General features: G+C 44.8%; 6 protein-coding genes and 1 pseudogene across 10 annotated transcripts; 1 reads left to right on the top strand and 6 right to left on the bottom strand.

Moving 5' to 3' along the window:
- The first annotated feature begins 2114 nt into the window (after window positions 1–2114).
- TAF15 (TATA-box binding protein associated factor 15) lies at window positions 2115–30948 on the top strand. 2 transcript variants are annotated; one of them, XM_080825919.1, is made up of 16 exons: window positions 2115–2226; window positions 8846–8885; window positions 10240–10291; window positions 10378–10462; window positions 10546–10648; window positions 14196–14389; window positions 15350–15470; window positions 22162–22196; window positions 22822–22854; window positions 24074–24183; window positions 25367–25496; window positions 27606–27698; window positions 28376–28457; window positions 28574–28662; window positions 28770–29295; window positions 30622–30948. In XM_080825919.1, exons 1-16 carry the CDS (start codon window positions 2220–2222, stop codon window positions 30659–30661), a joined length of 1740 nt encoding a protein of 579 aa, XP_080682045.1. In that variant the 5' UTR covers window positions 2115–2219; the 3' UTR covers window positions 30662–30948. The 2 variants fall into 2 exon arrangements, with proteins under 2 accessions (XP_080682045.1, XP_080682046.1); XM_080825920.1 differs by having other exon boundaries at window positions 2146–2226; window positions 15350–15371.
- A 7505-nt stretch (window positions 30949–38453) lies between these two features.
- HEATR9 (HEAT repeat containing 9) lies at window positions 38454–50485 on the bottom strand (the record flags this gene model as incomplete). The annotated part of the gene is made up of 15 exons (XM_080826632.1): window positions 38454–38816; window positions 39060–39146; window positions 39563–39614; window positions 40080–40153; window positions 41250–41369; window positions 41464–41556; window positions 41964–42146; window positions 45693–45823; window positions 46193–46250; window positions 46932–46988; window positions 47398–47454; window positions 47663–47789; window positions 48045–48214; window positions 49487–49536; window positions 50398–50485. 15 exons carry the CDS (start codon window positions 50483–50485, stop codon window positions 38454–38456), a joined length of 1710 nt encoding a protein of 569 aa, XP_080682758.1.
- Window positions 50486–51568: 1083 nt separating this feature from the next.
- CCL5 (C-C motif chemokine ligand 5) lies at window positions 51569–57852 on the bottom strand. Its single transcript, XM_080827472.1, has 3 exons — window positions 57724–57852; window positions 56193–56304; window positions 51569–52162 (listed from the first exon to the last, which is right to left on the bottom strand). The coding sequence occupies exons 1-3, from the start codon at window positions 57797–57799 to the stop codon at window positions 52075–52077; spliced, it is 276 nt and encodes a 91-aa protein (XP_080683598.1). The 5' UTR covers window positions 57800–57852; the 3' UTR covers window positions 51569–52074.
- A 23469-nt stretch (window positions 57853–81321) lies between these two features.
- Window positions 81322–84975, bottom strand: CCL16 (C-C motif chemokine ligand 16). The gene is made up of 3 exons (XM_080827038.1): window positions 84809–84975; window positions 82018–82138; window positions 81322–81609 (listed from the first exon to the last, which is right to left on the bottom strand). The coding sequence occupies exons 1-3, from the start codon at window positions 84879–84881 to the stop codon at window positions 81477–81479; spliced, it is 327 nt and encodes a 108-aa protein (XP_080683164.1). The 5' UTR covers window positions 84882–84975; the 3' UTR covers window positions 81322–81476.
- Window positions 84976–85591: 616 nt separating this feature from the next.
- CCL14 (C-C motif chemokine ligand 14) lies at window positions 85592–115444 on the bottom strand. Of its 3 annotated transcripts, none has more exons than XM_080827041.1 (6): window positions 115251–115444; window positions 101905–101958; window positions 101318–101426; window positions 89484–89656; window positions 87627–87741; window positions 85592–87183 (listed from the first exon to the last, which is right to left on the bottom strand). In XM_080827041.1, the coding sequence occupies exons 2-6, from the start codon at window positions 101951–101953 to the stop codon at window positions 87096–87098; spliced, it is 534 nt and encodes a 177-aa protein (XP_080683167.1). In that variant the 5' UTR covers window positions 101954–101958; window positions 115251–115444; the 3' UTR covers window positions 85592–87095. The 3 variants fall into 3 exon arrangements, with proteins under 3 accessions (XP_080683167.1, XP_080683165.1, XP_080683166.1); XM_080827039.1 differs by lacking the exon at window positions 115251–115444 and adding an exon at window positions 104258–104382; XM_080827040.1 differs by lacking the exons at window positions 101905–101958; window positions 115251–115444 and adding an exon at window positions 104258–104381.
- LOC308357469 (calmodulin-alpha-like) lies at window positions 93230–93617 on the bottom strand (annotated as a pseudogene). Its single transcript has one exon. The product of its transcript is annotated as a calmodulin-alpha-like (transcript).
- Window positions 115445–132952: 17508 nt separating the features above from the next.
- On the bottom strand, window positions 132953–137919 carry LOC308357468 (regakine-1-like). Its single transcript, XM_080827043.1, has 3 exons — window positions 137792–137919; window positions 133670–133790; window positions 132953–133312 (listed from the first exon to the last, which is right to left on the bottom strand). Exons 1-3 carry the CDS (start codon window positions 137859–137861, stop codon window positions 133183–133185), a joined length of 321 nt encoding a protein of 106 aa, XP_080683169.1. The 5' UTR covers window positions 137862–137919; the 3' UTR covers window positions 132953–133182.
- Between the last annotated feature and the right edge of the window lie 2782 nt (window positions 137920–140701).

The following is a 140701-nucleotide window of genomic DNA, read 5'->3' on the forward strand; positions in this document are numbered from 1 at the left end:
TCCAGTAGACCTCAGAAGATGGCAGTTGAGTGAAGAATGCATGCATGCATGAATGAATGAATTGCAGGTACAAACTTCAGGGAGCAATGATGAGCAACACTTTCTGCATTTCCATCTTAAAAAAAAAAAAAAAAAAGATGGGGCACCTGGGTGGCTCAGTGGGTTAAAAGCCTCTGCCTTCAGCTCAGGTCAGGATTCCAGCGTCCTGGGATTGAGCCCCGAATCAGGCTCGCTGCTCAGCGGCGAGCCTGCTTCCCCCCCTCTCTCTGCCTGCCTCTCTGCCTACTTGCGATCTCTGTCTGTCAAATAAATAAATAAAATCTTAAAAAAAAAAGAACACCCAATTGTAAAATAAATAAAGAGGAAGAACAATCTAGAAGTTTTCCCCATCCCTAACCCAATCCTTTTCTGCGATTGCACGTGCCTGTTGTCTCCTCCTCTGGGTTACCTTCCTCAATGTACATGCTGATCGGCTGAATCATTTTTAGTCATGAAGGAATTTTTATTCCTTTAACCTTGCCTGTTTGGACTTATCCAGAGAGCTCTGTGACCCTCGTTATCGTATAATGAAGGGAGATGACCTCATGTCTTTGTTCTGACCTGAAGGTGTTAATTCTGAACTTATTCCTCTACCTCCACCCCCAACTTGCTCCTCCTCCTCTTCCCTACCACAGTGAATGATACCACTATCTGACCACTGCTCTAAGTGGGAAACTCAGAATTCACTTCTCACTCTCCCCTAGCTACTCCCTCCCAAACTGGTCACCAGATCTTGTCCAGTCTACTATGCAACTATTTCAAGGCTCTCTTCACTTACTCCATCTCCACAGCTAAAACCTAAGTCCAGGCCACTGTGATCTCTCACCAGAATGATTGCATCGGCCACCCAATTGGTCTCCTTGCTTTTAGGCACCTTTCATCTCCATACATTTTTCATACTGCAGCCTGAAGATGCAAATGTGACTGACCTTCCTTTAAAATCCTCTGGCTTCGCCAGTGCCCTCAAGATAAAGAACAAATCCTAATGCACTGTATTTTGCAAGGTATGGATTATTTAGCATTCTACTTTTCTGGCCTCATCTACCAGTCTCCCCTGGAGGGTAAACTCCAAACATACAGAATTACTTGTTTTACAGCTAGTCGAAAGCCCTTTACCCCACTTCACTTGGTCTGCTTCCGCTCATTGCCTCTGGCTTGACTCAGATGTTGCGTCGCCCTCGGGGGTGGGGGGTGGGGGCTGGGGGGTGGGGGGAATGTTCTTGTGTACTCTCTGAGCTTTCAGGCCTCATTTCATACTCCAGAGCTCCATCCCACACTAGGCAGTGCTGCACAATGGTTAAACCCACAGGAAATAGTGTCTGGTTTCTAGGATTCGAATTCCACGTTGGGCATGTACTAGCTGTGCGACCTAGGGCAAGTGAATAATCACGGCCGTAACGTCGGGATAATATTTCATCAGTGTGTTGTGAGAATTAAATGAGATGATGTAAGGTGCCTGATAATTAGAGTTGGCCATTACAACAGCACTGAAATCTGAAGCTCGACCTCCCACCCACAATATTCTCATGGCCGGGTTTGCGTGTGGTTTCGTTTTAATGCAGACGTTTCAGTATCACCTTGTAGTCTATGTTTTACTTGACAAGGTAGTTAGACCGGGAGGCGATCACGACTTTCGTCCCCGAGCTCGCCGACACCCAACGCCCCCAGGTGGCTCCGGCAGTCTGCAACCAAAGCTGAGCGAACTAGGACATACCACTCGAAATTTCACGGGAAGAAAGGCCTTTTCTAACCAAATAGTCTGTGTTTATAAGGCCTCCCCTCTTTCGCTTCCTAACCTCGAATTCTATCAGACGCGATAAAAGTCAGAAACAGGACTGTAATTGGGCCGGAGAAAGTAGGCTCACCTCCTCCCCCATGCGAACGGCTGCATTGGTACTTTCTCCTCTCGATTCCCTCTCAATAATGGTACCGCCTGCGGAGGGGAGAACAGAGAGGGTTTCTGAAGACCTCAGAGTTCAGAGGCCGGTACTCGTACAGAACCACCCCTCGCGCACTGGCACGGTGGTGCCGTCCACTGTCCTCTGATTGGCTGCCGAGGCCCCGCAGTCGGGCTCAGCCCGCCGCGCCGCGTTCAGTACAGCTTCGGCCGCCGCGCCGCTTGGCTTTCGTATTCCTTGTTGTCGGCGGGCTCTGGGGGCTCCGCGCTGCGGCCGTTAGTCATGTCGGGTAGGTGACTCCTTCAGCGAGCAGCGGCAGCGATGAGAAGGGGCCTGGCGGGGTTGGGCTGTCTTCCCGCCCACCGGAGGGCCCTGAGGGAGAGCCTCCGGCCCTGAGGGAGGCTTGGGGTGGGGGGGCGGCCGTGGCCGCCGCCATGTTGGACTGAAGGGACGCACGCTCCCAACGCTCTCCGTCTGCAAATCTCCGCGGGAGCGCTTTGGGCCCCCTTTTTTTGACCCTGTCCTTGGAACCTGAGGAGACGTGCGGCTCCCGGGGAGGGTGTGTGAGTTGGGGGGGCGGAGGCCGTCTACGCCATCACGGGGGCGGGGGGAAGCCCGTGATTAGAGCATCCGCCTGAGAGAATCGGTGCTTCTGGTTCTCCGCTCCGCCTCAGATCTTTCAGCGAGGCCTCGGGCCAGTCGTCTCGCCGCCTCGTACCTCAGTTTCCCCATCTGTGAAGTGGAGCTGGGCCTTCCTGATTCACCCATTCATCAGGTGGGGGTCTTGACGCTCTGGGAGCCCTTTCAGAGGACGTTGCCTTGCACAAAATCGTACTTACGGTCATTCCCTCTACCGTAACCACCCGGATTCGAGTGGGGGCGTTAGCATGTAATTCAGCTTCCTCCTCACCCTCCTCTCATTTTTCTCCGTTTTCCAGTTGTTTATCTCCTACAAGAGCCCTGCAAGTGAGCCTTTTCTAGTCTGAATAGAGTCCTGTAGGTACATGTGTCATTTACCTTAAAGCATACAGGCCAAAGGAAAGGCAGTGTTACACGAAACATTTAAAGTGGTAGACACCCCCCCTCCCCCCACGGTGTGGAAGAGGAAAAAAAAAAGGCATCGATCTCTTTAAGTCAGTTTAGGTCCTGCTAATAAACCCGAATATAAAGTCAGGAACACGAATGTTTCCTAGATTTAGCAGTACAAGCTAACACACAAGGTCCTCTCTGTTGTGGGTACCTCACAGGCTGCAAAGACCCAGCTACCCACTTGCTAGAAAACATCATGAGAGATCACGTTTCACGTGGAAAAGCAGAACATTTCCTTGAAGCCATACGATGGGGATCAAAGGGATGGCTGGCACAGTCTTTTACGTTTTTTAAGGGAGGACCTGTTGGTATTAAAAAAACAAAAACACAAACACCACCCCCCGCCCCACCTCCACCCCCCATCCAGTCTTGTGGAAGGATGGAAATCTGTGACAAAAAGCAAGTAGCAGGCTGAGATGAGGCCAAATTAACAGGACTGGCTGGACAGGAGAATAACTGATACTCCTTAGGTTAACCTTAATATTAAGTCTGAATATTGAGTTTTTGTAGGACAGGGCACCTACCTGATGAAAGAGGCTTTTAACTGCACAGGATTTCTCTTTAAATATTTAGTCCTTGCACCAAGAAAAAAAATAGTTTCTTATTCCAAGTAGACATTGGTACATCTTTTACCAGGTATGTAATTTGGAATGAAGTCTGGTAAAGCTCCACAGAAGTATGTAGAAGTTTATCCTTAGGAGGTGTGTTACCCATCCATGGTTTAAAAAAAAAAAAGGAAAGATTCTCCTACCCTCATGGGGAAATTCACCGTTTCAGTGGACATTAAAAACTATTGGCATGTGTTGATTTTTAACATCTTTATTGGTGTAAAACAATGGCTGTTTTTAATAGGACTGCATAGCTTTTATGGAAGATTAAATTTTAGAGGTTACCATTTGTAAAATCCAGGATTTTCAGCTGTCATATTAGGGTGTGAGCTCATTTATCCATTAGTACTGATCTTCGAAGTACCAAGACACTAGATTAATTTGTCACTTTGTAAATTAAGTTTTTTAAATATCAAGATTGGCCTTCACATGTGAAAAGGACCTTATTTGATTGTTTCTAAATTTTATGTCCATTAAAGCGAGAATCTTTAAGTTCTGCTTAGTGTTATATAGTGTTTATACATTTTGTAAAATGTGTATAAAAATATTTTGACTTTATGTAAAAATAAGTATTATGCTTTTGACTTGTTTTTTTTTGGTGAATGTTTCAGTTAATAAGTGTAACAGTAAACTCCCCGTAAACAGCTAATTGCATTAACTTTAGTTAAATGCTTTAAACATTCCAAACTCAACCACTCCAGATGCCTGACAGCAGACTTACAAACCTAATAAAATAAAAGTGCTTACATAGTAAATAGGTAAAAATTATAAATATTGTAAATAAAACTCATTCATACATTGTTTACAAATGTGAATTATCTGACACCTTCAAGTTAGAATCAAATCTAGTATCAGTTATACATACAAAAATTAAAGTTAAGGTAGTTCTCATTTTGGCAGTATGGCAGACCAAAATAAATTCAAATCTTCTATCTACAAACACCAGAAATGCAAGAATTTATTTAAAAAGGGGGAAGGGAAGACCTAACTGCCAGAAATGAAGTAGAGGCCAGCATAGAGCTAGCTTGACAGTTGCCCTGAAGAGGTGAGTGTAGGTCTCATCATTTAGAGACTTGGGGTTTTTGTTTGTTTTTTAAGATTTTATTTGAGAGAGTGAGCACAAGGAGGAAGGGAGAGGGAGAAGCAGGCCCTCTGCTGAGTAGGGAACCTGACTTGGGTCTTGTTCCCAGGACTCCAGGATCAAGGCCGTGGGCTGAAGACACACACTTAACTGACTGAGCCACCCAGGTGCCCTGAAACTTGGGTTTTATTACCCAAGTACCCAAGGAAATGAAGCCTTGAGACTATTAGAGCCAGATAATAGGAACTGAGACCTTACATAAAACCTAGATGTTTAAAAGATTGTCTTCAGTGAAAGAGTGAACTAGGAAAAAACCTTTGTATCAGCATAGCAGATAACAAGGAAGCTTGGGTCCTGAGTAAAAAAGTTTTGTCCTGAGAATTTGTGACCTGGGAACTATGCTTCATACAATTTGGGTGTACATTTGGGCTAGTTAATGGGGAGTCCAGGAAAACTTAAGCCAAGAAATTAACATAAAAATTGGTTCTGTGCCTGTAATAACCCTGGGGCTCCTGGTGGAAATGAAAAATCTTTTCTGGGGGGAAATTTCACAGACTAGGTCACAGGAATCTTCTAGAAAAAATGAGCCTTGCAAAAGGTAGATTCACATTAAAAAACTGTAGAACTTGAAACAGTTCACCAAAATGAGAATTTATGGCAGATGGGGTTAGAACCCTAATAGTTAATCTGAAAGCAAGTAAGTTCGACATTACTAAAAACCTAAAGGAAGGAATCAACCCTAAGACCCAAGATGTCATGAAGAAAGACCATATAGCTTTAAAAGAACCTAGTATGATAGAAACAGTGGTTAAGTTGAATTGCAGACTTAGCGGAAGAAATAATTAATGAAGTAGAAGACAGATACAGTTACTCACAGTTCAATTCAGAAGGAGATGAAAAATAAGGTTTAGAAACAGATGGAGAAGTCCTATCGTACATATAGTATGTATATAATATGTCTCCTAAGAAAATGGGATCAATATTACAGTTGAGATTTTTCCAAAATTGGTAAATATTTTGGGTCAAAAAGCAGTAGTTTGAAACATGAGACATAAAAATCAATTCAAGCAGTTGGCTCCATAGCTCAGGGGTTAGAGCACTGGTCTTGTAAAAATCAATTCATACCTAGATACATTGATGTGAAACTGTAGGTTATGAAATACCAGTTACCTACCAGAGGAAAATAGGAAATGGTTAAGTTTGGTAGACTTAAATTTTTTTTTTTTTTTTAAGATTTTATTATTTGCCAGAGAGAGAGAGAGAGTGAGTACACACAAGCAGGCAGAGGCAGCGAGAGAAGCAGGCTCCCTGCCGAGGAAGGATCCCGATGCTGGACTCGATCCCAGGACCCTGGGACCATGACCTGAGCTGAAGGCAGCGGCTTAACCAACTGAGCCACCCAGGCATCCCGAGTTTGGTAGACTTAAAAGTTCTAAGAAGTTGAAAAATAATGAAATGATCCTAAGTCTAAAGACTGAGAGTACCGAGAGTACCACTTTCATGCCTTTGCCAAAAGAACTAAAATAAAATAAATCCAGAAAGGAGAAGTAGAATGCAAAAAACAATAGAAGGAGCAAACGCAGTAAATAAAAGGCAGATTTTAACAGTATGGAACGTTGAAGATTAAAGTGATTACATTTGGAAGTTAAAAAGGATGCAAAAAGAAGAAAAATTGAATATTTAACTTCTAAGGCAATATGGGAAAAGGGAGTAAAGAAAAATCTAGTAGGAGTCAGGAAAGGAGTTAAAAGGAAAAAGAAAATCCTAGTAAGTAGAAAAATCTCATACAGGCACACAGGAATAAATGAAAAGTAGTAGTAAAAATAAGAAAATGCCAATTCAAAGAGTTTCATATTGGGGAAAAAATTGTTCAGAAATGATATACCTAAAACATAAGATTAAGAAATGTTAGAAGTATCGAGATAGAAAGAGATGAACCAGACAATCAACAACCAAAAGGAAGATTGATTGTTTTGCTATGTTACTAGTCAAAATAAAGTTTGGACCTTTTTAATCATGATATAATGTTAAAAGAGGATTCATCATGGATATATAAACCTGTACTTTTATGTGCCTAACAATATAGCCTCAGAATATAGAAACCAAAAAAATATAAATGGCAAGCCTGGTCAAATGGAGTGTTTTTTTAAGCATACCTTTCTGTGTAATTAATAGATGGGGCAGACCAAATGTTAAGAGTATGAATGGTATAACCAAGTATCATCTAGAGTTAGAGAATTTACTCAACATTTAGGAAATATATAGTTCTTTTCAAGCTCATAAGGGGCATTTGTGCAAGTAGAATACTTACCAAGGGGAAAAGCGAGAAACAGCAAATCCTAGTAAGTACCAGGAATAATAGAGAAAATACCTTTTCTGGCTGCAATGGAATATAATTAGAAAACAACAGAATCAAAACCCTGTACACTTGGAAATGAAAACATTTCTACATCATGGATTCAGACACAAGGCTCAAGTGTCGAGTACTCCTAATTAGCAGTAGTTTGAAATGCCATAAATAACATTTACAAACTCAATTTCTCTAATGAATATAAGGGCCATACTTACTGGTCAGTATATCTTCTACAGTTTTAAAGTCAGCCAACGAAGGAAGTCAGATTTAAAATTTCAGAGGACCAAAGTGACTGGGTTAAATTATGGACTCTCATACTTAGAGTTGAGCCAGGGTCACATGACCTATATGCTGTATACTTACATAATTTTGAGTGAAAGGGAAATAAACAGGTCTTGAACTCCATCCTCAGTGGGAGAAACCCCCCCCCCATCCATGCCTTGGAGTATAATTGAAGCTAAAGCTTCATTTATCACCAGGGTACCTTAAGTTTTACTCATACATGCCCCCCCACATTTCATAATCCTTTTCAGTTTCTGATTTAGTTGAAGCAAATTTTCTTTCTCATTTGGTAGATGTGTCTAATTTGTTTATGGTCCAATTAGATTCTATGTGCTTTTCATACTTGGTTATTAGTGATAAATCTGTGGTCATTTTATCATGGGTGTGGTGGTGATACAATTTTTTCTTCGTTTCAGCCTTATGTTCTTCACATTCATAGAAGTAGTTTGTCAGGATTTTAATCAATATTCTTATGATTAAGGATTTTAAAAAATCTTGTTTAGTCTGTAGATCTCTGCTGCAAAAAAGTGGCAAAGCTCATGGCATCTACTTATACTGGCAATGGCAGTGTTTTCATATTGTAGCTTTATGTGAATTGAATGTAGATGTCACTGATTTGATTTCTGGTGGGTTTTCAGAAGAATTGTTTGACAGCAAATGATTTTGTTTCATGTTGGATGAGATTGGGGTTAGTGGTCAGCAGTTTCAGATGGAGTTATTTTTTGCAGTTTGAAAGAACATTTCATATAAATAGCTCGTATTCATTACTAATAAACTTAGGTCATTCATTTGACTCCAAAAATCCAAAGGATAGGGCCTCTTTAAAAGTTTTTGATACAGCTGATGTTTTGAGATATTGAGAAAAGCTCATAATTCAGAAAAAGTTTTTTTTACATTATTTAATTCATGCCTTCCTTTGTAGTTTTTATTGCCAAATAGGAAACTAGAAGTAGGTATTGCTGAGTTGGTATACGGATTGGCCAAGTCCCTGAAACCTTAGTAAAGTTGGAGATCAGCAACTAACTTAGCTGCTTTTACCAAAATCTTCAGTGATCTAGTTGTTGCTGCTGACAGCCAGAGCAGTCCAGTACAGGGGATTGATGTGTATGTTGGGCTGGTGAGGATTTACAAGTCAGTGTAATCCTGGGGATTTATCTTGTCCGAGTGTGTGTCTTACCCCCTTTTTAGTCTCAATTAGTTTCAGTAGATGCCTTTTTGTGTATAAAGATAACTTGAGTTTTTGTTAAAAGGATGGATTTTTCACTGGATTGGTTTACTTGGTTCTTGTGACCGTTAGGAGCCATTTATAAATTAGTTGTTTTTCAAAGACGTAGTTACTGTAAGCAGATCCTCACACAGTAATTTTAAGTAGTTTTCTTTCTGTAGGTAGTTTTTATTACGTTTTCTTACCAGATTTCATCTGTAAAAGCTAAAGTCAGCTTTTGAGGGAAGCATAATTTTAAATAAGATTTAAAATTCTTTTTATGTGTTTTAGATTCTGGAACTTACGGTCAGTCTGGGGGTGAGCAGCAAAGGTAAAGTATACGTACGTTTTACTAACACCATGTAAGAGTAGAACTGAGGGGAAAAAAAAGATGAATTTAGTTCAGTGTTCCTTTTGAGATTTGGTATGTGGATTTTTTAGAGTTAAATATTAGCTAGTCAAGGGGGAAAGGCCTGTGTACATATGTACTGAAACATTTTTTCCTTTTTTTAAAAAGCCTGCTTGAATCAGTAAATACAAATGCCCCCTAGAGATTAAAACAAATCTCATAGGTATTTTAAAGCATGTTTTCTTTAAGAAATTTTTAAGATGAAACTATTAAAAGGATTTAGACAATTGAACTATATAACAGGTTCTTAGAGAAAGCATTTCAGTTTTTGCTTGTATATAATATGCTATTTTTTTCAGAGCAGATTTTCTTTAAGCACTATAATAGAAATGTTTAGCATTTTTAAAAGACTCCTTAACCATGCTTACGAAAAAAAGAAAAGTCTGATTTTACGTGACTGTATACATACAGTAGGGTTCTCTTAATTGCCAGAAACACAGCCTTCAACTTACACTATAAATATTTTGGAGCTCAGTGTGAGATATTCAGAATAGCATCTCAGGTATCTTCTGTCTTCAGGTTTTAAGCTTCATGAATACAAAACTGGTTTGACTTTTCTATTCTTATAGTGTAGTGCTAACTTCACAGTAGGCAACTAGCAAATGTTTATTCAGTGAAATATGTTTTATAAAGTTAAATTCTGTTAGCACTTGATAGCTCTAGGATAATAAAAAGGTTTCTTTTCAAGTATTTTGGGGGGGCATATATTCAGAAAGTTTGTTTCTGACTTGTTAGAATTTGCATGCTATCAAATGAAAGTTCAGATCTGAGGAAGGTACCTTTATTCAGTCGACACACTATATGCCAGGCTGTGCTATGTTACTGGGGATACAATATAATTATTAAAGGCAGATTTAAGGCTGATGGTAGGAAGAAATTAATCTGTCAAACAGCTAATTTGATTAAAGTGCTGACTTAAACAGTTAATTTTCTGTCTCGGATTTTTAAAATCATGGGTTTTAGTTCCATGTAGTCACTCTCCATACCCAAGTATAATTCCCTTGAGATTTTCTTGTTCTATTGAAATTGTATTGTGTGAGATTGTCAAAACTAAACTTTTGGTGCTTGCTTAGTATTCAAGAGTCTGGGAGTGATTCATTTATGTCTTAATAGTCTTTGGTCATCACCTTTCAGTTTAGACTCTAAGAGACAGACAGATTGGCAGTTTTTCAGAAGAGAGGCTTGTGCGGAGTTGAAAGTTGAAACTGAAGATTTTTTTTTTTAAGCTTTTGAATTCTAACACATCTCTTTCAAGTACTGCATTTTTCTTTTACAGTTATTCTTCCTATGGAAATCAAGGGAACCAAGCTTATGGACAAGCATCACAAGTAGGTTAAAATATAAATTGTGCTTTTTGTAAATAATTATTTTTATCTTAAGTAGGTGATGAAACTTGTATTTACCTAAATTTCAGAGCTATTCTGGCTATGGACAAACTACTGATTCCTCATACGGACAGAACTATGGCAGCTACTCCGGCTATGGACAAAGCCAATCAGGTTGGACTGGTTTGTTAAATTTGCTATTTTAGAAATTAAAAAATCAGAACGTTTACTAAATGGTATATCCATTCAATCTTTAGGTTATTCACAACCCTATGGTGGTTATGAGAATCAAAAGCAGAGCTCATATGGCCAGCAGCCTTATAATAACCAGGGACAGCAAAACACGGAATCATCAGGAGGGTAAGGAAAACATTAAAAGCACTGATATTGTGTTGGGTAGTGGAAATAACGCTTTGGGTATTAAATAGACTTCGTCATCAAACTAGCTTTACATTTTTTTTTTTCCAGAAAAGTTTTGAAGTATGAATTTCACAGTTCTTTGTTAAGAAGAATATGGAAATTGTCTGCATTGTCATTTGATTCCTATGTGTTATTTGTAATATTGCTATTTAGCTGTTTATGAATGTACATTATTTTTAAAGATTTTATTTATTTGGGAGAGAGAGAGCAAGTGAGAGAGCATGAGCAGTGGGAGGGGCAGAGGAAGAAGTAGACTCCCTGCTGAGTAGGGAGTGTAATTTGGTACTTGATCCCAGGACCCTGGGATCATGACCTGAGCTGAAGACAGATGCTTAACCGACTGAGCTACCCAGGTGCCCTAAAGCATATGATTTAAATGTTAAAAAAAAAATTTGGACCTCAGCTTTATATGTGAGATTAAATAAGAAACTGGGAGAGACTTTTAGTGCTTTTTTTTAAATTTCCATTTTATTTTTTAGCCATTTTAATATATTACCTTTTCAGGGACAACAATAATTAGAGTGCCAAAACCTATCCACACATTTTAGATACTCTAAATGTGTCTTGTTAACATAGGTGGGTGAATATTTACCAAGAAGTTTATGGGTTTTATAGAGAGAGAGAGAGAGAGAAGCAGACTCCCTGCTGAGCAAAGAGCCCGATGCGGGGCTCGATCCCAGGACCCGAGATCATGACCCGAGCCGAAGGCAGCGGCTTAACCCACTGAGCCACCCAGGCGCCCCTTTGTTTGGTTTTATAGTTTTTTTTTAAAGTTTCAGATATGAGGAGCTTGTTCTTGTTACTAATTTTAGTAATAGCAACTTAATTTTTTAAAATTGCGCTTTACATTTTGTGAAATACTTTGGCATTCTCTAATTGATCCTTAGCCACTATGAGTGTCAGTAATTATCCCTAGTTTGTAGAGGTAAAGAGAAATTAAGATTATGTAGCCTGTTAAGTTACATAGCTAAAAAATCAGGCAAAAACTAAGATCCCAACAAGTATTCCCTCTGTAGTGAAAAAAATTACTCTAAGTGAAATTCAGTTAAATAAAAGCATTGGGGAAAGATTTGTAAGGTCACATTGTCAGTCTTATAGATGTGAGACTGTTTTGAAAAAGTGGAGTACACATGTAGAGAATAATTTTCAGAAAGCACGTTACATCAGAAGGAAGAATTCTTTAAGCCCTATTGGTTAGGTTTTTTTTTTTTTTTTTTAAGATTTTATTTATTTGAGACAGAGATCTCAAGTAGGCAGAGAGGCAGGCAGAGAGAGAGGAGGAAGCAGGCTCCCCACTGAGCAGAGAGCCCGATGCAGGCTGGATCCCAGGACTCTGAGATCATGACCGAGCCAAAGGCAGAGGCTTCAACCCACTGATCCACCCAGGTGCCCCAAGCCCTGTTGGTTAGTTTTAAAGTTAGGAGAACCCTTCTATAAGGATACATTTTTGGAGGAATGAGGTATAAAGCAGGTGTAAATATAAATATAATAATAAATACAAATATACAAATATAAAATAAATATATAAATGCAGGTATAAATGAGGTATAAATGCAAAAGAAAAGTGTTAGATTTGGTTTGACAGCCATTTTACTTTTTTAGTTTTAATTTTTTGTTATTTTTAAAATTTGTAAAAATTTATTTATTTGAGAGACAGAATGCATGTGCATGTGTGCAAGTGGGGGGAGGGGCAGAGAGAGGGAGAGAGAATCTCAAGCAGACTCCCCACTGAGCGTGGAGCCCGCAACATGGGGCTCCATCCCATGACCCTGAGATGCTTAATCGACTGAGCCACCCAGGTGCCCCTAGGTTTTTTTTTTCCTTTCTTTGACAATTTTAAAGTGAAGCACTAGGGTTCTGACTGTTGATGTGAGACATCAACATGTCTCTTACATCAAAATACTGATGTTGGGGGAGCATACTGATTTTTATTACATTGCTCTGGTCACCTGATGCGGAATAAGATGTGACTATTGAGTTATGAGACTTTTTGTTCCCTTTTTAAAAAAGTAAACATTAGAACTCAAATCCAATTAAATGTTCTTTCAACATTCCCATCCTGAGAACATGTAATTAATAGTCATATTGCTTAGAACATACTTAGAAATTTCTTCTTGAATTGCCAGAGATAATAAAACAATCTCATTTTTTGGTAGACTAGTTTCAGATAAGAAATGGCATCACAGGGGCACCTGGGTGGCTCATTGGGTTAAAGCCTCTGCCTTCAGCTCAGGTCGTGATCCCAGGGTCCTGGGATCGAGCCTCACGGCGGGCTCTCTGCTCAGCATGGAACCTGCTTCCTCCTCTCTCTGCCTGCCTCTCTGCCTACTTGTGATCTCTGTCAAATAAATAAATAAAATCTTCAAAAAAAATAAAAATAAAAATAAAGATAATCCGATTTACTATTGTTATCTTTTTTTTTTTTGTAAGATTCTGTTTTTTAAGTAATCTCTACCCCCAGTGTGGGGCTCAGACCCACAACTCTTGAGATCAAAGTCTCACGCTCCACCAACTAAGCCAGCCAGGAGCCTCTTATTACTGTTTTCTGAAATTTATCTTTGAAGATACTTAGAAGAATGTACTATAGGTTCTAAAGATAATTATAAGAAAATGGTACCCAAAATATTACGAGATAACAGTGTTAAAATTAAGTGATAGAGAGCCTTTTAATGTAACTATTAAAAGGACTCAGCACTTGGGGTGCCTGGGTGGCTCAGTTAGTTACACATCTGCCTTCGACTCAAGTCATGATCCAAGGGTCCTGGGAACGAGCCCTGCATTGGGCTGCCTGCTCAGTGGGGAGTCTGCTTCTCCTTCTTCCTCTCCCCCAGCTCGTTCTCCCTCTTTCTCTCTCAAATAAATAAATAAAATCCTTAAAAAAAAAAAAGACTCAGCACTGGTTGTGGTATATTTGTTAAAGAATGAGACATATTACTCTATTTTGTGGCACTTTTAATTTTTTTAAGTTCAAGGAGATGGTAAAAACCATAGTGATACTTTGTTTCACTAATGTTCTCAAATACGCATGTGGTTTTTCTCATGTGGCACCTCTTTAGTGCTAGTGAATTATTTGAAAGTCATTCCATTGTTCATAAGGAGATTTTGTAGGTAAAATAACTAAATGATTTGTACTACGAAGTGATATTAGGGCCGTCTGGGTGGCTCAGTCAGTTAAGCGTCCGACTCTTGATTTTGGCTCAGGTCATAATCTCAGGGTCATGAGATTGAGCCCTGTGTTGGGCTCTGTGCTCACTGGGGGAGTCTGCTTGAGATTCTCTCTCTCCTTCTGCCCTTTCCCTCTCTCTTCTCTCTCTTTTCTTTCTCTCCCTCTAGCAAATAAATAAATCTTAAAAAGAGAAAGAAAAGAGAAAAGAAAAAAGTACTAAATGTGGTTGAGGTCTACCTGGTCTGGCCTTTCAGTCTTAGTCAGTTTACTACAGTGAACATAATCCTTCTATAAAATTTCAAATTCTTGATTTCTGTTTAGCCAAGGTGGAAGAGCGCCTTCATATGACCACTCAGACTATGGTCAACAAGATTCGTATGACCAGCAGTCAGGCTATGATCAACATCAAGGTTCATATGATGATCAGTCAAATTATGGTCAGCAGCATGATTCCTATAATCAAAATCAGCAGTCCTACCATTCACAAAGGGAGAATTACAGCCACCACACACAAGGTATGGTATATTGACCTGTTTTTCTCTTTTCCCCTCATAGAAGTATATTGAATTTTGGATTAAAAGACCTACATGGGATTTCAACTGTAAAAATTTAGAGTGACCTTGAATATACATGCTTCTCTCTTATGGCCATCAAAGCTAGTTTACTAGATTTCTATTTCTGAACTTCTTGGACTCCCAAATGGTCATGTGGCTTTTGATGACTGATGACATGAATTTTTTTGTTGTGTCACTTAACTGATCATTTGGTAATGCTGTTGCTACCACTTATTTTGATAGTGGTGGTATACTTGATTTAGGGAAATTATGATCCTGTATTAGCTTTCTCACCTCATCTAAAAAGGACCAGTCATTCTTTTACTTGTTGTCTTACAGCACTTGGAATATACTACTGATACTTAGGAATTGCTTTGTGCCATGGACGTGAATGCTTCAAGGGCACAAGTCTTGTTTTACTCATTTACACCCTCATTGCCTAATATAGGGCCTGGTTCATAGTAAGTGCTTAATAAATATTTGTTGAATAATTGAATGAATGAATAAGTGAATGAGTAAATGTGGAAGCTCATTCACTGAATATCTTCAGTGAATATAGTCACTGAATATGTCCAGTTTGAAAATGCAGTTACTTCTTGCCCATGTTTGATTTACATTTAAGTATTTTTGAGGTGAAGAAATAAAAAAGAAATTTTGGGGGTGAGGAAATTGTAGATTAGGGTTATGCTTTTTATCTAATTATTATGATTCTCTACCTAATACTGTACTGGTAACTCAAACTGTTCTTCATCACCATCACATCAGATGGTGATATCCATGTCACCATTTTTGCTGTCTGACTATAACAGTGGAATTTGACACAGATATAATTCTCAAACATATTAAGTTTACGTTACAGGAAGCGTTTATCAGAAATGATAATATTTATTCATGTATATATTATTTTCTTTTTTTTTGTAGATGACCGTCGTGATGTGAGTAGGTATGGAGAAGATAATAGAGGATATGGCGGGTCACAGGGAGGAGGTAGAGGGCGTGGGGGATATGACAAGGATGGAAGAGGTCCTATGACAGGATCAAGGTAAGTATTTAGGTATAGGTGCCTACATTTCTTCTCTCTCTCTTTTTTTAATTAAAAAAAAAATTTGTTGTTTTACTTAGCTGGTTTGATTCCAGCATCTGATTTAGTTAAGAGGCTTACGTAGGTTATGTTATAGAGGAGGAGGCAGAAATTCAAAATTTCTTTTCAGTCTTAAGATGTCGGTTAATTACCTCAGAACAGGCTATGTTAGCAGTTAGTTTTTGTGGTGTATATTAAACACCAGTGGAGAAAATTCCCCTTTTATGGTTGTGATTAAACCACTTAACTATGTTTTTCCTGCCAGAGCTATAGAGTCTAAACTCCTTTAAAAGATGACTCTGAGAAATCCAAGTATATTATATATAAGACATAAAAGGTAAGTTAATTTTAGATTGGAGTGCAGAGAGGCTATTCCTTAATCTTGAATCCCCTTGGAAAGGGACAGTATTAGGAGGCCATAGCAGAGTATATAAAGGTGGGGTTGGCAAATGAGAAAGATTTTATGTAAACTACTTTTGTCTTCTTTCTTAAGTAAATAATTATTGAAATAATTAGTGCAATATCCCCTGTCATTGCATATTTTATTCAGACTAAGCTACGGAAAAGATGACTTTTTAATTCAGCTTTTCTTTTTCCCATTGCTATCAGGTTTTGGTTCTTAATTTTGGCATATGTTATGAAAGCTGGTTATAAAATTACTTTTAAATATATCTGTAAATTTAGCACTTTGGCCCTAAAAACAAGAATGAAAATATAACTGACATTTGTTGTCCTCAGTTGAGGTTTGCAGGTTGCAAATTTATGTGTAAAATACACAGTGTTGAAGGATTAATTTGTGTTCCTTGGGAATTGAAATTGTTAGTGGCTTGTTAACTGACGCTTAATAACATATCAGTACCAGTTTGCTCTTTTGCTCCTTAGGGACTGTCTGTCCCCTGAGGTGACCTGAGCAACAGAACTAGTTACATACAGCACTGTTACTTCTTTAAGTGAGCCAGGAATTTGATCACTGACTTGTGTTTCTCTGTGTTTAGTGTACGGTACTTTGATATTATGGCAAAATTAAAGCCTAAACATATTTGATGAACTATTATAACACTGAACATTAAGTCTTTGGATTGATAGCCAAAGTCAGTTTACAACATTTAAATATATTACTGTATGCTCTTTATTATCAAAGTGAGCAGCCTGCCATCATGTGGATATAAATGAACAATGTAAAGTGACATGGTGCTTACTTTCTACCTAATAGCCTCCTTCCCATCTCAAACAGAATCCCAAACAAAGTAGCTAACAGGTATATTTAATTTTCCAGTTAGCATGTTTTAGATAATTGGCTGTTTTGGAATGCTGTGTTTTATAGTATATCGTAGGTTTAATTTTCTTCATAAGGAAGTAATGTCCTGTACATTATTTATTAGACTATGACAGTGTGTGTGAGAATGGTAGAAACCCACTTTTCAGGAGGACGAGGGTAGAGAAATCTTTAAAAATGTGTTTTCATCTTTAAGAGATGACTCATCTTAGAGATTTGAAAGGACCTTGAATGAATCTCCTGATAACACAGGGGGGAGCTCTATACCTTAACCATCTTGAGAGTCCCATTTTTAATAGCTTTCATAACCTTCTTGGCATCATATTTCAGTATAATTTTTGGTGCAAATACTTGATTTGAACCAAAGTTTTTGGTTTTCAGATGTTTTTATTTAGCCTTAGAGCCTTTTCACATGCTGTCTTTGAGGAAGCCCCCTATATGTTAAGTCAAAATGATACTGATCTGGTTGAAGGTAGGATTGGGGGAGGGGGTCTTCCCTAATTGCTATCACACCCTATTCTGCACCCCGCCCCCCACCCCGGCCAATAAATGGGTTGTTCATGAAAGGCCTTTTTTTGGAATCCATGTGGATGATGATTCTATGATTCTGTATATTGGGTTGGTAAATTTTTTATGTGAAAGGCCAAGTTGTAAATATTTTAGGCTTTTTGGGCCATATGATTTCTTTTATAACTGCTCATCTATGCCCTTGTAGCACCAAAGCAGCCATAGACAATATATAAGTAAACATGGTTGTGTTCCAGTAAAACTATTTATGGTTATGGAAATTTGAAGTTCATATAATTTTCATATGTCACAATATCCTATTCAAGATGTGCTCTTTAGCTTATTTAAGGGGTAAAGTATTTTGAATTAGAGTAAAAATGCCTAGTTTTAGGACTTTAACACTTGTTTACATTTAAGTACCAAAAATATCCAAACATTTTTTTGTTAGTTTTCATCAACACTCCCATTTGTGTTTCTGATCATCTTACTTAAAAAATTATATCAAGGTTGAAAATACAATGCTTTCAGGGCTGTTTGAAGAATATCTGGCATTAGTTAGGTTTTTATTTAAAGAAGAGACTTAGTTTGTGGGTGAGGGTGGGATACGTGGTAAAGGATGGGACATTTTTAGACTCAAGATGTGTAATTGCTTGGCTGGAGGAAGAATATAGACCAAAAGGAAGCTGCTGATTTTACAAATATGGAAGAAAAATGTGTGAAAATTGTAGGGACTATAGGAACCAATGTTTTTCTTTGAAAAAGTAGTTGTAGCAAAGATTGAATTTCTAATTGTCATCTCAAATTGATAACTAACCTCCTAGTGAGTTAGAAGTTTAAGGCCATAAGTTCTCTCAGTGTTTTTAACTTCAGCATTGTGATGAATGCATGACAAAATAGCCAGAACTTTATAGATAACTGTTATTTTTCATGATTAAGTCATCAAGTTATAGAGCTTTTTCAAGGCTTTAATATCTTGAGCCTAAAAAAGTCATTCTGAATTTTGACTGTCTTCTTAGAAGAGTTTTTGACTAGTTCCATTTTAATTGTGCATATGTTCTGGTAATAGTCTAGAATAGCACTGCCCAGTAGAAATGTAATATGGGTCACAAATGTGAGCCACATATGTAATTTTAAATTTTGTAGTAGGCACATTAAAAGAACATAGGCAGGTAGGAGTGCCTGGGTGGCTCAGTTTATTGGGTGTCTGCCTTCGGCTCAGATCATGGTCCCGGAGACCTTTGTCGGGTTCCCTGCTTGGCAGGAAGCCTGCTTCTCCCTTTGCCTCTGCCTGCTGCCTCCCCCTGCTTGTGCGCACACACTCTCTCTCTCTGTCTCTGTCAAATGAATAAATCTTAAAAACATAGGCAGGTAAAATTAATTTTAATAATACATTTTACTTAATCTAATATACCCCCTGTATTTTATCAAATAATCATTATAAAATTACTGAGATACTGTATATTGCCTTTTTCATACTAAGACTTTGAAATCTTTTTTTTTTTTTTATTTTGACTACATCTTAATTTAGACTACCCACATTTCAAAGGGTCAACAGCCGCATTTGGCTAGTGAATACTGTATTGGACAGGTAGCTCTAGAATGAGTGATTCTTGGCTTCTTGAAATGTGGGTAAATGTTGAATCCAGAGAGCCTTTTTACCACACATACAAGACATGGGAGGAAATAAGACATAAATACAGCTACTGTTGAGAATGATATTTAAATCCATTGAGTCATTTACATTTGGAATTAATGTTAGTCTTCTTCACACCCAAAAAATTGTAATTTGGATTTACTCTGAAAATTCAAGCATAGCACAGTTTGTTTTTTTTAACTAATCTTTTCTAATTTTTAGCTAAGTCTCTTTTTCTCTCTAGATAATGGATTTTCTGAAACAAAGGTTCCTGTATTGTCCTTTTACTACTTGGCAGTTTAAGTCTTTGAATAGATATATGTAGATTTTCTTTTAAATTGAAAGATTCAAAGTAGAGATTCTGTCTAAAGAACTTTTTCTTGACAAGCACCTGAAATTAAATGACCATCAAATTAAATGACTGTCTTCTCCTCTACATATGTGATACTGTAACAATGAAAGAACCCTTAGTCTACCTTAGGATAGGCTGCTTATTGTGGTTTTGAACTTGGGACAATTTCTCTAGTTGAATCAAGAATATATAGTTGGTTTTCTTACGCAGGGGATGCTCAGCCATACAGTGGAGGATGTTAATCTCTAAATACTTTTACTACTTCACCTTCAAATGTCCTTACTTCTGGAATTCTTTTGTGTACAAGTTTGCTGCTTTTTCTGAAAGACATTGTTGTGGCAGCATCTTGACCCAGATGTTCCCATATCTTCATTGACTTAATTGGCTAGTGAAGCCTCAATTTGTCTTATGGAAAAAGGACTTGTAACCTGACTACAGGTTTGAAAGATTCTTAACCACAGACCCAGTAGTGACTACTACTTGAGGTTTATTTAGTGTATTTAATATAATAAATTTGCTTATAAGGGATTGTAGTATAACTAGTTAATATGGAATTTCTTAATAAGAGAAGAGAAAAAGTTTGAAACATTTGAATTTGAAAGAAAGCTTCACCTGCAATCCTAGGATTGTAGATCATCTAGACTGGTGCTTCTCAATCTTTATATATGAATTCCTTGGGTATCTTATTAAAATGCAGATTCTGATTTAGTAGATAGAAGGTGAGGCCTACAATCCTGGATCCTGCTTTTCTGAGATGCTCTCAGGCTCTGCCTGGACCACCCTTTGAGTAGCAGGGATGTGTACCCTTATTTTGTGAAGGAGAAAACTGAAGCCTAGGGAGAATTACTGACCTGTCCAAATTTTCAAGATTGATTAGCAGTAGTAAAGACTATACCCTGAGTCTCTTAGTTTGAAGACTACTACTTTTTCAAATGCACTGTGATGTTTACATGTTTATGGTCATTGTGTTGAAATCTTCAGCTGCCATATTTTCAAAGGAAATGTTCAACGAAGGTGATTTAAGTTAAAATGTCATCATATGGAGAAGTAGGAAATAACAAACCTATTTAAATATCATTTGTTTTATATAGCACTTTTATTTTGCAGTGGCTTGTCCTTTCCTTATTGTTCAAAGTTATATTGATGGCTAGAGTAGAAAATACAGGAATTAGCTGATGTGGGTAGTTGGGTATTTTCTCTCCACTGTGACCAGATAAACAGTTTGGTACTTTGTTTAAGATGACAGCAAAATAAATAAGAGGTATCTCTTCCAGCACTTACTTACAAAAATTTCCTATTTAAAGAATCTACTTTATCCTGGGGACTTTAACCTCCTGACAGAATTGTGGGCTTAATATTTTCACTGGTTCTTTCCTCTTTTTTTTTTTCTTTTGAGTTCTCATGGTCATCTTTGAAGAAACTTGAGATATCTTGGTTTCTAATAACAAGATTTTTAGCAGATTAATCTCAAGAACTCTGTTGGCTTTCCTTAAAAGAGTTAAGCAGTGATATACAGGTCCATTTAGAAGTGTAGGAAGGGCTTGGTTCTGAAAGAGGGGTCTTAGAGACTCAATAGGAGACTATATGTATATAAAGGACCTGAGCTCTGTATTGTCTGCATAGTCTTGAAATAGCCTTATTCTCCTTAGAGTCTTCCTGGAAATTAAATAAAATTAATAACAAATTAAGATGCTTGTGTCTATACCTAAACTGGCTGCATGGGGAGATTTTACATCAAGGTAGTAGAATAGACTTATAAAAGAAGACTGCTTTCTCATTTAGTTAGAGCGTTTTTTCTCAGGATGTCTCAGAAAAGCCGTCTGTCTAGAGGCTGGAGGGGCAATGTTACCATTACAGGAAAGGCTTTTAAGCATTGGAGAGACCTTAGTGTTTTGGATTAGTTTCTTGGATGATAGTAGATGATGATTAATGGTAGTAGCATACTACATGTCACCATCTGAAAACTGGATGTTTTTATTTCCATGACAGTGTGTGAATCTTAGTGGCTTCCTTAGTTCACGCAAGAGAGACAAGCTTTTAATGTATGAGATTTCAACAGTTTCTTGGTGAGGGAGATCTCAGATTTCTTACGTAGCTTTTATGCATACAAGGACTATTGACTTACCTGTCAGTGGAAATTCGCCAAGTAGTCATTTTCTTGTGGGCAGGTGTGATACTGGAGTGTGTTGCATTCTGTTCTGTTGCATGGTCTACTGATTGGTGTACAGAGCATTTGGCAGCATGAATCTCAGTAGCTCTAATATGAAGAGATCTTGTATATTATAGTGGGTATAGAGTAGGAGTTATGCTCTCTTTTAGTGCTCATTTTATCGGATTTCTGAATGATTTGAGATTAAGACTACTTTCAGGCTCACTTTCGTGTATATTTGTACCTCACTTTTTTTCTTCATCTCATAAAACCCACAATTTGGTATCACAATAGAATATACTACTGAAGTTTTTACCTCCCATTCTACTATCAGAATCTTAGTCCTTTTCCTTTTTCCTCATATTTAAAAAAAATAATCCCCCTTGGAAAGAATGTTTGCTCCAGTTTAGCATTCTTCATTCTGTGCCTCCAGCTTTTAAGTTATGGTATGAATAGTATCCCTTTGGCTTGGGGTTGGGAAGATTTTAAAATAAGAGTATATGAGATACATTCTGTAGTAAGCTTGAAAAGGCAACCTTGTGGAAATAGATCCTTGGGAAGACACTTAGGTGGAAACAGCATTTTGGAGTCTATGAAATGGAATTTACTGGAAAGTTAGAGGTGCTACTGTTTCCCTAGGCACTCTACTTGTGACAGTTAAGTGTAGATTGAGCCCAGGGCTCAGCACATTAGAGACTTAAGGAAGAAATCATTTCTTCAATTTTTCCTCTGCAGTGGTGGTGACCGCGGTGGCTTCAAAAATTTTGGTGGTAAGTGCTGAGTATCCCAAAATGTTTCAGTGGAAATGCTATATAAATCTAAAAGCCACCAATATCCCGCAGACGCAGTTCTAAGCCCTTTCTTACTCTGTTGAGGCTGGTGTGTGTTGTGTGCTTTAAAAAAAAAATTATATATATATACATAAATATATCAAAGAAAACATTAAAAAGTCAAAGTTGATCTCAAACAGTCCAATGGGTTTCTGCACAGTGAATTTGCATGAAAGAGTCTGTGGTGACCGTTGAATGAGACTTTCACTGGATTTGACAATACATTTATTAATAAAGGCAGCTGACATGGTGTTGTTAAATTATTAGGGTTTTCCAATCAGCCTTCACAACCAGAGCTTAACAAAAGTGATACTAGCATAATGCCAAAAAGTGGCGGGTACCGTCTGGGACAAATTTAAGGAAATAATTGACTTTCATCTTGATTTCTAAACTTAGTAAAACTTAATTTATATATTTACTTTGTAAATCTGTGATGGTTGACTTTCAAGGATTTTGGAAGTATTGACTTTCATGCCTTGGTTTTTATTACTATTTTTTCGTGATTTCTAATGAGTTGCCTTAAATAGCTTTTTTTTTTTTTTCTTTTTCTTTTCTTTTCCTTTAGGTCACAGGGATTATGGACCCAGACCAGATGCTGGTAAGGTTTATGGTAGTTTGTGACTTTGCCATTAAGAGAATGTTAGTTTTCCAATTTTTCAAGAGAAAAGTGTCTGTGTTGGAGGAGTTAGGGCAGGAGGAAGATTTAATTTGATAGTGTTTCCAGAATTAGGGAGCTTCACTTCTAAAAACATAGAAAGAAAAATTCAGGGAAATTGGAAAGTGTGCTGGGGAAAATTGCTGTTTGTGGTTTCCTGTGCTCTGCTTTTTCTTTTATGAAGAAATACTCAATCTTGTATTGTAATTAACATTACTTATTTAAATACTACAGATCAAATTTGAGAGAGTTGGTATCATTGGGAATTTGAAGTAGAAAAACTATGTTTAAGAAAATATTACATCGGATTGATAGTCTGCTCAGTGGGCCTAAGAAACTTGAATTCATACATGGGGAAAATTATCTTACTCTGGGCAGAGGTCACTGATTTCGTGTGGCTTTTATTTTTAAATGAAATTCAAAGCTATCTGGAGCCTTTTGGAAGTTATAATTTAAATATTAAAAATCTATTTGAGGCAAAAAATTTTAATACGTATTGAAATCAGAACTTTTGTTTTTATTAAGATGCCAACATATTCTATATGGATGGCAATTTCTGAATTATCTCTTGGTGGACTGAATTTTTGTACATCTTTCTTACTTTGTTGTACTAATCCAAAAAGTGTGCATGTAAGGTAAGGTGTCTGTCAAGGTGCCCTTACCCTCTGGTATATACAGAGCTTATTGCAATGATTGGGAAACCAGTAGTTGTGCTTGGCTTGCTTGGAGGTCCAGAGTGTCAGATTTGGGGAATTTTCTACTGGAGAGCCTTAGAAGTACTGAATAGCCATAAAGTGTTAAAGCTCTCCAAAGAAAGGAATGCTAATTAATACTAACTGTCTTCATCTATTCATGAGCTTCAGCCCTGTATCTGAATGTAAAGAGTAAGATTTCTAAGATCTCCTTTAATTGGTCTGTATTTCACATAGTGTGGACTTGATACACTTTAAATGAAGTTTGGTTGTCAGGATTGATCTACTACCAGATAACTATGGTGACCACTTCGCATGTTGATAGAAGATTTTTTGTATGTTGGTCCTTTTTCCTTTTGGTCATAGAAGTAGTTGAATATTGGACAATAAATTAATTGCTCTTAGTTACTGAACAGGATGTAGTAAGACCAAGGAATATGTATAATTAACCATAATTTTTTTCCCCTTAGATTCAGAATCTGATAATTCAGATAACAACACAATCTTTGTGCAAGGACTTGGGGAGGGTGTGTCTACAGATCAAGTGGGGGAGTTCTTTAAACAAATAGGAATTATCAAGGTGAGTAGAAAGTATGGCTTATGTTGAAAATCTCATAATTATTAACATATTCTAGTTATGCTACATAGATTACATAAGATTATGTCTCTTAAAATTCCCTGATACACATGCCCAACCATGTCTGTAGGCCTTTTGCTATATTTGTTAAATACATGAAAATTTTATTCCTTGCTTGTTTATCTTCCCACAGCCTTCTACTTTAACTTTCAGTCTTGGGCTCTAGATATAGTCTCTGCCTAGCTCCTAAAAATTGTGAGAACCAAATGAGGTTGTGAGAACATTTTATAGATTCCAAAAGCCATTATATGCAGACTGCATTACATATTAGCCCAGTACATGATGCTCTGTTTCATAACTGTATTGTTTATTGTATACTTAATATGTCTCATGCACCATTTTTTGATGCATATATTTCTCCTCTCTCTCTTTTTTTTTTTTTTTAAGATTTTATTTATTTATTTGACAGACAGAGATCGCAAGTAGGCAGAGAGGCAGGCAGAGAGAGAGGAGAAAGCAGGCTCTCCACGGAGCCGAGAGCCCGATGCGGGGCTCGATCCCAGGACCCTGGGATCATGACCTGAGCCGAAGGCAGAGGCTTTAACCCACTGAACCACCCAGGCACCCCAATATTTCTCCTCTCTTTAACTTAGAAAGCAGCAGTTAGTGTTAGTAGATTGTAGCATTTGCCTGAAATCAGTTTGCATTTGTCCTTGTTTTGATGTCTGTGGAATTACTCATTTACCCATGACATGTAAAAAATTCACACAGTTCTGAAGAGTAAATGTTCTTATTTATCTTCCACTCCCATCCCAGCAAGCTGCAGGGTGTATCCCTTAGCAGTAATCTGTTAATTTGCCTGGTGTACATTCTTCCTGACTCTTTTTTATGTTTTAGAAGGTATATATTTATATGAAGCATTATCTACATTTTTTTTTGTGGGTTTAAAGAAATTATACATAGATAAAACAGTATACAATATACATAAAGTATTTTCATAGCTTGGGTTTTACTTAATATATCTTAAGAGAGTTTTCCTTTTCAGAACCTATAGATAACTTAATTTTTATATTAGGTATGTACTATTTATAGTATGGATATGTGAATTCCTTTAAAAAATCCTTAATTTGTATGGTTTATGATCACTTTTTTTTAAAAAGCTATTACCATCTTGTTTGTTCCTCAGACAAATAAGAAGACGGGAAAACCAATGATCAATCTGTATACAGACAAGGACACAGGGAAGCCAAAAGGAGAGGCAACAGTGTCATTTGATGACCCTCCTTCAGCTAAGGCAGCCATTGACTGGTTTGATGGTATATCTTACTCATACTGTTTCAATATGCAGTTTGGATAAATGTTTTCTAGTCTTGAAGTCAAAATATATTCTGGTAGACTGGTTATTTTCGTGTTTACTTTTATGGATATTTTATTAAATTAAAGGCCAGAATTTTTACATACCTTCAGAAATGAGGTAGATGAGCTCTCTCCTTGTCTGTCTCCAATATTTCTTTATTCTACCTTGTGCTTAAAGCCACCGTGATGGGGATTTAGAGGGTTGGCATGCTTCACTGTCTTCTTCATAAATTTAGATTAATTTCCCTTCAAATACGAAGTTAATACATATTTGGAATAAATATTAAGACTTTTTCCCCCTGAAAATAAGAAAATATGGGAAAGTAGAAGAAAACAGTAAAGCATCCATAGTACTCTACTCAGAAATAATCATTGATAATATTTTTTATTAAATGTAATTTCACTCTTGGGAACCTGGGTGGCTCAGTGGGTTAAAGCATCTGCTTTCGGCTCGGGTCATGATCCCAGGGTCCTGGGATCGGGTCCCGCATCAGGCTCTCTGCTCAGCGGGGAGCCTGCTTCCTCCTCTCTCCCTGCCTGCCTCTCTGCCTACTTGTGATCTCTGTCTGTCAAATAAATAAATAAAATCTTAAAAAAAAATAATAAATGTAATTTCACTCTTTTAAAAGCATTTTTAAAAGTTTATCATTATACTCCAAATGTAGTTCTGTCTCATGCTTTTTTCACTTAACATTTTAACAGTCATTTCCCCATGTTATTAGAAATTCATTATTTTGTACTCTAATAAAAACCAAGACTTACTGCATGTTTGCTATGGTTTATAGGCTAGACATAGTTCTAGAAGATGTATATCCATTAATTAAGTTTGATCCTCACAGTAACCCTGTGAGACATACACCCTATTATTACTATTTTTACATGTTAAAACTGAGGCAGAGAGAAGCTGTATATTTCTAGGATCATAGCACAACTGGCACAGTCAGGATTCAAACTCAGGCAGTCTGCATCCACAGTTTCTAAAGGACTTAACCATGCTAGATTAGATTGATAGATACCCGAGGTCCCTTCTGGTTCTGAGATTATTGTACCTGTATCCTTTAAAATTTAATTGCATTTCTTTACTTCTGCAGAAATGAGATTGTGATACTCTGTCCTCACCTTCATATTCTTTCCTTTTCTCATTAATCTTTCTGGCTTTATCACTTTGCTCTGAAGGCTAGATCCATTCTTCCTCACTTTTCTGTGTTTTCCATAGTTTTGGTAAATTAAAAAGAAATCTCTTCTGCTCTAATTGTGCTTTTTTTGCCCACGGCATATGAGCCCCTTAAACCTAACTCAATAGTTCAGGTCATTCTGTAGCTTTGAAAATACTGATCCATGAGTGGCTTCCTAGGTCCTACTGTGTGATACTCTGGAAAGTGGCCGGCCATAATAATAGGGGCTTTGATTAGGGAGCTGAGTCCCTTGGAATTTTGACCATTTTATGAATCTTCTTGTTTAATGTAAAGTAAAAAGATTAATTTCTGTCTCTAAGGCCCTGGGCTGTAGAATATAGGTGTGCGTGCATATGTGTAAGTAATCACATATGCTTTCATTTTTCTGGCATGTATTATTTTTAAAGATACTACTTGCATATAGTAAAAAAGTTTCACACTGTACCAGAAGTGGAGAGTAAAAAATGAGCTTTCTTCCTACCTTTGACCCCCAGTGATCTCTTTTCCCCTCCTGAAAGTTGAGCATAACCGGCGGTGTATATATAGCATGTATGTGCATGTAAAAGCACACAGTCCCTCTATACAGCCAAAGTGCTGACATACTATACACATAGTGCTGCACTTAGCTCTTTCCATATACAAATACTAGATGTTGGGGGTTTTTTGCTTAGTAAGAAGTAACTGTGTCCCAGTGACAGATCTGCTCTATTCAGTAGATTGTGTCATGTTTGAGCACTGTTAACTTGAACACTGGGAACGCTGTTGTGTTTGAATTTGTGTGAGGATGTCAATTATTGCTCTAAAACTAAAAATTTCCAAGATAGTTTTATATTTTTGTTGAGAGGTAGAGATGTGGAGTAGTATTTCTTCAAGACTCTTCTTTTTTCTTCTAAGGAAAAGAATTCCATGGCAACATCATTAAAGTGTCCTTTGCTACCAGAAGACCTGAATTCATGAGAGGTGGAGGAAGTGGAGGTGGGCGACGAGGTAAGACACTTGTTGCTCACAGGCGTGGATATTGTACCAAGGGTTTGAATTTGAGTCCATGTTCTGTCTCTGTTGTGTATACTACCACCTCTTTGTCCCCCTAGGTTTTTTTCCTTCTATCTTAAAGTGAGAGTGGGTACTGAAAGGAGATTGGGTAAATAGGGTGTCATGATAGTTAAGAAAGTAGTTGGAAGAAAGTTCTTGAAATCCCTTTGGGAAGCTTTGTGGCAGTTTGTTATTCACCTGGAGATCAGTAGGTGATTGTTTAAATTATACCTAATTAGGTAATCTGACCAGTTTGTAAGTTCCCTGAACAAGTTGTTGCCACCTTGTTCATTTCTAATGTGTTTAATTCCTTAAATTTAAAACATGTCTTCCTACCTTTATCACTGAGATTCTCAAACCAAGGAGGGTATTATAATAGAAAGTGGACTTTGAAGTTTTTTAGGGCATTATTTGCACTGTAATATGTGCCTGGGGTCTTTCCCCACATTTCTTGGATTTACTAAGTAAAGCTTCAAATAAATGAAAGAATCAGAGTTCTACCCTAGGGCTTAATTTTGAGGGCAGCCACCCAATTATTGATGGTTACTTGCTCTTAATTCTTTCATCTGGTGCTTTTCCTCTGCTGGTAAAGTTGGTTGCTGATTTTTCTCTCCCACCCTTCTTTACCCTAGGCCGTGGAGGATATAGAGGTCGTGGAGGCTTTCAGGGGAGAGGTGGAGACCCCAAAAGTGGGGACTGGGTTTGCCCTAATCCGTAAGTATACTATTTACTCTGGCAGTAGTAGAGCTGGGATTGGGGTTGGAGGATGCAAGAGGGGGTTCTGATTCAATTGGAAACTATTGAACATTTTTATTTTCCCCCTCTCTCAGATCGTGTGGAAATATGAACTTTGCTCGAAGGAATTCCTGCAACCAGTGTAATGAGCCCAGACCAGAGGACTCTCGTCCCTCGGGAGGAGGTGGGTTGCTTTTTGACAGCATCTACATGGCATTTATCTTCTGACTAGCATTAAGGATGGTTTACATTATCCTGTTGGCCTCACTGGTTTGCATCTCTACTTTGCAGACTTCCGGGGAAGAGGCTATGGTGGAGAGAGGGGCTATAGAGGTCGTGGGGGCAGAGGCGGAGACCGAGGCGGCTATGGCGGAGACAGGAGCGGCGGCGGCTATGGAGGAGACAGAAGTGGCGGCGGTGGCTACGGAGGAGATAGAAGTGGGGGCGGCTATGGTGGAGACAGAAGTGGGGGTGGCTATGGTGGGGACCGAGGAGGTGGTTACGGTGGGGACCGAGGAGGCGGCTATGGAGGAGATCGAGGCGGCAGTTATGGTGGAGACCGAGGCGGCGGCTATGGTGGAGACCGAGGAGGCGGTTATGGAGGAGACCGAGGCGGCGGCTATGGGGGAGACCGAGGAGGCGGCTACGGTGGAGACCGAGGCGGCTATGGAGGAGACCGCAGTGGGGGGGGCTATGGAGGAGACCGCGGTGGCGGCGGGGGCTACGGTGGAGACCGAAGTGGCGGCTATGGAGGTGACAGGAGTGGGGGCGGCTATGGAGGAGACCGAGGCGGCTATGGAGGCAAAATGGGAGGAAGGTGAGTATTAGAATGTACTTGTTAACCTTTTAATCTCACTGCTTTTAGGGTTTTTGTCACATTTTCTTAAGGTTCAGTTTTTTGGAACTCGAATTTTTCATTGGAAACTCTCTCAGTGAGAATGGAGAAGATTCTTTTAGTTTCCTGTTTAGAAATTTCTAAAACTCGTTTTGTTTCGGAAATCCTGTTTCACAAATCTTTATATTGGTGTGTGTGTATTGTGCTATTCTTCCTCATGGCTAAAGATAATTGAGAGTGAGAGATAATTTGAAATTGTATGTAAATCAGAGGTTCTTAATCTAAGTGAGGGGGAGTACACCTTTCAGAGGGGTGTGTTTTCTGAAATCCTGTGTGTTGTGTCACCTTGTAGTTGTTTCTCTGGAGTTTCTGGTAATACCTTTTCCAGATGAAAATCACTGATGGTACTGACGGGAGTGTGTTGTGCATGTGAATGGTGTAGAGGCAGAAAAAGTTGAATCTCCAGTGATGGTGAAAGAACTTCAGTTATTATACTAAGTATCTGTATGCTAGAGGCAGTATAGGGTAGTGAGAATTAGTAGAGCATGTGGTTGAGAGCATGGAGTTTCAGAGGCAAGACTTTTCTGGGTTCAAATTCTGGCTCCACCGTTTACTTAACTCTGTGACTTTAGGCAAGTTACTTTGGAGCATCAGTGTTCTCATCTATAAAATGGCGCCAGTAATACCTCCTTCGTGGAGTTGTATTAGATTACTATGCTATGACAGTTCCTGGCCCATGGTAAGCACTCTATAATTGTTAACTATTAGTTAACAATTATAGAACCCTTCTTACTGTGCGGCAAATCCTGTTGAAGTGTCTGTATTCTTTAGTTCTAGTTCAGTTCTAGTTCTTCTTGCAACCCTGTGAAGTAGATGTATTTCCCATTTTATGGAATAAGAAACACTGAGTAACTTTTCCAAGGTCACACAGTAAGTGGCAGACCCAGAATTCTTACATTAAAATGTTTGCTTGCCTAATTCTGTTATGTCACTCTTCTGTTTAGAGAGCTGGAATTGGCACAGTCTCTGACCTCCTGAAACACCACAGTGCTTTGGAATCCTTATTCTAGAAGGGAAGTTTTTAAGAGAATGATAGCAAAAAACTTCTAGGAATTCTGTGGGTCTTAAAACTGATAAATTAGACATTTATTAAGCACCTTCTGAGAGTAGAGAAATAAATTAGGTATGGTGTCATTGTTACAGAAATTGTCAAATTGACACCAGTTACCAGCACCCTGAGGAAGTGTATGATGCTCCCCCTTGGTACAAAATTAGAATTTAGTCTGGCTCTTTATTTTTCATTCCTAGAAACGACTACAGAAATGATCAGCGCAACCGACCATACTGATGACTGTTTTGAATGTTCCTTTGTCTCTGACATGATCCATAGTGAAATTGCCAGAGTTTTGCCTGCTGCTTTCCTCGTGGCCTCTTCTTGGGTAGTGAAATTAAGTGACATTTGGATTTTTATTTGGGTGGGAGGGCTGGGACAGTTTTTCTTTTAGAAATGTCCATTAAAATTTCCCCGTTTAGTTTCCAACCTCCTTTCCAACCCTTGAAGCTAAGTGCGTTGTAAAATATTGCCAAAATGGAAAGTGTTTTGTATTACTGCAATAAAGGCTGCTTGTTTTGTGGACTTTTGTACATTAGTGCATTGTTCTGTCACACTCAGGATTCAGTTACAACAGACTCTAACCCTAAAGAATTAAGAAATGCATTGTTTCATGAACTGAAAATGTTACTCTCAACAATACTGAGCTCCTACTCTGTTTAGAGTAGTAGTTTGCAAGAATGAGTGCATGTCAGAATTACCTGAGGAGGTTTTCAAAATTAGGGATTCCTAGGCCTCGTCCTAGGTCTAATTCATTAGAACTTGTTAAATGTGGGCAGCTAGGCCTAGGAATCTATATCAAGCTCACCAGGTGGTTTTGATACGGTTTAATTGCAGTTTACAGTTGTGAACCATTTATTTAGGCAGTGTTCTAGATGCTAGGAATGTGAAGTCTAAGGGCAAGTTAGGAAGAACAAGGATTTGACAAGCCAGGGCCCAGACACCAGTGTGCACGGTATGTTAAAGAACTCTCTCCATCCTTACCAAGGGTGAGGCATTGCACAAGATGCTGGATATGTTGCCCATCAAGCAAACAGACAGTATAAGGACTGACAATACTCCAGTAAGAATAAGTACAAGGTGCTTTGAAGGCTGATTGGTAGAACACAATCCAGTCAAGAAGGGGTCAAGAAGGGTTGGTCAAGTTGGGGTCAAGAAGGCTTGCTAAGTCTCGAGGTAAGAGTGGTAATTGGCCAAGTACGAAGGCTAGGTGAGGAAATGGTGTTCCCAGCAGAAAACGATATGAGCAAGTAAGTCAGGAGGTAAGAGAGTGAAGAACAAGCCCTGTGTTTGGGAATTGTATATAGTGTTTGTGATTAGAGGGAGGAGTTCAGGAAGGGGCCTGCAAAAGGTAAGACTGGAGAGGTAAGCAAGCTTGGTGAGAAGGTCCTTCCATTTCATTTTTCCCCTGCCTCCAAATAGGGAGTCACTAAAAGATTTTAACCAGGGGCGTGGCCTGACCTGAGTGGCGTCAACTGAAGTATTCCTATGGCTGCCTGTGGAGACGCTGGACTGGAGACAGAATGGTAAGCCCTGTGAGCGAGATCCTGGTCTGAGCTCAAAGACTGGACGAGGAGGAGAGAACTAATTTGATTTGAGAAATGAGGGAGGGACATTTGACAGGATTTGGCTGGATGTCAGAAATTGTGGGGAGAGAAGTCAGGTTTCTGGTCTGGTAATTGGTAGATGTGCTTTTCACTTAAATAGACACTGGGAGAAGGAACAGGTTTGGGAACGAATGAGGGGAGTGATTTCAGTAGGCAGCTGGGTGTGCAAATCTGCAGCTTAGAAAATGGCATTCAACATTATGCACCCTGATTTTTTTCCTTTACTATTTTCTCCTTTGATGGTTTCCCTACTTGACCTTCACATGTTAGAAGTTTCTTAGGGCTTGTTCTGATCACCTTTGTCTTTCTGTTTATACCCATTTTTATCCTGGAGGAACTCATTCAGACTGTGGCTTTAAATACCATCTCATACAGTGATGACTGCCAAATTTAAGTCTGTAGTCTTGACCTCTGCCCTTAACTCTGGATTATATTCACCTTCCTACTTGACATATTCTTTTTTTTTTTTTTTAAGATTTTATTTGAGGGGGTACCTGGGTAGCTCAGTGGGTTAAAGCCTCTGCCTTTGGCTCAGGTCACGATCTCAGGGTCCTGATACTGAGCCCTACATCGGGCTCTCTGCTCAGCAGGGAGCCTGCTTCCTCCTCTCTCTGCCTGCCTCTCTGCCTACTTGTGATCTCTTTCTCTCTGTCCAATAAATAAATAAAATCTTAAAGGAAAAAGATGTTATTTATTTGAGAGAGTATGAGAGCGAGCGAGCATGTGTGTGCTTAAGTAGGGGGTAGGGTCAGAGGGAGAAGCAAACTCCCCCTGAGCAGGGAGCTGGACATGTGGCTTCATCCCAGGACTCCAGGATTATAACCTGAGCTGGTGCCAGCCACTTAACCAGCTGAGCCACCCAGGTGCTCCTCTAGTTTACCTTTTCATTAGTATGTATTGAACAGAACATTTTTTTTTTTATTCTTTTGGTCACTCTGCTGGGACTAAACGAAACTTTTGATCTCCCTCTCCAGATCCGTTTCTCTTTTCCTAGGCTTCCTCATCTCAGTAAATGTCTTCACTGTCCTCCCAGACCAGACAGAAACCTTTAGAGTTTACACTTCATTTCTCTCATTAGTCCTACCTGCAGCTCTTTTTAATTTTATCTCCAAAGTATATCCCAAAACCATCTTTATATTTTTGGTTACAATCCTGGTACGAACTGTAATCATCTCTCTTCTGTATAGTTGCAAAGCCCCTTAATAGGTCCCCACAACACAATCTTGTTCCTCTAAAGTCTGTTTTTACCATAGCAGCCAAATGATACTCTAAAGATGTGAATGACTGTGTTGTGCCTTTCATTGACTTTTTTTTTTTTTAAGTATTCTCCATGCCCAATGTGGGCCTTAAATCATGACCTGAGATTGAGAGTCACTGCTCTACCAACTGAGCCAGCCGGGCACCCTATTGACTTTTACTACATGTAGGCTATAAATTCCTTACCCTGGGTTGCAAAGCCCTTATGATCTGGCCTCTGTCTCCCTCTCCCACCTTATGTAACATTTATCCATACTTACCTTGCTTTAACTACATTGGTCATAATTCGTGGTGGTACCAAATATGCTTCTGCTTCAGTATCTTTGCTTAGGCTTTGTCTAGGATTCTCCTTCCTCAAATATTCACATGGCTGACTACTTTTCACTGTAATGTTGGGTCAGAGTCCACCTCCCGTCTCTGGCCTTCCTATTTAAAACACTGCCTCTCTCTGGTGACTCTCCTATCTCCTCTTAAAATGTCATCACAGTATCTATCACTATTTGGGGTGACCTTTTTGTGGTTGCCAGTTTCTCTCTTCTCCATTAGGATATAATCTCCAGGAAAGTAGGGAACCTTATCTGTTTTTCACTGTTCTACCCTACTGCCTAGAACAGTGTTCGGCTCAGAATAGGTATTCAAATATTGACTAAATGAATCTGTTAGAGATACAGATTTGAGATTAATGAGAGCCACTAATATATAAATGGTAAAGTACTGAGGGAATATAATTATAGTAAGACTGTCTATAGAGTACTGCTTCACCATCCAAGCTGTATACTGGAATTAGTGAGAAAGTTTTTGAAAACACAAGGATGCTGGGTTCCACTCCAAGACAGTGAAATCTGCTAGGCCTGGGAATTTAAAAAAAAAAAAAAAAAAAAATCCTCAGTTGATTTTAATGGTTTGGTAGACAATTATGTAGGGAGAAGAGCTTAGACCTGGACCCTGAGAAATGCTAATATTTGAGGTAATAGAAGAGGATCACGAGAGTAGAGACTGGGAATGTCCAGTGAGGTGTTGGTAGAACCCAAGGGAAGAGTGGATTTTATGGAGAGAGAAGCTAGTGGTTTTGAGTGCTCAAGTCAGGCCAAGTCATACAAAGGTTAGAAAGCATTAATATTTAGTGATATGGAGATTGTAAATTATCTCACCATGGGATTCTCAACCTTGGCACTACTGACATTTCAACTGGATAATTCTTGCTGTAGCAGCCCCCAGTTGTAACAATTAAAAATGTCTCCCAGCATTGCCAAGTGTCCTTTTGGGGGCAAAATTGCCCCTTTCTAGAACCACTGCCTTAGCAAAAGCCTTTTTTTTTTTTTTTAAGAAGATTTTATTTATTCATTTGACAGAGAGAGAGATCACAAGCAGGCAGAGAGAGAGGAGGAAGCAGGCTCCCTCTGAGCAGAGAGCATGATGCAGGGCTTGATCCCAGGACCCTGAGATCATGACCTGAGCCGGAGGCAGAGGCTTAACCCACTGAGCCACCCAGGCGCCCCGCAAAAGCCTTTTTGATGGAGAGTTGAATTGTGAACACAAACTGAAGTGGGATGGTGAATAATAAAAAGAGAAATGGAGACCGGTAATATGGTCAACTAAGAATCTTTATTATGAATGATGGTTAGAGGTGGGATGAATTAAGAGGAGGCATCTAGGCAGGGATGTGGGTTTGTGAGAGATTATTTTTAAGGTGGGTATTAAGCATGTTTGTACACTCCTTGCAGGGAGATGGGGATAATTAATATTCACATCCCTTGAATGAGTGGTGTCTAGAACATTAGCGAAGGATATGCCTTAGAAGAAGAGAATACCTCTTGTGTTATGACAAAGGAGGTAAGGGTAGTTGCAGATGGTGATAATAATGGTAGCAGACGATTAATACCTATTGGGAGGTTACCATGTGCGAGGCACTGTTAGAAGCAATCTGTGTGTTAACTAATTCTCACAACAGTGCTGTGAACCAAGGAGGTATACAAAACACTTCGGAGAAGAGGTGAATGGTTTAAATGATTTTGCCACTTGGAAGGGGCTTTTCAGAGGGTCCAGTGAGGAACAGAGGTGCCGAGAGGCTAAGCAACTTGCCCAGGATCACATCTCTAGTGAGTGGCAGAGTTGGGATTCTAATCCAAGGATCTGGACTTGGACTTGGACAAGAGCCTGTGCTCTTTACTATGTCTAAGGATGCTTATAACAGAGGTGGTAGGAAGTTGAGTTAATTCCATCCGATGTCTTTTTCCCTCCTGAGTATAGTAAAGTATGATGGTCTGCTGAGAGTTGCAGAATATGATAGTGTTTGAAGAGGCTGTAGTGTGAGGATAGCAGGGAAGGCTCGAAACGATTGTAGGAAATAGGAAAGTATTATGATTAGGAACCCATAAAATTGCCAGACAACAATAAAAGCTCAATTAACATGGGGGCAAGTGTTTTGTGGGTACAGTCTGTATGGATATGTGATTTTTCTCCATCTTTAATCAGCAAGCTGTTTATAGGAACAGAGGCAGTTTGATTCAGGGTTAGGGATTTTGCTAGTCAGATACTAGTAAAAATTTCAAATTAGTCTCATACCTAGTAGAGAATGAGAAGAGTGAGGATAGTGGTTGATGGATGAAGTCTAGGCTGAGTAGGAAAAAAAGTGAGGAAGTTAATGAAGAATGTAGTGATGGCAAGAGCCTAGTGTTACTGATGAGATTCAAAGAACTGGCACTGGGGATAAAAAGAGCTGGATAGATAGCTTTGGGTCTTAAAGTAGATACTCAGGATGAAGTAATTCTCAGGGATGTTAGGAGCTAGATGTGGCCATGGAAGTGGGTGGCTGAAGTGAATGGAAAGGAGAAACCTTTGTAGTTGAGATCAAGAACTGAGGAGATGGGGTGGTTCATGGTTGTTACCATGATGGTGAAAGCAAGACTAAGGTTCAGGTGATGAATGAAAGAAAATAGAGAAGTGGACCAGAGGGTGGGATAACTGGAGAGCCAAGACCCTCAGAAGCAGTGATTTTTATATGAAGGCGCAGGACAATGGTGACACTGAAAGGAATGGAGGAGGATGAACAACACCTAAGACTTTGGGACGAGGCTAGTTCAAGGGAGAGAGCCAGATTTCAGTTATAGCATGGACATGGATGAGAATGTTGGAAGAGGAGGAGGGTATATATGGCTTTTGTTGTCATCGTTTCTGCTGCCATCAGAGGGTGCATTCAGAGGTTTCATTATTAGCAAGAAGGTGGTGGGGAACTTACGTATTTTGGATGGTGTCCAAAGAGCAATACCAACAGACCCTGTTGGCTGAAAGAAGTGGGCATTTCAGGCTTTAGAGAGAAACTGGCCACAGCTTGGATTAATGAAGCATGTTTGTCAGGGTGTTGCATCTTGGTGGCTTTGGTACTGGGAATGCTGTAGTCCATTGCTGGTGTACCGGATGTGGGTGCTCTCTGCAGAGCTTTATGTTCAGTGCTGTCTTAAATCTTCTGATGAGGATTGGTGAGACTAGGATTGAGGTGTTGAGCAGAGACTGCTACCTAGTCAAGTAATAAGACCATCCTCTGGGGGCGCCTGGGTGGCTCAGTGGGTTAATAAACCTCTGCCTTTGGCTCAGGTCATGGTCTCAGGGTCCTGGGATTGAGCCCTGCATTGGGCTCTCTGCTCAGCGGGGAGCCTGCTTCCCCCACCCCCCTGCCTGCCTCTCTGCCTACTTGTGATCTCTCTCTCCATCAAATAAATAAAATCTTTTAAAAAAGGACAATTCTCTAGAGAGCTAGAAATATGGAGGAGGAGGAGCAGAGGTTGGAGATCTGTGGGCAGGATTTTGCCGGAGTCGAGAGCCTTAATTAGGTAGTTAGTAAGCCCTTGTTTGTACCCACAGGCTGTTAAGGCCCAGGGAAATTGTGGTTAGATTGCTCATTGGCCCAAAGGTACAGAGTGGGCAAGAGAGGAGGATCATTTTTGCCATCTTTGGTCTTTGTGCCACACTAGTGGAGGCAACTAGTGTTGCATATAATCCAGGATAGTGAAACTACTCTTCCAATTTTTACTTATAACTCTCTGAGGCAAAACATGCATCTGAAAGTGGTGGGATAGGTAGGGAGATAACATCAGAGTGACACACACTGTGTTGAATTCAGATAACTGGACCACTCTAGAACCTGGAGTGTGGGGAAATGGAAAGGTGCATCTATTTTACTTTGACCTTTCTCTGCTTAATCAGAAGAAGTTGACCTCACCGTAGATCAGTTCAGTCAGATTGGGGGAATTAATAGGGCTGGCAGGACGTTTTTAACCTCTCTGGTGGTCACAGGGTCACATGACAACACTGAAGAAAAGAGAAAAGCAGCTCACATTTGAGTGCTTACTATGTGATGCTAGGCACTCTGTTAGGATTTATGTTATTGTTTACTCCTCAGAGGAGCTCTCTGAAGTAGTATGCATTATTCTCATCTTATTATAGGTGAGGAAACAAAGATTAACTTGTCCAAAGTCAAAGTTCAAAAAAGTGATGGTCATGGTCTCAGGGTCCTGGGATTTAGACATCAGATTTTCCTGACTCCACAAAGTCTGGGTTTTTTCTTTTTGATGGAGGATATAGATTGTTGGGATTGGTGTACCAGGTCCTATTGGCAAAGGGAAACAGGCCTTTAGAACAAACATGGGAGAAACTGAAGCAGTTTTAGAGAGTAAATAGGGCCTGTCTCGGCATGGTCCTGAGGAAGGCAGAAAACAGGTGGTGACGAGACTGAGATGGTTGGTCTTGAGTATAGCCTCGTTACCTCCTGACCACTGGGAAGTGGTGGAGAGGGGTGGCAAGTTAGTAGGAGGAAATGGTCCAAGAGCCAAGATTTCCGGGATTTTCTCTTCCTTTTCCTTCTACAGCCCACTCTGGGCAGAGGCTTATTAAATTCTGGGCATAAACAAGGGCTTGATTTAGGGAGGCAGGTTGGCTACTGGAGCAGCTCTGTTTCTTTCCCTTTGTGAAAAGGACATGCGGCTGAGTGAATTAATACTCACCAGGAGAGAGGAGACCTGAGTTTCTGTGCAGTCCGTGACAAGGACCAGCAGTGATAGGTGGAGTGACACTCATTTATTCACGCAAGATAGGTATAGGTTGTTTTCTCAGGGGAGCCTGAGAAGCATCCTTGGGGAGAGAGTGGGAACTTGGTCCGAAGAACTGATCTATTGGGAGGTTTTAGCAAGGATCCGGAGCTGCTTCCTGATCCTTGGTACCCAGGGCCCTGTGGCTGGTGCCCTGTGTTTTGATTTAGAGAAACAGGGTGGGAAGGCAGAGCCTTTCTGGGCACTCAACGTTTTCTGTTGGTCTGGTGTGGCTCTGGACTTCGCAATAAACAAGGGGTTCAGCTGTGCAAGTCGGAAGTCTTGGATAGGTAACTCTTCTGGGTTCTCAGGTTCTTTCCGAAACCTCGTAGGCCCTTCCTCCTCATTAGTCTTAAGTGCCTCATATTCACAGAGAACCTTGTTCTTCAGCTTGGTTTGGATCCAGGGATCAATTGAGGCCAAGAGAGTTAATGTTTCTTGAAGCTGCATTGAAACAAAGGTCCTGTGGCTGGCTCACTTCAGGCCAAGTTGGGAGCGGAGGGGCGTCTCAGGGAGTGGGGGTGCTCTGGCCACAGGCCACTCTGTCCCCAAGGAACAAAGTCAAGGGATAGTGTCTGTGGCTCATTCCCCTTTCCTCCCTCCCGACAAAGAACAAGTGGTGAGGATGGGTGGGAGAGGCCTGGGGGAGTGGTAGAGAAGCAGAAGAGGTGGGCGGGAATGTCTTACGCTTTTCTTCACAGCCTGGCTCTTTTCTGTGTCTAGCATGTCCAGGAGCAAGTGGTACACTTGTGGGCTGCGGATCCCCAGGACGCCCTGGCAAAGGCGAATGAGAGTAACTAGGAAGCCTAGGAACATGCCCCATCGGTGCTCTTTTCCATTCTAGTCCCCCTCTGATGACCCTGTGGCCTGGAGAGAAGGGGCGCTATGGCTCCCAGCTGAGGTACCCCTTCCCCTTTTGCGGCCACTGCATTGGGTTCCAGTGCATACTGTTCTCCAGGAAGAGTCAAGACTATCTAAGCAATGCCTCTCATACCCACCTCCTGTCCTTTATTCCACCTACCTCTTGTCCTGAAAAAGAGGTTACCCCTGAATTCCTGATAGGGCTGGATTTCTAAAATAAGCAAACCTCCCCAAACTTTATAGCCCTTTCTGCCCTTAAGTAATTGTGCTCACTTGCCTGCTCCCCCTGCCGTCAACACATGTGGTCAGAGGAGCAGAGGTGGCCTTACCAAAGAGATGACTGCTTCCTGGCGTGCAGTGGCATTTGAATTCATCAGTTGCCTGTGTAGAAAGGAATAAGCATGTTATCCAATTAGAGGGTAGGGGAGGAGGGCTGGTTGTTTCTTCTCGCAGCCCAGAGTGAGTCAGGCCTAAGGCCAGTGAGTGGTGCTAATTTCATCAGTTGCTCCCTCTTGTTACTTGGGTCAGGAAAGGAGCTAGGAAGGGAAAGGCAGGAACTGCAGTTTGCCAGGAGGCACTGAATGACAATTAGAACTCACATCTGTCCAGAACTCTACTTTTTACAGATCCCTTTCACATCCTGTATTTTATAGGAACCCTGAATGGTAGGTATTATCAGCCTCTTTTTACAAAGAAAATCCCAGGTGTCAATGAGTAAGTTGGCCGGGGGCATGGGCAAGTGAGAAATAAGCATGGGGATCAGATTCTCAGCACTCTCTCCAACCCTGTGCCCCTTTTCCAGAGCCTAGGATTTGGCTCCGGCAGCTCCCAGCCCGAGCCACTCACGCCTCCACCAAATTCATCATTGTAGGCTTCATCTTGAGCTCTTCCACAAGTTCAGCCACAGCCTGCCTCATAGCCTGAAGGAGGATTAAGGTAGGACAACAGAGAGAAGGAATGCGGGAGTGTACCTTCAAGCGCTCACAAACCTTCACTGAACGTTGACCCGTGCTACATATGGCTCTTGCCTTGAACTCATCCGGTAGGGGAAGCAGACCAGTGAGTAGGCAGTCACACTATTGTTGTGTTACAACTGAACTAACTATAGAGTGAACATAAGAGGATCTCAGTCTGGGTACCAGCAAGATTTGCTGGAAGAAGTGATGCCTCAGCTGAATCCTGGAGGGTGAAGGGCAGTTAACCAGTAGAGGGCTGGGAGCAGAGTGATTTTTGGGCAGAGTGGAGGGCATGTACAAAAGCTTAGAGGCAGGAGAGAGCACACAGAGGTTAGGGAACAGAAAATATTTGTTTGGCTAGGTGACCACACTGAGACTCTTCAATGTGGGGCACTCTGAGGTATTACACTGGGATAACAGGTATAAATGAGGACAGGATCATTTTAAGCTTAACTGGTGCATGGCCCTGAGCAGGAGTAGGGAGAGATGAAGCTAGAGAGGGAAGCAGGCCTTGAAGGGCAACGTAAGCCTTCCTGAGGGCATTGGGGAACTACTGAAAAGTATCATGCAGAGGTGTGACACAATCTGATGTACATTTCAGGAAAATGTCTTTAGAAGTTCTGTGGCTGGTTCTGTAACAAGCTACAATAAAGATGAAAGCAAAGGAGCACAGAGGAAGGCGGGGTTCATTCTGTTGGAGGTGGTTTGGGAAAGGTTCCCACAGGAGACGTTTGGACTGGCCTTGCAGGAGCCATGTTACTGTGACAGGCAAGAGGAGGGAGGAGTGAATAAATAGCATGAGGCAGTTTTTCACCTCGCACAGAGGGAGGAAGGGATGACTTGGCACTTTTCACTGAGAGAACTGCCTGAGCAAAGGCATGGTGGCTTGAAAACATGGGCCCCGTTAGGGGAACGGGAACAGGGAGTGCATTAGTGCCTTAGAATGAATACGATAACGTTGTGGGGCAGTGTGGTGGGAGCCAAGCCAGTGGGGGTCTTCAGAGAAGGGAAAGGAGGTGGGTTTGGGCTGTCTGGGTTTGGGAACTTTGGTCTCACTTACAAGGAAAGGTTCATTATACGTCTTCCTCCAGAGCAGGTTAAATGTGAATCCCTCCAGTCCTTGTGCCTGGATCTTTTCCAGCCCTACGGTCTTGAGCATCTGGGTGGCTTCAAAGCGGTGCTGAGGGTAGTTGTGAAGGATAGACTCTTTTCCTCATCCCTCAGCCCGTACTAGTGCTGGAGAAGAAAGTGTCCTCGGCAGTCTGAGAGCTTACCTCGAGGACACGAGAATAGCATAGCTGGTCTAGGATGGCCCTGGTGACTGTGGCCGTGTGTATGTGCATCATCTTGACCAGCATCCTGAGTGCCTGTGGGGGGCAGGCAGGGTAGGGTGGGGTGTACAGGGCCAAGAGGTATTGGGACAGCCAGGGAAGCTTGAGGGCTGAACCTAAAACTCATGGGGAACAGATGGGGTCCATTCTTCTGCCTCTTTGCCTTTTGAGTGAGAAAGTAAGATCATGTATGCACATACGTGCACATTTATAAATGAACACTCATACAAATCAAATATATGCAGACACATGTACACTTATGTCTGTGTGACCCCATACTCGTGCATATACATATTCGCAGACACACAGAGGGCCCCACAGTGCCCCCCACTGAAGCTTCATTTCTCTGGTTGAGTAGGACGGGGTCCAGGCTGTACCAAAGTCAGCACCAGCCTCTGGTTCCCCGGTGCTCCCCAGGGAGCCCAGCCTCCTGCCCCTCACACCTTCATCTGCTGCGTTTTAGACCCTTGGCTCAGGCAGTGCAGCAAGAACTCCTGGGCTTTGTTGCTGCAGGGCCTCAAGAAACCCAAGCACAGGGCTGCCTCCACAGCTGCTTCGTTCGATGACTTATTAATTAGCATTTGCAACACAGGTACCAACTTCTCTTCATCCCCGACTTGAGTTCTCTGAGGGAGACAAGGAGTGAAATGGGCAGGGGGACTATGTTTTCAGCCGGCCTTTGTTAAGGTTCACTGCTACTTTCAGAGCACAGTCCCTCCTCCTCACCTCCTCAGATTATTTCACCCACTTCCCCTAATTTGTGCTGTCCTCCACTTGCTCCTAGAGCGTATCTCCTCGTTTCTCTAGGACTTTATCGTGGATGGATGAGTGCTGCTCTCTTCAACACTTCTGCTGCCTTAATTCCTGACATTTAAAAAAATACACATGTCATTGATCCTACTCCTATTCTCCAATAATCTTGTTCTTGTCCTCCATTCTATGTCAGCCATTAGTTTTCACAGGTTTTTATCATTATCCATTACTGTGACTTCTCCATGATCTCCATTTCATGGACCCCCCTCTCTGACCATCACCTCCTATCTTTCCAACTCACCTGCCATTGCCATTAATTGTTGGACTCTGCAAGGATTAACAGTCCATGGAGCATCTTTTCATTGCTCCTCATTTTCTTCCTTCTCTACCCAGCTTAAACTCCGTGGTCCTACTATAATCACTTGCTTGCCTCATTCCTTTACCTCCTCTTGCTTCATTGTAGTCGACACTCCACTTACTCTGTGCCTGCACTTCCTGGAGAAGAGCACACAGTCATGATAACTGATCTTGCTTTAAGTATGTGAACAGAAGCCTCATGTAGACCCTTAGTGCTACTAGTAACCATACTGTTTTTCCCTGGGCAATTCTTTTTCCCAGCCTCCTGATTCACACCCTGTCCTCTGGACCCTCCAACACTTACTCCTCCTCCATTCTTAACTCTCAGCTGATGATCTTGCTTCCTATATTACTGAGCAAATACAAGTAACTGGAAGGGAAGTTCCAGAGGCACCGACCACCATTTCTGTCCAACACCTGCACCCATATAGTTCTTCCCTCCACTTATGACTACAGACTCTGACCATCTGTCTAAAGTCAGTCTTTCCACTTGTATGTTAGAGCTTATCTCTTCTCACCTAATCACAACTCTTTCTTCAAAGTTACCATTTTTTTTTTAACTACTGGGCCATAGAAACATGCCATTATTTTTCTTTATTTCCCTAAAATCCACCCCTGGTGCCAGCTATAGCCCCTGCCAGCAAAACTTGAAAAGTTGTCCATCCTTGCCATCTCTAATTTCTTTCCTCTCGTTCACTCTTAAACTCCTTCTGTCAGACCTACACTCCCATGACCCCAATAAAATTGTTAAGATAATCAAGGATTCCTGCATTGTTAATCTATGTATGAGTTCTTAGTCCTTATATTATTTGATGTGGTTGATTTGATTCCTTTCCTTGACATATGTTCTTCACTTGATTTTCAGAATACCATCCTCTTGGGTTGTCTTCCTACCCAATGGCCAGCTGTCATTATTTTTTAATTTTTTAAAAAGATTTTATTTATCTATTTGACCGAGAGAGAGATCACAAGTAGGCAGAGAGGCAGGCAGAGAGAGAGAGGAGGAAGCAGGCACCCTGCCAAGCAGAGAGCCTGATGCGGGACTCAATCCCAGGACCCTGAGATCATGACCTGAGCCGAAGGCAGAGGCTTAACCCACTGAGCCACGCAGGTGCCCCATCTGTCATTATTTACTAGTTCTTTCTCTTCTCCTTGAGCTCTTAATATTCGATGCCCCAAGACTTCATACTTGGTCCTTAGTGATCTCATCTAATTGAATGATTTTAAATGCTGTGTATATGCCAACAACTCATAAATTCCTTTCTCTGGTTCAGACTTGTAAACTCAAAATTGTACATACAACTCTACCTGCTGTCTCCCTTGGAGGTCTACTAGATGTCTCAAACATAACTTGTCCAAGCCTGGACTTCTGCTATTATCTCAAAACCTGTTCTACTTTTAGGAACGTCTTAGTTGGCTTCATCCTTCTTTCCTCACTGTCTTTTGTAGTGGCTTCAACCTGTCAAGAGTTTTACTAATCCCACTGCAACCACCATGGTCCATGCCACCATTATATCTCCCCAGCATTGCTTCAGTAGCCCCTAATTGGTCTTTCTGCTTCTACCTGATGCCCTTACCCCCACCTCCCATCTTTTCTCAGCAAAGGGAACCTTTTGAAATATAAGTTAGATTATGTCACTGCTTTGTTCCTTACTTCATGCAGAGTAAAAGTCCAGGTACTTGAAGTCGTCCAGAAAGCAATGATACAGTAATGGTCTAGTCTAGTAGATGTAGTCAATCCAGATTGAGTCTCTTGTTAACTACTTTGACCTTCCTTCATTTTCTGCTACTTTCTCTATTTCCACTCCACTGCAGCCACACTGGCCTGCATGCTCCTGCCTTAGAGCCTTTACACTGATTGGCCCTTCTGCCGGGAATGCCTTCTCTCAGATATCTGCAGGGCTAACACCTTCACCTTTTTCATGTCTTTGCTCAAGCCTTCCCTCCCTTCTGTGTTTAAAACTGCAGCCTAGTCCCATCCCCATTTGGCATTCCTGATCATCCTCACCCTGCTACCTAATTTTTCCACTGTACCTATCACCTCTAACATACCATATAATTAAGTTTTCTGGTTATTATATGTCTCCCCAACTGGAAAATAAATTCCACAAGAGCAGGGGATCTTAGTCCGTTGGGTTCCCTAGTGTATCTTAAGGGCCTGGGACAGTGCCTGGCATGTGACAGCTGTTTAATACATATTTGTTGAGTAAATGGATGAATGAGGACTTCTGTTTCACACGGAACAGTGATGGGGTCAAAGTAAGGGAACCCTAAAGGGGAAAAAATCTGAGTAGTGTCGCAGACTCTCTTGATCCCTTTCCCCTCTTTTTTTTTTTTTTTTTAAGATTTTATTTATTTATTTGACAGAGATCACAAGTAGGCAGAGAGGCAAGCAGAGAGAGAGGAAGGGAAGCAGGCTCCCCGCTGAGCAGAGAGTCTGATGCAGGGCTCCATCCCAGGACCCTGGGATCATGACCTGAGCGGAAGGCAGAGGCTTTAACCCACTGAGCCACCCAGGCACCCCTCCTTTTCCCCTCTTGAGAGAGGTTTTTTCTTTAGTAGGTTATTTTAGGGATGATAATGGTTACCATTTAAAAAGCACAGGCATTGCATGAGGTGCTTTACATACATTATCTCATTTAATCTCCTCAACAATGCTATAATTACTATCCATTTCATTTGTTAAATGTTCTTGAGTTTTTATTGAAATATAGTTAACATAGTGTTGTATTAGTATAGTTAATATACAGTGTTCAGTTTCAATTTAGTGATTTAGCAGTTCTGTACATTACTCACTGCTCATCATGATGAGTGTGACTATCTCTATTTTGGAAATGAAGGAACTGCGGCTCTGAAAGCCGGCTTCTCAGGGATTGTGTGACTCCTCTGTGGCCACGCCAGTGCTTCTGTTCAGGGAAGCTGTTCCACAGGGAACTCCACAAGGACAGTGTCTTCTCCCATCAAGGCTAAGAGCTAGGTTACCTTCTACCTGACCTAATGCAGCCAGCACCATCAATTACCTTGTCCTACCTGCCCTAGTTACTGACTCCCCTCCCAATCACCTTGTCTTTGGGGACAGCAGCCCAGGAGTTCAGAGCCGCTCGTAGCCCTGTCAGAGAATCCATCATTCGCCCCTCATTTTGCCCCTTCAGCTGTGTGATGAGAACCTGGATCACGTGCTTCTGCAGGCAACCTGGACAAGGGAGGGTCCTCAGGTCAGAGCAGAACCTCAGGGATATTCCTCTCTGCCAGGATCCATATGACTCCACTGTGCCCTGAAGACAGAAGTTCTGTGTACTGGATCCTGAGGTGTTGCCTGTTCTCCCAGGACACTAGTGAAGCTGGCTGAGCATGGCTGCAGTTCCAGGGGCCCAACCCCTCCCTCCTAATCTCTTCTCCCTTTCACCCCACTTTCCTCTCTCTGCCCACAGTACTGAGGCGAGTTCCCAGATCCTGCCAAATGCTAGGTAGAAGTGGGTATCCTTACCCAAAGGGGAAGAGGGCTACACTGCTTCCTTTTTCAGTTTCCCCGACTCCCCTCCCAGAGAGGGGACATACTCACCCAGCATGGCCAGGCTTCGACAGGCCTCATACTTCACTTTCTCTGGACCAGTATGGGCCTGATTTAAGAGGCAGGTAGTGGAGATATGCCATGTGGTGATGGAATGTCAGAACATTAAGAATCATCTCAGCTTAACTTTTCATTTACAAGTGAGGAAACCGAGGTCTAGAGAGTGACCTGTCTATGCTCAAACACAGGACAACAGGCAGGATGATGCAATGGAAGGAACACAACTTGGGAGTTAAGACTTTTGCTCAGATCCCTATCTTGTCTCTAGTAGCCACATGACCTTGGGCAAGTCACTTGGCTCACTTTCAGAGTTTCCATTTTATCATTAGAAAAAATGCAGATACCTTTGCCTATTCCTAATCTGTAATATTTAAATGAGAATATGGATAAAAACGCATGTTCCCCATTATAAATTGGCCTATAAGCACAGGGCATTGATTCGGTTAAGGTAGAGAATGAACTCAGTCCCAGTTCTTTTCTGCTTTTTAATTGAGGGTCTTTTCTGTTAGACAGAGGGGACCTGCAGATTCCCCTGGTCCCACCAAGCTGCCTTTCAAGGAAGCCAAGGGCGTGAGATGGGGCATGCTGTACACCGGCAGCTCTCTCCTCACTGCAGCTGACCCAGCATCCTTGCACCCTGGTGAGCCTTGTCTGTGCCCCTGTGCCCATGCTCAACGTACCTCAGACCCTATTTCCTCCTCTCATGTGCTCCATGCAGCCCCAGACTCACCACCTGCCATAGTGCCTCCATGACAAGCTTGTCACTGATGCCCAGGCATCCCAGAGCCTGCAAGAACAGGGGTGGAAGAAAGGGAAGAGAGCTCAGACACCACCCCCATCAGTTACATCCTCTGGATACAGCTGGAGTTTTGTCTTAGAATACTGTCTCCCCGGGGCACCTGGGTGGCTCAGTGGTTTAAAGCCTCTGCCTTCAGCTCAGGTCATGATCCCAGGGTCCCACATCGGGCTCTCTGCTCAGCAGGGAGCCTGCTTCCTCCTCTCTCTCTCTGCCTACCTCTCTGCCAACTTGTGATCTCTGTCTGTCATATAAATAAATAAAATCTTAAAAAAAAAGATTAAAAAAAAAAAAAAGAATACTGTCTCCCCCCTGCCCCCCCCCCCCAAGCATCTTTCTACTCCCCAGCTCAGCCAACTCCTACCTGTGGCCATGTTCCACCGCCCTTGCCACCTCTCACCTGTGCTGCATAGAACTGCTCCTGCTCTCTGGGAGATTCCAGGCTTTTTGTGAGTTCCTGCCCACCCAAGGGAGCCAGGAGAGAGGAAGAAAGGGATTAATGGAGTTGCAGAACTTCAAACGGAGAGGAGCTCATCCAATCCCTTTTCCTTTCCTCCCTCCATTTTGTAGGCAGGGACTGAGGGCTGAAGGATAATGTGAGCCCAAGGTAGGGGCACCCACAGAAAGGGAGTCTCCCCATTCTCCCTCCCACCGTGGTCCCTGACCTTTAATCTTTGCCACTTCAGGGGGTTCCCAGTAGGGTCTGAGGGCTTGGATCCTGTCTGAGATTTTACAGTCAGCTTGCTCATAGGGAGATGGAATTTTTGGATGGGCGTGCCCTCTTTGAGTTGCCTGTGTGAGAAATTGCATAGGCAGCGTTGGTCTCCTTGTTTCCTCCTTTGCACGTCACAGACTTTCCTCTGCTCTTGGTCCTCAGCCCAGCTCAGAGATGGGAGGAAGACAGATGCTCCTCCTCCTCCTACGCTAGGCTCCTCTCTGGGATCTGTAAGCTGATTTCTCCCGCCCCTTATCCCACTCCTTCATTCTCCTTCCTCTCTTTCCTAGAAGGTATGAAGGGTCTGGGGAATAGGGAGGAGCAAAGCACACCTAGGGTGATCTCTCATTTTCTGGGCTTCCCGTTCCTGTCGCTGATCATACAGAGTGTGCCAGTGTGTGTAGATCTCAGGCTTCTTGAAGTAGCAATAAGGCACTGAATGTGGCTTGCTTGGGTGCTGCCTCCAGCACTCTGGGCTGGGGGGAAACTCTTCCTTTGGCATCTGAGGGGGTGAGAATGGCACAGCAGGGGCAGGGGATATTCCTCAGCCAGGAAAAGGACCAGGATAAAACGGGACTAGGTGAGAGGGATGCCCTTTAGTCTCTCATCTCAGCTAGAGTCAGAGACCTCCTACCCATTGTGTAACTTGGGCAAGTGACTTCACCCACCAAAATCTGTCTTCTCATCTGCAGAATGGAGCTAATAATCCTTGTTCTTTCTGTACCCCCTTGTTGCATAGAACAAATGAGAAAAAGGTTGTGGAGCCCTTGTTGATCTGTAAACCAATCTGAGTACACCCTTTGGCTATTTGAGGAACTCAAAGCACTTTGAAAAGGCCATCTGGGCAAGGAGATGAAAAGGCAAAGGGTGAGGGAGATGTGGAGTGAAGAGGGGAAAAGACAGGCTACTGCCCCTTCATTCAGGAGTGCAGCAGATACTTAGGGAGTACCTCCTGAGTGCCAACCCCTGTGCTAGGTGCTGGGGAGGCAGTCATCATCCCTGCCTTCGTGGAACTTAATAGTTTACTTGGAAAAGCAGAATTTCCTCAAACAACCTCTCTCTTAAACGGTTGTGAAACTGCAGCTCTGATTGTAGTGGAGGGCAGTGGGTGGCTCAGGGGACTTTCTCTTTGCAGATGTGGCTAGAATTCACTCCTATCTCTTCTCCAGCCTTTGTCAGAGTCAGTTCTCTGAGCAACAAGCAAGAGGGACTTCAGCCAGTGGTTTCTCAGTGTGGTGACTGAGAAGATCATAGTCAAGGTTGTCAGGTGATTGCCACGATTTCAGAAAGTGGAGTGCAGACTCAGAATGAGAAGGGTTGTCAGATTTAGTGAAAACAAAGCAAATTAAAAAAAAAAAACAGGATGTCCAGGTAAATTCAGATTTTAGGTATTGGATACGATATTTGGGACATATTTATACAAAAACACTATTTATCTGAAATTCAAATTTAGTTGGGGACCCAGTATTCTGTCTGGCAAATCTATGAGGATCCCTGCGTCAATGAATAAAAATGACTCCTTTTTAAGCACTGCTTGCATAGCCTGAGCCTTACAGATAGTATCTCATAACAACTCCACAAATGGAACCTGTGACCGAGGAAGCTCCTGCGGCTCAGGGAGAGGAAGTGACTTGTCCAAGGTCACACAGGAATTAGCAGCAGCCCCAGGGATGAGTCTAAGTGTTCTGTGACCTGGCCTTAAAGGGAAGGGGCAGTTTGCTGCTCCTCCCACTTCAACAAAGCTCCCCGGGGTGGCAAAAGTTAGAGGTCTTACCTGGTAGCAGGACAAGGGCAGGTGAACAGGAGCCATGACTTTTCTGAGTTCTGTGGTACAAATGGCGGGCTAAGAATCATCCATTCAGGCATTCATTTACTCAACATTTAGTGAATGCTGCATGTTAGAATTATTTGGGGGAACTTTTAACCTGCCTTGGCACTACATCAGACTAATTGAATCTGATGCTCTGGGGATAGGGCCTAGGCCTTTCAGAAAGCTCCCCAGAGGATTCTAATGTGCAGCTGATGGTGAAAACCAGTGGTCTTGTTCAGTGGTTCTCAGACTTGAATGTGCTGTAGAATCACCTGAAGAGCTTCTTAAAACCAATATCTGGCACTCATTCTGAGTAGAGTCAGTAGATCTATGGTGTGGGCTGGGGATTTGCAAGATACTGATACTGCTTGTCCTGGGACCCCACTTTGAGAACCATGGATCTAGCTGGTGAGACAGAATTGTTTACTAGTGATTAACAAAGGGAGATGTGTGAGGTTAGAGGCACAGGTGGTACAGATGAGGCCCCTAACCTGCCTGGGAGGATCAGGGAAGGTTCCCCAGAGGCTCAGTTTAATCCACCTAGGGGTTAGCCCGATAGATAAGGGGGAAGAGCCTTAGGTACGGGGAAAACTTCTTTCAAAGACTGGGAGGTGGGGAGATGGGTAGAGAGCAAGGTGCAGATGTGGGAGCGGAAGCTGGGAAGACAGATGTCCCATCTTTGAGGGTCCTGGAGCTTACCTTGAAGGCCGTGGGGAGCCACCAAGTGTCCAGTGGCCTGCCCTTACCCTTTCTGTGGATTTGCTGAACTCACCTTTCTGTGGATTTGCTGAACTCACCAGACCCCTATCTTGGGAGAGGGAGCTTTTCTTTTAAGGCTGCACCTCTGACTCTGTTCATGTCTATTCCAGCCTCACCTTTGGTCCTTTCTGGGTATTCCAGCCATGGGTACTTGAACATGGACCTGGAGATATCAAAGATATCAGCTGATTTTTCATAGGCCATACTCCTCTTCTCCTGGTGGGGCCACAGGGAATGCAGGCAATACAAGGCTGTTGGGAGTGTGGGGGCGCAGCTGGGGGAGACCTGTCCTCTGTGGGACAAGAGGGACTGGTGAGGGGCTGGGGCTTCTGTGCGTAGAAGCTTCCAAGTGTTGAGCAACCAGATCTCCTAGGTAAATGGAAGATTCTGGTTCCATTCTTGAGCCCCGCCCCCCCAGGCCCCACCCCCGGAGCCTCCAGCCTGTGGCCTTGAGCTAGTCACTTGACCTCTGAGAGCTTCAGTTTCCTTCATCTGAAAAGTGGGAAAGTCATGCCTGTCTGGGAGCCAGAGGGACTGTGATGAGGCAAGGCACATCAGCCCATGAGAAGGGCACGGGTGTTTCTTAGGATTAGTCATCAGGAAAATGGCAGGAGTGGGAAAGTCCCATTTATACACACACCTCCCTCCTTAGGAGCAAGAGACAGAACTCTTCTCTGTGTGGTGAGGAGCTGCCTTCCGTCCCTCCTACTTTTGCATATGCTGTGCCCTCTACCTGCAGGCCTTTCCTACCTGCTAAACTGTTTCTCCAATCTTTCAAACTTCATTTAAAAGTTATCTCATCTCTGATGTCTCTTTTCTCCCCCAGGCACCCTGTCTCACCCCCTTCAGTGGTGTCACCCCCCCCCCCCCCCGCAACTCCCACTCCCAATGTGACCACAGTCTTTTGAACAGTTGCTTCCTTTCGGTATTAATCATAAGTTTAATCTGCCTGAAGTTAAAGATTGTGGCTTGTGGCTCGTCTCTCATTCTCCCCTCCAACCTCCTATGCCTGGACTAGTGCCTGGCACACAGCAGCGAGCTCGCTGTGGCAAGAAAACCCGGGCCGTCAGGCCATCAGACTCAACATCACCAGTAAACGAACACATACTCTGATGTGCTGCCCTGAGAAACACAGTGTCACCCATGTGGTGTCCCCACCAGAAATGTTTAACCTGAATCAAATTATGAGGAAGCAACCAGCCAAATCCAAACTAGGGAACATTCTATAAAGATTTGATCTGAACTCCTAATAAAATAGTTAAAGACACACAAACACACACACAGTCTGCTAAAGAACGCTTAAAAGACAGGACAGTTACATTCGATATGTAGCTAATTACTTAATGCTCATGAAGAAGGAGGGTTCCTGAGGAGACAATCAAACCAGGAACCAGTTTGGTAATTGCATGGAGAATTTTAATGGAAGCTGATTTCTCACATTGTGCCAGTCAGCGCTTCCCAGTGAGGGGCTGAGAGAGGAGCTGTGGCCACAGGACTTTACCGAAGGAGCCCAGTTTTCCTCCTTCACCTCCCAAGGCAGGCTGACTTCCTTTCTGATTGCAGAGCTGGGACCAAATAGTTGAGGGGCTTTGCGTGCACAAGGCAGAGCCTCAGGAGACCTTGGGAGCTTTAGGTGGAGGAGGCTTTTATAGCTGCTGCTGGGTGATGGGATCTGTGCCCTCCCAGGGGGAAGTGGGAGTAGGGGTTTGGTGGGAGTTTCCCAAGCTGGTTAGGACAAGAACAAGAAGCACTAGGGAAGTTTGCATGAGCTCAGGTTCAAGACGCCCTCCATCCTAACTCATCTCCAAAGAGTTGATGTGGTCCCGCACCCATTTCTTCTGTGGGTTGGCACACACTTGGCGGTGCTTCCGGGTGACAAAGCTGTGGGAGAAGAGGAAAGGATGAGAGACCTGGTCAGCACTCGGACAGCCATTTTTGGGGATGAGGTGGACTGAGCCACAAAGGGACGATGATGATGGTACTGGGGTGGGGCACCCTCGGAGCTCCACATGGCTGGATTTGTAGCTTTTAAGGAAAGGATATTTCCTCTCCTGTTGGGTTGTAGGGCTCCAAGCTAAAAGCAGATCTGTGTGTATTTTAACTCCCACACAAACCCGTGCAGCCTGAAGAGGTAAGGGCATGCAGAGCCTGAGGAGTCCAGGGTTGAGCTGGTCAACTACTAGCCTTTTCTCAGGGCTTCTCAATTTCAGACCCTGTGCCGGGTGCTCAAGATGTGAGAAAAAGAGGTGTCTTCTAGGAACTGAGTCATGGTTGAGTAGGTGAGAGATAAGAAGTGCTAAAAAGACCAAACATGCGATTCGGCTCTAGATAACGCAGTAGACACAGGGTAGACACTCAACAAATGAATACATCTAAGTGTGTGTGTGTGTGTGTGTGTGTGTGAATGACAGAAAGACCTGACCCTGAGTCTTGATTTCATTATTCATGAGTGGATTCACCCTGGCACATCACGTAGCGCCTCCGAATCTATTTGTTTGCCTCTGAAATAGAGATAGAAATAATTCCTACTTTGCACTGTTGTTGTGAGACTCACAATGAGATAGTATTGTGGAGTTCTGGAAAATACCACGCATGTATTGGAATGTTGTGGGATTCTTCTTCAGGCGGGGTCAGAGGAACATAACACAAAGGTCCTGGTACTGGGCATCAGCGCTCAGAGAGGTCAGTGGCCCCGAGGTATAGCCATGGTCAAAGCACTTCTGCCAATTACTGGGCTGGCATGCGGAGGCCTCTGGGAGGTCGAGGCCTTACCTCCACAGGTGTTGATGGCAAGGTTGGAGGTATAAAAGCCTTCGGGGCTTGGGCTCAGTTCAGCTGCCTGCCCCACCTGTTTGCTGGGAGACTGTTTCTATCTAGGGGAGACTGCAGGCCTAGAGCAGTGCTGTCCGTTAACATGTTACTTTGGGGCCAGGCCTGTCTACTTGGACCTTTCTCCTTTTGGCTTCTTTAGGATGTTTTCCTGCACCTTTAGGAGCCCAGATGTTTTCAGACAAAGTGAAGACTTAGGTCGTCTGGTGACCATGAGGCTTTCTTGGTTTCTTCTGAAGTTCTATCCTGGATAGTGTTTGTGCTCCAGGAAGCCGACTTCCCTTTTCTGAGACTCTGAGCCTCTTGGCCATCTCTCTTCCTTCCGTTCTAGTGTGCAGAGGAGAGGAAGGGAGCAGGTGGAGTATGTTGGGCTCTCATGCCTCCTAGTGTTTGTTTGCTTATTTGGGGTGGCGACGGAGCTTCAGGCCAAGCCCCTGCCCTTGTTCAAGCCACGAGTCAGACAGGAAATCCTACAGACTTGCTATCCTCTCTTCTCGGCCCCTTCAGCCTGTGGCCAGGAAATCAAAAGGGCAGGAAACGAATATCTGGGTTGAGGGTTTCTCAGGCCTCCATTTCCTCCTGAAGAATGTGAGACTGAGGAACAACCTCTCCTGGCTAAGCTTCTCTCCCTACCCCCATTTTGGGGACCCCCTACGTGCCTGACTTCCCTCCTGTCTCTCTTCCTGCCTGTTCTCTTGGGAGCAGCCTCCTTGGCCTGCCCCTTGAGCGCTGGTGTTCTCAGAATTGCTGCCCTTTTCTATGTATTTCTCCTGAGTCTCTGGGCCTTGGTCTGGCACAGGGTGGGCGCTTAATAGGTGTTTATCGAATGAGTTAGTGAATGAACTGCTTTCGCTCAAGTTTTACCTGTCACTTCTGTGTGTACAACAGTACATTTGGAGAAGGAGGAGGAGAAGTTAACACTTACCAGGCTGTATGCCAGGATATATTCCAACTTCATGGTTCATTTCCTTGCTCTCCCTTTGACTCCATTTCACAGATGGAGAAATGGAGGCTCAGAGGGGTTAACTGCTTGTTGGCTCCGAGCTCCTGCAGCTGCCAATAGGCACAGCTGGGATTGTAACCTAGGTTGACTAGCTCTGGAGCCAGCGCTCACCAAGACTCTGCTAAAGATTGCCACTCTCGTCTCAGGAGACCCTTTCCTCCTATCAAAGAATGTCCTATCTCCGGCCTCTTCTCACGCTCTCTGCTGGACATCGCTGCAGGGTTTTCTTGCTGGTGTTTGGGCTCTTTCCTCCTTAAACAGCTCTTCCTTGAGACTTGCGGAGCGGGGAGTCCGCCCTTCTCCAGCCGTCTGGGTAGAAACCTAAGTATCCCTTAACCCCCTCTCGTCCTTGCTCCTGACCTCCCCTCACCTGCCAGGGCTTGCTGACTCCTCCTGTGATGGTTTCCTACCCTGTCTCTCCTTCCCTTCCCCTTCAGATCCTTTTGAGCCTCAATACCACTCACTTGGGTAACCGTAACAGCCTCTTAACTGAACCTGACTTTCTAGGCTTTCCCTGTGCCAGCTCCTCTCACTCGCTCTAACACTTTTGCGTCCTCGCGTGGACACTCGAGACCCTCCTTGCTTTTCTACATGGGAACGCTGCCTCAACCAAAGGATAGTCCTGGTAGCATTCACTCGGCCTAATGTCCCCAGTCCCTTGGGCTTTTCTCGAACACCTGTTGCAGCAAAGGTTCCCTCACCTCTGAGGCTGGATATGCTCCCTCTCTCCTTTTGTAATGTTTCTTTGTGCAAGGGTTGCTCTAGTCGTTTTGTATCTGTCTTTTCCTTGTATCAGACTGTGAGTCCAATAGGGCAGGGATGGTGGTTTATTCATCTCTACCTGCCCGTAACAGGTACGCAAATAAGACTTTTTTTCTTTTGAAAAATACTTATTTTCAGAGATAAAATGGGTAGTTAAGTAATAAGTAGTTAAGATAAAAGTTAAAATTACCACTGTCCTTTGAAGGACTCACCAGAATGAAAGCCAATTCTGAATACCTATAGCTTTGCAAGTGTCCCAGGAATTTTTGGATTAAAAAAAACTTTGTGGGATGCCTGGGTGGCTCAGTCAGTTAAATGTCTGCCTTTAGCTCAGGTCATGATCCCAGGGTTCTGGGATTGAGCCTTGCATTGGACTCCCTGCTCAGTGGGGATCCTGCTTCTCCCTCTGCCTGCCATTCCCCCTGCTTGTGCTCTCTCTCTCTTTCTCTCCCTCTCCACAAATCTTAAAAAAAATAAAAAGACCTTACCGTTAGATAGGAAACTTCATGATTACCCCATTTTCACTTTTTAAATCTCTATCTTAAATTTCTCAAGCAATTATCGCTGTTGACCTTTCTGTAGTAGAAAGAGAAGGCTCCAAGAATAGGCTCTATCCCTACTGTGCAACTCACCAAACCTCTCTGGGTCTCAGATTCATTATCTAAAACGTGGAGAGAGTTACACATACCTGTAAGGGTTGTTGTGCTGAAATTTAGGTATAAGTAAGGCATTTGATAGAGTGTAGGCACTTTCTAGGTAGTAGACTGTTAATTTTTTCAAATGCATTAGTTTGCATATTTAAAAGAGAATCTCATGTCATTGTTTCCTCACCAATTGATAATTTTCTTTTAAATACACTTGGCTGTAACTAGGGCCCTGAGCTCTCCTCCTTAGATCTTCTGAGGTTATAGGTGGATTCAGTAGGGTGTGGGATATGGGGGAATGTGGGGTTCTTAATTGAAAAGAGATGACTGTGTCAATCTTTTCTCCATGCAGGGGAATTGTAGGTCATATTACAGTAAAAGTCATACTCATAAAGATCAGAGACCTGACCCAGTCCGTCAGAGTGGGGAGAACAGCCCTGGGAACTGCTTGTCTAATTTTCTATGTGATAGTGGGTGGTGGGGGGATCTGAAGTTACAGAGCGGGGAACTATGGCTACCTGAGCAGCTGAAAGATGGGTAGGAGTGGATAGGGTACCCTCTTAGAGGGCTCCTGGGGGGGACTGGCTCTGGGATAAAAGGTGTCCCTTACTTACTGCTCCCCCACCTTCCCCCGCCCCCCCTCCCCCCCAGGGTCCACAGGTCTGGGACTCACACGACCGCTGGCATAGAGCACTTGCTGCTGGTGTAGAAATACTCCTGGATGTGAGTGAAGGGCAGTCGGCGGGAGATGTAGGCAAAGCAGCAGGGGGTGGTGTCCGAGGCATCTGGGAGGAGAAAGCAAGGAGACACCTGTATTCATTGCCATTACTCACGGGTATTGTGCTGGGTACATTATCTTGGATAAGTCGACTGTTATCTTCCTTTGGCTGAAACTGAAGCTCAGAGAGGTAAAGTCACTTGGCCATGGACACACGGTAACAGAGTGGGGGATTCTAACAGAGGACTGAGAAGATCTCTGCAATCTGTCATCTAATCCTTGAGCCTTACTTGTATCTTTCTACACCATAACCCTTTGCTTTTGGTTCTATGGATATGCCAGACTTCCTCCTAGCTCGTCTTGGGCCCTTTGCCCTTATTTTTGCCCCCCTGGGATCCTCAATGGGTTCAGAACTTTGTTTCTTTGAGACCTATGGTGGGTTGGGTGGAGGCTTCCGAAACTCAGACTTCATGGCTCAGCCTCAACCCCTAAGAGGGACCTGAGGATGTGTATTGCATCCTGGGAGCAAGCCATCCTGGCTGAGGCATGGTAAGAAGGGCTCTGAACAGAGAAGGAGGACTTTTTGTTGGTCAGTTAATTCAGGATGACACTGGAAAGTGTCCGCTGCCACTTCCCAGTAGAGTAGGAGTGTTTAAAAGCCAGATAGAACTTTGAACACCAGTTTCCCCACTTCCTAGCTGTGTGACCTCAGGCAAGTTACTTGACTTCTCTGGGCCCCTGTTTCTCCTTCTGAAAGTCAAGCTCAGCCACTCTAAGAGTAGTGGCAAGTATTAGATGACATGGTACATGCAGAGCAGTCAGCATAATACTTGATCCATACAAGGCTTTAAAAAAAAATCCTCTCCCAGGGTGCCTGGGTGACTCAGTCGCTTAAGTGTCCCACTCTTGATTTTGGCTCAGGTCATGATCCTGAGGTGCTGGGATTGAGCCTTGTGTCAGACTCTTTGCTCAGTGAGAGTCTGCTGGAGACTTTCTCTTTTCCTCTCTCTTGGCCCCTCCCCACCACTCTCTCCCTCTCTCTCTCTCAAATATATCTTAAAAAAATAAAAAGTTAAGAAGTTAAAATCCTCTCCCAAGCCCCACTTTTTCCGTCTATGAAATGGGTAGAATAGGACTGTCCCAACCTTACAAGTTTCTTAGAAACACTGCCGGTGATAGGCGTGAGTTAACTGTTTCAAGGTCCGTCTAGGCTGCCTCTGCCTGCTAATATCCCCAGCATCGGTCCACACTCAGCACCTGAAGGGCTTAGGTGTAGATCCTGAGGACAGAAAAATTGAGCAGAGAGTGTCCCTGCCATGAAGTGGCTTTGAGATCTCTTGGGACAGCTGGACATCTAGGCAAAGCAATATATAGGAATGTAAATTATCGGGTTCAGACAGCATAAATGCTGCAGCTGAAAGGAGGGCAAAGTCTGGGCCAGTGTGAGGGTCTGGCTCCAGGCTGCGGTGGTCAGGACCTGACTTACATGGGGAGGCAGAGGCAGGAGCACAGAAGGCGGCAGTGGCAAGGAGGACTGCAAAGGTAGCTGCGGAGAGCTTCATGGTACCTGCAGGTGGAGGCTGCGTGAGAGCCACCGGCTGTCTCAGGAACCTCTGTGGGGATCTTCTGCAGCTGAGGCTGGCCCTTTTATAGAGTCAGGCCAGTAGAAGGGGCGCCCCCCCAAGGGGAGTTTCCAAAACAGCAGCCACGTACTGCTTGGTATCATAAGTGAAATTGCAGAAAATGGAAAAGAAAACTGAAATAGGTTCTGGAAATTTGAGTCTCTCTTTCTCTCTCTCCTCCTCACTGCCTCTGATCCAGAGTGAGCTCATCGGTTCCTTCTTTACCCTCCAAAAGAGCTAATATAGGAACGGGTGGTGGAAAACCTCTTCCTCTGATGGCATCTTCAGCTTCCTCTTTTGGGGCAAGGGAGCTTATCAGAGGTCCAGAGGCTGCTTCCCCGGGGGTGGCGGGGGCAGTTAGGATGGATTAGAAATAAACTGAGTATTTATTTGGTTGCTTTCAGCCACATGCATTACAGATCCGTATTTCCCCTCTCATCCATGGAAGGGAGGGTTCTCTGACATCTAGCCCCCAAAGGAGGTGAGAACACCCACCCTAGGGTGCCAGCCAGTATTCTAAAGATCTTACAGGTCGGCTCACGTACTATTATTATGCTCATTTTTCCCATTTTACAGATGAAGAAATTCAGCAATTGCTGGGATCCCATCTCATTTCTAAGATCTTGGATACAAAAGTTACAGAATTTGAAAGCTGCAGAGAACCCTAGGGATCATTTCTTCCATGTTCTTCAATTGCAGAGGAGGAAACTGAGGCCCAGAGAGTAGAAATGACTTGCTAAGAACACACAGCAAATGAACAGTGGAATCAGAACCCGCTTCAGTGCCCTGTCCACTCAGTACTACCTACCGTGAAAATGTTCATGGTTGAGGACATCCTTGAACTGAACCCATGTAGTGGTCTTGATTAGAGACAAGGTCCTTACTCCATTCCAGAGACTTGGGTTCAGTAAATCTTCATCCATTCCTTTTTTTTTTTTTTTGTAAAATTTTCATTTATTTTTGAGAGAGCGAGCACGAGCAGGAGGAGCAAAGGGAGAACCAGACCTGCCCCAGAGCAGGGAGCCTGGTGCAGGACTCGATCCGAGGACCCTGAGATCATGACCTGAGCTGAAGGCCAACGCTTAACCGACTGAGCCACCCAGGTACCCTCTTCATCCATTCCTATTTGGATACTTCAGAATACTGACAGTTTGGCCTGGGCTGGGCTGAGGTTGACATCTGAATTATCTAAGAGAAAATTGTCTAGCAACAGTGGCAAGAGCAAACAAATAAAAAAAAAAAAGGTAACTTTAAAAAAATAAAATCTTAGACCAAGAACGTTTTCTTGCTAACTCTTGTGACCTATGTAATTTGGGGTCTGAGGGTGACTGAATCACCTCGAATGGGAAGACCTTATCTCATTTCTCCTCACGGTGACTTTGAGGAAGGGTGGTTATTCTCATTTCACAGAAAAGGTCAATAAGGTCCTCAGGGTCACATGGCTGATCAGTGGGATTGCACTGAGGTGCTTCTGATGACCAGGCTCAAGCCTTTTCCACTGAGTCACCTCAGTCAGGCAGTTAACGGTTACTGTGTCCTGTCTAGGTGCTGCCTGCTGCCCTAAGCCTGTCCTAGGAAGCCTCTCCTCCCCGCCTCATGACTCATTCACCCATTTACAATAGAAACACAGTTTTGAAAACCATGGCCATCTCATTTAAAGAAACACATGGCAGGCGCTTTTGAAACCTTCATCTGTCCACACAGTAATGGTTTGTCTGCTCTAACTGTTCCCCTCACACAGTCCCCCAAGTGACTAAACGTGTGGGAGGCTGTGTAGCCTGGTAGTCAAGCAGGGGCTTTGGGGTTTTCCCCATTTATTAGACAGCCTTTGGCCAGGCACTTAATCTCTCTGGCTTTGGTTCCCTCATCTCTAATGCAGTGGTAATAATAACGCCCCCCCCCCCCAGCTGTTGAGACAGTTAAGTTCCTATAAAAGTGTTCGTGTGTAAAGCTCTTAGTACTATGCCTGATGCGTGTTAAGTACTTAATAACGTTAGTGATCATTATCATGTTATTATAATGGCAGTCCCTTTAGGGATATTCTATACTTTCGGCTTTTCAGCCGTCTAGATCAGACTCCCAGTTAATATGCGTTAGTGAGCTGTGTCACAAAAAGTGTTGGTTTTTAAGCAGATGGGTCGGTTAGGTGTAGGTTAAGTGACTTGCTGAGGTCGCATAGCCCGCGGTGGTAGAACCCGGCATTGAACCCAAGTCTGTGTGGGTTTACAGACTTTCTACCACCCTGCATTGTTTCTAGAGAAATCCTGAAGCTTCTGCTAAGGTTCAGGTTTTCCATGTGAGCTCTATTTCTGTTTCTTTTCTCTGATCTCAGTTTCCCTCTTTGAGGAAGAAAGCAAAGTATTTTCCTGGACACCAAATATGCTGAGTTGGGACCCTAGCTGAGTTATGAAGTGAGATGGACCCACGTGATGCTCATCCTTAAATCCTGGTGAACTTCCTGCTGTAAGTGTGTGTGTGGAAGTGGGAGTGGGGGTAGGTAGGATGGTGGTGTTGCAGAGCAGGAAGAGGCAATGGGTATTTCAGGAGTATGTTTCATCCCTTCGTGGTTCCAGTGGACTGTGGGGACAAGAAAGGGGGAAGACCCTGCTCATAATTCCATTTCTACCTCTCACTACCTTCTGCGCAAACTCCGGTCTGGACTCATGGAATTAGTAGTATGCTCTCTGGTTCTAAGGTCCTGCTTCCATGAGGAAATCAAGGTGTGGGTTCAACGAATGGCGACTATCCTTATGATTCGCCCAGCCTTTCATGTCCTTGAAAACGGGGGACACCTTTCTGTGTGACCCATGCACGGGTGGTCAAGAGGACCAAGGAGAGTAATGACGGTGGACGTGCTTAGGAGACTGTAAGGGGAGGTAGAAACATCATGAAGCCCTCTCTGCCCTTTCCCCACCTCCCACCGGTGCGTTTGGTCTACACCCACTCAGTCGGTCCTTGTTCACCTGCAAACTACTCCTGGGAGTTGCTGTGAGCCAGACTCTGTTGTGGGTGCTGCAGATGCTAGGTGAGCAAGTCAGCCACCTGCCCCCTGCAGTGTGTGTGCGTGTGTGTGTGTGTGCATGCGTGTGTGTGTGGTGGTCAGAGCACTGGACAGTGACAAGTGAAAATAGCCTCCTTTATCGTGAGTCACCTTTGCACTGGTCTGGTCTTTACTCTCTGGACAAAGTAACAACATCTTATGGTTTTTCTTTTCTAGTTGCTTTTTGTATTCTCCCTGTGCTTTCCATCAAAATCTTGGACATGATAGATGCTAAATTCATGCCGGTTTAATCTGAGTAACTTCCTATAGCTTCTCGAGTCAGTACATGGGTTCTTTGGAGTCGGACTCCTAGGTTTGCACGTGGCTGTATTACTTCTCAGTGCCGACCTCCAGCAGGGTGCTCACCTTCTCTGGGCCTCAGTTTCATCTGTGAAGTGAGAGATTGCTTCCAGCCTGTTTTGGGCAATAGAGCCCTTTAAGAATCTGGCGAGAGGGGCGCCTGGGTGGCTCAGGTCATGATCCCCAGGGTCTTGGGATGGAGCCCCATATTGGGCTCTCTGCTCAGTGGGGAGCCTGCTTCTCCCTCTCCCACTACCCCTGCTGGTGTTCCTGCTCTCGCTGTCTCTCTCTGGCAAATAAATAAATAAAATCTTTTTTTTTTTAAAGGTTTTATTTATTTATTTGACAGAGAGACAGATCACAAGTAGGCAGAGAGGCAGGCAGAGAGAGAGGGGGAAGGAGGCTCCCCGCTGAGCAGAGAGCCAGATGCAGGACTTGATCCCAGGACCCTAGGATCATGACCTGAGCCGAAGGCAGAGGCTTTAACCCACAGAGCCACCCAGGCGCCCTAAATAAATAAAATCTTAAAAAAAAAAAATCTGATGAGAGCTGTGAATGTTTTCGAGGCCTACACAGACATACGTAGTTTTGCGTGTATGAGGTTCAAGAGACCCAGCAGGCTCATTGACAGGCCTCTTGAGTCCACAGGGCTGGTTGTCATCAGCTTCCCTCCCACCCCCGGGTATGAGTCCATTCCTCGCTAGAGCTAGACACACACTCTTTCCAGCCTAGGGCAGGCCCTCCCTCGCCCTCCTGGCCCAGTCTCCCTTCTCCTCTTTTATTCCTTCCCTGAGCTCAGCTGGCTGCCTGCCCAGCCTCACACTGTGATGTTAGGAAACTGAAGACAGGCAAAGAAAGCCAAACTTCATGCCCTCTGGGTTCCAAAGCTTTGATCCGGCCTGGAGTTCCCCTCACGATGGTGTGGGGAGTGGCTCTGTTTTTTCTGGCTGCTTTAAAAAAAAAAAAAGGTCCAAAGCAGGGAAAGTCCCTCCATTCTCTAGGAATCCCAGTCTGAGCCCCAAGAGAAGCCTGAGGCCAAGTCGTTTCTCCTAAGGAGACTTGATTTTCTCTATCTGCAAATTGGGAGAGCTGCTCCCCGCTGTGTCCCCTGTCTTTGTTTACAAATTTGAGTATTTCTCCCAGGAGCCAGCTAGCTGCTCTCTCACCCCTGTGTCCACAGGGCCCTGCCTGGGGTGAGTACTCTGGCCAGGCTGTTGGAGGGTCTGAAGGGGCAGCCACACAGAGGAATTGCCCAGCGGGGGAGGGGGGCAGGATTCAAACCCCTACCCAGGACTCTTTCAGCAGCACCTTCCTTGCCTTTCGTTTTGGTCTGATTTGTTCTTTCGGTGCCATTCTATCCTGCACCTTCCCCCCTCCCCATGCACCTCCTGTGCATTTCACCAGGTCAGGGTATGAACTGTGACAATTTTTTTTTTAATAGTTTCAACCACATTCGGGCTGGAGGGCTGCAGCTCGGCTTCCCCGCACGCTTCTCGCCTTCACCACATGGGACAGCTGCCTGTGTGCACCCGCTTGTTTTCGGCAGCCTGTGGTGTGTTTGTTGATATGCTCACAGCCTCAGGTTACCGGAGGAGCCCACCACAAGATGCCTCAGGGATGGGGCAGCCCTGGGAGTGGGGCCCAGGGAGAAGCATCAGTTCTTATAGATATGCTGAATGCCAGCTGATCTCAGGTGCTACTCCTCCTGATGCTTGGGAGTCTGTTTTATGGTTCTGTTTCCCCCAGCATGTTTGTCAGAAGCAGCCATTTTCTTTGCGCCTACTCCCAGAACATGACCGCCCCCTCCTTTCCACTGTCCCCGGCCCCCACGGGAAAGCCTGGTGAAGAAGGACAAACTTGAGGTAGCAATCAGACAGATGACTTCCTCTCTGTATGTCTGGACAAGTTATTAACTGTTCCACAATCTTGGTTTCCCTTCTGAAAATGGGACAAAGAATACCCAGCTCTGAGGACGCCTCAGCATTAAAAGGCAATCAGTCAACCGCCCAGCACCATTTGTGGCACAAGCAGATATGGGGATCACAGTTCCTTCCCTTTCTTCCTCCAAGTGTCCAGGCTCCAGGGCTTCTCCACTCCACGTCTCCCCATCCCCCCTCACCGAGTAGGGGTGTCCATCTCAGCTCAGTGTTAAGGGACATGGGGGTGGGTGAGGGGGAGTTGACCATATTTTCCATTAGTTATTAGACACCGTGCTGGACACGTTAGGCATTATTTCACTTTTTAGGAAGAATGTTGAAAATGGTGATGACTCAGGCCTGCCCGAAGCTTTTTCACTCTCTGTGCCTTGGACTTCAGAGACTTGGCCTCCAAGCTCTGTCCTTCACTGGATTTCTCTCTCTCGCTCCAAACTTGGCTGGGGAGTGACATATGGCCCCCTTTTCCCTTCCTCGTGGTGCCCACAGCCAGCATGCAGACCCTTTCTCAAAGAGTTTCACAGACAGGCTTACAAAGGAAATGACACAGGTTTCAGAATCTTACAGGACTCTTGTGGTTGTGGTCTGGATTCTGCCCCTTTTTGGAGCTGACCTTGGGAAGCCCCTTCTTGCCCTGCATCCATTCTCAGGGATGGGGGTCCCCAGTCTCTTGCTTCTCCTCTACATTGCTTCCCCAAACTCCTCCACCAGCCCCCCACCCCCACCCCAACCCCAGCACAGAGGCCTGCAGGACATTCAGGTTACAATAGGGGCCTTAGAACTTCCTGAGACATTGACATTTTTTAGGACATCCAGCCTGGGTGAGGAAGTCCCCTTGGGGAATTTCCTCAAAATGGAATTTGGAAATTCTACATCTTAGTCATTCGTCATAGAGGCAGCTTTCACGAAGCAGTGAAAACAGCAAGGGACTGGGAATTAGGACCTGAGTTTGAGTCCCACCCCAGCCTAAAACCTTTTTTAGCCCAGTGATTTTAGGGAATCACTTTCCCTTTGTGGGCCTCAGTTTCCTTATCTAGGAAATGGAGGTATGACAGTATTATTTCTGAAGGCTTTCTCAGTCAAAAGATATAAGACTAAAGGAGGACTTTGGGGGTAGGTGTCCTGTTGCCCCTAAAACCGGTTCACATCACCTTCCCCCCACAGGCAAGATGGAAGGGTCATCATGCCTCCTCTCCCTCCCATCCTTCCAAGGCCTGGGACTCAACACTTGGTCCGTCAAGTCCTTCCCCAGGCAGTGCTGCCTTTACCCACGTGCTTACCACTCTACCCTTTGACTCCTCCACGCTCTTATCTCTTTCCATTCCTCCACCCATCCATCTTCTCATCCACTCATTCATCTCCGATCTGTGCCATTTAAAATTCATTGTAAGTACAGAAAACAACTTTGGCTCTTGTAAGCAGGAAGGTAATATACTGGGGGTAATGTTGAGTGGCTCGTAGAATGGATAGAGCATTGGCGAGCCTGACTTGGAAAAAGAGTAGTAGGAAACCAGAAAAGCTGTGGGTGTTTGGGCAGCAGGTATTACCTGACCGTCTCATCAGGGTACCACTTTTTTTTTTTAAAGGTTTTATTTATTTATTTGTCTGAGAGAACGAGCACAGGCAGACAGAGTGGCAGGCAGAGGCAGAGGGAGAAGCAGGCTCCCTGCTGAGCAAGGAGCCTGATGTGGGACTCAATCCCAGGATCCTGGGATCATGACCCAAGCCGAAGGCAGCCGCTTAACCAACTGAGCCACCCAGGCGTCCCCAGGGTACCACTTTTGAAATAAGTGTACTCCAGCCATTCTTCCTACACACATCCCCATCTACTAAGGATTCACAGACCTCGGGGAGAGAGGATGACCAGCCAACCTTGTGTCATTTTCTTGCTTCTTGGCTGGGAGAAGATAGAGCACCTGGTTTGCGGTACCACTGAGACTGCATACCCTGGGAAAGAACTAATTCCGTGAAAGGATGTCAACATGATATTTGGAAGGGGTAACAGATGCCGTGTAGAAAAGTGAAAATAATCAAAGAAAACAAATTCAACCAATACTCCACCCACACATTGACCCATCCATCTGTCCACCCATCCACCCTTCTGTCCTTTCAGCCAACTGAGCAACGCACCTTTGTTGAGGACCCATCCCATTCCCCAGGCCATGCCAGGCACTTAGATGTAGTGCAAAGTCATGCATTACAAACACCCAAGAGTCTCCTTAGAAGGATGCATCTGTGAATCTAGAACAAAGATGAGGATCCAGGGAAAGGAATTTATGTACATCGTGTATTGCAGCGTCCCAAACAACATTGCTGGGGGCACAAAGACTCATTCCGGTTGTGGGCAGTTAAGGGATGGTTTTTGTGGGGGCCTCATCCACCAGGAGATTGCTTATTGTGGGGGCAGAACAGTGTGTGACCAGATTAGACACCAGAAAACCTGGGTCCACCTCTAGTCTCTGCTCTTTCAGAACAGTAGAAAGGTCGTAGCCCCCTTTCCTTATCTATGACATGGGAGGAATGAATGTAAGACTTCCTGCCTTGCCTAAACCAGAGGACTGTTGGGGAGGGCAAATGAGTTAAAGGATGCAAAGGAACTTTCTAAGTACAGGGACAGGGCACTGTTTTCACCATGCTTGCTTCTATTTCCAGAGTGACTGATGATACCACCCACGACTCATGGGTGACTCTCGCTTCTTTCACGCCCTCACTGTCCACCACCAAGCAGTAACCATGGAGAGAGTCCGTTGAGTTTTTCAGTTCCTTAGTCTGGTGGATGAATGTCCACCCCAGAGAAGTGGAAAATCAAGGCTCCAAGTAAGCTGGGCCCCAAGTAAGCTGGAGACACCAGCTGGGGGAGTGTATATGTATGGGAACAGGTCCTGGTTTCCTGTGGGTGGGAATGAAATGACAAGTGGAAGCCCAAACCATGTGGGTGGCCCAATTATTTTCAGCTCACAGTGGGAAGGAGCTGGGTTCAAGTCAGCACAGGAGACCATAGCTGTGACCAGTGGGAGAAGCATGCATGGGCTGGGGGAATGGGCCCTGGATTGACGGGGTTCGAGGCCAGGACTCTGGGTGAGGCATGTCAACTCTCTGAGCATGTTTTCTTATCTGTAAAATGGGTGGCTTGCCTGCAGGGAGCAGCCTGTTGGTGGTGCTGGCTCATCTTTGTCACTTTCTGTCCTAGGATGAATGTTTGGGCCAGGCACGGGCTTCCCTGTCTGCCCCTCAGCTCCTCCCTTCCAGCTGAAAGTCTTTTCCTCATATAAAAATCACTCCCTGTGCTGCCTTTCATTGGCAGTGGATGACACATGGCTACAGCCTTTATGGAGGGAGAGAAGTTGGCAAAAATCTATTCGACACCTAAAAGCACATGTTGTATTTAATAAGCTCTCTCTAGCAATCCCACATCTAGGGATCTATCTTACACAAAGACTCGCATGTACAACGTGAGTACAAGATATTCACGGTTTGATAGTAATGAAGATTAGAGACAATCTCATTGGCCATCAGTAAAGGATTAATTAATTCAGGCACTTCCATATACTGGAATGTCAGCTGCTAAAAAGAGTGAAGCAGCTCCCTACATGCAGAAATGGAATGGTCTCTAAGATACACCAAGTAAAAGAAGCAAGGGACAGAATGGCTTATGTAGTATGCTACGCATATGGAAAAACAAAACATAAGACTCAGCTATGCTTATAAATGCCTCGATGCAAACTGCTAGCAGTTACTTTCCTTTCTGGTTGGGAAGGATAATGGGAAGGCAGCGGGGGAACAGGGGTAAGAGGCAGACCTCTTTTTTATTGTCTATTTTTTGTATCTTTAGAATTTTATGTCATGTGAATTTCTGATGTATTCGTAGTCATCTGACAGGCGGTGCCCAGATGTCTGGGGAAAATTCCCATGGAGTTTCCAGTCCCAGACTTAGAGCTTCTTTTATCCCTCAGTCCAGTGAGAGTACCAGTCCTCTCCGTGGGGTTCTCTGAGGTTGACTCACCCAGGGGGGTCTCTCTGTACCAGCCTCACTCCAAGCCCCAGGACACCCTTCAGGGAAGTGGGTTTTAGAATCACATGTTGACACTGAAAATACAGCCTTATGTGCCTTTCCCCAAAGGGGGTGACATTTGATCCCCCTTTGTAGGGTAGAGCAGATTATTATCTGCTCTGACTGAGGCCGTCTCTAGTGGAAACAGCAGGAGCCTTGTTGTTGCTCAAGCTTTGGTTTGAATTCCAGCTTCTGCTTCGTGCACTGTGGAAGCTCAAGGGACTCCATCCTGCTAGATGGTTCCCTCCCCTGGGAAGGGGGCTGACTGCTACAGAACTGAGGGGACGGAGGAGAGGAGATGAACTCATTGTATAGAATGCTTGGCACACAGTGGGTGCTCAGGAAATGGTTGCAGTGAAGTGAGGTCACTTCAACCAGCTGAACCCCTTACCATGAAAGAGGGAAGAAACAGTAATGGTTGGAACAAGGCTCTTTTTAGCGAACACTGATGGGCCCCCTGGGCTTGGCCCCTTGGCCAGTAAAGGTAGAAAATGTATAGTGCCTGTCTGCCAGGGGTGTATGTTGATCAGATAGATGGTCTGGGAGAACCTCATGTTTGCAGCTTGGGAGAGAGAGAGCCTGTCTGCAGAAATGAGGCTGGAGACAGTGAGGTCTGCCCCAAGATGACTCTTTGCCAGAAGGACTTGGCACTGGGGTTTGCAGTGGGCGCTCTCTTGTCAGAGAAGAGGCTGGCTTGGGAAGGAGCCGTGGTCATGGAGGAAGGGGCCTCGGACCAGTAGGACCCTGAGAGCAGCCTCCCCCACTGTCACACCTCCTGTCTCCACAGATAACCTTGCAGCATGGGAATTGTTCTGAAGATGGGTTCACCTCCCAGCTGTGGAAACCTAGCTCTTTCTCCCAGGATAAGCAGTGGTGGGGAGCATGGGCCTTTAGAGTAAGGCAAGCCCAGGGCTAAACTCTTGCCTGGTTGTTGATTCACTCAGTGACTGTTACTCAACGTCGCTGTCTTGGTTTCCTGTTTGTGAAATGGGGGTAATAATATTACCTACTGTTCACTGTGAAGATTCAAAGAAATGTGTGAGGCATCACAACAGTGCTGTTTCAGTAGAGCCGGCTGAAGTTGAGCTGGCTGGTCTAAAATGAGGGCAAAAATCTGAGGGAGGGAATTACTCTTTGGCTTAGGGGGAAACATGCTTCATGGGCACATTTTGTTATAAAAGGGGAGACCCCTTATGTTACCCCCACCTTCCCCTGCATTGCCTAGAGAGGGCTAAATTGTTCTGCACAAGAAGGAAACAGGACTGGGAGTTACTGTTCCTGGTCAGTGTGAGAGAGAGCTGGTGTGGGGTTGTGAGGGAGAAGAGGAGAGATGTGCAGGACCCCAGTCTTGGGGGAAAAGATCAGGCTGGGGGAGAGGAATTCCTTCTGGCAGGGAATGGCCCATGAATTTTTAAGGGAGGGATGTTAATGGCTAATATCCTAGTTCAAGTCCTCACCTAAATTATTCTGTGCTATGTTCATGTACCATCTTATCCAGAGCTCATCCTCTGCCCAGATTCCCAGTGAATATCTGTTGACGCCCAATAGCCATACATCAGTGTTTTTTGGGGGGAATGAAGGGACCAGGGCCCTGACCCATGTGGGGTGAGGCAGCATGCGAAGAAATGGAGGATCAGTGGAGGTAGAGGTTGGGGGAAGGGATGCCAGGATCGGACACAAGCCTTCAGTTCTCCCTGGGGATGTGGATGGGGTGTAACTCATACCTGCTTGCACCATCTGAGATGAGGAATGGAGCAAGTGTTTTTTGATATTCTGGTGAGGCTCCTCCTGACCCCATCGCAGCGGCTGCCAAGTGGGTGGCTTAGAAAAGGTGGAGGACATGCTTAGATTCAGGTTGGTGAGGGCTGGATGGGGCTGAAGCAGCGGGGGAGGGACCACAGGCCTTGCCACCCCTAGAGAACAAACCACCAGTTCCCCTAGCCGTAGCACCGTGGCAGTCAGGAGGGTTCAGGGGCAAGGCAAGATGAGCCACATCCCATTGCAGCATCGGCTGAAGCTGGCAGGATGAGAACCTCGTCCCTCACCCCCAACCAGGGCCGCAAGGCAGCTTCAGTGCCCCCTGCGTCCTGAAGTCATCTCGGGAGGTACGACACAGCCCTGGCGAGGAGTCTGAACGTCACACTGGCTGTGAGTATTTGCCTGAAGCGCCACTGCTCTATTCCAGGGGAGATGGTTTCCCTTAATTATCATGTTTCAGTGTTTCTTCCACCATTCCAGTGTGATCAGGTACTGAAAATACCGAGAACTTTCTTTCTAAGGGTATGTAAGTTGTAACATGTACATTTTTGACACTGCCCCATGACTGATGCTGAAGCAGCGCCACCACCGCCACATAAACACTCACCACCGTCCCATAAAGAAACCACCCTCTCATCTCGCAGACTCTGGCTGCTTTGTAGCCTCAGCACTGCGGACACTCAGACCCCCAGTATGTCTCTTCAACCCTGTTCACGCTTCCGAAAACAGGGGGAAAATCTCTGACAGCGGTGACTCTCCCTTGTGTCCTGCAGCTGTCCTTTGATTGCTTCAAACCTCTTAAGAAGGCTTGATTTCTCCCCAGGGACCAGGCAGGAAATGCTCAGAAAGTAGGATGTGGAACTCTTTTCTTAGAAAAAAAGAGAGAGAGAGAAGTAGAAGAAAACAGAGGCTGAGGCTAAGTCACAGTGAGGAGGGGCTGGAGCTTGGTCCATGTGTGTCTGACTGTTTGGATTTTTATTTTTTTATTAACATATAATGTATTATTAGCCCCATTATTATATGTATATGTTATACATGTTATATGTATAACATATAATGTATTATTATTATTTTTTTTTTTTTTAAGATTTTATTTATTTGACAGAGAGAGAGATCACAAGTAGGCAGAGAGGCAGGCAGAGAGAGAGGAGGAAGCAGGCTCCCTGCTGAGCAGAGAGCCTGATGTGGGGCTCAATCCCAGGACCTTGGGATCATGACCTGAGCCGAAGGCAGAGGCTCAACCCACTGAGCCACCCAGGTGCCCCTATAATGTATTATTATTACAGGTCTGTGAATCATCAGGCTTACATACTTCCCAGCACTCACCATAGCACATACCTTCCCCAGTGTCCATAACCCAACCACCCTTTCCCTATCCCCGCTCCCCCTGGCAACCCTCAGTTTGTTTTATGAGATTAAGAGTCTCTTATTGTTTGTCTCCCTCCCAATCCTATCTTGTCTCATTTTTTCCTTCCCTACCCCCCAAACCCCCCACTTTACCTCTCAACTTCCTCATATAAGGGAGATCATATGATAATTGTCTTTCTCTGATTGACTTACTTCGCTCAGCATAATACCCTCTAGTTCCATCCACACTGTTGCAAATGGCAAGATTTCATTTCTTTTGATGGTTGCATAGTACTCCATTGTATATATATACCACATCTTCTTTATCCATTCATCTGTTGATGGACATCTAGGTTCTTTCCATAGTTTGGCTATTGTGGACATTGCTGCTGTAAACATTCAAGTGCACGTGCTCCTTTGGATCACTACATTTGTATCTTTAGGGTAAATACCCAGTAGTGCTATTGCTGGGTCATAGGGTAGCTCTATTTTCAACTTTTTGAGGAAACTCCATGCTGTTTTCCAGAGTGGTTGCATCAGCTTCCATTCCCACCAACAGTGTAGGAGGGTTGTTTGGATTGGTTCTTAATTGTTCTGTAGAACTCGTCCTTCCCCACTTCTATTAAATGGGTGTAACTTCAGACAGTTCTTTCCCCAAGGCTTGTTGGGAAGTGTAAGTCGGATGACATGAAGAATTTGCCAGTACCCAGCACTTGTCAGCACTCAGTACAAAATAGCTCTTATTATTTTGATTATTCTTTCCCACCCTCTGTACTTTCCGCCCCCCTTACACCCAATTTTTCCATCAGTGAGAAGGTGAATAATAGGGCCATTAATGTTCTCTACTGTGAGGAAATAGGAACTTTCCTGCTGGAAGTGAAGGGCTGGCACATGGAAGCAGGGATCCCTCTGAGTAATGCATTTTGGGCAGCCGAATGTCAAAGCAGCACGACCTTTCTACCTCTCCTACCCCCTGCCCCCTTGAAAACCAGCTCCGCCACTTACTAGCTGTCTGACCCGGGAAAATGGCTTCACTCTGTGGAAAGATCCAAGATGCCCTTCAATGGACGAATGGATAAGGAAGATGTGGTCTGTATACACTATGGAGTATTCTGCCTCCATCAGAAAGGATGAATATCCAACTTTTGCATCAACATGGACGGGACTGGAAGAGATTATGCTGAGTGAAATAACCAATTATCATATGGTTTCACTTATTTGTGGAGCATAACAAACAACACAGAGGACATTGGGAGATGGAGAGGAGAAGGGAGTTGAGGGAAATTGGAGGGGGAGATGAACCATGAGAGACTATGGCCTCTGAAAAACAATCTGAGGGTTTTGAAGGGGCGGGGGTGGGAGGGTGGGGGAGCCTGGTGGTGGGTATTATGGAGGGCACACATTGCATGGAGCACTGGGTGTGGTGCATAAACAATGAATTCTGTTACACTGAAAAGAAATTAAATAAAGAAAAATAGCAAAAAAAAAAAAAAATGGCTTCACTCTTCCGAGCGTGTTTCCTTATTGGTAATATAGGGATGGGTACCATGTATGACATAATGTGGTGGGGAGAATTAATTGGCATAGTCTGTGTAACGGGCCCTGCAGAATGCTTAGCCCATGGCAAGCTCACAATACATGGGGTACCCCCCACTAAAATAATGAAGCTCGTCTGGTCAGACCAGCAACCTAGGCGTCCTCTTGACTTTTCTCCCTCTCACACCTTTCCTAGGTCAGGATTCCCCAGAAGTGGCCATGAAATAGGACGTGATGGCAAGTAGTTTATTGGGAGGTGATCCCAGAAAGTTCCAGTAGGAAAAGCTGCAGCCAAGGAAGACCCTGAGGCAGAGTTGCACGTGCTTGCTGTAGAGGGTTTGGCCTGGAGTTATGTGGCCTAGATGAAAACATGAGCTGGGCATGTTAGATTCCTCTGTTAGGGCCTTGGAAATCAGCAGAGAGACTGGGCAGAGGGAGCATGGGACACCAGACGCTGAGCCAGGGATGTAGATTCTAGGAAAATAGCCCATAGGGCCCGCGGGGAGGGCTGGATCAGCACTGACAGGTCCCATTTGGGGGTTTGGAGCCAGACACACATTTGAATTCTGGCTTATTCACTTGCTAGCGGTGTGAGCTGAAGCAAGTTAACTTAAACTCCCTGAGCGCCCTATGGTTTTTTCCTAGGTCTCCTATGGCTATAATCTCTGCCTGCAAAGTGGAAGTTAGGGTAAGGTGACATGTGTAGACGGCCTGACAGGTAAAGGATGGCCAGTGAGTGTTTTCTTTTTCATTTCCAACCATCCCACCTCTTGCTGGACAGTGACAGGGTTACAGGGTCAGAAATGAGTTGGGGAACAGATGTTCCACAGGAAGTGACAGGGAGAACTCCACTAGAAAAAGGGAAGTGGAGGCCTTTCTCTGACTCAGAGTGTCCACTTCGGGGTTTCCGAGGCAGGATTGGGAGGACAATTCCCTGCCATCATGAGATGTAAGCAGACAAGCTCAGAGCTTGCACTCAGGAGGGTGGGGGATTTCTGGGGGGCAAGAGTCCCCCTTCCCCTGGAGGCAGGCAGGGGGTCTGTCCTGCAGTAAGGCAAGAAAGGACATGCGTAGGCATCCTACCAGTCCTGCAGCCAGCAGGCACAGGCTTCCTCCTGAGCCCAGGAGGGAGGCAGCTAGAGGTCCCACTGTGGTTCAGCCTCAGGATGGGGTGTGGGATATCTGTGGTCAGACCAGAGTCACAGGGAAGCCACAGTGGGAACACCCTCAGCTGAATACTGCCTCCTTCCTAGGTTTCCACTCCAGGGACTCAAGTAACAAACACTTAATGAGGATTATGCAAGGAAAACATTAACCTAGAAAAGATCCGAATCATTATAACAGATTCAATTAATGCAGAAGTACCCAGAGTTGTAGCTGGAATTGAAGTCTACAAACCGAGGTTCATAAGAAAGAAAATTTTACTCCTGTAACTTAATTTGATGTATCTTTGTATCCTGCTCTTTTGCTGGCCTGGTGGGAAGCTTTAACCTCAGCCTTTCTGGGGTGCACCTGGGTGTTTGGAGAGCCCATATGATGATCTGTCCCCAGAGGTTACTGCTGAGCCTTCCTACCTGGGGTTAGTATGGTCTGTGGGTCTGATGGCATGCTGAAGGTATGGGGTTACATTTGAGGACATGGAGAACTTCCCCAGGGCTGCTGTGGTCCACCTGCCTGGACATTGTCCATGCCCTTTCTCTTGGGGTCTTCCTGCTTCCTGGCATGCTGCTGGGGTGCTCATCCCTTCAGACCAAACCAGGACTCTCTTTGGCTGGGAAGAAATCCACAGTCCTTAATAACTCTGGTGAAGACATTAAAAAAGATCACTTTGAATCCTCTTTTATCCTTTCTGCAAAGGGCTTGCTTAGGCTTTTAGGACACAGAGCCAAGAAGACTCATCATTTAGTCACTGCCTTGTGTCATGTCTCCCCTGAGACGGATGGATGAGCCGTGTGGTGTGGCTGGTCTGCCTGAATGAAGAAAGGGAAGAGAAGATAAAAATAGGAAAATATCTAAAAAATGTCCAGAGAATAAAACTTGGAAGCCTGTCTTTCAGCAGTAATCCCTTAACCAGCGGAAATGTCTGTGAGCAGTCTGTCCCACATTTCCATGCATGCATGTTTGGTACTCTGAGTTAGTCTCTAAGGGTGTAATGTCGTCTACACCCAGGTGAATTTCTCTATGTCCTCCCCAATACCCACTTCACCATTTAAAAAATGCTAGGCTAGGGAGCAGTAGAGGAGAGCCTGACAGTAAGGTCTGGTTCATCCGCCCCCTCTGCACAACCCTGGCTTTTTTCCTGATAGACAGGGAGTTCCCAAGGGAGCAGCATAAAATTGCTTTTCAGCTTTGCCACACCCCCTGTTCTCCAAACTTCCAGGTCCTTATTAAAACAAACAAACAAACAAACAAACTGGGATGCTTGGGTGGCTCAGTCTGTTAAGCACCCCACTCTTGATCTCAGCTCAGGTCTTGATCTCAGGGTGGTAAGTTCAAGTCCTGCATTGGGCTCCACACTTAAACGAAAAACTATCGAGGATTTTAGTATTATAATGAGGAAAGGTCACCATAGGTTGCTTCTGACCTCTGTGTATAAGCCTTCCTGACAAATTGTACAATCTTTGATATATGAGCCTGGCCTGAAGGGGTCAATGGCTTGGTCTTTGGTTTTCCTGCAAAGGTTTTCAGGGTGAGCCCTGCACTCGACCTCAAACCCAAACCACAGAAATTAGGAACCCACTCCACGCCTGTTGCCAACTCCAATTTTTAACCTCCAACACCTGCACAGTCTCTTGTGCTCACAACTGAATTTTAAACATTTTGTCTGGAGTTTATAGCTTTTATTTGCAGAATGTGGTATCCGTTTATTAGATGTGTTTGGTGTGCAGTTCTCTAGGCTGGAAGTGGAACCTAAGGTGACAAGTTTACTAAATTAGGTTTCTTGGTGGGTTCTAGCAAATAGTACAAAGTTTCCATTTGCATTCCTCACTGTTACTTTTGCTCTGCTTTGTTCTTTGTAGAATTTTTCACTGCCTGATGTTGTGAATATTTGTGTATGGTCTCTCTCTTCCCACAAACATGTAAGCTCTGTGAGAGTAGGCTCTTTATCTGTTGTGCATTTGTTGGGGCCAAGAACCTCTGCTCCCTGCACAAGGGGAGAAATCAGGGAGATGGGAAGGTGTGGGCACCAGGAAGAGCCATCTCAGCAGCTGGGTTTATGCATCATGCACAAGCCGATCTTGCTTCTTGGAGGAGACCGTGTGTGTGAGCCCTTTAAGGAATCACAGGGTCTAGTCATTGTGGTTCTTAACCACTGGGTGGCACTGCCCACTAATTTTCCCAAGATCAAGTCAGACTAGACCAGCTTTGCAGTGGCTGCAAACCCTCACCCTCCAGAGCCCAGCTTGACATGCCATCTCCATGGTGGCACTTCCTGACCTGACTCCCTGACTCACAGCCTAAAGCGTTCCTCACATGGACTCCTGAACACACCTTCTATCCAGCCAACCCAAGGCATTTGTGTGAATTTCATGCATAGACATTTAGTGAAACCTACTAGGTGCAAAGAGTAAATTCAGAGGGGTGGTCCCTGCCTCCAAGGCAGCCTTTTTAAACTGAGTTCAAAGACATGCACTGGATAATGGATTAACTTCTCTCCTTTGCATCTAGGATGGTGCCAGCTGTGTATCACCCTTGGGAGAAATGAGAAAATAGTCCCTCAGATCAGCTGTGTTCTGTGGTTCAGATGAGAAGCACCATGTTACAGAGTCTGGGGGATGGGGGAGGGCTCCTTTTTGGGAAGAACACAAGGGGGAGAGGGAGGGAAGTTCTGAGTGTGTGCTTAGGGTGAAAGCAACTGTGCTCACGAACGGCTTTTGATCCTGCCCTTTATGACTCCCCCAGCTACTCCTCCGCTATAAGGGGCAATGTGGGAACTGAGAACCGTCCTCTTTCCCTTACCAGTGAGAACCTGCTGTGTGCAAGCATTCTTTCTCTGACTCTGCTATGAACCAGGCACAGGACTGGACACTTGGCATATGGTGACCGGTGTGATTTTCCTAATAACCTGCAATTGTAGGTGTTTGTTTTAGTCTCTGTTTTATAGAACAGGAAAGTGAAGCTCAGAGAGGTTGAATACTTTTTTAAAGATTTTATTTATTATTTATTTGACAGAGATCACAAGTAGGCAGAGAGGCACGCAGAGAGAAGGGAAGGGAAGCAGGTTCCCTGATGAGCAGAGAGCCCGATGCGGGTCTCGATCCCAGGATCCTGGGAACATGACCTGAGCTGAAGGCAGAGGCTTTAACCCACTGAGCCACCCACGCGCCCCGAGGTTGAATACTTTGCACATTCACACACAGACACGCTCTAAATTCTTACATTAAAAAAAAAAAAATCCTCCCTTGAGCCCATTCCTGCTTCTGGTTCCAACCCTAAGTTCTGTTTCCCTTCATAAAATAGCTGTTAGAAGAGTTACCCATGTAGGGTCCTGGTCCCTACTTCTGTAGCCCTGTTCTCTTACCCCCTTCGGTTGGACTTCTGTCTGTGCTAGTCCAGGTCACCGGACGTTCATGGGTCAAATCCAATGGCCAGTTCTCTGTTCTTCTTTTACTTCTGGCTGCACTCATCATGTTTGATTCCTCCCTCTTTCTTGAATTATTTTCTTTTGGCCGGCAGGTCACCACACACTGTCTTGGATCTCCTGCTGCCCTCCTGGCTTCTCCTCCCTCCCATTTCTGTGTGGCTCCTGCTCTGATCTTTCTCTAAAGGGACCCCAGAACCCACTGCTCATCACCTTCCTACCTGACCCTGTCTGGTCCCATGGCTTTACATCTCCAGCTTGAGCTTTCTCTGGCATTCCAGACTAACAACCAGCTCCCTGCCCAGGATGGCTATATAGATGCCTAACAAGTATTTCAAAATTGTCATGTCCCTATCCTGATTCCATTCCCTGACTTGCTTGCCCCCCAGACTTTCCCATTTCTAGAACTTGTGCCAACATCCACCTACTTGCTCAAGCCCAAATCTTTCTCAGTATTTCTTTTTGGTTCTGCCCCCTAAGCATTTCCCTAATCTGCTCCTTTTCCTCTACCTTCACCACTTCCTCCCTGGCCCCAGCCACCATCATCTGTGGCCTGGATTGCTGCTGGGTTGTCCAGATGGCTCTCCCTTGCCTCCAGGAATCCATGTCCACAGAGCAGCCAGGTTTCTTTATTTTTTATTTTTATTTTTTTTAAAGATTTTATTTATTTATTTGTCAGAGAGAGAGAGAGAGAGAGAGCACAGGCAGACAGAGTGGCAGAGGGAGAAGCAGGCTCCCTGCGGAGCAAGGAGCCCGATGTGGGACTCGATCCCAGGACACTGGGATCATGACCTGAGCCGAAGGCAGCCGCTTAACCAACTGAGCCACCCAGGCGTCCCTATTTTTTATTTTTTAAAAGATTTTTAAATTTATGTATTTGACAGACAGAGATCACAAGTAGGCAGAGAGGCAGGCAGAGAGAGAGGAAGAGAAGCAGGCCTCCTGCTGAGCAGAGAGCCCAACACAGGGCTCAATCCCAGGACTCTGAGATCATGACCTGAGCTGAAAACAGAGGCTTTAACCCTCTGAGCCACCCAGGCGCCCCTGGCCAGGTTTCTTTAAACAGGTGGATAAGGTGATGTTCTGTGGCTGCTTAACACCATCCCTAATGGCTTCCTCCTCCCCTAACATAAATCACACTCCCCTTACTCTGGCTCCCAAAGTACCCTGTCCTGCTCTCGCCTTCCTGGTTGCTCATCCCGCTGTCCTGGCCATATGCTCCAGCAGCATTGATCCTGCTCCCCCAGCTGGTTCCTGCCCAGTACTTTGCACTGGCCGTGCCCCCTGCCCGGAAAACTTCATTCCTCATGTGATCGTTATTGAGCCATCAGGTCAACATCAATGTCACCTTCTTGGTGAAGCCTTTCCTCACCACCCAGTCTGAAGGAGCCACCCTGGGCACATCCCTAGATCTTGAGAACTGCTCGGGAGTCCTTTCAATCCCCCCCCCCCCGCTTCTACGGCCTGGGGCAATTCAAAATTTCTGCAAGACTTCTGTGACTTTCCAAGGACTGACTTCACATTTCTCAATCTCTAATTCCTTGTCCTGGGGTGCTGGCCCTGTCTCACTTCCATGTGAACCTCACCAGGGAGTGATCCCCCTTCTCACTTCCCCCCAGATCATTCACATCAAGTATTCTGGGAGCTGCATAACTGATGGGCTCTTGAGGGCTTCAGGGAGGAATAGGGTCCCACTATTCACTGGCCCCAGCTGCTTCCCCAGCCGCTCTCCCCGACCCTTTTCTGGCTCTCAAAGGCAACACAGTCCCTCCTCTTGGTTCACCCCTCCCCCTGGTCTTGGCCCCAGTCTGTAGTTCTGTCCTGGGGGACTTTCCTGTCTTAACTGGGGTTACTGACACATTTCCTTACCAGAGGTTGTTTCCTCCATGAAAAGAATTCTTGCTCTAGCTGTTAAGAGGGTAACATTTTCCATTTTATTATAGTGCTTGTGCCAGACCCTGTAGCTGGGGATCATCGCAACAGCCTTGTAAGGGGTCAGCTCCATTTTGCAGACGAGGAAACTTGGCTCAAAGAGGAAAAGGCCATCACTGGTAAACACCAGGCTCTGGAGAGATGCAACATCCCTCCCTGCGTCTGCCCGTTGTTTCCTCACAACTTCTTGGCAGCAATCACAGGATAGCCACACGGAGGTCAGGGTCTCAGGGTCCCAGGTCATGGAAAAGGAGACTCTCAGGTCTTGAGCTATTGCTCTCTTTGTGGGGTGGATCTAGTATTCCCTATACTCACACAACCCTCAGCCTCATGGAGACCAGAAGCTTCTTCTGTTTAAAATATAGCCCCCAGGGGCACCTGGGTGGCTCAGTGGATTAAGCCTCTGCCTTCGGCTCAGGTCATGATCTCAGGGTCCTGGGATCGAGCCCCGCATCGGGCTCTCTTCTCAGCAAGAGGCCTGCTTCCTCCTCTTTCTCTCTCTGCCTGCCTCTCTACCTACTTGTGATCTCTCTCTGTCAAATAAATAAATAAAATCTTTAAAAAAATTAAAAAAAATAAAATATAGCCCCCAGTTCTAATGCCAGGTCTGCCGATGTCTCATAGTGCGGCCTTGGGCAAGTCGCTCTTCCTTTTCTGAGCTGTGGTTCCCTTATCTCACAATGCGAGAAAGCTCCTTTCTGTCCCACGTCCTACGGTCTTAAAGGAAAGTCAGCTGATGGAATAATGAGGCTCATCTACTGAGCGCTTACATCTCCTTAGCACTTAGTTAAGCATTCTCCTAATCCTCTGCACGTCCAGAGGTAGGTCCTGTTATTTGACCTATTTTATAAACTTTAAAACCGAGGCTGAGAAGGATTTCGTAGTTGCCCAAGGTCTCGCAGTAAATGGCAGAGTTGGGATTTGAGCCTAGATTTTGCCTTTCTGAATTTGGAGCCAATGCTTTTAAACCATTGCATCAATCCTGTCCTGCTAATCCTAGTTCAGGCTGCTGACGACTCTCCACTAGTCACTCACACATGCGCATCGATGTATGTCCCCTCTTGTGGGGAGAAGGCGTGTTCACCCAGCTTATTTTCAAAGGCCACTCTGGAGCCAAATAGCATTTCTTACTGGCCCACCGAAGCTGGCCTCAGGACATCCATCATCGGGTCCAAATCCTCATGGGGCAGTGAAATGAATGCACGGAGAGGGGACATGTGGCCAGGCCTCTTACCGCATTTGAATTCTCTTTGTACTACCCAGGATTGCTTCCTCACGTTCATGCCCTCCTGTCCCACCCACTGGTCTTCCCATGTTGCTGTGTGTGGTCGTCACCTGTCCTGAGGCAAAGGCCTTTCTCTGACATAGCAGTGAAAGCGACCCCCTATTCCAGGCCTTATTTTCCATCCCCGCCCCCGCCCCCCCATCAACCACGTCCATCCCACAAGGCTGACAGTCATGTGAGCTGGTTGGCTTATGTGGGTGAGGTCTTTGCTTTAGTACGGGCAGGGCTGGCAGATGTTGTGTGTCCCCAGTGAGGGGGTCCTTTGTGTTTGTGTGTGTGTGTTTAAAGGCAGGCATCCGTGTACCTTGAAAAGACTAGGAATAGCCCTCTTTAAAAAAAAAATTGAAAGCTCTGAAGGAAAGTACTTCCAGTGCTGAACCGTTAGGAGTTTCTGGCAAGTTTTATATGATGTGCTAGGATGGGACTTTGACTTTGACTTCGTATATAGACTTTCAATTAGGTTTTTAGACTGACATCTCACCTCTGACCTCTGATGGACCCAGAGGGAGGGAGAGAGAGAGAGAGAGAAAGAGAGAGAATAAACATTTCCTTTCCAGCTTGTCAGGATCCTGGCCCTTGGCCTGTGCTTCCTGTTTTCAACCCCATCCCCATCCTGTCATTTGGGCTTTGAACTCTGGTTCCCTGACTTTGACCCTGGTGCTGGCTCAGGACTTTGAAACTTCCTACTGCCTTTGGGTGTACATGCTGAACTTGTCCTGGCTCCTGTGTCAGGCTAAGCCCTGTCACCCCTCCCTGTCCACTTTGGCCTCTGGAAACAAAGGCCTGGGGTTGACTGCGTTGTATTTGTTAGTGATTCTGGCCTCCCTGGGCCGTGAGCTACTAGAGGGAGGCTTTTGCTCATATTCAGCCGTTAACTCCGCAGCTCTGACAGCAAGAAAGGTGGAGAGAAATCCCTAGATCAAGGAGCAGGAGCTTCCAGGAGGTTCTTCCCGCCCTTGTCCTGTGAGGGACAAGGGCGGGAAGCATGTAGGTCAGAGCCTTGGACCCTTACATGCCTCTGAGCCCCTGGCTGGAGATTGATAACCATATAAGTTAAAGTGCTTGGGGCGCATGTAACAGAAACCAAGATCCAGTAACTCTGGCTAATGTGAAGGAAAGGGGCATGGAATCCGAGACACCCACTGATGGAGGAAGGGGTGATGTGGTGCATACGCACAATACAACATTATTTGTCCTCAAGAAGGAATGAAGCCCCTGACAAGTCCTGCAGCCTGGGTAAGCCCTAGGCTCACATGCCAGTGGCTCACCCGGGAGCTGAGATCCCTACTTCCCTCTCCAGTCTGGCCCTGCCTGGGGAAGACCACATATCCGCATATTGGGGGATCTAGCAAAACCTCTGCGACAAGGACAAAAACTATTAGCATGTGAAGTTTCCCACTCTGACCTGCTTTAAAAAAAAAAAAAGTGCTGTGTTTTAAAAGGAAAGAAGAAGAGATCTAATAAAGGGATGAAGATGGACAGGGAAAGCCAAGTATTCTGTGTGGGTTTTAATGAGTCAGAGGCCAGAGAGGTTCTGGATGGTTGGAAGCTAAGCATAATTATCTGGGACGGCTGGTGTGTGTGTGGGAGTGAGGTGATGAAAGAACAAGAAGGATGTGAAATACATATTTCTGTGTATTAAGAATGCATTTCTCCCCATCTCCCTTAACTTTGGCGTTTCCTCCAGAGATTGAGAACATGTTTAAAGTACATTTAATTAGCTTCTCATTCAGACCACAGGCCGGCCCCCCACCCCAGACGCCGCATTTTCACAGGCCTGCCCCTTTCTTTACAGAACCTGGACTCCCACCGAGGCCTGATGGTCATGGAGAGCTGTGGTGTTGTGGCCTTCCTATGGCCTAACACTTCTAACCTGGGCCAAGTTTCTGGAAGGCAGCACAGGTATATTGGGATCCTTGATGTACTCTTGGACCCATTTGTCTTGGGGGTTGGCACAGATCTCTCGGTTCTTTTTGGTGACAAAGCTGTGGAGGCAGAAGTAGACGGTCAGTGGTCACAGACTGGGGTGGGGTGTCCAGTCCATGCTCCCCCATTCCTAGCTCACATGGGGCTCGTCTCCTACTCTTCACGGCCTCCCCGGGCCTCCCCGACATGAGTTCCCTCAGAAGGCCTCCCTGTCTGGGTTCTAGACCTCATCATCCCTGTTTCAGCCTGTTCCCCACTCAGCCAAGATGGCTGCCATTTATTGGCCCACACAGCCTCTAAGTGGCAAAGTCAAGAATTAAACCCAGGCCTGCCTGTGAGATTCAAAGCCCGAGTCCTTAATCATGACTCCTCTCCTTCTCTCATGGAGACTTCCTGGCTCTGTGCATCTCCTTCCCGCCCCGGGTTCCCCTCTCCCCTCCACGGAAGTGTCTGTAGGGAATGCTTACATGATTGCCGGCAGGTAGCAGTTGAGGGCCCTTCTGTATCCCACCACCATTTTCCTTGGCATTACTTTCTCATGATGCTTCAGGCAGCAGGTGTGAGAACTGTTCAACGACGCAGGACTTTCTGAGGGAATCACATTGAAAGCTGAGCCAAGCATGTGTAAAGGGAGCCCATGGTTGCCTATCTTCACGTCCCATCCCTTGCATTCCACACCTCCGACGGCAAAGCCATCTGTTAGCAGAGGCTGATGATAGCTTAATGGGTAACAGAGAAAGTGAAAAAAGTGGGGGGGGCACACACGTAGAACCTCCAGTCTCTGACCTGAGCGTCATTGAGTGCCAGGGCTTGGTTTGGCAAACATGTATCAGGCTCCTATTATATGCCGAGCTCTCAGGGGGCAAAAAACATGAGGAAGGGGCACCTGGGTGGCTCAGTGGGTTAAGCCTCTGCCTTCGGCTCAGGTCATGATCCCAGGGTCCTGGGGTCGAGCCCCACATCGGGCTCTCTGCTCAGCAGGGAGCCTGCTTCCCCCTTCTCTCTGCCTGCCTCTCTGCCTACTTGTGATCTCTGTCAAATAAATAAATAAAATATTAAAAAAAAAAACACAAGGAAGCCACAGTCACAACTCTTGAGTATCTCCCAGTCTAGTCAGGGTGAAAAGGGAAAGTGAAGAGCTAAATACTACAGTGAACATGGTCTGTGATAGAACAGAATTTGGCACAAGGTGCTTTGGAAACAGAACGAGGGACACCTAACCCAGCCTGGGTGGCCGAGGAAGAAGTCCCGTAGCACGCGGTGCCTGGCTTGATTCTCGAAGGCTGAGCAGGACTGAGACAGACAAAGGGGTTGTGGGGTCTGGAAGAAAGAACGGTATGAAGGTCCAAAGGTGGGGGAAACTGTGTGTGTGGGAGCACCGAGCAGTTGCAGATGGCTGGAGTACAATGTGAGAAGAAAGACATAAGAGATGAAATTGGGGCCTGGGTGGCTCAGTCGGTTAAGCGCGTCTGCCACTGGCTCAGGTCGTGATCCTGGGGTCCTGGGTGGAGCCCATCAGTCAGGCTCCCTGCTCGGTGGAGCGCCTGCTTCTCCCTTTCCTTCTGCCCTTCCCCACCCGGACTCACGCTTTCTCTCTCAAATGAGATGAAATTGGGGTGAGGGATGACCAGCACACCTGAGCTGTGGGAGGGGAGTGTGGACTCTATCCAGAGATATTAGAGGGGCTGACCTCCGGGAGAGGAGGGTGAAACAAGCAATGAGCCAGAGAAGTTAGGGCGGGAAGAAAACATCTTGAATAGGAATCTTGACTAAATGATTTGGATCATGGGTAGGTCTTACCTCTCTAGGTCTCCTCGTCTATGAAACGAGGGTAAAAAGATGCTTATATCCTAGGATCTGGGTGAGGGTTAGTTGAGAAAATGCTGGTAAAACCCTTAATTCAGAGTGTAGCACATAGAAAGTCTGTCAAGTGTTTGTTATAATTAAGAGCAGATGGTAGGAATGACCATTCTTCTTGCCCAGAAATGCCACTTTCCCGCCTCTCTTTGATGCTGATAGGATGCTGGCCTCAGTTGGTTGTTAGGACTGTGTTTCCCTTGAGCTCTGGCTACTCATCTGTTGGGGATATCACAGAGGATGGCAGGCAGAGACCTCCCCCTCCCCCATCCCCCAAAACTGCAGAGTGCAAAATTCTTTGCAGCCTGACCCCTTTCTTCTAGCCGGTGGCCAAGACTGGAATATCGCGAGAGTACCATTTGGCCCGTCCATGCTTTGGGTGGTCCATTTTCTCTTTTTGAAAAACTGAACCCATTGCAGTGGTCTGTTTGACCTTCCCTAAGGGCATGCTTGCTTCCTGCCACCCACCAGTTGCAGCCGTGCTCATAGCGATGTCCATGACCCTGGTACTCAAAGCAAAGTTTACAGAGTTCAGGGGCATTTTGAGACTGTGTGAGCAGATTCCATGGTGTGTGTGACCCTTGCTCCCCTGAGGGCTCATACAGGCAAAATCCGGCCAGACCATGTGCCTGGGGTAGCCTCAGAGAGAAAAGAAGTGCTGGGGCACTGGAAGGTGGGATGTGGTCTCTTTCATAAACGGTGGTTGAGTCGGGGTAGAAAGTGGCCTAGACAAACCTTGTTTTCCATAGGTCCTAGGCCTCCCGTGGCTCTAAAAGCTTTCCACCCCATCCTCCTTTCCTCTTTTCTATGGGCTTTTCCTCTTTTCTATGTGGACTTTTTCTATGGACTTTATGCCCATTCCCCAGACCTGGGCTGAGGAATAATGGACAGAGGCCATGAAATCCTCGCATTGTACACCTGGGCGTCCCATTGGGCCTTCTTTTGGCTGCCATGATAGTCCCAGAAATCTGTGCCAGACTCTGCAACGAAGGGGTGTCTAGGTTCAGAGTCCCCACTCCTGGGCACAGCTGCCTCCCCAAAACCTTTCGTCCTGATCTCCCAGAGCATCTGCTGCTTTTCTTGTCCACCTGTCTTGCTCTCCTTTCATTGCTCACATTTATTATCTCTTCGGTTACTTCCTTGGCTCCCCCAAAGGATCATTCCTGTTCTCCATCCTTGGGACCCCTGATGTGACCTTGACCCAGCTTCCTGAAACTGCGCGATGACCCCAGCCCAGCTCTGCTTGTGAAGGGAAGAGTTTGTGAACAGCAGGTGTGCCTGTGGGAGGGGGGAGGCCCTGCGGCTGATGACAGAGACCTGACAGGGTTCTTGGCATCACCTCGCTGCCTGCTGCCCTGTCTCCCTCTCTTATTCCTGCCCTCCAAGGACAGGTGGACTCACTTGACTGGCCGTGCGAAGCAGGAGTGGTGAGGATGAGGATGAGGAGAAAGAGGGCAGCCCCGGAGACCTTCATCCTCTCAGGGGGGCCCTTCAGCTTTGGAAGAGAGGCTGGTCGTCCAGTCCGACTTCACGGCTCTCCGGACTCTGACTGCTTCAGAGCCGGTAGGGGAGAGAGGCGGTGCCTCCCTCCGTGTTTGCTGAAAGAGGGGGGCGGGACCTCACACAGTTGAATTAGTAAATTCAGTGGAAGGAGAGGAGTGGAGAAAGGGCACGTGTAGCTCGTGTGGGCTGGGTGTCGGCCACTGTGTATGCCCTCTTTTATTTAATCCTCGCAGTAGTGAAGCAGAGATTTTTACTCTATTTTAAAAATGAGGTCCCCGAGGCTTGGAGAAGTTAAAGAAGTTCTCCCAGGTCACACAGGTAGGAGGCAGGCAGTTCTGAAAGTCGGATCCATGTCATTTCCCCACCTTACTTGCCACCCATCTTTATTTTGGGGGAGGGGGGAGGGGGGAACCACCCCAGTTCCCCCAGGGGATCTGTCATTGGGAAGGTGACCATAAAGCAGGATTAGAGAGTGCACAGACTGGGGCAAGGGGTAGGGTTTAGGCCTCCAAAAACCATGTCCTCCATTCCCAGTCTAAGGACACCTGACTGAGCTCACACTTGTTCCTGTTACAGATTGTTTTCTTCTATGTATTAGTAACATAATGTGTTGATCCTTGGATCCTCGTTTATTGCTGACGTGTTTGGCTTGTTTGTTGATTTTTTTTTTTTTTTAACTCTTTGGACCTTGGACTCTGAACCAGTTTTAGGTCTAGCTGGCCATCCCTCCTGCCTACCTGCAGGAAGGGTTCACCCACCCCGCCTCTGTGACCAATGATGGCCAGCAGAGGGCGCCCCAACATCATGCACCCGACAACCAGCCTCTGTCCCAGACTTCCAGCTTCTGAGTCCTGGCCTTAACCAGGGCTGACCTATCCCTCAGCGTCTTCTCTCTTCACATTGCCTCAGGACCCCATACTTGGGGTTGAAGGCAGATTCAGAGAAGAGATGGAAGATCCAGGAGTTTTTGCTGTTGATGGACTGCAAGCTGTAGAGGCTGAGGGGCGAGTGTTCCAGTAAATGAGAGTAGAGGGAGGCAGGGCCAAATTGAGAGCCTTATGGGGCTTCCTGTTTTGCATGACTGCTCATAAATTGGGAAAAGTTGTACAATGGATTTAGTCCTGCTGGGTTCAAGTTCAGTTAGTGGTGGTGAAGCTGTGGCTTTTTATGAGGGTAGAGAGGGTATGTCTGGGGGATGCTCCTTTGGGTGCTGTTTATGGAGGCAAGGAGGTCTGGAGAAGCCTGGTTGTACCTTTAGCATACAAGCCTCCTCTTGGCCCTGGTCTTGGAAGGCCGGTGGTCAGGGAAGCATGGCCAGAGTACCTACTCTGGGCATGCCCTTACTTCGAGTACACAGAGCTGCCCCTGGAATTCTGAAGATGGGTCTGAGAGACTTTGTGGGCAGCTGGGTGTAATTCATGGAGCACAGCCTCCTCTTGATTCCTGCCCCATCCCATCCCATCCATCCATCCATTTCCTGAGCACCTGCTATAGGCCAGGCTTTCTGTTAGGCCTTGTGGAGGACACAAAAATGGCTCTAACAATACAGTACAACCTGATGTATGTAAGTGGAGGGGAAGGGTTGGATTAACATATGTCCCCAAATCATTCTTACCCCAGATGGCTGGGAACAAGGGCCTTGGGAGCAGGACAAAACGAAGGAATTTGAAGATTGGCTGCTATGAAGAAGGCTTTATGAAGATTTACCTGCAAAATCAGGTGATAGCTCTTAGCTTTACACTTGTGTAGCTTATATAAGATAATATACATATTATATACATAATACACATATAAGATAATACACATAGGCTACTTAGCAGACAGGAGGATAGAAAGTGCTAAGACAATGGTATTTGTTACCATCATGATAATTTGTGTAAAGGTGGCCTCAGCTTCCCGCCGCCCCCATCACAGGCCTGACCTGTTTTTTGCATTCAGCACAGACCTCACTTCTGCAGAGCGAAGCCTGATGCCGAGGGTGCCACCCTGGCTGGGCTCCAATGAGGAGATTCCATAGAATTGAGCAAGGGCAGGGAGGGTGTGAAGTCAAGGTCTTTAATTCATGGCAAGGCAGTTCCCGAGAGGCGGCCCCCGAGAGGGGCTGGGAGTTGGGGCTGGGAAGGGGGCCATGGCCTCTTCTCTTTAAGATGGCCAGCTGTGCCCTCCTCCACTACTTCTGGGTCACTCATTTCTCCTCCAGGTCCTTGATGTAGTCCTGGACCCAGTCGTCCCTGGGGTTGGCACATATGGAATGGCCCTTTTTGGTGATGAAGCTGTGAAACAAAAGGGAGAACTGTTGCCAATAGGGCATCCAGCAGCTGGGAAGTGAAAGCCGGTCTGCCCTCCCTAGAAAACACCTCACCCCACTAGGCTGTTGCTCCTTCCTTTGCTAGAGGCAGCTCAAGGCCAGTCTCCTCTCTGAGACCTGCTCTCCAGCCCCTCGGGGCCCCCAGACCCACCGAGTCTCCGTGCCCCGCCTGCCCCTAGAAGTGCCCTTCTGCCTTTCTTTCCCCGCCCCTGCTGTCTCCCCATCCATGGGGTCTGCTTCCTCCTGGCTCCCTGCCGGCTCTGCCAGGCCAGAAAGCCCCCAGGTTGACCCTCCGCTGCCTGCTGCTGCCCCTGAGAGGCGATCTGGGGAGTCTCCATTCTGTGTCCTCCCTCCCCCCCCCAACTTGCAGGCTCCCTGAATCCCAGTGGGGTGTGGGGTTCTACTTACACAACTCCAGGCTTGGAGCACAGGCCGCTGGTCTCATAATAATCTGTGATCCGGTGACGTGGGATTGCCTGGGCAATGTAGCTGATGCAGCACTCGGCGGGGTGGTAAGGTCCTCCTGAGGAGAAAGCAGGGAGGGAAGCTGGGCCTGGGCTCATTGTCAGAGGCCAGACCTGCCGGCTGCTTCGGCACAACACAGGGTGGAAGCGGGAAGGAAGGAGGAGGTGGCCCCGCTGAACTCGGACATGGAATTGTGCAGATTCGTTCCTCTTTCCCTCCTCCTGCCTTAGCAACCACCTTCCTTCCTGCTCTTCAACCGCTCCTAGAAAGACTGGCTGGCAACCTTCAGTTCCAGACTGAAGATTAGCAAAACCCAAATCTTCGCAGTGACCACACACCACTCCCGTGGGGCAGGCTCGCACAGATGCTCCACACAGGAGGAATATTTGGAAGAAATCCCCACGGGGGACAGGGAGTGCAGACCCAGCCCTTCCAATCTGTCCCTTCTGCCTGTGTCCCCACTGAACCCCTGTTCTGCAAAGAGCGAAGGAAGCTGACACAAAGGCCCAAGGACAGGGAGTCAGGACACCCAGGTCCCAACCTCCTGCTCCCCTTTGCTGGCTTTGCGCCAATGGCAACTTTATTCCCCGGTTAGTTTCCTCATCTGTCAATGAGGCTGTTGGACTGGATTGGTGGTTTCTACACCGAGGGGTTTTATTCCCTGAGGGTCTGGGGGCTTTGGGGTCTGTTTCAGAGATACTGATGCACTTAAGAGTAAAGTTTTGGGGATAGAATCCCTTTTGGCTCTTTTTGCTGTTTTACATACTAAATTTCTGAGTAACATTTTCTTGAAGAAATGTTCCACTGTCTAAAAAATGTTAAACATCTCTGGATTAGGTGAACTTCCCAGTTATTTTCTGATTCTGGAATTTCATGGCTCTTCTAGGAGGTGCAGGAGGGGGACAATCACACATTCAGTCAAGCTTGACTTATGGAGATAGCAGGAAGGGCATTTCCAACCAAGGGCCCTGGAGAAAAGGAGGCACCGTGGTCATGGAGTGGAGTGATGGGGGTGTGCACGTTATGTGACCAACCTGGACAGAACTGGGAGTGTCCGAGCAGTGGCCTCCGCGGTCACCAGGGACGGCTGCATGTGTGGGTGGGAGGGCAAGGCCTGTCCTTTCACCCAGTTAGCATCCTCCCTCCCCGAAGAATGCAATAAGGGGTCCACTGGTCCCTGAGGCCACTCCCACCCTATCCCTCTAAGCTCCAAACACCTTCTCAGAGAGGCAAATCAAACTGCCCAGATTCCCATTAACGTTAGACTAGATTTATTTCAATAACCTCCTCTGTTTCCTCCTTGTTTCTGAAAAGAAGACGAGGTCAAATTGAAGGGTGAGGCATAGTTTTGGTTGTGTATGAAGGCAGCTCATCCCAAGTAATAAGCTGGGGAAAGGGCAGCTGAGGTGTGACCCTCACTGTCATGGTTCCCCTAAGCCTACACCTAACTGAGGCTGCTCTCGTGGGGTGGGGCTGACTCTGGAACCAGATGGCCCCCATCTCAAGAGGCAAGCAGAGAAGTGGCCTTAAGGGTCTCCCCCAAATCCTCCTCTATCTCCCTGGGGATAATGTCCCCCAAATGGGGTGGGCCACTTTTACTTAATGGCAGAGAGATGAACTGACCTCACTCCATGGCCTTGGAGGGAAGGGGGGCTGGTCCTGGAAGGTGAGGATGAAACCAGTTTCAGAAGACCCCAGACCTCCTTCTAGAACTCCTCCTCCTCATATCCCCAGCATCCTTACTCCTACTCCTTTCCCCAGGGAGACCAGGTTGGAAGGAAGACAAGGTGTTGCACTCACGTGAGGACAGTTCAGGCTTTCTCCCCAGGGCGCAGGTGATGAGGATGATGAGGAAGAGGGAGATGGCTGCCATGGAGACTTTCATCCTCCTGGCGGGGGAGACCTTTATCCTCTTGTTGGGGAGCTGCTGCAGGGGGAGAGCTGAACTGGTAGGGACTTTGGAGGCTTCTGGGCTGAGGAGGTGTTGAGAAATGATCATCAAGGCAAAATATTTTTTAAAATGAGGGAACTAAGATGACAAAGGAAGTAGGGAGTAGTGATGCCTCAGCAAATTCATATCCTGCACATTGTTGAGGGTGGAACAAGGGAAGCCTGGAGAGCCAAGATTTCAGGGAGGAGATTGCCTTCCATCCCTAGTGGGAATAAATTTAACTCCTTTGGTATAAGCTCTTCTTTTGGTGGAGGCCACAGCACAGGGCCTGGGGGTACTGTTGTGTACTTTGTCCAAGATCTCAAGGTTGGGAGGTCACTTGCATCCAGTTCTGGGCCTGGAACAAGGCCATGTGGGGAGATTCAGGATCTCTTCATCTAGAGATCAGAGAGGATTTGGGATACCAGGATGATGCCTGGAACCCCCCAAGTCTGGTTTTACTAATCTGGGCTAGGAACCCCTCACCTAATCACTTAAGCAGAACCTCCAGCTCCCAGCCTTCTCACCGCCCTCTCACCATACCCTGGGGTAAAGAAGTGCCATGATGCTCCGTAGATAATTAACAAACATTACATAACAGCTATAGGCACTAGCCACTGTCCCAAATGTTTTATGAATATTAGCCCATTTAATCTTTAAATCAGCAGTTGAGTAAACTGAGGCACAGAAAGCCTAAATAACTTGCCCAAGCTTTGAGAGTTGATAAGAGGAATCAGGGTTCAAACCCGGGCAGGCTAGTTCCCAAGTCTGTGTTCTTAACTGCTATGCCCTGGAGAAACATGGGACTCCCCCATCCCCACAAAGCTGTCACTGAAAGTGTCTTGGCTAGTGTGGCTTTTCTGCAAAGCCTTTAGTCTGAGCCCTTTCTGAGCTCAGGTGGATCCCTTTGGGACCTTCTCCTGGTTTCTGACTTTTGTTACAGAGACGCTTGATGGGTACCTAAAAAACTTGTTCAGGGATGGCTAGTAGGCTTCACTGATTAGGAGTGGACCAGAGTTCTGCGTTGGACACCATTCCGAGGCCATATCCACATGCCTGAAAGGGAGTGCTGTGACTAACATGTGGTTCCCATTAGGGTGCAGCTCATAGGCTGTGTATTGGCATCTTAGATTAGTCTAAACTGGCTATTTATGGAGGAGGAATTGGGGCCAGGAAGGGCCAGGGACTTGCTCACTTTTACAGGATGAATGGGATGCAGAAGAGATCCACCTCAGTCCAGTGGCCTTTACTGTGCTCTTCTTGTTGGGGGCCCTTGGCCTGTTTTGCTTGCTGCTCTGGTTAGAAGGCTGTTCATATCTTCTTTCCTTGACTGGACTTATCAGGGCAGGGAGCCCCTGTTCTTTATCTTTGCCCATTCACACAAGGCCTAGCATGTAGCAGGTGATTTATAAACAAGTGTTTTAGAAGAATCATGAATAAACAAATTGAGCTGGTCGAAGGATGTACATCCCGCAGGAAACATGCTGGGGTGCCAAGATAGCCATACATGTTCTGTATTTGTTATCCTCGATAACAATGCTCTCTAAACTCTCCAAATCAAATAAGAATCGCCATTAGGAACAATCTAAGGAAATAAGTTGTTTTGGGGGAGAACATGAGTTGGAAGGAAACAGTGTTTACTGTGTTTTCCTGGAGACTTAGCCTCCCAGCCAAGTTGTTGCTAGGAGACTTACAGGAAATCCCTTTATTTTCTAAGAAATTATTAAGTTCCTATCTACCTTAGTCTGTATATGCTAATTGCTATAATAAACAACCCCTAAATCTCAGGGGATTAATTAAATGAAGGCTTATTTCTCACTCAACTCACAGTCCAATGTGTGTGAGCAGTGGGATGACGGTGTGTGTGTTGGGAAGGGCTGTTCATGCACCTGTTCAGGGGCTAAAGCTTCTATCTGTGATTTCTCCCAGTTTTAACACAAGACTTCCAAGTTTGCTACAAAGGGAGAGGCAGAAGAGAGCTGGGAGATTTTCATGTGCCAGTCCTAGAAATGACATAAATGAGTTTCGCTTACACTCCATGGCCAGAATGAAGTCACCTGGCTCCAACTTAATGATGAAAATATGGAAAATATAGATCATCTGTGTGCTCAGGAGGACAATAGAATGGGCTTAATGACCACATCACTTCTTTGCCACAATATCAAATGCCAGGTACCGGGCTATGCTCAGAGGGTGGGAACAAAGATGACCCTGACCTCAGAGGACTCATAACTTAAAGAGGGACTCAAAAGAGCAAATGAAAATTGCAATACAGTGGGATGAATAGAATTTGGTAGCAACATGGAGACCTTAAATGTTCTGTTGCCCACTGGTTAAGTATGTGGAACTTATTTTAAAAATATTAAAAATGTTTTCCAAAGCAACACACACACTGATTAAAAAAAAAAAAAAGAGTACAGAAAGAGTGTGTAGGACATATATTTTCGGAGTTCCTGCTTGTCTGAAGAAGTCATTACTCATCCCTCATACTTGATGGATATTTTTGCTGGGTATAGAATTCTACCTTGAGAGTATGAGAATTTTTTTGCAAGGGGGAAGGTACTTCTATTTGTGTCTGTTTGTTTGTTTTCCAAGTTTTTCTTCTCTCTAGATTTTTTTTAAGTTAATGGTCTTTGTATTGGAAAAAAAGGCTAGCATTTACAACTTGGAATGGACTTAAATTGTAATTTCTTGAATTGCAATGTTGATGGTTGTGTAGAGTCCACAACCACAGCCTATTCTGCTATCTCCAAGTCGTGGTTCAGAAGGGTTTTAAAAACAGAGTCCAAAGATGGTTCCTTCCTTTTTAAAACTTTGTGTGAATGGTGACATCCTGACATCTATTTTTCTCTAGTACAACAAGGACAACGCTAAGCCAACACATGCAGCATGCCACCAGGATGAGTGCCATCATCACCATAGGTCGGGACAGTACAAGAGGACCATTCTGCTAAGTGGGGCTTTGTCTAGACAGTTAATCCTTCACCCGTTTTTCTGCACAACATTTTGAGGTAAACCAATTTTAAATGTTTGTTTTCAGTAAACCAGCCCTGACAATTTATACTAACAAATTGAACTACAATCCATTTGAATAGGTTTTCAATTTTTTTTCATTTGTCATTTTTTTAAAAAGATTTTATTTATTTATTTGACAGAGAGAGATCACAAGTAGGCAGGCAGAGAGGTGGGGGAAGCAAGCTCCCTGCTGAGCAGAGAGCCTGATTGGATCCCAGGACCCTGAGATCATGACCTGAGCAGAAGGCAGAGGCTTAACACACTGAGCCACCCAGGGACCCTTATCATTTTTAACACAGATGCCTGACAGTGCTCAATTATCAGGCAACATGCAAGAAAAACTGGTCAGCCCAGACAGTGTATTAATCATGAGCAAACAGAACTGCAAGGAGTCCACTAAATGCTTCTTGATCATTAAGGTAGTACAAGTATTTATATTGTAAAACTGATGGCAGCTTGATCTTTAAAGGATAGGACCACCAACCAATACTTGCAGATTTTGTGTGTGTGGACCTAGGTAGCTTTGGCATTCAGTTTTGCTGTAGAGAAACAGAATTTTTCTGTTTCTCTACAGAAAAAAATTTTTTTTTTTTTTGGTAAGAGATAAGTAAAATACTCAGTTGGATTCTTCCAGAGGGGGAAAAAGGAGTTGAAAGTAGGTCTTCATTTTGCAGTCATCCTCTATATGAATTCTTCATAGTCGACTTGTCCATCTCCATCAATATCTGGTTCTCTGATCATTTCATTGACTTCTTCTGCCAAGTTTGTTGTGACACAAGGTAGTTTTGCTACACTGATGTAACCAGTGCCATAGTTGTCAAAGACTGGGAGTGCCTCATGAATTTCTTCTTCACTGTCTGTATCTTTTATTTTTCTAGCCAACATAGTAAAAATTCTGGTTAGTCAATGGTGCCATCACCATCAGCACCCACCTCATTGATCAGATCTTGCAGTTGGACTTCTGTTGGGTTCTGACCCAGGGACTTCATGACAGTTCCAAGTTCCTTTGTTGGGATGATGCCATCGTTGTCTTTGTCAAATCGTCTCTGCTCTTTGTCTCTCAGAGCAGAGAGAGCGAGGGTGGCTGCCTCAGTGCAGGGGTTTTGATGATGGGGGATCTCCCACTACTGCTGCTGTTAAGGTGTGGTGGGCACTCGCACTGAGAGTAATGGCCTCCTGCCTGTGAGGCTCCCAGCACTACCACCCCATTCTCTAGAAGATTTTAAGATTTCTGACTTATCCTTTTTTTTTTTTAACTTTTTTGGCAGAAAACGATGACCCAAGGCTCATCTTATGCTTTGCCCCACCTCTGGGAATCAACCATATCTCCAGTGAGTCCTGGCTCCCATTAGTAAAGGATGGTTTTGAGAAATCTGGGTCCCTAGGGGCTCATTGTTTATGGGAAGGGCATAGCTCTTAGGTCTGAGCTCTTAGTGGACAGGAAACTAGGAAATATATTGAAGCATATATGTGTAAATGTATATATAAATTTGTATCTATTTCTATATTATTCTATTATATATAATATATATTATATATTATATTATTCTATTATATGCTAATATATTATTCTATTATATTATTTCTATTATATTATATCAATCTCACACATTTATAGCAATTTCTATATCATTAGTCTAACTATAAGAAAAACCAAAAATTTATACCAATACATTTAATTCCAAGTGAAGACCACAAGGTTGGTTTTAATCTTCCCTTTCTGTGTGTTTCCCTCTCTGCTTTAACAGTGAGAAATCTGGCTCCCATTAACCTCAATATGTCTACCTCTTTGCATTGCCCTCTGCATATACCAAATCCTCTGGCCATACTGGCTGTATCTTCAGTCCCAGTCACACTGGCCTCAACCATGGGGATCATGCCCTCTGCCCCAGTCCTAGCTGAGTCCTCAGGTGAGCCCCCTGGTTCACACCAAGAGAATGAATACATGAAGGGGAGAAAAAAGGGAGAGAAGAGAATAAGCTATATATTTTAAAATCTTCACTGTGGTTCTAGAAGTAAAAGAGTAAAAATATAGATGTTTCCATTTGCTGTTTTTTTTTTTAAATTTATTTATTGTCAGAGAGAGAGCACAAGCAGGCAGAGTCGCAGGCAGAGGCAGAGAGAGAAAGCAGGCTCCCTGCTGGACAAGGAGCCCAATGCGGGACTCGATCCTAGAACCTTGGGATCATGACCTGAGCCGAAGGCAGCAGCTTAACCGACTGAGCCACCCAAGTGTCCCTCCATTTGCTGTTTTATGCCTTGATTTCTGCACAGCTCTTCGAAGTTTTTGTTTTATTTTTTATTTTTATTTATTTTTTAAAAGATTTTATTTATTTATTTGTCAGAGATCACAAGTAGGCAGAGAGGCAGGCAGAGAGAGGGGAAAGCAGGCTCTCTGCTGAGCAGAGAGCCTGATGCGAGGCTCAATCCCAGGACCCTGAGATCATGACCTGAGCTGAAGGCAGAGGCTTTAAACCACTGAGCCACACAGGCGCCCCTTGTTTTATTTTTTAAAGATTTATTTATTTGAAAGAGGGGGGCATGGTGAGGAGTGGCAGAGGGAGAAGGAGAGAGAGAATCTCAAGTAGATTCCATGCCAAGCACAGAGTTCAAGGCAGGCTTGACCCCAGGACCCTAAGATCATGGCTTGAGTGGAAATCAAGAGTTGGCTGTTTAACCAACTGAGCCACCCAGGTCTCCCTGTTTTTTTTATTTTTTAATTTTTTTTCCTGTTTCTTTTTTTTTTAAAGAAGTTTTATACAATTTTTCTAGATATTTTGCACAACTTCCAAGATTTTTACTTAAAAAAAGTTTTCTAAAAAGATTAAGAAAAATTTTAAAGCAATTTCTACTTGACATGAGGCTTAAACTCACAACCCCCAGATCAAGAGTTGCTCACTCTACCAACTAAGCCAGACAGGTGCCCCCCAAGATTTTTGCTTTTAAAAACTGAAAATTGGGGGCGCCTGGGTGGCTCAGTGGGTTAAAGCCTCTGCCTTTGGCTCAGGTCATGATCCCAGGGTCCTGGGATCGTGCCCCGTATCGGGCTCTCTGCTCAGCAAGGAGCCTGCTTCTCTCTCTCTCTCTCTGCCTGCCTCTCTGCCTACTTGTGATCTCTCTCTGTGTGTTAAATAAATAAATAAAATTAAAAACAAATAAATAAAAACTGAAAATTGGTTGTCAGACTTATTTAGCCATGTTTAAAATTTCTTCAACTGCATATTTATTTTATAATCAAACAGCTCTGATAAGCTTCATCATAAAAAAATAAAATATCAGCACAAGTCAAGAACTGGCTCATTTTGTTGTTTGTTCTTAAGAAGACCACAAAGATTTATTTTTTCAGTTCTTTGAAATTATTTTTTGGTTACTAAAGAAACATGGGCTTTTTATAAAAGTTGTAAACAATGCTGATAAGAAAAGTCAAAAGTGAGAGTTTTTCTTCAAATTTTCATTCCACCCTGTAGCACCAACAATACCTGGGAACTTGTTAGATGTTCAGATTTTGGGGGGCTCCACTCAGTCCTACTGAATTAGAATTTCTGGGGATAGGATCCAGCAATCTATATTTTTAATAAGCCTTCCAGGTAATTCTTTTTTTTTCCCCCCTACATGCATGGTTAGTGTTTTATTCTTTGAAGAATGTTTCTGAAACATTACACTAAGTCAGGTTGAAAGGTAAAGTTTAAAATAGTTTTATAAGGATATAACATATGACTGTTCACTCTACAAAATTTTGACCATTGAGCTTATGATATACCTAGTTGGCAGTAGCACCCAGATTTTTCCAAATAGTCATCATTTTTCTCTTGTCTGCATAGACTTCTTCTCATTAGCTACCTTCTGCTTTTTTTGTATTATCTCAGAGTCCCTCTGCTTTCTCTGAGAGGTGGTTAAGCTATCCTCTTTTCTTTTCTGCTTGCTGATTTCCTGGGATTTCTTCACATTTCTCTGGTAGTTAAGTTCTCACTGATTTCCTTACTCACGGACCATGCCCACCCGGGACCAAGCTTGGAAGAGTGCCCTCAGGTGATTCTTATGCATACTAAAGTTTCAGATCTGTAGTACACTTCCTAATTGCTGTGCTTCAATACAGAGTTCACCCTTGAACAACATGGACTTGAACTTTGCCAGTCTACTTACATGTGGATTTTTAAAAAATACATAAATACTGTATATGTATTTTCTATGCCTGATGATTTTTTTCTTTTCTTTTTAAAAAAGATTTTATTTATTTGTCAGAGAAAGAGAGAGAGAGCATACGCTGGGGGAGTGGCAGACAGAGGGAGAAGCAGGCTCCTCGCTGAGCAGGGAGCCTGATGAGGGACTCCATTGTAGGACTCCAGGATCATGACCCGAGCCAAAGATAGATGCCGAACCAATTAAACCACCCAGGCGTCCCTGCCTGATGGTTTTCTTAATAATGTTTTCTTTTCTCTAGTTTACTTTATTATAAGAATATAGTATATAATACATATAACATATGAAATATGTATGAGTCGACTACGTTAGCAGTGAGGTTTTGGCAATAGTAGGCTATTGGTCATTAAGTTTTTAGACAGTCATACTTGGGTTTTCAGCTGCATGGAGGTCAGTGCCCCAAACCCTGCACTGTTCAAAGGGTCAGCTTCAACCTTTGGGTGGCCCGCATGGGGCCTGGGAGGTGTAAAGCCCCAGCTGGTTGCCCCTCATATAAACAACCTCATCACTTTAATCCAGCATTGCATAATAACTTGGAATTATGTATACGATTCTTGCACACAGAGGTCATATTTTATTCTTATTTTCAATCTTCTCTATATCTTGACTACCACAACATGCAATATAAAGTCACCCCTCAGTCCTTGTTTGAGTAAAAATAGTAAATGTCTGTTTCAGGGTTCCAGAGAAAGGGAGGGTGGGTGCTCTGGCTGGGGAAGCGAGGGAAGGTTTTACAGGGACATCTAAGTCAAACCTTGCAGGCTGGGTTGAGTTTTGCCAGGAAGAGTTGAAAGGAGGGGCATTTGTGGCAGAGGCACTGCAGAGAGCAAGGAAGCAAAAATGAGCGTGTGGTTTTTGAGGAACTGTGAAAATAGAGTAATGTATTATGTAATTGACCTAGATGTAACAAGCTATTGTCCACTCCAAGACCTCAAAGACCTTCTATGAGTGAACAGAGGCTTGGTCAGTAAGGAAGGTCTCAGTGTCCACCCTCCATTTCTGTTGAGCTCCTCTTGTCATGACCCAAAGCCTTGGCGAGGAGAGACCTGGTCCTCTGCTGTCTAGAAGGTTCCGGTGGTCTGTGCTCTCCATTTCATTCTGTTGAGTTAACAGCTTGGCCAGCCAGAGAAACCAATGAAATCACACACCTTCCCCTTGGGTCTAGCACAGTTTCAAACCAACAACTTTTTGAGATTTTCACCGAGACTCTAAGACAAAATCTTTATGGAGAAGCCAAAAGTTGTGGTTTCCGTCACTCAGTTCTCAGCGGGCTGGTGTTAGCTCAAAGCTGCTGAATTCAACAGAATACAGTGAAGTAGATGAGAACAACGGGAGAGATGGTAAGTGGGTTCAAACTATAAGCCAGAACCCTGAGCATCTCTGTTTGCCTCTTTCAACTCCCCAAATTCCATGGAAATGACAGGAAAAATGCAAAAACAAAAATAAATTTGTAGCAGCAGAGGAAATCAGAAAAGATGACATTAGCTGACTGTAAGATGAGAAATTTCTGTTCTGGATAAAGGACACAGGTCAGCTTGACGACAAGATTAGGAGGCTGAAAAACCTGTTTCCTCATATTGGTGAAGGAGATCATTGAAAAAATATTTTCTCAGCGGCACCCTGGGTACCACAAAGATCAGAGTCAGTGGTGTTGGGAGAAGAAGCTACAACCTTGCTAGTCCCCACTTCAGGGCAGGCAGGTGTGGGGTTTGCCCCAGGATAAAGCCACAAGGACAGTTCTCCAGGTAAAGAAGGCTGTCTGCTCGGGAGTCTTCCACAGAGAACAATGGATCCAGGAGAGAGCTGGGCAGTGCCCAGGACAACTTCTGGTCAAAGACAAGAAAGAAATCCCACCAACTCTGCCCCTAGAAACGAAGCTCTCCGACAACCTCAGTGGACGTCAGACCCGTTCTACCCCTCCTTCCTCGTCACCCACCAGGGCCAGGGCCCCCATCCTTATAATCTGGATCACAACCAGGGAACTTCTGCTGAGAAAAAAGAGAGGAATCCCCGAAGGAATGAACTTTCCCAAGGCCGAGGTCTGCCAGCTAGCCTGCCTACCTTTTTTACCTGCACCTCCTAAAAGGGTATCTCTAAGTGAGGTTCTTCCTAGGACAACCTGCATACGAACTACCTGGAATGATGGGCTAAATTGTGTACGTCTGTGCTGTACCTCCTACTCCCCAGTCATCTGCTGTCCACCCCCTACTGCCAAATGATGGCACGAAAGAAGATTTTTTAAAAATCTTTTTTATTTTTTATTTTTTTAAAGATTTTATTTATTTATTTATTTGACAGACAGAGATCACAAGTAGGCAGAGAGACAGGCATAGAGGGAGAGGGAGAAGCAGACTTCCTGCTGAGCAGAGAGCCTGATGTGGGGCTCGATCCCAGGACCCTGGGATCATGACCTGAGCCGAAGGCAGAGGCTTTAACCTACTGAGCCACCCAGGCGCCCCGAAAGAAGCTTTTCTACACTGTAGTCAAACCTCCAGAGATTAGCTATTTTTAGTAGAGAGGGGAAGATGAGACATAGTGTGGATGTGTATTTAACCCGTTTAGAGCTGTGATAATTCCCAGCTTTCATCATTGTCTCAGGTTTCTTCTTCTAATAGTGTTTATTATTATGACAGATATTTGGTAATCAGTTTTTTCCTTATAACTCTTTAGGACAAATCACCCAAGAAGCAAGATAGTTTTTAAATTTGTTTTGAATTTAAAAATTTTTTGTTGTTTAGAATTTCAGTGCTTTCTTCTGAATTTTGAGACCGTTGACCAAGATTTACTAATTACAAATATAAACGTACATGCTTGAATAGATATGAATGTAAAATTGATATTCACTCCAACTTTTTTTTAAAGATTTATTTATTTATTAGAGGGAGAAAGCACTCAGTGGGGGAGGGGCAGAGGGAGAGGGAGGCCCTCATGCAGACTCCGTGCTGAGTGTGGAGCCCGATGCAGGGCTTGATCTTACCACCCATGTTCAGTCCAACTTTAAATGTTTTTCTTAATGTCCCTTAACTTTAAAGAGGGGAGGTTATATCCGTTGAGAGAAAATATCCAAAATGTGGAAGTAAGGCAGAAGGATGACTGCAGGCAGGTCTTCCAATGTCATCTGGAAGATTGTCTGGAAAGCCCACCCCAGGGTTCCTGTAGGGGGAACGTCCTCTCCAGTGGTGTTCTATTTACTACTGATGGGCTCCTGACTTTGTGAAATTATGTTAACTTGCGAATTTTTTATCTAGCATAGATGTAAATGATTTTTGTCCAGTAGAAAAGAGAATCCCCAGGGCCACCTGGGTGGCTCAGCTGGTTAAGCATCTAACTCTTGATTTCAGCTCAGGTCATGATCTCAGGGTCATGACTTCAGGGTCGTGCGATTGAGTGCCGTGTTGGGCTCTGCACTGGACGTGCTTAAGATTCTCTCCCTCTCCCTCTGCCCCTATTCCCCCCCTCTAAAAAAGAAAAAAGAGAAGAAAAGAAAAGATAATCCCCAGAGTTACAGTATTATTTTTCAATAGGATATTAATGTCTTTTTCTCTGACTTAACATTTCAGAATGCCATCCCCAATTAACTATATAAATCTCTGTTCCTCAGATGATCTTTGACTCCGTTTTATGGTTCCCTTTTTGAGTGGGTGAAGTACATTTTTGACACAGGTTCAATCTATGTTTGAATGAGTTTGAATGCGTTTAGCTTTTACAAAATTCTATTATGACATATCATTTGGAAAAAAAAACATAGAATCCAAATTTCAGCAATTCCTATAGTTTCTTTTTCCTCCTAAAGCTCAAGGAAAGTTATATCAGATGCCCTTTATTCATGCATGGCTTTTATAACCAGAACAGAAAGAATGGTAGTTGTTGCTTTTTGAAAAATAATTCAGGCCAAGAAAATCCCAGGAGGGAGTTGGGGCAAGACAAGTGGATGTGGGGTAGCTGGCCCCTAGTACCATTTCTTCTCAAGAAAGCCTCCTCTTTCTCCCGTCAGCATCATTATGTTATTCAGGGACCTCATACAATTCTGAACTTCCAAGACTTGGGGGTCAGCACAGATACGCCGCTCCTTCTTGGTGAGGAAGCTGGGGTGAAGGCGGAGAAAGATTACAGGCTAAGGAGCATTCAGCAAATGGGGATGGAGACCCCCACCCTCCCTGGCCCTGGGATCTCCCACTCGGACCAGCCTGTTTTTTTCCTTCTCTGCTGCAGGGGCTCAGGACACCTCCTCTCTGAGACCCTGCCTCAGCCTCCAAGACTTCCTAAGTGACTCATGGGCTTTTCCTCTGGCAGCCTTTCTTCTGCTCTCTCCATCTGCCCCCAGTTTCCCTCTTCCCTGGGAGCATCTCTTATCTGATGCCCTGCAGGACCCTATTGAGGACATATGTCTCCCGGGACCTGGCAGGATCCAGAGAGTAGGACTTTAGTTCTAGACACCCTCCATCAGGTCCTCCCCTCCCAAGACCCGGCTAGTGAGCTTGGCACTTACATGACACCTGGCCGGGAGCATGAACTGCTTGTTTTAAAAAAGTCTTTCATGTTTGCACATCGAATTCGTTGTGTGTAGCTGGAGCAGCAGTCAGCAGGACGGTGTAAACCTGTGGCAAGGGGAAAGAGACACATTTAAGGACTGGGTCTCTTTTTAAGAAAGACTAGATCCTTTCCCCCTCTCCTTCAAAGTGCCAGGGAGGGTGAGAAGGCACAGGACTCCAGAGGGATGTTCTCCTCCTCTGTCTGCACTTGCTTTACTCTCCTCAGGGCTGAGCTACGTGTCTGAGGGCACCCAGGCAGGGCCAATACAGGCCCACGACCATTTCTGATAGAAGAGGGAGCGTCTGAGGCCTGCAGGGGGCGTCAGTGAGCACCTCTCCCCCCAGGAGAGCCAACTCTAGAGACAGCTGGGGGGAACAGAGGTTACCTTTAAGGGCCTATTCCGGTCCTCTGTGGGATATTCACCACCTTCAGGACCCTCCCCACCTGCCCCTCACCTCCGCCCTGTACATGAGGTGTTTGGAAGCCATTGAGCAGATCTGTGTAGCATCTGCTTTTAAACATATGCTATAATAGAACACATACCGTTAATGTGCATATTTATTGAGGGTTCTTGCCAGAGTTTCGCCACCATGGGTTCTATTTGGGAGAAACAGATAAGGAGGGAGAGAAATCAATGAGGCAGCCTTGTCTCCACTGGTCTCATGCTGGACCACTGGACACCTGTCTGGGTTCTAGGTCTCTCTCCAGGTCCCTTTTCTCTCTCAGGGCCCAGGGATGTTTCACGGAACTCTTGAAACTGTCTGGGACATGACACCATCTGATCAACTTTGAAATACAGAAAGCAAAATAAATCAATCAGTTGAATGGGTACATAATGTGATACATATCACAATACTTTCTGTACATATCTGGAATCCACAAGGGCTCAGGAAACAGAAGAATGTTTCATTAACCCATTTGGTGGCACAATGTCACCCAAAGTGACAAGTGGCTATTTTCACAATCATTAATTTATCCCAGTGGTATCATTAATTTATCCCAGTGGTATGATCCACAAGGGCTCAGGAAACAGAAGAATGTTTCATTAACCCATTTGGTGGCACAATGTCACCCAAAGTGACAAGTGGCTATTTTCACAATCATTAATTTATCCCAGTGGTATGCTGCAGAAAAACTACCTTGTTTGATTGAAGTACACTTCTCAGACCCTGTAAGCAATGTTAAGTAATATCCAGGAATGTGCTACCTTTTTAAAAATGTCATTTATTTTCTTGAAAATGTAAAATAGACATAATAAACACAACTGTAAGCATGTTTAAAAGTGTGTGGTTCAGTAGAACGAAGCCCATTCACATATTGTGCAACAATCACCACAACCCATCCACAGAACGTTTTTCATCTTACAAAACCGAAAACTCTGTACCCGTTAGGCAATAACTCCCGTTTTCCCCTCCCCCAATGCCCCAGGCCACCACCATTCTTCTTTCTGTCCCTGAATTCGACTACTTTAAGTTCCTCATAGGGATGGAATGATGCAGTGTTTGTCCTCTGGTTACTGGTTTATCTCACCTAACATAACGTCTTCAATATTCATCCATTTTGTAGCACGTGTCAGAATTTCCTTCCTTTTTAAGGCTGAATAATATATTGTGTGTATATGCCCCATTTAAAGAAAAAGCTACTCATTTGTTGGTGGACATTTGGGTGGCTCTTGCCTTTTGGCTATTGTGAGTCATGCTATGATTAGCATGGGTTTACACATATCTCTTCATGTGCCTGCTTTCAGTTCTTTTGGGTGTATATCCAGAGTGGACCTGCTGGATCATATTGTATTACCTTTTATAAAAACTGAGGGGGGACGCCTGGGTGTCTCAGTCATTAAGCGTCTGCCTTTGGCTCAGGTCATGATCCCAGGGTCCCAGGATCAAGCCTCGCATTGGGCTCCTTGCTCAGTGGGGAGCCTGCATCTCCCTCTCCCACTCCCCCTGCTTGTGTTCCCTCTCTCGATGTATCCCTTTCTGTCAAATAAATAAATAGAATCTTAAATAAAAACTGAATATTTCTGCATTCCAAAACACATCCAGCCCTAAGTTTTGGAAAAGGGATTACGGACCTGTATTATGCTAATTAGGCAAATGCAACTAAACTTTTAGATCATTTCTTATAGAGTTACACATGAATTCTATTTAAGGAGGCATGTGTGTATACTTGATATGCTTGCAAAGATGTGTGTGGGGCTTGCAAAATTAATTCTTCAGTGGCCTTGCCTTTCCATAGCAGGTTCCTAACCAGCTCCCACCCTCATTCCACCACTTAATATCTGTATGATCTTGAGCAAGTTGTCTTAGTTTTTCTCATTTGTAAAATGAGAATAATCTAATATGCAAAACTATACAAGTTGCTGATAGTCTACCCCACAGGGCTGTTAGGAGGGTCTAATGTATTAAGTCCGTAAGACAGAACAGTGCCTGCCTGCACATAGGAAGTACGAGGTATTTGTTTGTTAAATCAATAGAGCGGTTAGCTGGGCTTGGTTGAGGCACTTTCCCGGCTTGTTCCATTTCCTCTCCAAAATGAGAGTTTTACACTATCATTGTAGAATTCTATGCTTCTTCCTGCAAATTTACAATTTTACTATAGTTCTTTTGATTTAGCACTTAACAGTCCTATGTCAGCTAAGAGAAGGCATCAAATAATTCTGGTCATGAAAAGGGAGAGAGTTCTTTCCCCAAGGGGGACCAGTCATTTGTACAGTTTTCCCCAAGGACCAAAGCCTGCAGAGAGAGAGAGGTCTGTAGCCAATCGCTGCTGCTTTTCAAGCAAGTGCCAAATTCATATCCCTGTCTGGGACAGGGAACTATCTCAGGAGGACAAAGTTGTCCTGTGTCTTCTCCCCGTGGACCTTGTCACAAGTGAAAAGGTTCACTGAACTCACCATGAGGGACCTGGACCTGGGATCCAAGGGCAGTAGCAAGAATGAAGAAGGGGAGAGCACCCACGAAGACCTTCATCTTCCCAGTAGCAGGCAGAGCTGTGGACTCCTGGCTCTCTGCTCTCTGCCTGTCTGGGATCCCAGCTCTGCCCTCATATTTATAAGAGAGGAGGGTCAGGAAGTCACAGGGCAGCGGCTCAGAGTGCTGTTCTTGGGCTATACAATAGATAACATGCTATTTCTGAAAAAAGGGAACAAGACTGGGAATGCAACAGGAAGTAGATGGTAAAGGAGACTTCATGCTTTCCCAACTGCCCAATGGATACAGGCTCAGAAAGAGACTCTTTCATGAAGGATCTTTCTTCTAGGAGGTTAATTTCACCCTCTGAGTCAAGAGTGTTTTCCTCAAGAGCTAAGCACCTTCAAGTTCAGGAATAGCCTGTAAACCAGGCATGTGATTCCTCACACAGACCCCTGACCCTTGATGACTTGCTTTGTTTCACACCCCAAATCCAATCCATTAATGAATACCGTCGGCTCTCCTTGCAAAAACGTATCCAGAGTCTCATCATTCCTCAGCACCTCTCTGCTGGGAGTTATTGAAGAGCCTTATGAACATATCTCAGAATATTTTGCCAGGGAGAAAAGAGCGGAAGCATTTACCTTTGGCTTTTATCCCTGGGGCACTTTTAAAATATAGCCACGGATTTTTTTGACACTCCTCTCACCCAGTGGGGGAGTCTATGTTCTCTGCCCTAGAAATGGAGAGGAGCTTCTGGTTGGTTCAGTCAATAGCCTATGTCAGGTGACCTCGGAGGCTGGGTTGTGAAAAGTCATGGATTTCAACCTTAGTCACTGGAACACTCACTCTTGGAGTCCTGAGGCACCAGATAAGAAGACTGACTAGCTTGAGGCTGCCGTGCTGTGAGGAAGCCCAAACAACAGGCAACGTTCTGGCCAACAGTCCCCAAACAGCATAGCCCTCAGGTCGTCCCAGCCTAGATCCAAGATAATCAACCGACTTGATTCCATACAGCTGTCTTTTCTCCTTGAGGGTAGGTAGCCCTCAGGTCATTCCAGCCTAAGTGCCAGACATGGGCATGAGGAAGCCTCCAGATTTGCACTGGTCCAGCTAGCAACCACAAGCCACAGGTGGCTACTGAACACTTCAAATGGGGCTAGTCCACATTGGGATGTTCTGGAAGTAGAAACTTCACACCAGGTTTTAAAGAGCTAATCACATAACCCCCCACCCCCCACCATGTGAAATATCTGGATAGTTTTTTACATTGATGTCAACGTGAAAATATTTTGGATGTATTGTGTTAAAGAAAATATATTCTTACAATTCATTTCATCTGTTGCTTTTTGCTTTCTTAACATGGCAACTAAAAAATTTAAAATTATGTACATGATTTGCACGATCTCTCTATTGGACAGCACTGTTCTAGATTTGAGTCCCTCCTTGCTATTTGTGTCTTCCCAGCTGAGATCTCAGGCATCACGGAGCAGAGACAATCCATCCCTGCTCTGCCTTGTCTGAGTTTCTGACTCGTAGAATTTGTGAGTAGAACAAAATAGTTGTTGTTTTGTACCATTAAACTCTGGGTGCTCAGGATCAGAGAAGCCCCCGGTCAGGAAGCTAGAGTTCTCAAAGGCAGGCTGAGGCACGACACCTGCATGAAGCTTATGTAAAACTGGGAAAAGTGAGAACTGACCAGTGGCTGAGGTAAGCAGCAGGACAAAAGGACGTGAAGTAGTACAGGGTACAGTCTGCCCATGCTTCCCTCCGCTAGGCTTGTGGCTTGATTGTGTTGAATCTGTCACAAAGCCTCCTTTAAGGTGGTTGTATTCGTTCTTTCAGTTTTAGTGGAACCCACCCTGTGTACCCATGCTAATTCATTTCCACTGCCTCCAGGATTCCTGCGAAGCTGAATCCAGTCTAATCCAGCAGAGCCTAATGTCGTAGGGATGGGAACCACAAATACATCATCCATCACCAGGAATCATGAAGACAGGGGCTTGGTTCCTATGTGTTCTAGGTGTTGGGGACATAGAATCATCTATCGGTGTTTGGTTCAGTGGATATAGTGCATTCTGGAAAGTCTCAACCCTGAATTTGTTGTCCCCTTAGCAAAATTATTAACTCCCCACCATTCTTCTGGTCTGGCTGCTCCTGCAAGATTATGTATATGCTATTGCCAGTGAGTCTCCTATGCCTTCTGACTCACATTCCTGCCTCTAAAATGGATCCCTTGGCTGGAGGCAATGTTGTATAAATACTATCTCATGAGGCGTTCTGTAAGTCTTTGGATGTTTGTGATGCAGGCAGGTGGGTCTGAGGACCCAGAGGGGGTCCCGCAGGACCAGCAAGAGCGTCCTTGGGTTTGCACAGGAAAGAAATCAAATGCAAGCCAAGAGGAAGTGAGAACAGAGTTTGTTGAAGACACTGAGAGAGCAGATACAGACCGAGTGTCTGGGAAACTCAGAAAGATGAATGAGTCTCATCCATCTTGGTGTCTGGGGTTTTTATGGACGTTAGTGGTCTGGTGTATGTGTCCTCTCAGGCATTTGGGAACTGGTCAAAACAAGGAGGTGTGCTCAGGCATCCTCCATAAGTCCTTAACTCCTTATGCCCTGGAGCCTGGGGTCTTGGTGTCAAGGTATCTGGAGTGTGGGGAAACACGCATGATGATCTCTCCCAGTATCTCCTTAGATGTTACCTAGCATGCTGGAAGACTCCAAAGAAATCATTAACTCCTTGACCTTTTCGAGGAAGACTTACATTATCTGAACTATAAGGGTGTGTAAAGGGCGGGGTTGTAGGTCCTAGCGAAAACAGAAGCAGGAAGAGGAACAAAAAAAGCACTCCTTTATGGGGTCCCTTGTTTCCCTTTCTCAATTGTGCTGGCAAATTTGCTACTGGTACAGAAAGAGAATCCATATCTGGAGTGGGTGATGGTTTGCTAAGGCCAGATTGTTCTGTCTTGCCAGAGAGCAGGGGTCCAAGGTAATTAACCAACATGTTTCCATATGACTATATTTTCTCCTTGAGGGTAGGTGCCATATTGAAACTTGACATCTAGATGTCAGCAGGATGGTAGCTGCTGGTCACGGGAGGCTGACACTCGTTGTTGAAGCTGTTTTTGCGCTGTCTCTTCTCCATGTGAGGAAACTGTTGTTCCATCTGCGGCTGAGTAAGGAGTGTTTTTCATAGAAGCCCTGATGCCTACAAACCACGCAGGAAGTTGACTTCCCAGAACTGCTGCTCCTGGTGCTAGACAGCAAGCATCACTTGCTGAGCACATCCCAACTTTCAAAGCTCCAAGACTGATACTACTTTTTAAGACCCAGGCAAGAGGGGACTGGGCCCTGGATCCCATGCTTTTGAGGACCCCTCATTCACAGACACACACAAAACTACTTTTGTCAGAGGACACAAAGACACCTTTTTCTCTTGGGAGGTGGTACTCAGGGCTGGCCCAACATGACCTGCAACTCTCCACATTCGTTCTTGTGACATGCACGCACGTGTGTGCACATGCGTGCACATGCATGCACACACGCACACACACTTCGTTCCTCAAGGTAAAATGATTCTCCACCTCTCTTGTCCTATGTCCTCGAAATGGGACACTCCCGAGTTTAAAGGCTACGGAGGCTTGTGGGAGGTGCTGCTGCCAAGCAAGGACACAGACACTCTTTTAGACCATGGGAAGATTTGCGTGGTAGAAGCTTAAGGTCAGAGGAAAGCTAAACCAATTAGCTTGTTAAAATCTTTCCTCTCAGCAGGTGTGCCACCATATTCTTGCATTCCTGGGTTGTTCCCATGTGTGCCTAGGGTTCATTTTCTTGCATTGTTTTGTGTTCTGATCTGGCAGTTAAATGACCAGATTAGGGCTGTAAATGTAGTAGTTTCACATGATTGCAATATAGCAATTCATTTTACTTTATATTTTTTGTTAGCTCATTTATAATTTTAAATATTGGCACACTTAATATGGGGACCTCCTCATGGATTCTTGCCTTGAGCCCTACAAATATTAGGAGCAGTCTTGACCAGGACCCCCAGAGGCATGGGGGGTGGTGAGGTGACTTTGTGGGCTACCCACGTTCCCCACATTCTTACTGTAAATATCTGTGACTAGAAAGAATCTGTGTATGTCTCTTCCTTCCTTGTGTATGATCTTAAACATCCTCATTATTGCATATGGAAAACCTTTCTCTCTCTCTTTTTTTAAAACGATTTTATGTATTTATTTAACACAGAGAGAGGGATCCCAAGTAGGCATAGAGGCAGACAGAGAGAGACTGGGAGGCAGGCTCCCTGCCGAGCAGAAAGCCTGATGCGGGGCTCAATCCCAGGACCCCAGTATCATGACCTGAGCCGAAGGCAGAGGCTTAACCCACTGAGCCACCCAGGCACCCTGGAAAACCTTTCTCTTTAATAAAGAGAATAACTGATCCTACCAACTCATTTTGTTTCTCCTGCTGTCTGTCTGTCTGTAAGTCTGAGCCCAGGCTCTCCTTAGAGAAACAAAAATTTCAACAATAATATCCCCTTAAAGAATCTCATAGCTAAAGTTGATTCTATGTTGTAGAATTGAAACTGCTCCATGGTCATAAATGGTTTGATGTCCCTGAGATAGGTATCTTCTGACCACTTCCTATACGCCTTGGTGATATCAAGTCAAGTAAAGACATTTCAATTGGGAACCAAGCACTTCAACGAATTCTAGCTCAGAGATTAGGTCTTGTTTTATTTTATTTTATTTATTTACTTTTAAATTTATCTATTTGAGAGAGAGAGAGTGAGAGAGAGAGAGCATGAGAGGGGAGAAGGTCAGAGGGAGAAGCAGACTCCCCGCGGAGCTAGGAGCCTGATGCGGGGTTTGCTCCTGGGACTGCAGGATCATGTAGGTCTTGTTTTAAATGTTTGACTTATTCCTTCCTTTAGTAGATTATTTACAAAAATGGCTGTAATAATTCCTCCCATCCAGTATGTACGTACTTGGAAAGTCCCTTCCCATATGGACTCTGGTCTTGGCTCTGTGACTCACTTTGATAAGTGGAATAATAGAAAATGAGATGCAGAGACTTGGAAAATGCTGGCACATTGAGACTTGTGTGTCGTTTTTCTGCTGAGAGTCTTTATACTGTTGTGTGTACCAGCCCATGCTAGCCTTTAGAAGGTTGAAAGACCACATGGAAAGAAAGATCCCAAGATACCCTGCTGTCCCAGCTGAGATGTCACGCTAGACAATTGAACCCCAGCTAAGTTAGCTCAGGACAGGAGAATTATCCATTTAACCCATTAGAATTGTGAGGAATAAGAAAATTCTTGCTTTTTAAAATTTTTCATTATTTATTTATTTATATATTTTTAAAAGATTTTATTTATTTACTTGACAGAGAGAGAGAGATAGATCACAAGTAGTCAGAGAGGCAGGCAGAGAAAGAGGGGGAAGCAGGCTCCCCGATCAACAGAGAGCCCGATGCGGGGCTCAATCTCAGGACCCTGGGATCATGACCTGAGCCAAAGGCAGAGGCTTAACCCACTGAGCCACCCAGGCGCCCCTCAAGATTTTATTTACTTATTTGATAGAGAGGGAGATCACAAGTAGGCAGAGAGGCAGAGGGAGAAAAGGGGAAGCAGGCTCCCTGCTGAGCAGAGAGCCCAATGCAGGGCTCGATCCCAGGACCCTGAGATCATGAGCTGAGCTGAATGCAGAAGCTTAACCCACTGAGCCACCCAGGCGCCCCCAAATTTTTCATTTTTTAAATTAAGACTCTACTTTTGAAAAATTAACATATAATGTATTATTAGCCCCAGGGGTACATGTCTGTGAATCACAAGGTTCACACACTTCACAGCACTCACCATAGCACATACCTTCCCCAGTGTCCATAACCCAACTACCTTCTCTCTACCCCCTCCCTGGCAACCCTTAGTTTGTTTTGTGAGATTAAGAGTCTCTTATGGTTTGTCTCCCTCCCGATTCCATCTTGTTTCATTTTTTCCTTCCCTATCCCCCAAACCTCCCACTTTGCCTCTCAACTTCCTCATATAAGGGAGATCATATGATAATTGTCTTTCTCTGATTGACTTACTTCGCTCAGCATAATACCCTTTAGTTCCATCCACATTGTAGCAAATGGCAAGATTTCTTTTGATGGCTGCATAGTATTCCATTGTGTATATATATATATATATATACACACCACATCTTCTTTATCCATTCATCTTTCAATGGACATCTAGGTTCTTTCCATAGTTTGGCTATTGTGGACATTTGCTGCTATAAACATTTGGGTGCGCATGCCCCTTCGGATCACTACATTTGTATCTTTAGGGTAAGTACCCAGTAGTGCGATTGCTGGGTCACAGGGTAGCTCTATTTTCAACTTTTTGAGGAACCTCCATGCTGTTTACCACAGCGGCTGCACCAGATTGCATTTCCACCAACAGCATAAGAGGGTTCCCCTTTCTCCGCATTCTTGCCAACATCTGTCATTTCTTGACTTGTTAATTTTAGCCATTCTGACTGGTGTGAGGTGGTATCTCATTGTGGTTTTGCTTTGTATTTCTGTGATGCTGAGTGATGTTAAGCACTTTTTCATGTGTCTGTTGGCCATTTGGATGTTTTCTTTGCAGAAATGTCTGTTCATGTCTTCTGCCCATTTCTTGACTGGATTATTTGTTCTTTGGGTGTTGAGTTTGGTAAGTTCTTTCTAGATTTTGGATACTAGCCCTTTATCTGATATGTCATTTGCAAGTATCTTCTCCCATTCTGTAAGTTGTCTTTTGGTTTTGCTGACTGTTTCCTTTGCTGTGCAAAAGCTTTTGATCTTGATGAAGTACTAATAGTTCATTTTTATCTTTGCTTTCATTGCCTTTGGCGATGTTTCTAGGAAGAAGTTCCTGCAGCTGAGGTTGAAGAGGCTGCTGCCTGTGTTCTCCTCAAGGATTTTGATGGATTCCTGTCTCACATTGAGGTCTTTTGTCCGTTTTGAGTCTATTTTTGTGTGTGGTGTAAGGAATTGGTCCAGTTTCATTCTTATGCATGTGGCTGTCCAATCTTCCCAACAAATTTGTTGAAGAAACTGTCTTTTTTCCATTGGGCATTCTTTCCTGCTTTGTCAAAGATTAGTTGACCATAGAGTTGAGGGTCCATCTCTGGGCTCTCTATTCTGTTCCATTGATCGATGTGTCTGTTTTTGTGCCATGACCATACTGTCTTGATGATTACAGCTTTGTAATAGAGCTCAAAGCCTGGAATTGTGATGCCACTAACTTTGTTTTTCTTTTTCAACATTCCTCTGGCTATTCAGGGTCTTTTCTGGTTATATAGAAACTTTAGGATTATTTGTTCCATTTCTTCGGAAAAAATTGATGGTATTTTGATAGGGATTGGATTAAATGTGTAGATTGCTTTAGGTAGCATAGATATTTTCATGATATTTGTTCTTCTAATCCATGAGCATGGAACGTTTTTCCATTTCATTGTGTCTTCTTCAGTTTCTTTCATGAGTACTTTATAGTCTTCTGAGTACAGATTCTTTGCCTCTTTGGTTAGGTTTATTCCTAGGGATCTTATGGTTTTGGTGCAATTGTAAATGGGATCAACTCCTTAATTTCTCTTTCTCTGTCTTACTGTTGGTTTATAGAAATGCAACTGATTTCTGTGTATTGATTTTATATCCTGACACTTTACTGAATTCCTGTACAAGTTCTAGCAGATTTGGAGTGGAGTCTTTTGGGTTTTCCACATAAAGTATCATATCATCTGCAAAGAGTGATAGTTTGACTTCTTTGCCAGTTTGAATGCCTTTAATTTCTTTGTGTTGTCTGATGGCTGAGGCTAGGACTTCTAGTACTAAGTTGAATAGCAGTGGTGATAGTGGACATCCCCGCCACGTTTCTGACCTTAGGGGAAAAGCTCTCAGTTTTTCTCCATTAAGAATGATATTCACTGTGGGTTTTTCATAGATGGCTTTGATGATATTGAGGTATATCCCTACACTTTAAATAATTTTGATCAAGAAAGTATGCTGTACTTCATCAAATGCTTTTTCAGCATCTATTGAGAGTATCATATGGTTCTTGTTCTTTCTTTTATTAATGTATTGTATCACATTGATTGATTTGCGGATGTTGAACCAACCATGCAGTCCAGGAATAAATCCCACTGGTCATGATGAATAATCCTTTTAATGTACTGTTGGCTCCTATTGGCTAGTATTTTGGTGGGAATGTTTGCATCTGTGTTCATCAAGGGTATTGGTCTGTAATTCTCCTTTTTGATGGGGTCTTTGTCTGGTTTTGGGATCAAGGTGATGCTGGCCTCATAAAATGAGTTTTCCTTCCATTTCTATGTTTTGGAACGGTTTCAGGGGAATAGGTATTAATTCTTCTTTAAATGTTTGGTAGAATTTCCCTGGGAAGCCGTCTGGCCCTGGGCTCTTGCTTGTTGGGAGATTTTTGATGACTGCTTCAATCTCCTTACTGATTATAGGTCTGCTCAGGTTTTCTATTTCTTCCTGATTCAGTTTTGGTAGTTTATATGTCTCTAAGAATGCATCCATTTCTTCCAGATTGTCAAATTTGCTGGTGTATAGTTGCTCATAATACGTTCTTATAATTGTTTGTATTTCTTCAGTGTTGGTTGTGATGTCTCCCCTTTCACTCATGATTTTATTAATTTGGGTCTTTTCTCTTTTCTTTTTGTTAAGTCTTGCCAGGGGTTTATCAATCTTATTCTTTCAAAGAAGCAGCTCCTAGTTTTGTTGATCTGTTCTACTGTTCTTTTGGTTTCTATTTCATTGATTTTTGCTCTGATCTTTATTATTTCTTTTCTCCTGCTGAGTTTAGGCTTTATTTGCTGTTCTTTCTTCAGTTCCTTTAGGTGTAGGGTGAGATTGTGTACTTGAGACCTTACTTTTTTCTTGAGAAAGGCTTGTATTGCTATATAGTTTCCTCTCAGGACTGCCTTTGCTGTATCCCACAGATTTTGAACAGCTGTGTTTTCATGAATTTTTTCAATTCTTTTTTAATTCCCTGGTTGACCCATTCATTCTTTAGTAGGATGCTCTTTAGCCTCCATGTATTTGGGTTCTTTCCAACTTTCCTCTTGTGATTCAGTTCTAGTTTTAAAGCATCATGGTCTGAAAATACGCAGGGAATGATCCCAATCTTTTGGTACCAGTTGAGACCTGATTTGTGACCCAGGATGTGATCTATTCTGGAGAATGTTCTGTGTGTACTAGAGAAGAATGTGTATTCTGTTGCTTTGGGGTGGGATGTTCTGAATATATCTATGATGTCCATCTGGTCCAGTGTGTCATTTAGAGCCTTTTTTTCCACTTGTTGATCTATTGCTTCAATGATCTGTGCATTTCGGTGAGGGGGTTTTTAAAGTCCCCTACTATTATTGTATTATTGTTGATGTGTTTCTTTGATTTTGTTATTAATTGGTTTATATAATTGGCTGCTCCCATGTTAGGGGCATAGATATTTAAAATTGTTATATCTTCTTGTTGGACAGATCCTTTAAGTATGATATAGTGTCCTTCCTCATCTCTTATTATAGTCTTTGGCTTAAAATCTAATTTATTTGATAGAAGGATTGCCACCCCAGCTTTCTTTTGATGTTCATTAGCATGGTAAATGGTTTTCCACCCCCTCACTTTAAATCTGGAGGTGTCTTTGGGTCTAAAATGAGTTTCTTGATTCTAAAAAAGGAATTGATATGCTAAGTTGGTTGAAAAAAGAAAGAAAAAAAAAGAGGAAAGAATGCAATCAGGCTGGAGACTAGAACAAAGCCATACACTAGATTTAGGGTATATTTTGATCTGTTAGAAGAAACTGTATCCCATAATTTTAATGTAAGAAAAACTTACATGTATACAAAAAATAAGGTTAAATACAATGAAAGGATAGAATATGACTATAACAATGAAAATTAAGGATTTTAAAAAAGGTATTGATAAGATAAAATAGTTTAAAAACGTTAAAATAGGAAAGAGGAAAAATAAAAATATAGAATTAAAAAAAAGTAAAATTTAAAAATTTTAACTTTGAAAGACTGAAGAATCATGGGGGAAAAAAAGCCATGAATTCTATGTGCTGTATTCTGGTGACCCTGAAGTTTTGCAGTTCTCATTGATCGGTGAACTTGGCTGGGTGTTCTTGCGGATCTCCTGGGGGAGGGGCCTGTTGCCGTGATTCTCAAATGTCTTTGCCAGAGGCAGAAGTGCACTGCCTATGCCAAGGGCCAGGCTAAGCAAACTATGCGGTTTTGGAATTGGGAGCTTTTGTTCCCTGATGGCTTTCCATACAGCTTTGGAGGTGGAGAATAAAGATGGCGGCATTTCAATATCTGGTCTGGAGGAAACAAGAGTTTGGGGCCTTGCTCCTCAGTGTGCCTTCAGAGAAAAGTGGTCAGTCCCTCCCGTCTCCCTTGTCTCTGGCCGCAGTCTGTGCTCACCCGTCCTATGACCAAACATTTCTTTCTCTGGCACACGGCCCCGTTTGGAGTCTCCAAACCCAGCAGATTCCTGTTGCGTACTCCCATGCTGCTCCTCCCCAGGGAGGAAGAAGGAAGGAGGGGGTCTCCCCAGATCTGCTGCTTGTGGGGTCCCTGCTGGAAGAGCAGTGGCCCGACTATGTCTCGGATCACGGTTTAAGGTAAGCCCAAACTGGGAACCGACTCCTCGGCTCCATCTTTGGAACTGGCTTCCCTATTCCAATACCGGGGAGCTCTGCCACACTCAGACAACCCTGGTCTTTCTGTGACCCTGCGGGTCCTGTGACCACACTGTCCCCGCAAGGACTCCATCCCCACTTAGCCTCTGGAGAAACGTCCCTCAGTGGAGCAGACTTCTAAAAGTTCTGAGTTTGTGCTCTGGGGCTTTACCACTTGCCAGGAGCCGGCCCCTCCCTCCGCACTCTCACCTCCCAAATATCGCCTTGGATTCCCTTCCCTGCACATCCTACCTTCTGGTAAGTGGTTGATTTTCTGTTCCTGTTATTGCTGCTCTTCTCTTCGATCTCCTGTTGAGCTCGCAGGTGTTCAGAATGGTTTGATAACTATCTAGCTGAACTCCTGGGACCTGATGATATCTCCGTCTCCTGCTCCTCTGCCATCTTGCTCTTCCCTGCTATACACATTTGTGTGCAAGTTTTTGGGTGGACAAAAGTTTTCAACTTCTTGGGTGAATATCGAGGAGGGTAATTGCCGGATCACATGATAAGGGGATGTGTAGTTTTGTAAGAAACTGCCAAACCGTCCTGTGAAGTGGCTGAGCCATTTTGCATTCCTGCTGGCAATGTATGAAATTTCCCATTGCTCACATCCTTGCTGCACTTGGTCCTGTCAGTGTTCTGGATTTTAGTCCAGTCTCATAGGTGTGTAGTGGTATCTCGTTGTTAACGCTTGTTTTAATCTACTAAATTTTAGGGTGATTTGTGATGGAGCAAAAGCTAATGGATAATTTCTCCTTAGGGCTGTAAAAACTGCCTCATCTTCTTCATACATTTGCTGAAAACAAAAGTAACAGTCCCTCATTCAAAAGGAGGCTTGCTGTTGTGATTGAAGCTAAGATCACATGACATAATAGTAACCATTGACCATTTTACAGTGTGCAATTAATTTAGCGGCAGCTAGTACACTTGCAATATGTGTAGCTATCACCTCTATCTGGTACCAGCACATTTCCATCACCCCAGAAGGAGTCCCTGTACCCATGAAATAGTCACCTTGCTTCTCCCCTCTGCCGACCCCTGGCAACCACTCGTCTGTGTTGTTTGTGGATTTACCTATTGTGGGTAATATAGAAATGGAATCATACTGCGTGTTGCCTTTTGTGTTTGGTTCCTTTCACTGAACATAACATTTTCAAGGTGTATCCATGTTGTAAGAGCCATCAATTCTTCATTCCTTTTTATGGGTGTGTGATACCCTGTTGTATGGCTGGAGCACGTGGTGTTTATCCACTCATTGGTTGATGGACATTTCGGTTGTTTCTAATTTGTGGATATTATGAATATGTTGCTATGAGCATTCATGTACAAGTTTTTGTGTGAACAGATGTTCGCACATCAGGGTAATGCTGGCTTCCTCAGACGAGTTAGAAAGGACTGCTTTTGCTTTTATTTCTTGGAAGAGTTTGGTATGTTTCTCCTTTATTTTTTTTTTTTTAAGATTATTTATTTATTTATTTACTCGGCAGAGACAGATCACAAGTAGGCAGAGAGGCAGGCAGAGAGAGAGAGAGGAGGAAGCAGGCTCCCTGCTGAGCAGAGAGCCCGATGTGGGACTCGATCCCAGGACCCTGAGATCATGTCCTGAGCCGAAGGCAGAGGCTTAACCCACTGAGCCACCCAGGCGCCCCCGTCCTTCTTTAGATATTTGGTACATTTCATCAGTGAAGGTATCTGGCACAGAGATTTGTTTTCTTTTTTGGGAGCTTTAGGTTTATTGCTTTTGCTTAGAGTGGGACTTGTTAAGAAGGGCTAGTGTAAGTATTAGTAAAGATGCTTTTATTCTAGTTGGGGTAGAGAAGGAGAGGACTGGAAGATCCTGCTGTCCAGAGCTGTGGGGCCCTGGTGTCCGATGAAGACTTCAGAAGAAGAAGAGAGAGATCCTTTTGAATTAGAATGATGAGAAAAAGTCATGGAAGAGATAGCTTTTGAAGGGGGTTTCAAAAATTGGAATGAGACTCTATAATCATTTTAAAGTGCAGAGAAAGGAGGAAGAATATTCTAGTTAGAGGTAATTGAAAATAGTGTTCATAGCCAGTAGTTGCAAGACATGAGCCACTTATTATTTTAAATGTTTTGCAAATATTTTATCATTCTATCCTCACTACACTGTGAAATGGGTATAGTTGTCACCCTCTCTTATAGACCAGGGCACAGAGGCACAAAGTAGTGTATAATTTGTGCACACAGCTAGAGGGAGGCAAAGTTGGAATACAAATCCAGGTCTTCTGAGACTAGAGCTCACCCTTTAAGACAAAAGCATGGAAATGATAACATTTGGGGCATGTTTTGGGTGTGTCCATACCATATATGTAGTGTGTAAGCGAGCACAGACATTTAACATGATAACCAATACTTGAAGACAAGTCCTTAAAGTAAATCAATACTTTAAGACCAAGAGGCTTTTTTTTTTTTTAAATAAAAAGCAAAGTAGTGGGGTGCCTGGGTGGCTCAGTTGATTAAGCATCAGCCTTTAGCTCAGGTCAGGATCCCAGAGTCCTGGGATCAAGCCCCTGCTCAGCAGGGAAACTGCTTCTCCCTTTCCCTCTGCCGCTCTCCCTGTTTGTCCGCACGTGCACTCTCTCTCTCTCTCAAATAAATAAATAAATACATATTTTAAACAAAAAGAAAAATAGGGGCTTTACATACATTTATTTTTTCCAGTACCCTTCTTTCTTCTGGAAAATATGCCCCCCCCTTTCTCTGAGGGAATTTCTCTGCTGGTGCAGTTATGAGGTTCTCTGGGCTCAGTCAACCCTTTGTCACAAGGGTAGAGCCACCTCCTCAAGCCCGGCAGGCGGGATCCTTCCCCAGTAGTTCTCAGCTTATAAGGAAGGAGAGAGGCAGCCCCATCCCAGCACACCTGCAAAAGGGCTAGAGAGTCCTTTGCCCTGGGGTCAGTTTTCCCTGAGCCACACCCCTGGCATTTGCTCTTTTTAAGTCCCTAAACCCAGAAATGATTTTTGTTTTCCCACAGCTCCCCTCTTCCATCTTCTGCCTCCCAGACTCAGGCCCTCTCTCCCCCCAGGATAGGGACTCCCACCCCCCTGTTCCTGTGGGTCCAGCCCAGGCCAGAAGGCCCCAGTCTCTCCTGCTGTCTGTGCCACTGACAGGTGTTCAGAAGTCTACACCTCCCCTGGAAAGTACCCGCACTTGTCACCTGGCCTTGCTGGCTTCTTACCACCCCTGGAGGTTAACTCCTTCAGGGCAGCAAGGACGGATTGTAAAAGAACTTGTCACAAACCATGTAGGATTTTCTAAGAGACAGAAGAGAGACCGTATGGGCAACCTCTGCTTCTGCCAGAAGGGTGGTATGAAGCTGGGGGCTGTGTCCATTTGGATGTGCTTCTCTGTCCCCAAGAGCATCTGGGTGGGGGAAGGAGGAGGCAGCAAGACCACAGAGAGGGTATGGCCTGGCCTCTTTAGGATGCTTCTTCCTCCTTCCATTTTTAAATTTATCCTTTTCTGATACTTCTCTTCCTCTTCTACTAAGCCCTCCTGTCCACCCCTTCCCTCAGATCCTCCCCAAGGCTGGACTAGGCCTCTGTGGGTGCCCAGGGCAGGTCACAACAGGGCAGGACTGTCCTCACTACCATTTCCCCTGAGGTCTCAGGAAGATGCTGGGTTGGGAAGGGGAGGTTTGTTCCTTCCCAGCAGAGCAGAGCCTTGACTATGAAGCAGGAAGACTAGATTTGTCCTTTTTTCTGCTGCTGTTGGCAGTGTGACGCTAGTCGGGATACCCACCCTTTCTCAGCCTCTGTCCTTGAAACTGCGAATCACACACGATGGGGCATTGTGTTGGGTATTGGGGTGTGGGTTTGTGTCTGTTGACACAACTAATTGCTATAATTCTCAACCTTTGTGCAATCCAGGCAGATAGGATCAATATTACCCAGTTACAGATGAGGTCTGGGAAGCCCAAGTGACCCATGAAAGGTCACAAGCTGGTCAGCACCAGGGTGTCTAGAGTGGAAGCTCCCTGAAAGCAGAGACAGGGTGTTTCTGCCCACTGCTGTGTTCCAGCATGTTCTGAAAATGGGTGGGAACAGAAGAGGCTTTCAAAAAAGTCATTGACCGCATTGAGATACCATCTTTCACCAGTTATAATAGCAAAAATTAACAAGGCAGGAAACAACAAGTGTTGGTGAGGATGTGGAGAAAGGGGAACGCTCTTACGCTGTTGGTGGGAATGCAAGCTGGTGCAGCCACTCTGGAAAACAGTGTGGAGGTTCTTCAAGACGTTATACCCCGGTGATACAGATGTAGTGAAAAGAAGGGGCACGTGCACCTCAATGTTCATAGCAGCAATGTCCACGATAGCCAAACTGTGGAAGGAGTCAAGATGCCCTTCAATAGATGAATGGATAAAGATGTGGTCCATATACACAATGGATATTCCTCAGCCATCAGAAAGGATGAATACCCACCATTTACATCAGCATGGATAGAATTGGAGGGGGTTGTGCTAAGTGAAATAAGTCAAGCAGAGAAAGACAATTATCATATCGTTTCACTCATATGTGGAACATAAGGAAGAGCATGGAGGACATTAGGAGAAGGAAGGGAACTCTGAAGAAGGTTAATCACGGGGGAGAGGAACCATGAAAGACTATGGACTCTGGGAAACAATCTGAGGGTTTCAGAGGGGAGGGGGGTGGGGGGATGGGGAAGCCGGATGATGGGTATTAAGGAGGGCATGTATTGTAATGAGCACTAGGTGTTACATGCAAATAATGAATCACTGAACACTACATCAAAAACTAATGATGTACTCTATGATGTGTAACATAACATAATAATAAAAAAATTGACTACCTGTATAAACAAATGAATGATTGATTGATCAGTGAATGGCCAGGTTGGAACCTTAATCTGTCTGACTAAAGCCTATAATTGTCCTTTTATGTCTTATCTATACAACAGTAATAATTTTAACAATAGTTACCATTTATTAATTCCTTACTGTGGGCAGGGCTGGAACTAGGGTGTGGTGCATGAGACAATGGTTTTGGGTACAAAACTTAAGAGGCACCAAAAACCTTGATAAGTTGAGACCAATAATATTCTAATAAAATATTTTAAACCTCAAAATTAATGCTGGGGCTGGCTCAACCAGTTGGGCATCTAACTCTTGGTTTTGGCTCAGGTCAGGATTTTAAGGTTGTGAGATCGAGTTCAGCATCTGGCTCTGTGCTCAGTGCAGAGTCTGCTCAAGACTCTTTCCCTCTCCTTCTCCCCCTCCCTCCTGCTCTCTCTCTCTCTCTTGCTCAGATAAATAAATCTTTAAAAAAATGCCAAAAAATCCACAGTGAATAAGAAATCAAACTCTTAAATAAAGACAGGATTAGTAACGGTACTATGCTGTACCATACTGGAGCCTGAGGCAAAAAGAGAAATTAGTGGTAGCTTCCTGTTAGGGCCTTCACCCACCCACTCATCCATCCATTCATTCTTCTGTTTATCTTTATAATCTGTACAAACTAAGTGCCTACTATGTGTCCGATCTTCTGCTTGGCACCAAGAATACCAGGGAGAGGCAAGAGATGATGTCCCTGTTCCATCCTTCCTGGAAGGCTGGAGTGACCCCAAATTCCAGAAGCCACCTGCTGTTCCCCAACTCACGTCTGATTCCTGATTTCTGGTTTTGGCCTTTCAAAACCTGTTAAAGCCTTGGTTAGTCATTCACACTTTAGTATGAAAAGAGATGCAGAGAGCTAATTTTAGGATGGCACCTGAGGAGAATACAATTGAGGACACTGAGCAATTAAGGACTGAGGCTGTGGGAATGCCCTCAAGAGGGCTAAATGGGGAAGCTGCGGGACGCAGAGACAGATTCCACTGATTTCCCAACTTTTCCTGTTACCAGAGTGGCAGCCGCCCTTCCCTTTCCAAAAGATGTGAAAAGAGATGGTAAATACCACTTGGCCGGGTGTGATGCCACCTTGACGCAGATTCACAAAGAAGGCTGCTTGTGATTTTTAACCCTTGAACTCACATGGAAGTTATTGTTATTATTATTATTTTTTAAAGAAGGATTTTTTTTTAAGATTTTATTTATTTGTTAGAGAGAGAGAGAGAGCGCGCACGCACAGGCAGACAGAGTGGCAGGCAGAGGCAGAGGGAGAAGCAGGCTCCCTGCAGAGCAAGGAGCCGGCGGATGTGGGACTCGATCCCAGGACACTGGGATCATAACCTGAGCCGAAGGCAGCCGCTTAACCAACTGAGCCACCCAGGCGTCCCTCACATTGACGTTATTAAAGGTGGGAGGGAATGGGAGATTAGGGAAGAAGGTTTTGGAGAGGCTATGGTAATGCTGAAAATTCTGCTTCTCATAGGGAAGGCTGGGGATGTTTTTTCTCTACACCTAATGCTGGAAAGAAGGGCTTCAACCAGATGACTCAGCAATTTGGGGGACATGGGGACAGCTGTCTGACTCTGGTCTAGAAAATCTAAAGGAAGAGAGATGTTCTAGCCAGCTGCTTTGAGGGTGGCAAAAAGGGAGAGTTGTCACATTGGATGGCTTGTTTGGGGCAAAGACTATGTGTTTCCCACAGGCTGGGCACAGGGAAAGCACCAGTGTGGGGGTCTTCTCAGGTCCTGTCCAAGAGGACCAGCTGGAAGGAAGAACAAAGCCCTGCAAAGAGAAGGAGTTAACATAGTATTTTTCAGGGCTGAGAAGGAAAAAAATATCCAACCCCAATGAAGAAGCACTTGAATTGTCAAGGGAGCTGCAGGCAACTAGTCCCAGGGGCAGGTGGGTGGCTGGTGGGCATTGTGAGAGAAAGAGTCAGCTTTAAATTCCTGCCAACCCCAGAGCATCAAGGCTAGATATCCAGGACAGACCAGGCAAATAGGAACCTCCTAGTCCCCCTTACCTTTTATTTCTATTGACATAAAACTCACAAACCCTAAAATTCACACTTATAAATTCATTTTTTTTTAGTATATATATATTCACAAGGTTGTGCAATCATCACCACTATCTAGTTCCTGGACATTTTAATCACCCCTATTGGGAGTAAAATCTTTTCGTCTACCAACTTGTCTGGTGATCAGGAGCCTGTGAATTAATTGACCAAAGACAGAGTAACAGGGAAAAAATTTATTTCTCCTGTGGGAGTACCCTATAGAGAGAGAAGCTCCCCACACAGCTAGGTAAAATTTTATATGCCAGCTTAAGCGGGAGAGGGAGGCTAGAGCTTCAAGGGATGGAAAGTTTTAATGCGGGTCATTTACACTGGGTTGTTTTTTTCTTTTTTAAGTGTCCCGGGAGATGTGGTTTGTGGTAGCTGACCTATAAAGTTCTGATTTAGTCCGTAAGGGGTGCTCAGATAAGATTTCTTTCTGCATCTGTTGTAGCTGAGATGTTTTCACTTTGAAGTGATCTTTTAAAAAATTTTTTAAATTAATTAATTAATTAATTAAGAGTGCAAATTGGGGGAGGGACAGAGCGGGAGAGAGAATCCCAGAGTGTAGAGCCTGATGGGGGAGCTGATCCCATGACCCTGGGATCATGACCTGAACCGAAATCAAGTCAGCTGCCCAACTGAGTGAGCCACCCAGGAGCCCCTAAAGTCATTGTTATACCATTACTGGCAGGTCATGGGTCCTTTCTATCCTAAAAGAAACCCTGTACCTGTTAGCGCTCACCTTCATTTCCCCTCCCCACTGTTCTTGGCAACCATGAATCTATTTTCTGTCTCTGTGGATTTACCTCTTCTGGGCATCTGATATAAATGGGACCATACAAGGCCTCACCTTTTCTATCTTCCAGCACCCCAATCCCAAAAGGGCCAGAAATGCAAGGGCAGGGGAAGTCCAAGGACTGGGTGGGGAAAGCCCTCCATCCCTGACTGTAGGCATTCTGCTTGCAAGGGGCCCAAGAGAGTCACTGAGGCCACATCAAAGTGGAACTTCCACACGGGATTGTAGATGTCATTCATTTATTTATATTGATACTGTGTTTTGTGACTTAAGTGACTGCAGAATGGTTGGTATTATTTGAGCAATAGGAAAATCGTGGGGACTGCTGTGAGTTTTATCCAGGAGCGGAGGACAAACCAGCCCCCAGAATTCAAGACCGAGCAGGAGTCTGCTGTGTGATTTGCTCCCCAAAATTGCTCCCATTCAAGGTATCCGTGACACACAGGGGCTCTAATCTGTGTACATCATGGGACAGCTGTCTCTTCCTGGGAATGGCAAGCAGGTGCCCCCTCCAGGGCTGCTCCTGGACACATGCTGGACACAGAAGTCCCTTCAAGGTCCCTGAGACCCTTCTTTGGGGCTCCACCCAGGCCTCAGCACAACCTAAAGAGCCTCAAACCGACCTGTTCGCTTCCCACCAAACTTTTTCTTACTGCGCCGTCCCTTCCCCCGATATCTGCCACAGCACTTTCTGTCTTTGGACCTCTGGAGGCTCAAAGAGGAACAGAGCAGTGTCTCTGACTCATCCAGCTCCATGCCTTCCCAGGAATTCTTTTTCTCTGAACTCTTGATAACACGCCCTTCCGGTTAAAATTACCAAACCTCAAGACACTTAATTGCTTATTGCTTCTGCTTTTTGCAATGCTGTAGAGTGAAAGCCGAACCCCAGGGTCTAGAGAGGAGGCATGAAGTTGGATTTTATGATCCGGGCCCTTTCCAGCCAGGCAGGACTCAGGGAGAGGAGGACCCTGTCATAGAACAGGTACCCCACCCCAGAGCTGAAAAGAGTATGGTGACGTCTGGACACACAGAGAGGAGTCCCTGTGCCTGGTTTAACTTTAGTTGGGGCTGGAATCAACAAAATGTCCTTGAGTCTCTGCTGTATCCACAGTGAGGGACAGATGACATCATTACAACCCTTTGGGTTTGGTATTGTCATATTTTGTAGGGAAGAAGGCCGCAAGTTTGGGAGATTAACTTGCTCCTGATCCAAAAAGGAAAAAAAAAAAAGTGGTGTAGTTAAAATGACAAGCCAGGGTGCCTGGCTCCTTACCTTGTTATTTGAATTTCTCCATTGACATTACTAGCTGGGTGGCACAGGGCAAGTCACTTAACCTCTCTGAATCTCAGTTTCCATGACTATACATGGGATAACATTTGCTGTTTTGGTAAATTGTTGAAGTGATCAAATTAAAATAGCTTGCACAGGGCCTTAATGTGGTCCTTGCTCACTGGAGGCCTTCTTAATACCATCACCTGGTGCTTCTCCTAAGGGTGCCAGAAGTGGTTTTTTAAGAGGTAAAGAGCAGTCCAATGTCATGGCCTCCTCTCTTGCTTTTCCCTCAGTCCTTGTGCTCATCTCCTTGACACAGACTCAGGGCACCATCCTTCATTCCCTGTGTCTTGTCGAGCGTCATGTGACAGCACCAAACATTCCTGGCCAAGTCGCCTGTCCCCTCACCAGCCTGCTCCTCTGAGGCTCTGGACCCCTCAGCTGGGAGGGATGTGAAGACTAGTGCCCGAAGAGCTTGTTCCCTGGACATTATCCAGTGTACTGATTTGGATACCTGCCCACTTTCCTTTGGATGCGTACACTTTTCTGTTTTCCTGGTTGTTTCTAATTTTTTACCATCTCAAACCACATTTGATGACTCTCCTGGCACAAGCGTGCTCTGGGAACTTTGGAAGAGTTTCTCAGGGGTTTAGATGCAGAGATAGTCCTCTGGGCCATCTAAATCCCTTAAGTGCCAATATACTTTCCAAAGTTGTCTTTTGTTCACTTTTGGTATTTTGTTTCAAAATTTCTCTATAGACTAATAAAATTTCAGTAAATATATGAGTGAAATCAACTCCCTTTTCATACTTAGTATTAAGGAAAGATGATCTCAAAAAAGAGCCGAGGAAAATATGTACCAAGCATTGCTTTAGCCGTGTTGTTTGGGTTGTCTTCTTAGCCACTGTTGGACAAGGAGTCCTGTGTTTTCATTTTCTGCTGGTCCCCGCAAAGCATGTCACTGGTCCTGGCAGTGAGAGGGTACGAAAGGAGACTTGGATGGGTTGGGGATGTCAGTGAGGGTCCCCCAATGAGACCACTTGGTGGTTTCTGGTCAGCTAGGTATAGACTGGAGGGAAGGGAGATTTAGTGGAGAAGTAACATTTGTGAAGACCTTCAGTCCAGAAAGAACTTGTTGTGTTTGAGGAACACGGAGGAAGGTCCTGTGGTTAGATCACAGAGAGCAAGGAGCAGAGAGGCAGCAGAAACCCTGGTATGGAAGACAGGTGCCAAAATGCACGGGCTCTCAGGGGCTGTGTAAAGATGTTGCCCCCTCTGGGTCCGTGAATCCTTATTCTTTTGTTCATATTTGGAAGGGCAGGTTGACTTATCTGGCATGGGCCTGCCTCTGATCAGATATAGGTAGGTCTACTGTCCTAGTAGGGTTCTCTTCCAAATGGGAGAGCCAACTGAGTGCTGAGTGTACCTCGGTGGGTCACATTAGCTGGCATGTGGGGGCAGAATGGGACCCTTCCCAAACTACACAATGTGGGAGGCTTTACTAGGTTATCAACCCCACTGCGAGCCCGTACTCTCCCTTCAGTACAATTTAGTATAACTCTTAGGGATAAACTCTGGTCTGTGACTGAGGTGACCGTAAATGTTTCCCTCAGCTTTACCAAATCTGGGGTTTCTTGCTGCTTATAATTCCTGGCCTCCCCTTCTTCGAGCATTTTCTTTAGAAAACTTGAAATTGTAAAGTCTTTCTCTGCCCCTTTGAAATACATAAAAATCTTCCAGACCCTTGCCAGTTTTACTACCCAGGAGGGACCTGGTAGGACTAAGTCTCAAGGACCTAGAAGTCATTCATTTGCAATGTTATCATCCAGGAAGACCGCACCCTTACACCCCAGTCTCTGTGGGGTAGGGGGAGCCTAGCTTTAATAGCTGCCGGTCAGCAAACGCAGATGGCCTAATCCCAGAAAAGCATGTTTACGAACTCAGGAATCACTTGATGTGCTGGGCATATCCTACAGATCCTTTGGTACTTTTCTTAGCTCACCCCAGCATTTAAGAGTCCCCCCTGCATTTTGCTTCAGTGGGGTTGAGCTCATTCTCTCTTCCCTACTGCAAAAGTTTTGAGTAAAGTCTTGTTAGCTTGTTTTAACGTTGGGGCGGGTTTTTATCTTGACACTGCTGGGAATGGGTAGGACAAAGACATCTGCCTACAGCGGCTTCGAGACACATCTTCAGAACTCCCACCCACAACCCACTCCTGCCATCCCTATCCACCACTCAGAGCCGAGCCTCCACTGCTGATTCCTCCTGTAGTTGCCCTGGATTCTGGCCTCCTCTGCTATGTTTGATCTGTTTACAGCATTCTGTTTGTTTTGGATCTTCCAGAAATTCAATGAAAACTCTAGACTATTGATCTTCCTGCCATGAACTCCTTCTCTTTGGTTTCTTCAAAATTATTATTTCAGTGGGGTTTAGGCAGGAGGCATTCTAAAGTTAGGAGTTCTACCTGCCACCTTGAGCTGAATATGCTGTTAATTTCCAACTTGGCTCCAAGTGTTCTTTCTTTTGGTAAAGAGATTTTTGAGCCCAGATTCCTGCCCAGTTAATAAGAGCCTATCAAAAATATCAGAAAAAGCAAATAATTACCTGCCTCTATAAGTAATGAAATAAACTCATAGCAAAAGAAAATAAGAATGGGAAATACAGTTTGTACTGCTTTTCTCAAAAAATGCCAATGTATTAACTTCCATAATGCAAGAAGAAGTCCAAACTCTCAATGCAATCCCAATCGGTCCTCATTTGATGAGTCACTGGTGAAGTCCTAGAACCCACTTACTCATTTCTTCCTTCCTTAGTAGTTGTTGAGTTAAGAGAGTGGGAAGACATATTGTATAGCAATAGGCTTATGGAGGAAAAACTTACAGCAGCAGCTCCCCCCAACCCCACCATCCCTCTTTGTCTCATGGAGAAGCATTTTTGGACCAGTCACCATTGGATGCACCCTGGGGAGTGCTCCTGAAGAGCTATTCTGCTGCTGAGCTTCTCCACCAATTTATAGGGAAGTTGGGGGGGGGGCATGGAGAACCAGCTGGGCATGGGAGCTATCTGGACTGGTCTTGCTGGGGAGAAAAACATCTGGAGCTTAAATCTGACTGGCATAGGTATCATCTTATCCTAGAAAGTAAATGTTTCAAGTTTTGTGGGACACACAAAGTCTCTGTCACATCTGTCTAGCTTTGTACTTGTACAGCAAAAGCATCCATAAGCAATATGTAAATATATAGGCAGGGCGGTGTTCCAATAAAACTTTATTTGCAAAAACAGGCAGCAGGCTGGATTTGGCCCCTGATCCCTAGGCAGAATCCTGGTAGAATCCAGCTCATTTTTTAGAGTAAAGTTGGGGGCGGAGAGATGCTTCCTCAGCCATCAGCAAAGGGTTTGCCACTCCTAATTCACCCATCCAATACTACCTGGCATCATGGAACTGAGAGTCTTGTGAGGGAGAAAAACATTAAAGAAATAATCATGTGTAGTAAGTATGCAATTAAAAAGTATGTTAAGAACTATGACATATTTGTTATAGGATTTTATGAACCAGGATGACCGCAAGTCAAACTTATGCTCTGGTTTAATGCAAGCATAAGGAAGGGTGGGCTAACTGAGACCTAAAGGATGAGTGGGAATTGGCCAGCTAAGGGTGGGTGGAATGGAAACCCTAGGAGAGGGAGTAACATATGCAAAAGCCCTGAGGCAGAAATGAGGATCACACCTTTGAGGTAACAAAAGAAAATCCATGTGGCTGGAGCACTGAGACAAGGTAGAAAGTGGTGCAGGATGATCTCGGCAAAAAGGCAGGGACCCTGTTATGGGGACATCTGGCAGGACATGTAAGGATTTTTGGATTTCATTCTAGTTATCATGGGAAGCTCTTGGAGGGTTTTCAGGTGGCTGCAGTGGAGAGGGGAGGAGGGGGAAAGAATGGAAATGGAGAGCCCAAGCCTTGATGACAAGGCTATTGTCATCAGGGTGAGAGATGGGGATGACTTCTGTTGGTGCGAGTTGTTCATGTCTGGAGCTGAAGTTCTGTGTAGGAAGCCATTTGAAGTTCCTTTGATTTTTATTTACTTATTTACTTACTTACTTTTATTTATTTTTAAGATTTTATTTATTTATTTGACAGACAGAGATCACAAGTAGGCAGAGAGGCAGGCAGAGAGAGAGGGGTTGGCAGGCTCCCTGCTGAGCAGAGAGCCTGACATGGGGCTCGATCCCAGGACCCTGAGATCATGACCTGAGCTGAAGGCAGAGGCTTAACCCACTGAACCACCCAGGTGCCCCTTACTTATTTATTTTTAAGATTATTTATTTGTTTTAGAGAGAGAGTGCACCCATGCATGAGTGGGAGGAGGGGCAGAGGAAGAGGGAGACGAAGCTCTCCAGCAGACCCCATGTTGAGTGCAGAGCCCAACACGGGGCTCGAGCCCTTGATCCTGAGATCTTGACCTGAGGCAAAATCAAGAGTTGGACTAACCGACAGCAACCCAGGAGCCCCTCCTTCTATTTGTAATGAATGTTAGTCCAGCAGCACAACAAATTAAAAGATTAGTTTCCCATCAGCCTTTTTGCTTCACTCATCCTACTTATAAAGTTAGCAAAATTTAAGAGGTCCTTACTTAATGCTTAATGAAGTAGAAAATACTGCCCTTAAGTAATCAATCCCATGTATCAACTTTGTTGATTAAGTTTTTGTAGACAATTTAAGCTGCTTATATTAATTTAATATATTAAATTTCTAGAAGTACTGTACATGCCTGAGATAAAACTCAGAACCTTCCAAAGTACTTCACTCCTGTAAATACAACAAATTAAGCTTACAAATATAGGAAAATCAAGTTGTGTTAAACAGGGGCACCTGGGTGGCTCAGTGGGTTAAGCCTTTGTCTTTGACTCAGGTCGTGATCCCAGGGTCCTGGGATCGAGCCCCACATTGGGCTCTCTGCTCAGCAGGGAGCCTGCTTCCCCCTGTCTCTCTGCCTGCCTCTCGGCCTACTCATGATTTCTCTCTCTGTCAAATAAATAAATAAGATCTTTTTAAAAAAGTTGTGTTAAACATTCCCATATTCTCTGCTAACTTAGCTAAATCCTCTTTCATCTCTCAACTCAAAATCACAAGTACAAAATAAATTACTTAATTACACACTTCATATGGCAGCCACGAGGGTAATCTGTTGTGGACTTTAATAACCCCTATTAAAAATATAAACACTTGAACTTCCAAATAATACGGATGATTCCGGTGATTACAAACATATTGCAAATCTTTGAAGGATTGAGTATTAATATTTTGTGCTTGATTTACAGCTTCCTATCTATGTTTAATTATAACCATTCTGTGGCTCACCCACTAGAGTACAGCATTATTATCGTAAACACATTGAGATTGTTAGGCCATTTACTGATGATCTTCCCCAGGTGACCATCCCCGCAGTGGGGGTGTTGCTTATTGGCCAAATGGGACTTGAGACCTGGGCCTGCACACCTCACGGGTGACTCTGCTCCACCATGACTGGGTCTGTGGGGCTCTATTTTCATAGTTGAGATGACAGCAGGAGGCTTGGAGTTTACTTCCTATAAAATGGGTTGGTGGCTAAGTTCTAAATATACCTTCAAATGATTCTTCTATGTTACTTGTGTAGACAGAAGCCAGCACCTTCACCAAGGGCGTAGCAAACAATTTTCACGGCTAGGCCAGATTTTGTCATTTCTTTCATTCTTTAGGACATCTATTACCATCCTCTCTGGCACTGAAGATGCTTCAATGCCTGTCTGTCAGTCCTTTAGATCTTTCTGTAATTCTTTTCTATGATCTGTGTGGATGGAATTCTGCACTCCCAGCTAAGGTGATGGCTGACTTTCTTTAGCCACTTATTTTGTACAATTGAATTCTGAATTCTCATGATTTTCCTGACTGGCCCCTTTCTCAGATGCCTGATTGATTCTTATACCTTCCAAACCGTCATCTGCTTCTGAGACACATCATGAGGTCATGTGAATGGGGGCTTGGTTTGGGGCAGTGATGGAGGAGCCAGCATAGGTGCATTTGAGAGGGATTTTGGCAGAGTGAAGGGATTTGTTGATGGATTGGATGGAGGGTGTGTGATGAGGGTGAGAGGCTTTAAGGATGACTTACTGTTTTCAGCTTAAGTAGCTTTGAGAGTGGAGATTCTACTTCCTGAGGAGAGAAACTTGAGGAAGGAACACATCCCATGGCAATTACAGTTTCACATTCCCAGGACACTCAGTATCCATCTCAGCTCCCCACATGGCCAAGCAACCCAGATAACTAAAGAGAATGGCACCTGAATGGCAGTGAGAATGAAGTGTCATTGTGCTCTACTTTTAGAACCTCTTCTGTGAAGGTCATTAGTGGTTATCTCTTCACTGGGAAGAAGTGCTCTTCAAGATGGAGTTGTTCCAAAAATTCTCTACTGGAAACCCTCTCCTCTGTAGGCTTGTTTCTGAGCCTAAGTGACTCCATCCATCCATCCATCCATCCATTCTTCCATTTATCCGTCCATCCATTCAATAGTGCCTGCTCTGTACCAGGTCCTCTCTAGGCACTGAGGGTAGAGCAGTGAATAAATATTAAAAAAACTCTGCCTTCTTGAAGCTTAGACTCTAATTACAAGGAGACAGATAAACATAAATAAGAAAATATATAATATAATACAAGCTGGCAAGTACTACAGAGGTAATGACAAGTGGGGAAGGAGGATAAGGAATTTGTGTGTGTGTGGGGGGGTGCGCGCGTGCACGCAGAAATGTTACATGTTATAGGATGTTCAAGGCAGGCTTTCCTGATATGGTGGCATTTGAGCATGACCTAAAGGAAGCTGACCAGATGTGGAGGAGGAGGATTTCAGCAGAAGAACAGGCACAAAACCCTGGGGGTAGATCCTGCCTGTTGTGTTTGAGGAACCACATGGAAGGCATTAAAGGTGAGTGGAAGAAAATAGGGAGAAAGTAAGAGATGATGTCAGGTGGTATAGGGCTGGTGGGCAAATCATGCAGGATCTTGTAGGTATTGTAAGGAATTTGACTTTGACTCCGAGATAGGAAATCATTGAGGGCGTCAGTTTGAACAGGAGAATGGAATGATCTGACTTATTTTTGAAAGGGTCATTGGCTGTTCTGTTGAGATTACAAGCAGGGAGACTCTTAAAAGGCTACTTTGGTCATCTTGGGGAAAGATGGTGGCGGAGTAAGAGCAGAGGTGGCAGAGAGGGCTCGGGTTTTGGATATGGGAAGTACCAGGTAGGTGGGGGGTGAGGGGATAAAGGAGCAGAATTTCGGATGACTACAGAATTTTGTTCAGAACCACTGGAAGGATGTTGCTACTGTTTACTGAGACAGAAAGACAAAGGAGGAGCAGATTTGGGGACGTTCAGGAGTTCAGTATGGACCAGCTAATTTTGAGAAGCTATTAGACACGTGAGTAGAGACGCCAGGGCTGGAGAAATATAAATTTGGAACTTGTCAACTTATAGGGAAATATAGAAGCTATGAGTCTGTCTGAGATCACCTAGAGAGAGGGATGAATCAAGAAGGGTTAGAAGGACTTTGCCCTAAATGGACTTTATAGCAAAACAGGAGTAATGAGCTTGACACCACAGGGAAGTGAGGTGATTTGTGTATGTAGAGCACTTTGCACAATTCTTGACACATAGTAGGTGCTTCCCTAAGCTCCTTCCTTCCCTCCGGTAGGCAGACTGTTTCACTTTGTCGGGAACCAGATGGCTGTGCTTACTTGTAGGACTATAAGTAGCTTGGAGAGAGGGATTCTATTTACCCCTGTACTCCTTCACATCCTTCCCAGAGACCCCAGGCCCTCCTCACTGATTCTTGTCCCTTTGGTTTTGGGATTTGAGCACTCTCAAAGATATAACCACATTCTAGTGTGGATGGAGGAGTGGAGAACTGGTTTCCAGACAGGATTTGAGTGAGAGTAAGCCCAGGTGTGTTAGGGCTCTAAGGGTTGGAATTTGGAAGAGTGAGGAGCAGGAGAGTGAGGAAATGGGCCTTGATGGGGGAATGTGAGGACACCTAAGATGGACTGTTAGTTTCCTAACTTTGCCCCTGATGGTAGATGGCCCCCACACCCCACCACTGAACTCATGGACATACATAGATCTCTGACCTGTGGTGTCCAACAGTATCCTTCTTCCACAGGAGTTGAGGCAGAAAGCTGTAGTGTGCCCTCCCTAAGACCTGAGTCTGGGGGCATGGGTTGAACAACACCAGCATCCCTGAGCCCCTTCTCTGGTCTGTGTCTGCTGAGGCATGGCCAGGCTGGCATCAGCCTCAGCATCCCCCAGAACAGAGCTGAATACCTCTTACCTCCCTCCCTTTTCCTCCTTGTACCCCATGAAGGACTGCCTTGTACCTGGCTCTGTCTTTAATTGGAGAGGCTCTGGGGGCATGGTCAAATATCCAAAGTCACTTCCACACCAGGCATCGGGGATGATGGCCAAGGGACCAATGGAAGAGACTGCAGGATCTCAGGGTTTGGGGCACGCGGCTTTGGGCACAGAGAACGAGGTGTTATTTATATTAGGTCTTGAGGGGTGATCTGAGAAGTAAATGTTTAAATGGCAGAGGTGTGGGGAAAAGCTTCCAGGGAAGGGTGAGCTGCAGCCCCCAGGAGGGGTGATGGGAATAATGAGATGGGTTATGTGTGCACCCCAATGAGCTACTTTCCATGCAAAGTAGCATTTCCATGTCTGGATTCTCACACTATCGCATAATGTAAGGCCCCAAACTAGGGGTCACTTGTGTTTGGTACTCCTGATCCTAACTCTGCCCCCATCATCCCACTATTTAAATTAATTCACACACAAGAGGCCAGAACAGCACCCAATACAGAGTCAATACCGTAGAAGTGTGTATAAAAGAAATGACCAGCTGTCAGTGAGCGAACCAGCCCAAACTACGCAGGGTCCTTTCAGAGCGCTGCTTTATTTCAACAATTGGCTGCCTGCAAAGGGGAGACCGAGGTGTCTGCGGACCACAGCGTCCTCAGGTCCCAGAAGGCAGTTTCAAAGCAAAGCTTCAGGGAAGAGCAGGACTCGTCAGAGAATGGGAGCACAAAAAAGCAAGAAAGAGCTTCAGTTTGGGCCAGGGACCTTCTGGGGCTCAGAGAGTTGGGCAAGAAGGGGGTTCCGTGGCGTCTCCTCAAGCTTCCTCGGCCACGTGGGCCCCTCTGCTCTCGGATCTCTGAGACTTGTCTAGGTGTCTGATGTGCTCCTGCACCCAGGCAACATTGGGGTCTGCGCAGACCTGTCGGCCCTTTCGGGTAAGGAAGCTGTGGAACAAGGAGAGAGAGGGGAAGATGAGTCAGCAGACAACGAGGAGCCCAGCTCTTTCTCTACTCAGCTGGAGCTTCCCCACCTCTCCCTCTGCTGGATGTGAGGCCCTCACACAGAGAAAGATACCCCACTCTCTGTTGCTCTCTAAGGAGTCTGTGAAGACCCCACCACCAGCTCCCATGACCTCCCTGCAGGCCAAGCTCAGGCTAGGGAATTCCCCAGGCTGCTGCTCAGCTCGTCTCCCTGAGCTCCCCCTACTTCTTAGCTAGTCCCACCCCGCTGCTTCCCTCTCCCAGGCCCTACTGGTTCTCACATTTGTACCCCCTTCCACCCCTGAGTGTGGCCAAACTTACATGACCCCTGGGGTGGAGCACTGGTGGCTGGTTCTATTATAACTTTTCACAAACCGGAGTGGGACTTCCCGTGAGACAAAGGAGAAACAGCACTTGATGAAGGTTAATTTATTCACTGGTTCTGCAAGGTAGAGGGCCATATGATGCTGAGAGCTTTGCCACAAGGAAGTGTAGACCTGTAACTCTATCACCCAGTATGGAGGAGGAGACCAGACCAGAGCACCTGGGAGGGAGGCAGGCCTGACCTCTCCCTGGAAGCTCTTCCTCCTCCCCTTCTTAAATGATCCTTGTCCAGGGGCCCTTGGCTGGCTTGGTCAGTAGGGCATGTGATTTTGGATCTCAGGGTCGTGAGTTTGAGCCCCACATTGTGTGTAGAAATTACTTTTAAAAATTATCCTCCTCTAAAACCTCTCTTCCCTCCCCACTGCTGACCCCTCCTGACTTCTCTCTGACCCTTCCCTTGGGCTGGGACGTGACTCCGGTTGAAGTGTTTCAAACTTCTGACAGTCTTTAGGATTTGGGAATAAGAAACCAGAATTCCTGGGAATGCTCAACTCATAAATTACTCAGTTTTCTTTTTAAAAAAGTGGAGATATAATTAACAGTGTAACATTGTATTCTTTTTAGGTGTACTGTATATTTTCCATAACATTTTATTTTCATGTTTCTAAATAATAATGCATGACCGTATGCTAAACAATGAATCGCTTTCCTGTGGTAGGATTGTCCTGAAAGTTTCAAGGTTTTTGTGTTAAAAAAAAAAAAGGTAAGGTAATAAATGGTGTCTCTAAGTGTTATGACAAGATTATATACTCAATAACATATGGAGTGTTCTCTGGTAGATACAGTCGATAACAGAAAATACAGAAAAAAGGGAATATCAATACAAAATAAATGGCCAAGAAAAATTATTTAAAAAGTGGAAAAAATACTGTAGCTGTTTAATATTTAAAATACTTAAAAGTTATCATTCATAAGGGAATTTCTGAAACACAGAAAACATTAATTGCCCTATTTGTAGCCTTTATCTTTGTGTTGTAACAAATATTGCAGACGTAGAAACATTTTTTCTGTTCTGCAAGGCTGTCGGCCAGATTGTTCAAAATGCGTCCAAGTGCATCTTCCCATTGGGTGTTAGAGTCTATAATCTTTCATACAAGCTCATTTCCTTTTTTAACAATGAGCATATTTTGTCTGCTTGTACTGACTTTGGTTCAAGTCGATACTGCTTTTGCTAATTTAGATTTTATCTACGAATTTGCAAACGTGGTGTCACATCCCTGTAGTCTATGACACTTACGTATTTTCTCTTTGTATTTCTTTTGCAAAAGCATTTATAAAGAACTAGAGCCTGCAGTGGTTATTCAAACACTGCAGTGGTTATTCAAACAGTGGTTATTCAAATAATGTTCAACGAACATTATTTTTTAAATTTATTTTTATTTTTTAAAAAGATTTTATTTATTTATTTGACACAGAGAGAGAGATCACAAGTAGGCAGAGAGACAGGCAGAGAGAGAGGGGAAGCAGGCTCCCTGCTGAGCAGAGAGCCCGATGAGGAGCTTAATCCCAGGACCCTGAGATCATGACCTGAGCCGAAGGCAGAAGCTTAACCCACTGAGCCACCCAGGCGCCCGTCAATGAACATTATTGTTTAAACAATAGAATATTCACATCTAGCAGGAATCACAGTTGAAATGGCCCATTGAAGGATGTATTTTCCTCTTAAAAGCTGTTTCTCGAAACACCACTTATATGATTTGTGCTTGATGTATTAGGTATACAAACACATTAGCGTTCACTCAGAGCAGACAGGGCCATGGACACGTACTTGTGACATGACTATAGTTCCAAGCTCTTGGGTCCTGGTCACTTACCCCTTCCACGCTCCTGTCCCAGTTTCCTGAAATGCTGATCTTACATCCCACGTGCTGTGTGTTTCCTGCTTTTGCTCTACATGTCAATGGAATCCTTTAAATCAGTAACACCTCTGTATTGATTGCTAAGTTTTAATTCTTGCAAGAAAATTCTACCTTCCCACCTTTTCCCAGTTTCTCAACTGAGTTCTCTTAGGACTGGGATTTGGAAAAACAAGATTTCCTTAGAAGGAGTTGCCATATGGAATTGCTAGGGGATGCCCAGGTGGGGTACAGCAGGGCAGGACTGGTCCCCTCCGTATGAGAGGGTTCTCCTTCACAGGGCTCTGGAGAATGACAGAGGGGGAGGCTTGTGGTGTTTTGATGAGCAGAGCCTTGGCTACAAAGCGGGAAAGCTATACTTGTCCTTGTCTCTGTTCCTGAAAGCTATGTGACTCCAGACAGGACACCCGCCCTTTCCGAATCCGTCTCCTTAAAACAGCAAATATCGGGCCGACTGGGTGACTCAGTGGATTAAAGCCTCTGCCTTCAGCTCGGGTCATGATCCCAGGCTTCTGGGATCGAGCCCCGCGTGGAACTCTCTGCTCAGCGGGGAGCCTGCTTCCCTTCCTCTCTCTCAGCCTGCCTCTCCACCTGCTTGTGATCCCTCTCTCTCTGTCAAATAAATAAATAAATAAATAAATCTTTTTAAAAAAAAACCCAGCAAATATCAAAGGGGCAAGTACTGTGTATTGATTTACATATTGATGACTGTTCAAATCAGAGCCTCATTACCCCTGGGTAGCAGATGGAAAACCTGAGGTTCGGGAGGCCTGAAAGAGACAAGGGAGGCCCGTCAGCTGACCGGCGCAGAGCTTCTAGGCTGCTCCCTGGGAGCAGAGACAGTGTCTGCCTCTGTCCCTCACGGTAGCCCAGTGTGTCTACTGAAAGGGTGGCAGGAGTAGGCTTTTCATATATATTTGTGGAATGAATGAATGCATTCAACTTGACTCTGTGTCTCCCTGACTGTAAAGCTGGCTATTTCTCCATTCTGCGTTGCTGTTCTCTGAAGAAGGAAAAAAAAAAGAAGCTTCCCTTGACTGAGTCTCTGCCATAGGCCTGGTGTCTGGCTTAGTTCCGGACACGGCTTCTCTCCATCCCTCACAGCAGTCTTTTGAGAAAGTACCCCTCGTCCCACCTGCCGGTGAGAAGCCCCACGACAATAACGGGAATGACGGGAAGCATCACGGAGCTCTACAGCTAGCTGTAGTCACAGTTCCTGCAAAACCAGCCATTGTTCCTTGGACTAGCTTGGATGCCGAATCGGAGTCCTAGGACCGAGTGTATTTCTCTCTCTGGTTTTGGTTGAAATTCAGCTCTGGAGAACAGTTTCCTGGGAAATATCCCCCACCCCCACCCTGGCCCCAGGGACCCGCTATGCCACCTTCTCCCCTGGCTGCAGGCCCCTGCAGAGAGGCAACCGTGCCTGTTTAGGGTAAAAAGGGCAGTGAGCTGGGAGTCAGGACACCTGGGGTCTAGCTGAGCCCTTTTCAGTCACCTGCTGCTGCTGCTCGGAGTACCTCACAGATATTTACTCAGAGTTTACCGAATGCCGGGAGCAGCTCTATGCCATAGACACACTAGAGAAATCTTAAAGGGAAAGGGGGAAGGCTGATATGGGGGTCTCAGGCTCAGTACCCCCACAGGCCAGGCAGACAGCAGATACTCATGGCCCTGGCAGTGGGGGCCCCTGAGACCTGGGAGTACACCCCCTATCTAAAGCGATGGCACCCATCACCTCAGTCCCAGCGAAAGCTTGTGGGAACTTGGGCTCCTGTCTGCTTGGTCTGCCATAGTAACAAAAGAAACAAGAAATACAGATTTTTAAACATATAAAACCCCATCTACGCCATGGAGACTGTTTGATCCTTTGCAGGTTTCTCTGTTCCAGCCTGTGCTTATGGGTGGGCTCCTGTGTATCTGCAAGAGGAGGCTAAGCAGAGGGCCCAGAGGGTGCTGGGTCAGCTTCTTTCTGTTGGGTACCCTAGGGCCAGGGAGGTTGTAACCAGAGGCAGGATTTCCTCTCCCCAGAGGAGGCAGAAATGAGTCCCAACCAGGAGTGGAGAGATACTCTTGGTAAAATGCTGTCTGTCTTGCAGAGACCTGGAGGGGTAGCCTATTTTGGACCACCCCCTTCTCCCCACACTCCCCTTCCTCCAGCCACTGTACTATCTCTACTCAGAGGACTAGGAGTAATGGGTCTCACCTTCATTGGCCTCAGAATGGAGGGCAGCAAGAATGAGGAGGAAGGCCAGGGTAGCCAGGATGACCTTCATCCTTCTGGTGGCTGACCAGCTGCAGGAGCAGGTTGGGGCTGAAGACTCCTGGGTTCTCTGATGCTTTGAAATCTGGGCTCCAACCCTCCTTTATAAGGGGTTGCTGATGAGGAAGTCACGAGATAGAAAAATCCATGATCGCATGGGAGTTTCGTTTCTTTGGAATTGTGACTGATGACTTACCTGAAATAAGAGAACTGAGTCAGTTTACTGAAAGAGAAGCAGAGGCAGAGAATGATCCCAGAATTCACATTTGGCTTGCATCTTGAGGGTGGTAGTGGGGGAAACCCAGAGGCGAAGGGCTTTACAAGTAGAAACTGCCCTCCTTTTCTGCTCCTCCCCAGGGAGCCTGGGGAAACCTCCATGGTGGTGAGCCCATGTGGACCGTGAGTTCAAAGGCCCAGGCAGCAATCTCAGGCTCAGGGATTCCAGGACCCACCAGGATGAGGATTTGGGTGCCCTGTTCTGTGTCTACCTCCAGCACCAGACCCGGACTCAAGCCTGATGGGGGCTGGGAGTGGAAGCTGGACTTGGCAGGGATCCTGGGATGTCTGGGCTTCACCAGCAGGATTGGACTGGAACCCCTCATCTAGGGAGAGCTGGAGGCCCTGCGCTGTGCCCAGAACAGGGAGCTTGAGTGGATCCTTAGCAACCAAGGAAGCTGTACAGAGCTCTCTGCCTAGCCAGCGCTGCCTCTGGGCCTGAGGCTGAGGGGTGAGCTCCTTCTGGGTCAGGCTGGGGGAGCTGGGGACAGGGCAATGTATCCCACAGAATCCAGTTGCATTTCATCAGCCTTAAATCTGTGCTGCAGGGTCCCTGCACAGCGACACCACTGTGGTCTGTATGGGAGTGGGAGATAGGGTGGCTGGCCATCCTGGTTTCCCTGGGACGAGGGGTATACCTGGGATGTGGGACTTCAGTGCTAACACAGGGATGAGTTGGTCACCCTGCTGAGAGGTCAGGCAGATGTGGTTGTCCCCCACTTCCACTCCCACCAAGATCAGATTAAGCACCTGTGAGGTTTTTTTTTCAAATATTTTATTGTAAGATATATGTAACATAATACTTGCCATTGTCAACATTTGTTAAGTGTGCAGTTCAGTGGGATTAGGTACATTCATATATTGTGCAATCATCACCACCATCCAAGCACAGAACTTTTTTTTTATCTTGCAAAACCAGAACTCTGACCCATCAAACAATAACTTCCCCCTTCCCCCTCCCTGTGCCACCGGAATCGCCATTCTACATTGTCTCAATGATTCTGACTATTCTAACCTCATATATTAGTGGAATCATACAGTATTTATTTTTGGTGACTGGCTTATTTCACCTAGCGTGTCCTCAAGGATCATCCATTTTGTAGCACGTGCCATAATTTTCTTTCTAAGGCCAAATAAATGTCCATGATATGGATCTACCACATTGTGCTTCTCCATTCATCTGTTGAAGGACCCTTGGGCTGCTTCCACATTTTAGCTATTGTGAATCGTGTTGCTGTGAACATGGGTGAACACATGGTTCTTTGAGACCCTATTTTCAATTCTTTGGGGTATGTGCCCAGAAGAGAAATTGCTGGATCCTATAGTAAATCCATTTTTCATTTTTTAAAAAAATATTTATTTATTTATTTATTTGACAGAGAAAGAGATCACAAGTAGGTGGAGAGGCAGGCAGAGAGAGAGGGGGAAGCAGGCTCCCTGCTGAGCAGAGAGCCTGATGCAGAGCTCGATCCCAGAACCCTGGGATCATGACCTGAGCCGAAGGCAGGGGCTTTAACCCACTGAGCCACCCAGGCGCCCCATTTTTCATTTTTTGAGGAACAGCCTCCGTATATTTTGTTATAAGCATCTGTATTTTTTTTTTTAATCAGTTTTATAGAAGGGGGTTCCAGGTAAGTTTGTTTGCAAAGAAAGTTGTTTTCCTCCTAAAAAGGAAAATGTAAAGCCCTGTTCTAATGGAAAGAGTAGGAGCTTGTCCCCTCGGTTAGCACAACATCAGATGGGGGAGGGATGTGGGGAATACGCACGGGCAAGAGGATGGAAGAAGCTGATTCGTACAATTTCTTGGGTCTTTATGCCAATTCCTGGACTTCTGAAACTAAGTTGCTGGTGACACTGAGTCATCTGCCGCCTGTTTCTGGGTAAGCAATGTGCACCCCTCTCTTGGACCTTCAGCCCTGCTTGACTGACTGCTTCCCCTATTCAAAGGAGCAGGGCTGGACTAGGGGAGGGGGACTTGGGAAGGATTAAGGCTCCAAGGTTTTCATCTTTTTGGTAAAGTTGTTTTGTTTTACACATGGCAATGTACAATAGCGGAGGGGCCCACGATGGACTGTACGTTAGTTTCCGAATGGTACTGCTTTCCCAGCTGTCCCCACGGCACTTTTGTTGAATGCTGAAAATCAGAGCCTTTGTCTACAGCTCTTTTCAGCCGACTCTTCCTCGATGTTCATTGCTACCAGAGAAGGAAGTAGGATAGGTTCAGCTGGATTTGCCCTAGCTGCACCCATGCTGACTTGCCCCGAGCATTTCCTTTTTAAAGTGCCAACAAAGGGTTTTTTTTTTTTTTTTTTTACCAAGAATTGCATTGGTATAGAATCTTGCCCAATATAGAAGTGGCTGATCACAACTTCATCCATCTTTCCCCTTCCTTTTGGGAAGGTTGGCTGCTGTTTGCTGGTCTTTAATATTCTACAAACTCTCTGCCTCCCAAGAATCTACAAACGTTATCAGTCTCTACTGTATGTTGTCTGAGCTGCTAGAAAGGAATTCATGCAAGCCAAGGAATAACTGTCATATAGTCTGCCTACCCTAATCTTGGGCTTCTTATCTATGGAA

Source organism: Martes martes, assembly GCF_963455335.1.
Source record: "Martes martes genome assembly, chromosome: 16".
In the NCBI taxonomy this organism is placed as follows: domain Eukaryota; kingdom Metazoa; phylum Chordata; class Mammalia; order Carnivora; family Mustelidae; genus Martes; species Martes martes.

Excerpts from the sequence above, each read along its gene's own strand:
- TAF15 (XM_080825919.1), top strand. Across the intron at positions 10,649-14,195 it reads AACACGGAATCATCAGGAGG|CCAAGGTGGAAGAGCGCCTT; the intron begins GTAAGGAAAACA and ends ATTTCTGTTTAG. Across the intron at positions 28,663-28,769 it reads CTCTCGTCCCTCGGGAGGAG|ACTTCCGGGGAAGAGGCTAT; the intron begins GTGGGTTGCTTT and ends TCTACTTTGCAG.
- CCL14 (XM_080827039.1), bottom strand. The coding sequence starts at position 104,333 with ATGAAGGTCTTCGTGGGTGCTCTCCCCTTCTTCATTCTTGCTACTGCC. Across the intron at positions 87,742-89,483 it reads AAAGCCTGAACTGTCCTCAC|GAGGACCTTACCACCCCGCC; the intron begins GTGAGTGCAACA and ends CTTTCTCCTCAG. Across the intron at positions 87,184-87,626 it reads TGCTCCAAGCCTGGAGTTGT|CTTCATCACCAAAAAGGGCC; the intron begins GTAAGTAGAACC and ends TTTGTTTCACAG.
- CCL5 (XM_080827472.1), bottom strand. The coding sequence starts at position 57,799 with ATGAAGCTCTCCGCAGCTACCTTTGCAGTCCTCCTTGCCACTGCCGCC. Across the intron at positions 56,305-57,723 it reads TCCTGCCTCTGCCTCCCCAT|ATGCCTCGGACACCACCCCC; the intron begins GTAAGTCAGGTC and ends TTCTCCTCCCAG. Across the intron at positions 52,163-56,192 it reads TGCTCTATGCCAGCGGTCGT|CTTTGTCACCCGGAAGCACC; the intron begins GTGAGTCCCAGA and ends CTTCTCCCACAG.
- LOC308357468 (XM_080827043.1), bottom strand. The coding sequence starts at position 137,861 with ATGAAGGTCATCCTGGCTACCCTGGCCTTCCTCCTCATTCTTGCTGCC. Across the intron at positions 133,791-137,791 it reads CCATTCTGAGGCCAATGAAG|AACCAGTGAATAAATTAACC; the intron begins GTGAGACCCATT and ends TCTACCTTGCAG. Across the intron at positions 133,313-133,669 it reads TGCTCCACCCCAGGGGTCAT|CTTCCTTACCCGAAAGGGCC; the intron begins GTAAGTTTGGCC and ends CTTGTTCCACAG.
- CCL16 (XM_080827038.1), bottom strand. The coding sequence starts at position 84,881 with ATGAAGGTCTCCGGGGCTGCCCTCTTTCTCCTCATCCTCATCCTCACC. Across the intron at positions 82,139-84,808 it reads TGCTTCGCACGGCCAGTCAA|AAAGTCCTGCGTCGTTGAAC; the intron begins GTGAGTCCACCT and ends TGATTCCCTCAG. Across the intron at positions 81,610-82,017 it reads TGCTACCTGCCGGCAATCAT|CTTTGTCACCAAAAAGAACC; the intron begins GTAAGCATTCCC and ends CTGCCTCCACAG.